At 41.9% G+C, this 142,665-nt stretch overlaps 5 protein-coding genes across 8 annotated transcripts; 2 read left to right on the top strand and 3 right to left on the bottom strand.

The window, feature by feature from the left end:
- Positions 1 to 70,643: 70,643 nt before the first annotated feature.
- Positions 70,644 to 71,875, bottom strand: dctpp1 (dCTP pyrophosphatase 1). The gene has a single exon (XM_079279195.1). The coding sequence runs from the start codon at positions 71,863 to 71,865 to the stop codon at positions 71,230 to 71,232; it is 636 nt and encodes a 211-aa protein (XP_079135321.1). The 5' UTR covers positions 71,866 to 71,875; the 3' UTR covers positions 70,644 to 71,229.
- A 162-nt stretch (positions 71,876 to 72,037) lies between these two features.
- Positions 72,038 to 85,768, top strand: gatb (glutamyl-tRNA(Gln) amidotransferase, subunit B; the record flags this gene model as incomplete). The annotated part of the gene is made up of 13 exons (XM_079278502.1): positions 72,038 to 72,186; positions 73,319 to 73,472; positions 73,576 to 73,689; positions 77,238 to 77,436; positions 77,836 to 77,958; positions 78,103 to 78,216; positions 79,725 to 79,809; positions 80,362 to 80,406; positions 80,789 to 80,981; positions 81,189 to 81,322; positions 84,954 to 85,032; positions 85,166 to 85,300; positions 85,401 to 85,768. 13 exons carry the CDS (start codon positions 72,038 to 72,040, stop codon positions 85,524 to 85,526), a joined length of 1,650 nt encoding a protein of 549 aa, XP_079134628.1. The 3' UTR covers positions 85,527 to 85,768.
- A 2,216-nt stretch (positions 85,769 to 87,984) lies between these two features.
- On the bottom strand, positions 87,985 to 112,456 carry fhip1aa (FHF complex subunit HOOK interacting protein 1Aa). Of its 2 annotated transcripts, none has more exons than XM_079279054.1 (13): positions 112,262 to 112,456; positions 103,806 to 103,866; positions 101,767 to 101,983; positions 97,711 to 98,391; positions 96,026 to 96,184; positions 95,778 to 95,864; positions 95,514 to 95,681; positions 94,985 to 95,064; positions 94,605 to 94,807; positions 92,648 to 93,640; positions 92,383 to 92,561; positions 91,452 to 91,572; positions 87,985 to 90,406 (listed from the first exon to the last, which is right to left on the bottom strand). In XM_079279054.1, exons 3-13 carry the CDS (start codon positions 101,869 to 101,871, stop codon positions 90,216 to 90,218), a joined length of 2,967 nt encoding a protein of 988 aa, XP_079135180.1. In that variant the 5' UTR covers positions 101,872 to 101,983; positions 103,806 to 103,866; positions 112,262 to 112,456; the 3' UTR covers positions 87,985 to 90,215. The 2 variants fall into 2 exon arrangements, with proteins under 2 accessions (XP_079135180.1, XP_079135181.1); XM_079279055.1 differs by having other exon boundaries at positions 96,035 to 96,184.
- A 6,043-nt stretch (positions 112,457 to 118,499) lies between these two features.
- sh3d19 (SH3 domain containing 19) lies at positions 118,500 to 127,298 on the top strand. Of its 3 annotated transcripts, none has more exons than XM_079277958.1 (19): positions 118,500 to 118,593; positions 118,873 to 118,912; positions 119,155 to 119,281; positions 119,737 to 119,890; positions 119,978 to 120,955; positions 121,348 to 121,452; positions 121,585 to 121,697; positions 122,088 to 122,128; positions 122,228 to 122,444; positions 122,530 to 122,598; positions 122,733 to 122,876; positions 122,964 to 123,027; positions 123,702 to 123,832; positions 123,941 to 123,999; positions 124,100 to 124,329; positions 125,202 to 125,251; positions 125,403 to 125,589; positions 126,599 to 126,702; positions 126,802 to 127,298. In XM_079277958.1, exons 1-19 carry the CDS (start codon positions 118,524 to 118,526, stop codon positions 126,910 to 126,912), a joined length of 2,994 nt encoding a protein of 997 aa, XP_079134084.1. In that variant the 5' UTR covers positions 118,500 to 118,523; the 3' UTR covers positions 126,913 to 127,298. The 3 variants fall into 3 exon arrangements, with proteins under 3 accessions (XP_079134084.1, XP_079134083.1, XP_079134082.1); XM_079277957.1 differs by having other exon boundaries at positions 119,716 to 119,890; positions 126,602 to 126,702; XM_079277956.1 differs by having other exon boundaries at positions 119,716 to 119,890.
- Positions 127,299 to 135,522: 8,224 nt separating this feature from the next.
- On the bottom strand, positions 135,523 to 140,412 carry rps3a (ribosomal protein S3A). Its single transcript, XM_079278188.1, has 6 exons — positions 140,320 to 140,412; positions 139,600 to 139,703; positions 139,211 to 139,398; positions 136,746 to 136,954; positions 136,033 to 136,142; positions 135,523 to 135,688 (listed from the first exon to the last, which is right to left on the bottom strand). Exons 1-6 carry the CDS (start codon positions 140,379 to 140,381, stop codon positions 135,561 to 135,563), a joined length of 801 nt encoding a protein of 266 aa, XP_079134314.1. The 5' UTR covers positions 140,382 to 140,412; the 3' UTR covers positions 135,523 to 135,560.
- Positions 140,413 to 142,665: the final 2,253 nt, after the last annotated feature.

The following is a 142,665-nucleotide window of genomic DNA, read 5'->3' as shown; positions in this document are numbered from 1 at the left end:
TCTTGCTGGAGCACTTATGGCACGTGACAGAATACAGTCGAAGGGGGAAGCAAGGCCGTGACATATTTGCCTACGGCCGACCACACAACCAGACTTGCGGGACCAAGCGCCACTGAAAGTGGAGTCGAGAGGCAGGAGAGCTCACCCGGTCTGCTCCTGGCTAATGTCCAGTCGCAGGAAAACTCAGGCTAACCAAGCAACGGGAGGTCGGTGACCGTTGTGCCCACATCTTAACAGAGACCTGCCTCCATTGTGGCCTCCTGGATAAAGCTGCACTTGAGAGGCAGGAGAGAGCGCAGGACTCTGGTGGGACGAGAGGAGGCGTAGTCCGTTTACATCAATGATGCTTGGTACCCAAACACAGCCAAAGTTAATGGACAGTGTTTCTCTGATGTTTAATTGTTTTTTGTTAAGATATCGGCCAGAGAATTGTTTTGTTTCTGCCGTTTACATTCCTCCAGATGCAAATAAAATAAATGCACAGGTACGCACATGTCTTTTTGTTTGTCATGTTTTCACTTGTGTAGCGAATGGGTTACAACTGCATTTTGTTGTGCAACCCTGTGTCACTAAGCGGAGAGGCTGCTCCAGGTGCGCCTGGTCCTCCAGGACCAGATGCAGCCCTCAATGCCAGGAACTCCCTCTAGTTGATATCCACCACATCTCCTGCATAGGGACGAGGTTATCAAGGGTTAATAACTACCGAGTTGGGATACAGTTTTAGGCCTAGTTTTCAGAATAGGTGACACAAACACCAAAACTCTCTTTCCATTAGAAATCAGCAAATGTTCCAAAATGTAGATACAATCAACGAAATGAAATACTGGTGTCTCATTCAAGACAGCAAAAAGCCACTTGCACTTTTTCCTTCTGTGTTTTTAATTTCTTTTGAAATCATGAAACTAAAACAAAATGACAAAACGTGAGACGAGTCAGTGTTCAACAGTCCACTGCCAGTATATCCAAACTTCTGTTTCATTGGTTTTGAAAATGAAGCTGAATTATCTGAAGTGAACACTGCTGTCCATGTTCTGCACGCCTTTGAAAGTTTTGGTAACCAGACTACGGTCACTTTGGTTGTTGATTCAATGAGTCTGCTGTGGTTGGTGTGTTTTCTGTGTGTGTGTGAGGTTGGTACTTTCCACGGCTGGTGCAGAGATGTAAAGATGCGGTGTAGCAGGTGGGAACATGCTCTTTAGCTCTTTTAGATGTAAGTGCCCCTTTGACAGTATCTTCTTACGTCGCTTGAAGACTTGGGTTCGGCATCAACAGCTCTGCTCTAAGCTCGTTTTGATTATACCTCTCCAACACAATGTTTTCTGTCACTCTGGGTAGCTCTACCTCCTCGACAGCTCATGAGCCATTGTGTCCCTGAAGGCTCTGTTCTGGCCCCCTTCTCTTTTAAACATGCTGCCTCTTGGCCAGGTTATTCAAAAGCACGACTAGCGCTACAATTTTTATGCTGACGACATATATTCATTTCTGATTTAATGGGAGGTAGATTGAGGACGAAGGGTAAGGAGGTGAAAAAGGGAGCTACTGTTGTCCTCCTCCTCCTCCCTTTTCTCCACCCACTTTTTCAGCTTTCTCCTTCTTTGCTTTTTTATTTTAGCAATCTCCTCTTTCTTTTTCATCTCAGTTTTCTCCTTCCTCTTACCATCTCCTAATACATTTTGCTTTTCATTTTCTGCAGCCGTCTGTCTCTCCTATACGTCTTCTTGCTGAACCAGAAGCCTATCCTCTTCTTCATTTGTAGACAAAGCTCCCCCAGCTCATTCATCTCATCCACCATCCGTTTTACTTCGATCTCCCAGTGTTCTTTCTTAGCAAACTCAGCAGCGTCTCCCAGCTCTGTTGACTCTGGGCTAGGTCCTTTGTAAACTTCTCCTCCTGTTCCTTCCTCTCGTCCTTCATCTCTTTTACCAACAGATGAGAAGTTGGTTAGAAGTAAAATAAAAATTGTCCCTTATAGTGCTATGATGCCATTGTACAACACTGTGCAATGACTTTTAATTTAGTTTTATTTCGGAGTGGCACTAAAAGTTTCAAAATGAGTTAGTGAGCCTGTGAACCCTAAATTATAATCAGAGACCCGAAGTATGTTTTACATGTACTCCTATCCTGTGAATTTTACATTAAGGATTGTCATGAGCTCTTCAAAGTCTTTGTATGGAAACCACCAATTGAATCCATAAAATAAATCTTGTACAGTAAAAGAAAGTACAAAGACCTAATTTTCTGTAAAAAAAAAAAAACAACCCAAAATGACTACGATCCATTATCCATTCATTGGTTTTGTTTTAAATGTCATCAATAGATTGAAAATACCCATCACAAAATCTCAAGGTCCAAGGTAATTACTTCTAATTGTGTCTTTTGTATAATAAACAGTCTGAAACCAAAAATATTAAATTTCCAACAACGAAGCAGCAAATTCTCACATTTGAGAAACTACTATAATAGAAATAGAAACAAACTTTAGTGCTGTGTCTGTGCAGCTCAAAGGTACTATTGAACTGATGGCCGGCAGGTAAATCAATCCGTAATAACACACTAAAGGAGAAAAGTGACAGGACGAGTGTCGGTGCATGTGTTGCATATCGGCACAGTGCTGTTCGATTGCTATAGCTTATAATAGGTATATTGTTGCTGGTGTCCAGTGGGCTTTGAATGGTCTTAAAAATCGGCAAGTGGAAAAGAAATCATGTTCTGCCTCTCAGCTCAGTACTGGGGCACTCGGGTGTTTGGCTTTATTGGGTCCTGAATCACTCTGATGTAGCAGGAACGACCTTGACTTCACAGCCTCATGGTGCTGATCCTCACGAAGGACTTTTACAGAGTGGGCGGGAGCATGGGGAGCCACAATATTGGACAATAACTGCCCCTCGTCGGTTAAAACCCCCTCGACACTAAACTTGTCCCCTCATTAATCTACTCTCTCTTGTAACTTATTTTCTTCCATCCAGTCAGACGTGCAGCAATGTCCTCTCTGGGCTTTTCTGCTGTCAACATTGTTTAAAACGACCGCTTACAGCCTTGTCCTGCAGTGGAATATTACATTTTAATCACACCAATACAGCCTCATGATTGCATTATGATTGAAAATCACTTACCGCTATTGTTAGGCAGTCATTGATGACTATGTGAAGGTATGAGCTGCTGGGAGAGTGACAAATGACAGGAGTAATGACGCTACAGGCCGACTGCAGATTAGCTACGGCCTTATAAGGTCAGGAGGAACTGCAGCAAGCTGACGTGACTCACACACACACACACACACACACACTCTCTCACACACACACTTTGACTACTGCAACTATCCAGAGGCTCCCAATGCATGTATTGCTTTCCATTTTAGAGCCCCATATTGCCATGAGGAGACACTGCAGTCTTGAGCTGGGGTCCATGGCACTTCTAAAGATGTGTCTGCGTTTGCTGTTGGTTAAGTACACAACCCCTTTGCGTCGCTGAGTCTTGAATTTTTGTTTTGTTCAAACATTTCAGGAATTAGAACACAGTGTTAGACACCGTGAAAGTCAGTAATATACCACGATGGTATTTCATACATTTAATTGTGAGGTGGATTTCCTTTGATTGATGGATCGTGTTTTAATTAAAATACGTTTCAATTAGCCGAGTTGATCGAGTACAGATATAGTGCTTTGGTAAATCACGACGGTGAGCTGGACTGACGGAACTAAATCACCTCCCGGTCATATTTTCCACATCAGAGTGTTTGTTCGTTTACATTCCATTTGACTTTGTCAAGACAAAATGCTTTATGGAAAGGCAAATACTTCCACCTGAGCCAAAAGTTGTGCACAGTCCATCAATCGTTTCTCGTGGGTACAGAGCCATGCTGGTAAAATGATGTGGCTTCAAGCAGGCTTAGATAGCAATACAGAAAATATGAGGCAGGAGTTGAAATACAAAAGAACGAAAGAGGGAAATATGGAAAAACAGAGGTGATCTGGCCTCGTCAGTGTGATTTATATCCTCTTGTATCAACTCCATTTATTCTAATGAGGTCACAAGATGAGGTTGAACGGACACAGGGAGTAGGAGAGATGAATACTTCTCCCACGCACATCCTGCTATGATATCGCTCTGCTAACTACCACAAGTCACATTCAGGTTAGATACATTTACATACATGCATCTGAGTATTATTTGAGATATACTTAGCATTTACCAAGAGATAACACACAATTAACACGGAGAGAAAGAATTAAAAGATATATGTAATTCACTTTTTATTTCACTTTGACTTACCATACCCATGAGCCATGAACATTTTCAAAATCTAAGTAGCAAACAAGAGCTCTAGCAAATTCAGAATGCTTCATTATCGCAATTTTGAAGAAAACATCCCACCAAAGTTGTTCAATAAATAAATCAAAGGTCTTCTAAGGTTTCCATAAAGCCAAACCTTCAGTACAATACATATGTATGTTAGTTTGGAGCACTTGTATAGCTGACCTTGTTCCTTATATTCCTATTCATACTGCTTGTACCTTTGACTTTTCAACCAAAGAACCAGATTTGTTCTCATACATTTGCTCATCTTTTTATACTGATGATTGAACCAGATGAGTTTCATGTCCATCCAAGCCTTGGATGAGCTCCAACTTCCAGTCACCGAACATTATCTATACGAGGTAATGAACCTCAGGCACCCAAAAGAACTCCTCCTCCTTTGCTACTCTATGGGCATTATTTAAAGTTGTATGGCTCACCAAAAAGTGGAATGAGAAAGAGAGAGAGTATATGGAGGAAGAAATATGGAGTGAGGGTGAAAATCCAGCTTACATATCGGGGTTGTGTTCTCCATCAGTGGGTTTGAGGGATTGAGGAGGGAGAGAGAGAGAGATCCAGTCTGATGGTCACAAGAGCTCAGAGGGGTGACATGGAAGAGCACACACACACACACACACACACACACACACACACACACACACACACACACACCTCATCTACCACTATCAAGTCACACCTGCAGCTTCTTCCAATATTTGCCCGTTTGCGCTTACTTTTCAGTCTGTATTCCTTCTTTTTCTCACTTCACCTCTCACTCACTCAACTGTGTTGACTGTGTCTTGGCTGACTCCATATTTCCCGACTGGTATTTCAAATGCATGTGCTTCATACAACCAGTAAGACAGACTCCGGTAGCATACGAAATGTGTTGTTTGTCTGCAAACAAACACCTCATCTGATGGTTAACAGTGAATACTGAACACTCCGTTTCTCTCCCCTGGGTGGAAATAGGGCTGGTAAAGAAAGACTGGGTGACAGGTGAGCCGCAGAGAGGGCCTCACAGGTTCATTACCGGCTGGCAGAGTGGAGCACTCCGGGGCACGGAGGTTGGAGGTAACGCTTGGGGCCTTCCTCATCAACATCCCGTCACCTCCATTTTCATACGCTCAGGCTTGGCACAGCGGTTGACCCGGTCCTCGCCCCACAGGGAAAAAACGGTCTTCCTGAACAATAAGTCAGCACCTGGTAGCAAGAAAAACTGTGTGTTTGTTTAGTTAGTTACTGAGAAAATGAAAAAAAAGCTGACCTGGGAACCTGGAATAGGCAGTTTGTAATGAACAGCCAGGTAGACAGAGTGCCTGTCATTGTTTGTACTAAAGGATTTTTTACCACATTCCACATCTTTCTAACCGGGAAATAAACCATTTTCAGACACGGAACATGAAATATTGCTGGCTTTGTGTATAGAGACGCAAGGATCGATCGGCAAAGAGATTGGAGTGATTGGCTCGTCCGCCGGGCCTAAACGACTTCCGTCAACAAAGGTTGCAATGATTTGTTTTATGCTGTGTTCAAGCTCGACTCAGTAATAGTGAGTATTGGGTGAAGGTAAATTATGAAGTTATTATGATGTGTTCAAATTTAATTTGTAAAATATTGTTTTTGGCAAAAACAAAACCACAAATTGTTTGACGGAGATGTTTTCACAGATAAAATAGACTTATGACCTGTTAAGCTTATTAACAGCTCTAAGCAACTTATAATACATAATTAAACCTAATCAAGCTTAGCCAAGCTTTTGTTTTTAATCAAAGCGAGAATTTCATAAAAATAAAATGCAAATAACCCCTATAGATGACAATAACAAAAATAAAAGGATATAAAAGGATAACATTTAGAATGTTTGACAGTATACATAGACTTCAGGATGGTTAATTATTTTCAGGACGGGGCCAAAAAAAAAAAAAACTTCATTCCACAGCAGCCACACCGAGAAGGCCACCTGCAGATGTGTCTGGGACATTTATTTGTTCATCTCCCTCGAGAGCGCACGCCAATGCGAATTATCTCAAAATGACATTAATCTGCCATATTAATCAGCCAACCAAGATAGATCGGTCGATCACTCGTAAACATTATACCTGCTTAGTATCGGCATCTTCACAATGCCATTGTGAGCGTATTTGCACACTGATGTTAGCATTTATCTCAAAGCACCACTGTGCCAAAATATAGCCTCATTTTATGCTTCTTTTGATAGCGGACAGTCAAGATATGACAGGAAGCGAATTGAAAGTCACAGGGAAAGATTGTAGACTGTCTCAAAATGAGAAAAAAAACTATACTCTACAACTTCAAATTGTCCAATTCGCAATCTTTTATGGTGTATTATTTACAGATTTTATTATTTTTGTGGATAAAAGATGATTAAATGATTATTACAGTGACTTGTACGTCTGTTTATTCAACCCTGTGCTGCTGTTGGCTGTGTGTGTAAAAGTGTTTCATAAATGTTATGATGTCTGACTTTAAGATTGACTGAGATACTTATACAAACATAATATAACAAATACCTGCACATTTATGTAACATAGTGTTTGCTTCAAAGTTCTTATAGTCTCTGCTGCGATCCTATTAACTTTCCCATTACAAGCACGGTCTGACTTTCTTCTTATTGTCCACACACACTGCCAGTTAGGACTCTTAATTTCAAACTGCAATCAAAGGCAGGCTTTCCAAAGGCTTAACTTGAGAGGTGAAGTCTTTGAGAAGTTCCCCAGACAATTCCACTGCAGTATGAGTGTACTTTCACTGTTATCTTCGGGTAGAAGAGGTAGGAGAAGGCAGTCACGCAATATCAGTCTGCAATATGTTTAGCTGAGGGCAAGAAATAGCCAGGCTTGTAATTGCTTTGGGACAAGCTAGGATGGTTCCTCTGGCAGTAGCAGATTTTCTTTTGGTCAACCATGAGGGCAATAAGACAGATAAGAAAGAAGAGAGGGAGACCTGGAAAGGAAAGAGGGAGGGAGATTTTCAGATTTTCTGAAGTGCTCAGATGAAATAGAGGCATTATCGTCCCATGAGGTGACAATGAAAAGCCCTCAGTTGGTTGCCCTTCCAAAACTCTGTGGTTTAAGAGAGGAAAACGGACACAAGGCTGCGAGGGCCAAAAAAAGGAATAAGCGTTTCGATTTCTGAGTGCATTTCACCATGAGCATCTTTTACAACTGTCCCCCAGCTTGTGGCGACTGTCGAACAACCCTCAGAGGAATCGTGTCGCAGTCTCGGCTTTTAGTGTAACTATCAACAGCTTTTCTCTAAACGACTTCACTCCCGTTTCATTACCACTGCTCTACAAGATAAAAAACCTGCTGAATGACACACGAAGGGAGAGGGAAGCACCTGCAGACACCGATATGGCTGACTGTCTCCTGCAGTGGTAACGTACGTCACTTGGACTGTCAGGAGAGAGCTTGTTTACTGTCTCTAAGGTGTGTCTTATAATGAATAGCTTTGGGGCTGTTCTGTGTGTTTAGCTGTGTGTTTTACAAACTTATTTTATAGATCAGATTAAATCAGATTAATTTGACAATGAAAAGATATGCACATTAACAGATAATTAACGTGCATATTTATTCCAGTAAAATAACAATAATACATTTTATTTGTATAGTGCTTTAAAAAGGTACTCAGACACTTAAAAGCAATTACAATGTAAACTAAATATGCCTCTCCTTTACTGTGAGACGCGGAGCTGCTAGCAGCAAAAGCGGTCGAGCTTTCCATTTTCTCAGATTCCTCAAATTGTAAACAAATGAACTACGAACGTGGAGATCAAAATTTAGACATTTGACACGCTTCATCCTCCTATAAAAAAAAGATCTGCCTGCAGCGCGATATAGAACTTGACTGATGTTGCACAGGTGCTATTTTTACCTCACAATCTGATATTGAAGCCTGGCACCTTGCTTGAGGCGCAGCAGAGAGAAACTGACAAGCTGAAGTAAGTCTTTAAAGGGCATGCAAATTAGCAAAGAGAGCTCTCAGATCTTTGTCAATATTTATCTCCTTTTTTCATAAAAACTCGAACTCCATAATCATCTGGACCTCCTCCAACTGCATACACAACCTCAATCTTTCAAATGATGTAATATGCCCCAATGAGTTATTGTGGCCATTATTTTTTAATTCAGAACAATTTTACATTAATCGGGGCCTCATCCATCACAACCTCCAGTTTGCAAAGGTTAACGTCAATAATGTGGCTTTGCCTGCCAACTAGTGGGACAACATGCTTTTTTAACAACCTGTGCAGCGTGGCACCATTGTACAACGCTACATCACAGCTGGGTGTGGTCCTATAAGTACAACAGAGCAAACCAAACTACACCCAGCTGTGACTTTGGGTGTAGTCATGTAGAGATTTGTCTTTCCTCCTTCCAAGTTCTAGTTTGGACATAGTCTGGAAAGAAAAATCACGCAACATCGCCAAATGAGTTCTTCTGACTTGTTGTTCATTTCCACCTGGACCATTAAGAGTCACTCAGCTTTTATCCAACAGTCCAAACTCGACTTTTTAACATTTTTTAAGGTGAAGCTGAAATAGAAGTTGTATTACTGGTACAAAATATGTCATTTTGTATGTTTTGTTTAACATTAAAACTCAAACGTATACATATTAAGAATACAATTGGCAATAGAAAACACAGAAAATCAGCAACAAATTCTACTAAATTCCAGTCTAAGCCTTGCCCGTGTGCTGTATAAACCTGAGTAGATAAACGCTGAATTCATTGTTCAATAAGCTGAAACAGATAGCAGCATTGCTGCCCTCCTACCCTGTAGATAACAGGGAACATCAGATCTAGGAAGAAGCTTGTTGTGTGGCCCATCTGGTGATTCATTTGTGTTACTCCAAATGTTCTCTTTTTGTTTGGCAATGTTCCTGGATGCACAATATCCAAATGAGATACAACAATCTTATTAAACCGAACATATTGCTGCCTCGAGGCACTGACTCGACGTACTCTTTCATCGCTTTGTTTTAATCTGTTGTGTTATTTGTTGTGTTGAGAGTGCAGGTATTTTCATTCTCATAGTGAACTCCATTATGTTGTTCTCTGGCTTTTCACAATATAACCGTATGCCCTTAATACCATCTCTCGCTAACCCTGCCCTCTGCTTTGCTTCAGAAAATCGTCACAAATATGCCACATAATGTATAGTAATGATCCGTTCCTTTGCCTTCTTGTTCCGTGCTTTATTTCCCCAAACACTCATTTTCCAGTTGGGTAGTTAATTGAATTCATTGCTGGGTGTAGTAAGTAGTGGGTCCTGAGCCACAGACGCCTGCTCACAGTGCATGAGGTAACCACGGTTAGATTAACCAAAGCTGGGCTCACGTAGAGGAACCAATGGTGCATAGATACACCCACTGGGGAACTGATCGTGGTATTCTATGCTGGATGCTCAGAGTCGCTACAGGCTCTTCACACGGATACAGGAGTAAATCAGCTGCTCTGTTCTACAAAAGAAAAAGTTTCATTCTCATTACTCAGTGAGATGCTTGATTCGTTTTTGGCTATGGCGAGAGAGGATGGCTACATGCAGCACGTACAGATGCTTAATAGTCTTAAAACACCAAATGCTCCTGCTGGGGAGACAGTATGCCTGGAACAAATGGTCCCTGAGTATCTGTTATGTGGCATCTTTAAAATAATAATGTCTGCAGCTCAGTATTATAGTATTATCTTGTCCTTCTGTGCAGAGCACCACTTAAAACTTTAAAGTGTTCGTTGCCGACAGATCTTGCTCTGCGCCGTCCCTTTACATCGCAGTACAGTCCTTCTCAAATATTCAACGATACGCATTTCATTTTCATCATCCCAGCTCACAAATGAAACCACAGCGGTGGAAAGGAAGTTTAAAGAGCCCTTCTAGAAGTCAGCAGGCATGCAGAATAATGCCGCATCCGAGCCGGCCTTTACCGATGGCTCCGATAGTGGCTTTAAAAATAGCCCTGGCTGTCCGCCTCTCCCTCCTCCCTCCTCACAACACGCCACTGTCGGTGTGTCGCACCTGCTGTGATGAGATCGTTGCATAACCATCTCTGCTCATGCAGAAGACCAGCATTTCTCTCCAGCAACACACAGAGAGTGTAAGTGAGAGTGTGTGTGTGTCCAAGAACCCCCCAGTAAAGGACACTGAAGGTCAATACACACATCAAATGGGACCAAATGCACCTTTTCTGCCCAAATATAACCATGTACAACACTAAGATTGTTTGTCGTGTCGTTTTATCCAGTTTACAGATTAGACTCACTTTTCCAACACTGTGTGACGTCCTCAACTAAAGATCACAGGAGAGATCACTGTGCTTTCAGTAATGTGGTGAAATCACTTCCGACTTTTTCTGGGAAATTAGTAACATCTAAAGCCAGCGTTTTCTTAAAAGTTGGAATTGAATCCATCTATGTATGATTGTTGAATGGACTCTTAAAGGGCCGGTGTGTAGCATTTTGAAGGATCTGTTAGCAGAAATAAAACATAATATTCATACCTATGTTTTCATTCGTGTATATTCACCTGAAACTAACATGTTTCGTAAACTTAGAGTGAGCCCTTTGTATCTACACAGGGATTCGGGTCCTCTTCATGGAGGCCGCCAAATGAGTGGAAAGGTATTCAGTTGGTTGCAATCTGTAACCACACAGCCAGATGCCACCAAATCCTACACACTGTCCCTTTAACTTTGACAGCAGAGCAACTGAGAGTTAACTCTCAGAATACTGATGCTTGGTCTGTGGCCTTCAGCGTCAGACTATGATGCTCTACGTACAGCTCTAGCGTTAGTTTTTGGACATGGCAGCAACGGTGTGTCTATATACAACTCATTCTCACTTCAGACGCATCCAATATTGCAACTTGGCACCAACACTCGTTTAGTGTGAATAAAACACTCCCCTGCTTTACGTAGCGTTATTTCTGTTCGATGCATCTTTTAAATCAAACTTCTGTCTCCACAGGAAGTTAGGTTAGGAAAAGATTGTGGTTGACGTTAAGTTGACTGACTAAAGACGTGACACACGAGACTAGTGACTCACAAGACTAGTGATTATTTGAACTGTCATCTAGTAACATTGATAACGATGTGCGATGCGGCAGGATTTAGGACTCAGCTCAATAACATCGTGAGTTGATTTGCAGTCATTCATTTCGAGCAACACATTGTGTGAGCGACACACTCGCCACTGAACTGCAGGTCAGACAGAGGGCTGAAGTTTGATCATCACCAGATGGACACACTTTTAACCAACAGTGAGCCAATACTTCCCAGCAACCATTAATGTTTTTGGTACTGTGGCAATATTTTTGTTTATGTCTTATGAGCATCTATCAAGCCCTAAATAATTTGTTTAGTGTGTTGTTGTGCAGTGGATTAGTTCAACAAAGGTCACACAAGCAGCAATGTTAAAGTATGAAACCCACTGATAATACGCAGATCCATGAGCAAACCAGACATCTTCAAATTTCAGTTGATGCATGTATTCCTGTAAATGCACCATTTAAAGGGATGCAAAAGCATAAACACAAAAAGTAAAACAAAAAGGAAGCGCGAGCGAGTGGTTAAGAAAAGCAAAACACAGCAAAGCAACAGCCGGTTAATCACAATGTGCAATTCAACAAGATTTACTAGAAGTGCTTTCAGCATTTATCAGATAAAAGTCAAATTCTCTCCGCTTTATACAGAGAACCTGCAATAAAACAAGACATAATAAATAGCACTTGTGCTTGGATAGCCTGCCTTGAGTTTTAATGTTGACTTTAATTGCGCTGATTTACTGAGTTAACTCATCTATAAACTATGCTAATGTGGTGTTCACACCAACCATTAGCTCTGTCCGGTTTAATACGACGGTAAGTTTATAGTATAAACTTGAACTGTATAATACTGAATGTAAGACGGATATATAATACATTTCTGGATAAATATGAATAATTAATGAAATATAAATTTCACTCAAGAAATGACGATAAACTTTTTCCCGAAGAAGTTAAAGAAACTCTGTTAGCAGGTTCACCTTCAGAGAAGCTGCCTGAAATGTTCTGATAAAAGTCTCCTTTTACCAGCTTTTAAAACCGTTTTTTAATCTTTAATGTTCAGTAATATTAATATTAAGTTGTTGTTTTTTAGTTACTTAACGCTCCTCTCAATGCATTGTGAACAACACCTTTCAGAGGGTGCATCTCTTTCAACACGAAAGAGAGCTTAGGAGAGGATTTTGTCTGCTGTCTGTGCACACATAAGACACTCAGCTGGTGTCAGTCTGACTGACTGAAATAAGATGGATTTGAAGCTGTGATCCAAGACGTCTGCTGCGAATTGTGTGAGCCGTGTTTGCCGTGAGGTGTAGCGAGTCAATTACAGCGGGAGTGCTGGGCAACAGCGCACAATTTCAATTGCCATTATCACTTGCTTTTAAAGATGTGCGCATCAAGAGGCAATGCAACCTTCAAGCAAACAAAATGGCTTTGTAGGTCCAAGCACAGATTGAAAAAAAATAAAAATGAACGGCTTCGATTGCGAATCGAGCACTGAAGTGAAGGTAAGAATAGACTTTTTGTGATCCTTTGCTGCAAGGCTATTAAATTAACTGAAAGTTCAACTCTAACTTTTATATTGCACTTTCCAAGTTTTGTTGCAAGACGTGTTACCTTTTACTGTACGCATACGTCGAACATTTTTATTGATGCCCTTAAGAAGAGGGCCCGTCGAGGCAAACAGACTGGATACTGTGGAGCGAAAGTTCATGATGTTGGGTACGCTCAATAGTTGTCTGGAAATGTGCTGACCAGAGCCGCTGTACAGACATAGCATGCAAAAAATGGAACAGCTGGAAGGCTTGATTTAGGATTTAGGTACATTGCACGCATAAACTTCCAACATACCAATGACCTCATGTGTGGCTACAACTTCATGAAGTGACTACCTTATAATATACACAATTAAGAAGAAGCCCACTTACGTTGTTTTGGAAAAAAATGCATTTTAGTGTAATAGTAGAGTTTCTTGTAATTGTATATCTTGTCTATTTGGCTACCGAATATGAGCTTTTACCAAACTAATTACAGACACGACTGCAGTAATGTAACAGCATTCTCGACCCGATAGACAGCTCGACAAATGAAACAAAAAATCTCCAACTCACTTCCACCGTTTTTTAGCCTTCCCCAGCATCATCGTCTTTATTTACCATCTCCATGGCTACTGAACAACTCCATCACTCAGGAAGGCCAAATGATGTGGTGGAAAGCTTCAGAAGTTGCATCTTGGAGTTTTTTGTCAAGATGTCTGAAATTATTTTGCTAATCATGTCTGATTTTCAATTAAAACATGGAGCCAATCCAACACCACTTTTGGGAGACTTGTTGGACAGGAGGAGACGACATGCAGGTGTTGCACAACCAACGACCCAGCTGTCAGGGATGAAGATACAGGCCAAGGATGTAGTCAAGAGTGTGGAAAAGAGAAATGTAAGGTATTTTATGATATTCCATGGAGCCATGTAATATTCCAACAGGGTCACCGGGATGTCACTATCCATAACTCAGACTCCTTTTAAGACGCAGTGCACTGTGTGAGGCTGAGTTATTGCAAACCAGTTTGCTAACCATGACCATCATTTTTTGATTTATTTCGTGCAATCCCCGTGAATTCAAAAGGAACACAGACACCCGTTTCTGTCGTCTACATGTATTTCATGAAGTAAAATGACCTTAATAAGAGCTTGCATACGGTTGTAGAAGACACTTTTCAATAAAAGAAAAAAAACATTGTAATCTTGAAGCTTACGCTCTTAACCCAATATGCATTCTAGTCATATTTTGACCCTGCATGTAAATGTTGAAGAAGTTGTATTGAAGTAAATCCGTCATGCACAAAACACATGAGGATTCTTTATAGGGAGGCTAGACCACGTGCAGCAGCATGGAGCGCCTGCTATCAAATGTGAGTAGGCGAAGGGAAAAGGGGAAAGTTTGAAACCACAACTGCATGGCACCACGGAGTATGTACCGAGAATCCCCTCTAGTGAGTTCTTCCACCTCTTTTTGGTGAGCTGTGAAATTGCCAAACAGGCAGAGAAGAAAAAACAACAACAAAATAACCACAACTTCAGTGTTCACAACTTCAGTGTTCTGTCTCTATCCGACTGCTCTGGCTGTAAACTGACATGAGATATGAGGCATATATAATAAAGCTCTCCTTCTCTAACACCTCTATCCCCCTGGTACAAACAGAAAAAAAAAATCCTTCGGGGCAAAATAACAATCAACATGCAAATACAGCTTCATGCCCACCAAACAGAGCTGTGACTCGTAGCTTCGTTTCCCAGCTGCGCTATGAATGTCACAAATACCTCCAACATCTTCATCATTTTTACAGTTGGGTTTGAGGAGAACCATGAAATGACAAGGATTTGGCAAAGTACAAACTTAAATTCGAGCCCATGCAGCCCTGTAATGATGTATTTTCAGAGAGATCTCATCATTCATGTCTTGATATTTTAACCATTGGGGGGTCTGAATGAAGGCACACCATCTAACTCTCCAGGCAAGGCTCTCGCCAACTCTTAAACAGAACGAATATAATTTCACCTATCCATTATAACGTGGACACAGTTTTGTGAGTGTTCTCAGCAGGCACCAAAATGTTCCCATGAAAGTTAAAATAAATACAAAAATAGCTAATAATAATAATAATAATAATAATAATAGGCAGAGAATAAGGATGAATATAAGGAGCAGGACAAACAACAAATCAGAACAATGAGGCGTTGGAGGCAACAAGCGGGAGGGTGGTGATTATTTCTAATTAATTTATTCATTGCAGTTATCCATCAGTATCGAGGGGCTGCGTTTCAACTTTTCTTTTTCTTGGTGGCCCACATACCGAAAAACACATTATTGAAACAACACCACATTTCCATCTAATTATGTTTCGATGACACATGGTGCTGGCTCAACGTAAAGTCGATTTTTTTCTCATGTAAGTAGGGCTTCAGTGATGAAAGGGATGTTACGTTGCCAAATGTGTCACGACTTCAAACAGTACCTCGACTAAAGAAAAGCCTCAATGCACGTTTCTATAGACCTGAGAACAGGTGCCACAGTACTGAATACAGCTGACAGTGAATCAGTTTGAAAAATTGATGATTGTTATTAAGGTTGCATACAAGTAGACTTTTAGTTGTCAGTTAAGGGCAATGCTTTGAGTATTTGTGGTGTAAAAAGTGTGCGTCCTGGTCACAGTTGCTGGTCCTGGTCGCTCCTTACAATACTGTCAGCCAAAGTGATGAACAAAATGCATGGCAGTGCAGAAAGTCCTCCAAATTAAATAACTAAATGTGTTGTTTGTCCATGCCCTTTACAAAAGACACAATCATGATCATTTGTCCGTTTCTTCCAAAAGAAACTGTTACTGTGCTATATTAAAAGGTACTGGGAAAGTATCAAAACTTAACATGATTGAGAAAAATGTGTTTTTGTTTTTTATATTAAAGCATGTAAACATGTTCAAGTAGAAACTCCAAATAAAAGTATGAACCTCAAAATGCTGTTGTAATAAAAAAATGTTTTTTTAAATCAATGCTGACTTTTGTTTGGAAACAGGAAATGAAACAGTGGTCTCCGATGTTGAAGTCTAATGTTGAGTTGGCTCTTTTGTGGCCGCCGTAATAACTACAGCCGCTTGTGGGATTTGTCACTTGAGCGTAAAGATGTCATTTTGGGACACTCGCTGAAACGATTGATGCCCTCGTTCTTCTTGGGAGGAACAGTCTCGTGAAGGGTCACGCATCATACCGCTCTGCCCTACTTCTCATCACTCTTCTCTCAATCTTTTACAGTCAGGTAGTTTTTAAACTAAACTACGTGTGTAAAAGTTTATAGCTCACAGTGCTGCTTGGCTGTGTTGCTCTGGGTACAATGGCGCAGCAGAGACAAAAAAGCATGCTGATTTGACTGACGAAAGGAGTTTTGCTTCTCGGAGGGGGTTGAATAAGATATTTCACTGGAATATTTGCTAAAATTGGCCCGCTTTCCTTGGGAAAAAATCCCTGCGGATTTGAATCATTTGTCCTTGTGTGCTTGCGTGTCTGTGTACATGCTGAAGAATATCAAATGCATAATATGTACTGAAAGGTATCGACACACCTTTTCCAAACTTTATCAAGACAAAAGCTTGTATAACCTTGGATTCTGTTATTAGCAGTAATACAGTAATAAAGTACAGTCTTTAAACCACCAACACAACATGCCAGAATGGCTGCATACAATGAATAATCCTGACCTGCTACGTCCCACAGGTCAGCGCTACGAAACTCAAACTCTCCAATAGAACCACTGAGACAAACATTTTCACAGCATACGATGAAAAATAAAGGATCAAATGACTGAGTGGTTGGAATTGTGTTTTCTCCCCTAAAAGTGTACCATATAACTTTAGAATAAACATGATTTCATGCTCAGTTAAAATCAAAACTTAAACAAGGATGAGGAATCTGAAAAAATCTGCACGCAAAATTCGTGATCCACAACAACAAACTTGACGGGGGATTGTGTGCAGCTGTACAGAAAATGATTCCGATTGTTGTGATTATTTTGGTAAATTGTGAAGCAATCAGTGTGATTGCTCTAAACGTATCAATAGTGTGTAATGCTTGATGCATGCACTGACACTACTAGAGGACTACCCGAATGAAAGAAGGGAACAAGTGTTCAGGCTACACCTCACACACAACCACCTCAATTTCTGTGTCCTAAAAATTCCTTTTCTTGGTTTTTTTCTTTCTTTTCTTGATCAGCAGGCTCGTTTCTATGCATAAACACATTTATAAGGCGCTCTCCAATGACCAATTATGATGGAATGTGGGCGTGTAGAGGGCGGAATATGACACTGTTCCATGCGTGGACAATTTCCTGTTGATTTGGTATTTAGGAACGGATTAAACATTAATGATAATATGAAAGGCCTCTGACAACAAAGCTGTACAGTTGGGATTCCCTCCAACACTTTAAGACACAGTTGCCAGATTGGAGTTGAGGAATAATTACCAAAGTGGCTGTAAAAGCAAAAATATGAGAGAAAATGTGTTTGAATAAAGTAAAGAAATGTTTGTGTGCAATATAAAATGGGGATTATTATTTTTGTGCTAAGTAAACATTACAGTGGTGTTTTGCAGTGGCCAGTGCTGCCAGTGCTTGAAAATCCCTCTTCATTGACAGCAGCTCCCAAATTCCCAGAAGAGATACTGCATGGTGTACTGGTACGACTAATTCTCCTGGAGAATTCTAAACAAACAAGAGACGCAGGATCTGAGGGGTCATGAGGGTTCAGTCCTCTCTCCTGGAGCTAAAGAACATCTCAGAATAAAATCATGTCTGTCCCTCTAAGTCTCCGAGAGGGTTATCAGAGCCTCAGGATCTCTACGTTGACCTCAGTCATATACAGTATATACGTACATATATTATTAGCTTACTGTTAGTTAGAATAGATGAATATATTTGGTTCATCAAACTGCAAAATAAATATGACCACCCGCTCTACTCCTGAGTCACAGCCGCCTCGATTTATATATTCAGATTAATTATATCATTATATTCTATATTGATCATTGATTATATTTTGTATTTGTTAATTATATTCTGTATTGTTGATATGAATCTGAAAAATAACTAGTAACTAGCAGTCATATAAATGTAGTGGGGTAAAAAGTACAATATTAAATTGAGATGTAAAAGTATAAAGTAGCAGAAAAAAGTACAAGAACAGTACTTGAGAAAATGTACTGAGTTACTTTCAACCACTTTTCTCTTTCAGTGCTTAACCAATGTCATGATCTTTCATATCATGATACGTGTAGCCTCACCTGAACCACTTATCGAGGCAGAATGATCCCACAAACACATCACTTGGACTGGAACATTTTTTGACACCCAATATATTTCCTTTCAAAAATATTTGGTAAAAGCATTTTTAGAAGTTAGTCCTGTCATTTGGAAGAATAATCATGAGTGTAAAGGCTGATTACATGGTGCAGTATCTTTCATAATATTCATTAAGTGTCACATCATAAATATGCCTGTTATTTATGGTAACCTTTCAGATTGCATACTTGTGCTTGAAATCTAAATATGTAAATACGATATGAAGACTCGTACACCAATCTGCATAGCATAACAAAACCACAGGGCTTTCCACCCGACCACAACTAATCATGTCAATCTCCCATGATGCATCATTAAACGAATCCATCCCAGACTTGCCTCTCCTGACCTGGACAGTAATAGATACCTCAGCACGTGGATCAATGGGACTATTTGACAACTGCGAGTCCAAATGGGAATTTGACGACCTGCGCTGGTGTCAGCCAGTTGCGTCTGTAATTGGACCCTCCTGCCAATCACTGTCGGGTGTGTTAACAATGAAGTGACGACGCAGATTTGGAGCCCTGCCTGTGCACTGGTGATGCACCGAGATGGATCGGGAATGTCGGTCAGTGTCGGGCTAACAGAACAGGTGCTGACTCTGCTGATTAAGCAGGTTTCATGACAGCTGATGGGCTGAGGTGCACAATGGGCTCATTATAGTTAATGGTCCACTTCTTTTTATAATGAACGGATCATTATGTTTGGTTGGATATTAACTTGAGGTCCAAATAATATGGACTGCAACATCAGCGCAAATATCAACACAATTAAGCAAACAATAGTTTCATCAATTCGTCTTTTCCTCTCCTTTATGGTAATTGAGAACAACTCTATTGTGCTTTTTTATATCTTTGTCTCTTTTTTTACCTTTTTATTGTTCTTCCTGTCCATACTGGCTGTGCAGAGATTATTTCCTACCTCATTTCCAATGTCAGAGATGGTGGTTAAAATGAATGGTCTCAGCTAGCATTCCTCAATTGCAGCTCAGTCAGGAAACAGACTGGATACACAAAGAAGACTTTTAGATTCTGAACTTTTTAAAACCAAATATCTTTATAAAATAAATGATTTAGTATTCTCCACCCGTATTACCTTAGACTAAAATGTAGGGAGATTTCAGCACAGATATATTAGATACTGAGAACATTTTACTGACTAGTCAATCATTTCTTGGGGTTCAGCTTTTCTTTTCATTACAGTATTTCTAAAAACCTGACGATAACCAGCACATTGCAGCAGCTCCTCGGCTCAAATTCAGCGAATCAGCCAAAGCAAGTCACTAAAATACCAAACATGTAAATGCAAGGGGAATAATTGACAAAAATACCACTTCACTGACCCAGTTACCCTACCATGCACCAAAAAATAGAGCCCTTATTCTTTCAGCGCTTTATTACATCTCCTTCCTCACCTACTCATCCTGATTCTCTTTCATATCTACCACCCACACCATCACTAATGTGCACAGTCATGCAGGCAGTGTTGCTAAAGTCAAAGCAGCTTTGATTCAGCTTTATGTCTGCGGGAGCACATGCTATGTGTGGCAGCAGTTATCTGAGGGCAGTGCCAGGAGTGCTGCTATCTGAGCAACAGTCAGGAAGCTACCGTCGATAAGATCCCATCGCCTCCTGTGAGACTTGCTAGACAGATGATCACACTGCTTTACTTTTATTCATGACTCAGAGGTTTTGAGTAAAATAACATTCACAGGTGAAACTCGCCTGTGTCCATCACTTTCTAGCCCATTCCATCATATTATATAGCTACTTTTTAATCTATTGTATGAGTCCCACTTTCCTTTTAGTGGACATGTCGAGTGATTTATGGTGAGGCCTTTTCATTAAATAGCCTTGTTGTGAAATGTTGGCTGTGGATCAAAGTCTACCAAAAACAGAAGCTCCGAAGTTTGAGGACAAATTTGGTTTTGGAGCAAACAGAACGGGTCAGTAGCTCTTGGGCTGGAACACTTTTGAAAAACCATTGAATTGGCCCTCATATCACTCAAAACTGAACTGTCAGAGCATGACTTTCATTTGGAAAAGGAGGAGAGATAATGTTGATGGTCTTAACAGTACTTCAGTTCGAAGGGTTTGCTTACCCAGCCACAAAGTAAGATTAGAGGTTTGAGTCAGTAAAGACCTTTAGAGGCCTGACAACAACTTCTTTAAGTCTATCCATTAATTCCAACCCACAAACGCGACACAGAATGGACTCAAAATAGCCTCACTTTTTCTTTGTCTCGTCAGGGCAAATGTAGTGTGAAGTAAAGTGAATCACATTGACGTCAGAGGAATAGATATACTAGGACTGACCTTCACACGAGTACCCATCCAATCCATGAAAGGAAGTGCTGCCTGCTACACTGGCTTGTGGTTTCCAAGGTAACAAAATCATTGCACTCTTGCATCCTTGCTGAACATTTTATCTTCTCTTTCACTCATATTATATTCTCTCTTTTTCTTCTCATACTATAATGTGGGAGACGTTTGGAAGTAACAAGCCTGCAAATACTCAGTTAATCACAAAGTTGGATTTCTCAGAATAAAACACAAATATATTACAACATATATTGAAATTATAGCTCACAATTATGATAAATAACTTTGCATTACAGCTTGTAAAACGTCTGAAATTGTTCATTAAACATAGTCATCTATGCAGTGATTCCTCCCAAGCTAAAACTAATCATTTTGATTGAGGAGAAACGTTTTTAATCCAGTTACAGCTCTGCCCTCATTCAGCATCATAGCAAGCTGTCGTTAAACACACTTCCAATAAAGGTTAAAGACCGGAGGTGGCTTTTCCAAGTTTCACTGAAAGCAACTATAGAAACTATAAAAACACTGTTGGACAAAAGAAAAGACAGAAGTAGATGAAAGGAATTACAAATCAAAAGATGACATATCATAAGCAATCGTTAGACGCTAATTTATTGTAGCATATGGATAGAAAATGCCAGGACAAATGTTTACTTAAAAATGAATAAATGAGAGATTGCATTACAGCAGGTACAGAGGCTATATAGTGGACCAGAGGCAGTGACGTCAAGACTTCGGCTCTCTTTTGACCAGCCACAAGTTATTTAAGAAAAAAAACATATCAACGTTAAGTCCATATAAACAGTGTTCAATCTAGTAAACATACACTTAAAGTCTACAAAAGTAAATGTAAAAAGTGTAAAATACTACCAACGGTAAATTAACAGTTACTTAGAATACGTACTAGCAACACAGTAGTGTTAGCCTCTGGCGGCTAGTAAAATGACTAGCTTGCTTAGCAGTAAACTGGTAGCAGAAAAACTAAACGGCTATGATTAAACAGCACCTACAAACAATACTTCAACAAGAGATTTGGGTAGTAGATAGAAGATTAATGTCAGATTAATGCTTAATCACAGATCTGACTAATCGGTACGCTGCAGTAACAGTTTCTACTACTTCTCTAAGGTTACTAATAACAATATTGGAGCATGTCTTCACTAATGTATGATGGATTAATCCATGCTACCCTGTTCTGAGAACAATACAGAATTTGCAGTGGTTGCACAATGAATTGCAACATACTAAATATTGTATATTTAGCCAAATAATGAAATCAATATAAAGCTAGTCTGTGATGAAAAAAGATATAGCTGCTAAAGTACATTCCATACAACAGCAACCGCCTCATTATGTGCAGGCAGCGAGCTGAGGAGGCCTATTTGAATGTGAACATTAAAACTATTTAAATTGGAATGTGTCTAAGTTTAATATTACCATACTTGACGACCATTTCATGAAAGCAATAGCTTACTTCAGCCAGTGTCTGTTGTGATTATATCACAGCTAAGGGGAGTTGTTCTCACCGACGCAAAGTGAAGCACAACAAACCACGGCCCGTCGTGAGCCATTGCTTTATTAGAACCTATAATGGACAACAAAGTCAGGACATCCCTGCCCTCGAGTCGTTTCAGTAATGCACTGTCACGTACTAGAAGTAATGATTGAAGACGAACACTCATGTACTGCATTGACAGTGACAGCTGAGCAAGGAGATTTTCTTTCTGGTGATTTATAGTGAAGGAGCCTGGGCTGAACACAGTCTCTGCCACATGAACAGAAGGGCACAAACATCCATGATGTCGAATCCCAATTGGTATGGATGGTCTCGGACTGACCAAAGTACTTTTTTTACAACTGTGCTTTACATGCTCGTTTAATATCGTGTTGGCTATATATTCATATCATGACTCAGCTTTCTGTATAGACTCTTGGCTTTGCTAACCTCTCTCTCTCTCTATGGGGCCTGCTTAATAAAAAAACATCACAGAAGAAGTTGAAGCCAACCCCGTAGTTTACAGCTCTGACAAGGTCCGGAAGGATTTTATTTGGTTTTCCAGAAGAAAGGATTTGGTCTCTATGCTGCGACCTGTCTCTGGAAATGACGACTTCATCCCAGGGAGTAGCACTCCCAACTTGGGGGCATTAAGGTTATTGGAGATTTAAAATATACTTATTTCTTCACAACAACAGTTTGATCTACCTAAGGAATATTCCTTTGGGTATTTGCAAATTCGTCACTTTAATAATGTACAGTCTCACTTTGCCTGATATTCGCAAACACAGATCTCTTCCCATTTCAGTTCTTCCTTCAACAATCCATTTGTTCAACCAGGATAGGGACTTTGACAATGAGAGGACGACTGGCAAGAAGCTGTTGACCGTATCAACAGTTTTAACTTGCAAAAGACGAAGAGAAACTCAATTCAAAATAATTCTCCAGAGGTTAGATATCGCGAAACATAATGAATTATTGCCCATCGTGTCTATACTTAAAATAAGGAGTGTTAACTTTTTTGGCATCTCACGATTTGATTCAATTTTGATTCTTGGGCTCACGATTTGATTTAAAATCGATCACGATTCAGTACTTAGGGGAACTCATTTCAGGATATATGCACTAATGTGGGTGTGGCAAATTATGGTATGAAACCAGAGTAAAGTGTGTATACGATGATGGAGTTTTTATATTTGAAAAAGATATATATCAACTAATTGAAATCATTGAAACACACAAAGGCTATCGTAAGACAAAAGGTAAAATCAAACAAATCACACAATAATGATTGACAGAACTTTGACTTGGTGTGTAGGATAACTGTCCATCCATATCTAGGTTATACGTTTTTAAAAATCTTCTTTATTTGACAGTTTTTATCCTTTTTGTTGTTCTACATTGTTTCCTTCCTGTATCCACATTTAGTATTGTTTATTGCTGTATTTATTGTTGTTTTTTTCATATTGATCTATAACCGTTTGGATTCAAAATAATTTTTCCAATTTAATTTCCTTTGAGATATTCGAAAACTGATCTGATTGTAATGCTCAAGCTCCCAGTGTGCGTGTGAGTGAGTGAGTGAGTGAGTGAGGCCTACAACAAGAGGCATGGTGTACTGTTTCTTGGAAAGCACCATTGAGTGCATGAGAATGAAAGATGCTTTGAGATGCAGAGAAGAGCATGAAATGAATAAACTTCAACTGTGGCTCTAAAAAATTGTCCTGTAAGAGGAATATGCGACAGCTTGGTTAATCCTGTTAGCTTTTAATTTAAAAGTTTTTGATGATTTCATTGTTAACTGTTGAACAGATGGTTGACAGTTGGGGAAATGGCCTGAGTGCTATTTCGAGTCATTGACAGCTCTGTGGCAACTGTGTGGAAATGAAGCTGAAGACATGTAGCATTCATTCAATGAAAATACACTTTCTATGTGCTTCTGACTCAGATATCCCCTAGAGGAGTGATACATGGTTCGTGGAGAAGAGAGACGGTGGAAAGTTTGCTTGAAAAAAAAAGTAATCTTTCAAACTCGCACATTCAGAAATTAAACTGAGCAATTATTTCTGTGTTGGCCTTTTCACCGCATGCAAATAGCAGCCGTGACAGAAAGCTACGTATGAGAATATTGGGTATTTTATTTTCCATCTTATCCTCTAATGAGTTGAAGAGAGACTTTGATCTCACACTGTAGATTCCTCGCAAAATATTAAAATGCAAATCACTTAAAGGGGAACTGTTACTCTAAGTATCAGAGAAAATGTTCATAATACTCACACAGAGAAATTGGAGGGATAAATTCAGAGCAAAAGTACCCACATGGTGGGCTTAAAGGAGCAGTTTGTGGATTTTCAACCTTATTTCCGCATGTTAGTCATACAGTTTGCATATCTATAATGTCCACAGCTATTTGCCACACATCACTTTATCCACCTGTAGCATTTTACCGCCACCATCCAGTGACGTATTGGATGCCTGAAGAGAGTAGATAGTTTAAGGACTGCTGCAGGGGGGATTCGGCAGTTTTGTTTATTCTCCTCACCGGAGCTCAGGCTGCTATCAGAGCTGAGAAATGCATTTCTGAAAGCCATGCAATTTCCTGGCATGCAGCGGACATCATGCATTCCTACACATTTCATGAAATGTTGTCAGAGTCAAAGCAGATTTGCTTGCGCTGCAGTTTACTACAGAGGGAATGAAACAAGGTGTAGCAGAGGAGCCTGGGATGTCAAGTGTGGTAGATTATTTCAGTTTTTTAAAACTGCAAATTTCAAACTCCGCATCCAATTCAACCAGTAGATGCTGGGTTTCTAAGTGAATTACAGGAAATACAGTTTGTTAAGTAACAAATCTGCCAATCAAAACTCCTGAAGCTTGTTTAATCCGTACACAAACAGAAATGTAAAAACTGGATGTGGACTGCTCTCATACGGCATCATCATGCACAATGCACCTTTTATAATTAAATAAATGATAATAACAAAGACTGTTGATTTCCTGCTACATTACTTACTTACGCCAATAGTTTTATGCTCTGACCATCAGTTTTAATTATTTCAACTTTGTATCTGAGAAATCATGTGTTTTCTTTTGTCAGTTTGACTTGGCATATTGGTCTAAAACACTATAATACCCACGAATGTCGTCTGCCATTGCCATCGAAAAGAAGCCAGTCAGAGATGTGAAGAGCTGTACTTGCAGTTGTAAAGAGAATACGATTCCATAGTCGCCAAATCTCCCCAAAAGTGACTGCAATACACTGCAGACTGTATTTTTCCAACATCCTTTAACTTCCACGTGCTGTTTGCGGCAAGCGTACGAATGTTAATGTCAAGCTCTGTGATTGGACGCATCTTACATAAATGCACCTTGGAGTCGTGGTTAACTTCTCATCTTCTGTTTTTCTTTACACAGGCTTTAACTTTTTGTCATAGAATCACATATTTTCGAATGGAGATCATCTTTTGTACTGATGATTTAACAGATAGAATTTCATTCCGATATGCTTCTGTCGCATAATGTCAATAGAGGACAATGAATGGACCTCTCTCTTCTGGAACGAGGGGGAATTATATCCAAAGATTGTCTGCACGGTGGTGCTGGGCGGACGGATAAACTGTTTATTGAAGTGTTACACCGCGCAAAATCCTCCTAAAACCACAAATTGTTGTTTTTAAAACAAATGAGCTCCATTGAGTTCAGTAGTGAGCTTTAAAGATCTTCGAAGGCAGATTTTCAAACTTTGGAGAGGTTCGCTGTTTTCCCACTGCATCCAGTCTTTATGCAAAGCTAGCTAATTGCCTCCCCACTGTAGCTGCAGAATATGCAGACATGAGAGTGGTGTTGATCCTCTCATCTAACTCCCTGAAAGAAAGAAGACTGGGCACAATAATAGCTGTGTTAATGATGATACTGCAACCAAATCACAAACACTCATTTAAGAGTGGATGGGATCCAAAGTTTAAACCACGAAGTCCTGTCGTCCTTGCAACCCCAACTAACTTCAGAAATGTCTCCTTCAGTTGAGCAGCACTTATTTTTCGGCGGTATAAGATATTTGTTTCCAGCATAATGCTTTGCTTTCTCAAAGAAGTGACCCCTGCCCTTGACCGTGGGAGGCTTTATGCACCATTACTCCGCTGTTTACAAGGTTTCCTGGATCCTCAGACACTGTTTGGCAACACCTACGACCACTTCTGGTCCTCTGACAAGACCGTTAGCTTTCTTGGATAATAACCTGTGAATCACTATCTCATATGACTCAATGAGAGGAGAGCGAGGACAAGAGTTGTGGGAGACAGTGTCAACGGCTTTAACGTGTATACTTTCAGTTTATAGATGACAGAAAAAGTTCCAATCACGTCCAGCAACAATTGCATGAATATCTATAAATTGTTCTTTCCTCAAAGTGCCTCCCAGGGTTGTGGCACATGGCAGATGCTACGCACTTTCATTCTGTCACATTTGCTCATTATTGGAGTGTGACTCGCCAGCTGTGACTGGATTCTCTTACCAAAGGCTGTACTGATTCGCCTGAATCTCCGTCCTCAATCACGCAAAACAAATGAAGAAGCATCTCCTCAACCAAAAAAAAAAAAAAAAAAAGAGCGAGTGAGCAAAAGACACAGAGAGAAACAACTAAACCAAGAACACAGTGTCGGTAAATAAATGATATAATCATGGGTAACAATTTTTTCCTGGCCCTTTGGCATAGACCCAGTGTATTTCTCACTGTGTTATCATTGCTGGTGCAGTTAGAGCAGACCTGCTCGCCTGATGGATTTCCTCCATTGTGAGGATCATAGAGGGAAGGAGGGTCAAAGCTTCCAGTTACATAGCATTCATATTCAAGGGTAAAAGAAAAACTCATCTCTTTATCTTAATGAATGGAGCATCGTCTGAGCGTATGATGGTGTCGTTAAAAAGAAATCTAATTTTTTATACAAATATATCTATTCCTAGTGAAATATATTTGAGCAGAAGAGCACTTCTGACATGAAGTCTGATGAAGTCAACAAAGGTGTTTTTTCCACTTGGTTCAGATGAACAAGGCTAAACCAAGAAGATTAGTCAAAAAACAAAGGCAAGACTGTTCGATCACTGCTGTAAAAGAGTTAAAAAATGAAAGCTGTTTGAATTGTGTTGAACGGTTTATTCTGTCTTTTATACCATCATCTGCTCATGTTTGTTTGAGGTTACTCCAGTGTATTTTCATAGTCCAATGGATCAAATGACGAGGTTTAATGGGAAAGGTGCTGTTTGTAGTGACGGACCAAAAGATAATCATCACCCAATTGTGCAATTCACCAATCATGTTTTAGTTTTCTGGCCTGCAACTCCACTGCAGCAGGACAAAAGCCATCGGCCACTATCAGAGCCCAGTAAAACGTCCTGCAGGCAAAACCCATTCATTGGTTGACCCCTAACCTGCACACCAACATACAGAGAACGTTAGCAACTGAACATAGTAAAGAATTTAACAGATAAAGAGACAGATACTTGCCTTTTGAGTTAGTTGAGACCAAACCAGATCTAAAAGAAGAGTGAATATTGGGTTTACACTTGGAGAGAAACATGACTTTAAATGAATGCTCGGTGTCTGCTGAGCTCAATGTCTAAAAGAAGCCACTGTTTGCTAACAGATTTGCCATATAACATGTAATGTATGTCAATCTTGTGTTTAAAGCTCGTTGTGTTGCCTCCAAGTGGCCAAAGAAATCAATCATACATTGAAGTTCTATGATTACGTTTAAGTGATATTTGCAAAAGCGCACATTTCTTATTTATCTAACTGCAAACAATTTCAAACCTGAGAAGAGACAAAAATTAGTTTGAATAATTTTAGATTGAGGTGAAACAACTAGTCAGTTAATCGCTTTGACGATTGTGGAAATCATCCATAATTCAATATCTTGTGTTTTGGACACTTTGTTGGACAAAGCAACCAATATAAAAACGTCACCAGGGGCAATGGAAAACTCTGATGGGCATTGCTTTTTCACTATTTTTTGACATTTCACAGACTGAAAAAGTCATTGAGTCATTGAAAAGTTAATTGGCAGATTAATCAACAATGAAAATAATCATTAGATTCAGCCTTAATTAGCACTACCGCCAAGAGCAAAATACAGAATCAAACAGAAGATTAGGAAAGACAACTTGTATTACATTTTCCAAAGTTAACTGCTGGCTGCCACACATTTACATATTTTCAGTCATGTTGAAGATGTGTTATTGTGTTTAAGTCTTATTTCCTCATTAGTCCCTTCCGTTGGTGTATGTGCTCTGGTTCTTGTTTTTTTACAGTGAACAGTCAGCCCTCTGAAACACCTGCTGAATAAATGACAGCAGAGACGGCTGTTTTAATGAGATTAAACATGTGCTAGTGGTTCACATCATGTCTAACAGGAGTGGCGATAGAGGTGCGAGTGATCAGGGTGTCTAACATCACAAGCATCTTTCTACATAGAATTGTATTATTATTATTTTTTGCACACATTATATAGAACTGACTGCCAGACTATTACAATACCTCATTACATATTGGTTTAATATAAATGATCATGCTACTGGAAAGGAGTCATTATGTCCCACTGTTTTTATTTATGAATTACTTTTCAAACAAGAAACGGCAACCAGAATTGCCTATTACACCACATTTAAGTCTAAATTGGAGATTGCCATAACGCAATTCACATATTTTCATTGGTCCGTTATTTCTCACAGATTCCATGAGGCTTAACATATGGAATAATATGTTTTAATATTTAATATGGTATTGGTTTATGGAGATGAGTTTGCAACAATAAATCCCAGTGCTGTTTTAATACACGGTAAAGAGAATTGTAGTTTATCTATATTTGCATATAGTTGAGAGTTCAGTCAACAAGTATAATTCTTGCAATATTTAACATTAAGGATGCACTTTCTTACAGTATCTAATCCACGTGCTGCCGTTTGTTGTGCGGCTACACAATGAGTACCTGTGCCGGTGCAGTTTCCCTGCGAGGGAGTAATGGATGTGTAATCAGATTATGAACCATGTCCGTGTCCTTTCAACCTACAACAGACGTAGACATGTCCGGGAAAATCAGTTCTCCATTTCAGCCATTGGGCCTGAAGTCCCTTTCATCTTATCGTCTGATGAAATATACACCGTCAAAAAGGCTCACCTATTTTCCATCAGGAGGAAACTGCAGTTCAAGAAAATGAAAAGAAACTTTCTCCTATTAGGGAAACGATGTCTCCACAAACTTCGCCCACATTGTGCTGAATGTTCTAGGATGAAAGCACACAAAGAAACCGCATCTCAGCTACAAGCTATTCAATAAATCTGATGCCTGACGGAACCAAATTTAATCTGCCCAAGTGAACATAATCTAATTTCACAAAGACTTATGTGATTGTTTCAACGATACACGCAGAGATAGCCATTTTTATTTAAATAACTACAATGTTAGAAAGCGTTATTATTGCCTTTCAGTTAAGATAAAGTCAAATGTTTCCTGTGGGTTTCAACACATTACAGCCTGAAGATGCCATATCTTGTCTACTTGATGGAGCTTAAGGCAGAACAGACACTAATGGGCTGGGGTAATGCATTCGTGAGGTCATTCAATTAACATCCCGGGTTGATGTCTGCTGTTGATTCCAGCTCAGTACGCTGGGGGGAAGACAAAAATATGTTGTCTAATCTCCTTTTTCTTTCCAATCCCACAGTTATTTAAAAATGTATCTTGCATGTTGTTCTTTTCAGCCAAACCATTTGGCTATTTTCTTTTTTATAATATTCAAACATATACACATTTTTTAATTACAAGACAGGATAGTAGGAAACAAACCCAGTCTTAATAGGTTGGGGGAAGTTCGAAGCAACGGAACAAGCTGTAAATACCGGAGCTGCGACGATTAACCGATTACTCGATCTAAATTCATCTGCATTCTTTACGACAGTATTGCGGAATCTATGTGAAAGAGGCTATAATATCAATACATTTTCTTTGGATGAATGCTTTTGTTTTGTCATTTATGTTTTGTCCCCTTTCTACGGTTTTAGAGAAATCTGAAATTAAAAGTAATCTCATCTAATATGGTAAATAATTGCCTGCTTACACACAGCAGGCTCAAAGCAACATTAGCATGTATTTAGAGTCTTGTTTCTGGCGACCGAACGAATGCAAGTCCAATATTCTCTCTCCTCTTTAGCTCTGTTGGGGGAAAGCTAACTCTTTAGCTGCTAAATGCTAACATGTTAACTACTCAGTTTCTAACTTTGTCTCCCTGCTGTTTAGGTAGTGTACAGTGTGTTTACACAGCTTCCTGCTGCTGCTGGAAAAAACACTAATATGCGAGTGAACCAAACCAATAAACTAACGGATGATAAAATTCTCTTTAGAGCTGATAGTGACAATCCCACATAGTTCCTATGAACCCTTTTCCCATTACACAGTCATTCAATTCATTATTAATGTAAAAACATTGATTACAACAGCTTCAAATTCATTACACATGCATACATTTCTAAATTAGCAAGGACGGAAATGATTACATTTGCAATAGAAGGCATGTCATTAATTACTGCAGTGACGGTAGCTTAATATTTCAGTAATCTAATGACGACGTGCAAGTACTGGACCCTCCGATGCACAGAACCCTGCAACTTATGTGAACCATATGCCATCATTTTCAGGACCACTCCTGCAAAACATAGGCCTTCAAACTACCATAATGAGTACTAGGTCTTACTGAAATAACAGTGGAATTAAAACAGTTTATGCCCGTGTTTTGGCTGAGTGGGGGGGATTTTGTGCCGCCTGAGTGCATGATGGGAGAGGATGGAGGACAGAAAGAGAGTGCCCAGACCTCTCAGCTCAGAGGAAAGCCATAGTGGCATGTCAATCTAGATAATTAGTGCCTACACTGAGGGAATGAGACTTTAATCAGCAGAACTCTGTGTTGATCATCAGTGTTCAGCATTCCACGCAGTACCATCAGTGTATTAATGAAGTCACTAACCCACTAGCTTGTTGGCTAACGGCAACAAGAGCATGTACATACATTGAGACACACTCGCTCTGTTCTTCACTTGACCATATTTTATTTCACACTTCAGTCATTTCGTTTAGCAGGTTGACATTCTTTACTTGTAAATCCTGTAATTTATCTTAACATCGAATAGATGGATTGGAACAAAATCTTGTTTGGCTATTCACGGTGCACAGATGATGTGTAATAGTGACTTCTGTCATACTCTGACTTCTCCTCTATGCTACCAAGAGGGTGGCATTTGTGGTATCTCGACAACTGTTGGATGGATTTCCATGACATTTGGTACAAACATTCATATTCCTTTTACGATGAATTGTAATCAATTTGGTTATCTTCCGACTTTTCATCATCAGTTCAAAATTTTTGTCAAATGCTTTTGTTTATTACCAAATACCTACAAAACGAATGACATTCCGATCACCCTGAGCTGTTTTTTGGTGCAAATTAGCATATGTTAGCATATGTTAGCATGCTACTACAAAACTAAAATGTTTTAGCATTTAGCTCAAAGCACCACTGTGCCTAAGCACAACCTTACAGAGCCTTTAGAAGCTGTAGGCAATTGGCCGTGTCTATTTTACATGCATGCCAATATTGAAAATAATATTGGAAATGGCTTTCTAAAATACCTGCGCATGAAATAGTCGACAGAGGAGACATTAATTGCAGGTTTGTGACACCACGGCCTTACGCACAAACAAATCAGCCATGTTACACGCTTAACCCCAACATCTATGCTCACACTACTACCTGTTTTGGCATTGGATGTAAATCGTTAGCTGTCAAATATGGAGGCATCTCCTTGGGATACTGAGCTGGTTACCGAAAAGTACTGACAGAGTAGAAAAGTTTGCAGTCTAGATCTTTCATTCCAGTCTAAGACGATCACAGACGGAGGGAAAAACCAAATTAACTTTTGAGAGGGACATATCCAACTTCAAGTTTGTTTGTTGGTATTAAATGCAGAGCTTGTGGCTAGGATGTGGTCATGATGGCAGCTGTGTGGATCTGAGAATGCCAAGCCATCACTCTCTTTTTGAAGCCAAGTGTGAAATGGGCTTTAAATCACCCCTTCTTACCCCAAGCAGTCACATTACTGATGGCAGCCTCTGAATCCCATGAAAGAGGGAGCCTTATCGGTTTAGCACAAATGCTGCAAATCAGTGAAGTAATTATTATGGCTTTAGCTTTATAAATGCACAAAACCCCAAATCCTCCCAAAGACACGCATGCATGGAAATTAAATGCATTAGTGAATGGAACAAACCAGAGGGCACCTTCCACAATCCAGTCTGATTCATGTGAAATGCATCTCTTCGCTCCTACAGTACAAGAAAATAAACACTGTGAGCACACACCCCTCTCAATTCATTATCAGAGCCTGGTTGATTTTGTAATATTGTTTCATTAGACACGAATGGATGGAAAACAAATTAACCGACGCCTGGAGTCTTCATGTATGATTTACAGCTTCAGTATGAAAAAGATCCTAAACTCTAAAACAAAACAAAAAAAGCGTGGCAACAACATACCAGACCTAACTGCGGTACAGTTAGCCTATGCTGAGATATGGAGCGGCACTCATGGGACTGGATGACCTGCTCCAACCCAGATCGTTTCCCATCTGAGCCTCACTGACCTTCAGTTTGTCCGAGCTTTGCAGAGGCTCTGTGCAGCAGAGAGGAGAGGGCAACATCACGGCTGAATTGCGTCCTTGATCACAGGTGCTAGACAAATATCAGAGCACATTCACACCTGTGGGGCGATGCCAGACTCGGTGCCCACCTGGGTTGGTGTGCCATCAGCCCCCTCAGCAGCTACAATTCATCTTCGCTTTGTGTTTTTCTCTCGGAGATACAAAATGACATTGTTCCCACTCTCATCTCATTCTCCGGAAGCTGTCTCCGCTGTGATGAATCATTTCATCTTCTGTTCATCACTGGTGGAGAGACAGAGCAGCAGGCGTTTTCAAGTCAAATGTATTGCGCTCTCATTTGTACAGGCCTTAGACAGTGAATCAAAACATCCAATACTAACATTTCCTGTCTGCACGAAAGACGATTATAAACCCATCACCGCCCCACGACACCCATATGTTGTACACTCATACACTATGCTTCCTTTATTATGTTGCTTTGCTCCGTTTTAAATTATCTCTCTTTTTTAGGATTTCCTTAAAACACAAGAGCAAAAGTAGAAATGGATACAACATGTGTTTATCTGCTCTAATTTAGGTTGCAATAATTAGCATGTCCGGCTAACTACCTCACTGCCTGCAGTAGTAACAGAATGTTATACTTCCATGCCTAACAGTTAGTCATCAAGTGCATTTTAAACACAACTCTCACTTTAAAAACTAGATTAAACATCATAGACTGTTTAGAAGAAGTGGACGGCAAGATGGCCATCACAATTTTGTTTTTTTGCCGCCGCCATCTTGGTCTTTCGAAACCAGAAGTGACACTAGAGGGTGGAGCTAAGTACAACAGAATGCTGAATAAGACAACTTTCATGAACTAAAACACACTTTCAAAGGGTTAAACATTTATAGTGGTAAATCTGCAGGAACAGAAAGCTTGACGGGCATAGCAACAGTAACTAAGGGGAGGATCCACATTGTCCAGTTATATTCTAATATTTCTAAGGTTAGACATTTGCCATCTAGATCTGTGCAATATGTTTCAACTGTCAAGACGCCGCCATCTTACAATCTATTCTATCTATTTTCACACAGTCTTGCTGCAGCTCCTCTTCCTACTCTGCCCTTTCCCTGACACTGACATGATAAGCTCTTATTCGGGAATCTGCGCCGTGCAACGGCTTCAGCTCTGTCTATTACCCAAAAAAAAAGTGTTTCATTATACTGAGGACCAACAGAGACCTGGGCAAAGATGCACTTGGTTGTTGATCCACAGCAATTCGTACAGCCAAAGCTATTTTTCACACAAAAAACATCTTAATTCCTTTCCCTTACTGTACACTTCAGAGGAGGAAAATGACCTACGGTGGGTGGAGATTGTGCAAAATAGATGTGAATATCTCAACTGTGCATATCTCAACTGTGCGTGCAGCTGTGCTCTGATTGATAAAGATGTATAGGTGATTGCAATTTCCACCCAGTCTCTGCTGTAAGGGGCTATTTTCAATCACAGCTTCCAATCAGCTCACACTTCTATGTGATCCAGTCACTGATGCTATCGTCCCGACTATTTCAAACCTAGAAATCTAGTCCTTGTTAAAATGATAGGGAATTAACCAACAAATCTTTAAAATACATACGGTATAATTTATAAAAATGACTTGTCACTTGTTAAACACGATGCTTAAGCTTCGCAATATGAGCTCCATTCTTCTTCCATTGCGTTCATTTGCTCTTTAATGGAAATGGTTTGTATGTTCACCTAGAGTCTAGAGTCTAGACTGTATCAATACGTGAATGAGGATAGAGAACTGACAAGTTAGACATGTTACAGTGCTGTTAATCAATCTGAAGAACTATTCTGAGATACATGTTGATGGCAGTCAAACATAAGAGGACATTAGTTCAGGTGTTCATTCACTGTGATTAAAAGGCTTTGAAGAGCGCGATTCTTGTAGATTGTCTTGTGCATTACTGCGAGACGCAGTGAGTTGAGGCAATAGCACATGTAGCATCTGCCTGATGACATTATCTACAGCTGGAAGGATCTCTTTGTTTCACGTCTGCTTAAACTTCAATAGTGCTGAAACCAATGCCCATCTTCATTAGATTAATCCAACAATTCTTTTTACAATAATCCATTAATATTTTCTATAAAATGTCAGGAAATCGTGAAAAATCTGGGTTGGTTCAACCATCAGTCCAAAACAAAACAGTTGTCAAATACAAAGATCAAAAAAAGATGCAAAAAAAAGTTCAGCTAACATTCATTTGTGAAAAATCGATGAGAAAAATGCCTCACATTACTGTGATTGCTGAACTAACTGATCATTAATTGTTTCAGCACCACTTCACAGACACAATCTTGGATGTACATCATCATTGATTAATCTGCTCATTATCTGTTGTCATTTCTTTGTACAGAATGTCAAAATATCGTGAACTATGTCCATTGTAATTTCTCAGACCACAAACTGAGGTTTTCAAAATGTCTTGTTTTGTCCAACCAACAGTATAAAACTGTAAAGATATTTAGTTTACCGTGTTATATGACAAAGAAAAGATGCAAATCATTCGTCAAAAAGATGGATGTAGCAAATGTTTGGTATTTTTGCTGAAATAATTGATTACCAAAAGAATTGTGGATTCATTTTCCGTTGAGTAAATACGTTCCTGCTAATAATCACGTCTAAGGCTAATTATATTTTCAAAAAGGTTTATAACGTGGCTCGACAGGGACAGAGGACGGTGAAAACAAAGTGAATGTCGCTTTCGGGCATCTTAAATAGATCAGCTTGAGGTGCTGTTCATGCACCTCACACAATTAAGTCACGTAATGTTGGCAGCACAAGATGTTTACATGTCATAGACTTGGTTTACTGCCAAAGTGTTAGAAATGATATACGACCGAATCAGTGGGTTTGACATGCAGGAGTCCTACATATATTTACTCATTTCAGGTTGTTTCAGGGAACAGAGTGGTAAATTGTGGGCGACGTGATGTTGTTGTGTGTGTTTGGAAATAGCTGTGCGGGTCTTTTATTGACTGAGAATGGAGATCAGTAAGTAAAAGCACAATCTCGTGTGTCTGCCACATCCGATATCTTACTCTGACGAACACAGATGGAAAAAAGGGCAGTCAACTGAAAACGCCCCCATTATCTGAATGCATCAGGATAACAGTGTCATCATTACTGTGACAGACGAGTAATTAAGTATCGTTCTCACTGGTGACGCATCACAACTCAGCGGAAATTACACTCGGAGGTGGATAAAGTGTTTTTCTGTCAGACACATCCAGGACTAGAGGTTTGTTGGAAAACATCAATTGAAACAGACATTAAAGCGGCCGCACTTTGCCGATAGACTGTATAATTGTGATATGGAAGCGAACAAATTGTTCAGGACAGAGTTTGAGAGCACGGGGAGCCACCGGGACCACAGACAAAAGAGCATAAAGAAGAGCATGCAGGCAATCATTGTCATTTTAAATGCTCCCTCTGCTTTTAAGAGCCCGTGTTATATTGTCAAGCCATAAACAAAATAGCAGGAATCGTTTACTTCGTTTTTTTTAGATGGTGGTGAAAAACCAACGGTTCATATAAACGGCTGTAAATCTGTCTGCTTGTCTTTATGTTGGTAACATCTTTTTCTAATGGCTGTAATAGACGATGTGCAGTTCTGCAGAGAAGACTGCCAGGAAACCGCAGTATTGACTTCAACACAACGTATTAAAGTCAATAAATTGACTTCAACACAACGTATTAAAGTCAATAAATTGACTGAGCCTTGTGCTCTCACATAGATGCTGCAGCTTATGAAAGAAGACTGGAAATGTCAGGACAGAGATTCTAAAAAGACACAAAAATAATGTTGGCTGGCGGCAAGAAGTTTATATCTACTTTCTAATCCATTCATTTGCAGCCGTCGCTGAGTTTTGGAGAAACGGCATTAAAGATGAGATGTATTGACACATACGTGAAAAAGGGCATGCAGAATATCATAAACAACTTTCAAGAAGAATCAGGTAACAAGAAAGGCTGCAACTGACAAACATTTTCAACATTGATTGATCTACCGATTATCTTTCTACATTAGTCGATTAGTTGTTTGGTAGATAAACCACAAAAAGTATTCAATTTGCTGTCACAGAAGACAAAGAAAAGCAGAAGATCCATAAAAGCGGCTATATCAATTGTAAAATGGCAACGTGAAAACAATGTAGAGAGGGGTCCCTTCCCTTGTGATTAACCAACACAGAATTATCACCTGAATTTGCAGCTTTGTCTCATTGTTAAGCTGTTCCGCTACAACTTTACTGTTTTGGTTCACTCTCCTGCTCTCGTGACAGCTCTTTTCTCGTGAAAACCCTCTAAAAACCCACTGTACACTATACCTGCTCAGCACCAAACAGCAGACAGACACAGTGAACGACCAGCTGGTGAGCATGGTTGAGCATTTAGCAGCTACAGAGATAGAGACGAAAGAAAAGAGCAAAAAGAGAGTGATTATTAGACCTATTCGCCTGGTGAATAGAAACACAACTCCACACAAAATTCACCTTCATGTCTGCTGGATGTATAAATAAGGGAAGTTCTGATGACGATATGTATCAGTGTTGCATTCACATACTTGACCACAAGTGGGGTACTTTTTTAATCATGGGTGCACACAAAGACAAACACACATGCAAGAAAAGTGACACACACTTGTGTCGCCAGTTTCACACTATTGTGTCCCTCTGATTGACAGTCCTTTGCTGTAAAGTGTAAAGAAGCGTAGGCAGTGACTGTAAAGGCAGTGGAGAACAAGCTCAATGCTTGCAAATGTTTCACGGAGGAAGGAAATGCATTCAACACATTTGTAAGACCTCAAGGATCCACTGAATGTGGAGGTGAGAGACAGTGAATGTAAACAGAAACGTTATTCACAAGAAAACCGCAGAGGGCTCCTTTGATCGGTCCGTTGAATTAATCAACTATTTGTTGTCATCTTTCGATACATAGATCATTTCAGACGATAGGCTTTTGTCATTTGTCATGAGCAAACTTGCAAATATCACTCAGGTGTGTTTATTACAGCTGAAGCATTGAGCAATGGACAGGAACAACATTTTTAAATCAATATGGATCTCCACTTTGAGATACTTAGAACTAAAAATTGGCATTTTGTGGGGCAGCTAATGGTGAATATAAAACGATAGCAGGCTGATCATTAATGCCTCTTTACTCTCTAAAGTACACAAACCAAACGGACCAAAACCTTCTGATGAAATCTGATGAATCAGTGCAGATAAAAATCGAATTTGATGCGTGCTGATAGAAATAGATGAGATGCCACCACATTCGCTGACACAGATATTTTCTTTCTACAGAATCAAGCCTCTTAAAATGGACCCTCTGTGGCTCACAGACAACATTTGAATATTTGGCTCTTTCGTCTCAAAGCTAATCTCAATGTGCCTCCCATGTGCTTCTTATCTGAAGGGTTTTTAAAACTGGCGCATCCCTGAATACACGGCTGCAATAAGCCAAAGCTGCAGTCGCAGCATTAGCGCACCCCTGAATTCTTGCAGCACGAGTTCATGTTGGAGTAGTAATTCACATCTTGGCATCTGCTCTGCCTTTCAGTCGATGAATGGGACTGCATATGTGGTGGATCCAGCCCACTCTTGGGTCTTTGTACGATGTGGGGACGGGCATGAATGTCTCAGCCGTGGCATCTTTCCATGGCACTAGACTTTAGTGTTTCCACTAAGGGGAGTAATTGCAGACAGGCAAGGCCAGTCTGGCAGTATATACACACACACACACACACACACACACACAAACACACTGAGAGGGGCCATAATGACAGTGCTAATGGTATCTGCTATCAAAGGCAGGAGAATTAGCCATGAAGGACAACAAATTTCAACATCAGAGACACAAGCCTGTTAATTGGGATGTTCAGATGAACTGAGTAAAACAACCTTACAGCTATTAATAATGCCAGAGGCATAAAGGGAATAGTAGTAATGATGCAAAAGGAGTGATGTAGAGTAGCTGTCCAACTTTCATGCAAAACAACAGGAAGAGGCAAAGAAATAAAACAGATTTTCAATCTTCTCTGCGCCTTTAAAAGTGATTGATGGTGATGGTGTGACATTTCCACATCACCGTGCCAAGCAAAGCCGTAATTAGTTGTGCTGCAGAGATCGGATGAATCGGGAGCTGTGTTCATGCAGCTTTTATTTCTGGGTGTGGGAAGGAAAAGAACAGCACTATAAAGTTCACGACTGTGGAAAAATATTACGAAAAGGGCACTCAGTTCTCAGCACGCTATATACCCGAGTTCAACTAAGACTCCAGAGTATGACGACGTGTTAGATCCCCATGTTCCCTTTGCTCCCAACATTGTCTGTGTCAAGTATCTTGTAAGAGCAGTGTAATCAGAGAAGTTTCATGAGTTGCATCTGAGGAGCCCAAAGAGAGCGGGGGTTAAAACCGCTCAAATTAAAAAGAAGAAACTTTGATCCTCAGTAAGGAGGGTTACGCAAAAGAGTTTCCTAGAATAATTGTGCTTGCCTGACACTGCTTTACTTAAGCATAAAACTTATCCCGCATGTCCTCTGGGAGGAAGACAGAGGCAGAATCTTTCCAAAGGTAATATTGTCTTTGGAAGAGACAAGTGAGGACTATGCATTATTCATCACATCTGGTCAACTTCAAAGGGAAGATGTAAGCAACAGTAAGGTATCACCTCTTGAGTGCTACCACCACAGAGACCCTCCATAGGTATTTGCTCTCCAGGAGCAGCTTAACAAGATGTTGTCTTAGGAATTACATGTCAGATCAGAGAGAGGACGGGCGAAAGAAAAAGAGAGCACTCTCCCAAGGATCTTTTTTTATTTTGATGTTTGACAGCAAATAATCCCTTTCAGCAAATTGCACTCGACATAACACCTATACACCACGCAGCGTGATGTGTTTAGCTGTAGTGGTTGAAGGCACCTTGATTTGAACTTTCACTGACACCAAAATGAATCTGTGCCGTCACATCACATTGAGAAAAAGGAAACTGAAACATATGTTTCTGTAAGAAATGTCTTTCACAAAATATCCCCATAATGTACAGACATGCGTTTGTTTCATCTTGAAAAGGTCGAGGTAAAAAGTAGAGGTAAACCTGAATGAATTGATTTGATCAAATAGAGACCAGATCTAAAAAGGGTGTAGAGAGACACAAATATAATCAAAGCTGCAAGCAGCATTGATCGGGCACTCGCACCCTTTCGCATGTCGAGGGTGCTGGCTGGACGCTGGCTGATGCGACCCTGCTCTTCCTTGACAATCAGACACTGTGTGCACGAGTTAGACGGTATTTCCTCCGTGGAGCAGCGGTCATTTTGCAGTCATTTTGCAGCTTAAACATCGAACGTTTTGAATGTCTCTCTGAATACTATTTTAAATGTAAGGGAACGCTGCTGCTCATTCCCTGCACGCTTTGAGACATTCAATCGCCAGACTTCTGCCACTTTGGTTGTTCATTCAATACGTCTGTTGTGTTTCCTGTCTGCTCGTTATTGACCGTAACCAGAGCCAGAGGACAATTCATAGAAATTGCCTTTTTGCGCCTGCTGCAGTGAATCATTCTCTTAATTCTGGTCCTGCAATTTATCATATTTGGTAACTTTTAATGACATTGATCCAATAATGATCCACATCAAATTTGGTATCAGACCGAGCGTTGAGGAGGAGTTCGCCAAATTGTGTTTTTTACCAAATTCAAAATGGCGGAAAATCTAAGTAGGCGGAGCTTAATGCCCTCACTAAGTTTTTTGTAGAAGCAGATGGAACTGGACAAGTGTCCCCAATTTCAGGTCAATCGGCCATATGGGGTTAGGGGGCTTGACTTTACAACCAGTTAGGGGGCGCTAGGGAGCACATTTTTCATTCCCGAGCACGGGACCCAAAACATACAACATTTTTCACCAGTCCTGATAAGCGTGCCACATTTGGTGCATTTCCGAGTGTGATAAAGGCCCCAAATATACGATTCCATGCGTGAAATAATAACTTTATTTCGTCGGTGCTCGGGCCCTAATTAGATCTGATCCAAGATGAGAAACTGGTTTTAATGGGACTATGAACGCACCAGAGTTTTTCCTGTTACAGCTGAGGGAAGCAAGTGATCTTAAGTGAGGGAGAGATGTGGAAAGATCAGGACCAGACTCACAGCAGCTCATCCTGCAGACGGAGGCCCAACACTAGTTGAGAAGCAGAGAGAGAGAGAGAGAAAGGGACAGAGAGCGCTGCTGGGCGCAGTTTGTTAAAGCGCAGAGACAGCAGTCTGATTACTTTCTTTCGAGGCAAACAACGACTCTCACAACAGCAGGGGTACAACACATATCTTACATCCACGGCACCTCAACAAGGGCCTATTGTGCACCCATCAATCAACAAACTACGACCAGACCATTACATTAACTGCTCTCTGTTTCTCAGGCCACTGAATATATCATAAAACAAAATATGCACAGCAGATAAAGAAATCTAAAGGTGCATTGTGATATACGTGTATTTCAGGATGGCGGGATGGCGAGGGAGGCTGGGAGACAAATGGACAAAAAATATATGGCTATAAGTTGAATTTAATTTCACAGGACATAAAGCTAGGCTTTATTACTTTTTCCTCTCAGACTGTGAAGTGTGCTCTAAAGCCATAGGCCATGGAATATGCTGTACCCATTGAAAATCAAATCATCAACAATAACTATGCTTCCTCCCTCATCATGAATAAAACTGTAGGAGTCATCTTAAAGTATCTCAAAAGAAGCCACAAGAGCAATTTTCTTGTTTTCACAAATTGAAAACAAAGACATTGTGTATCCTCACGCCACATCATTAAACTAGGACAGCCAGGAAGTTTTTTAAAGAAACCAAGCAGAGGGGAAATGAAAACTTTCCTGATATCAGATGCAGACAGTGAAGATTAAGACTCTTTACAGCAGTAGGTCCCTGAACTAGGTTGCCTGCCCTAATTGCCGTGGCTGAATAAAACATTTAATGAGTGCCCTCCGGAACAGAAGTGACAAATAATACATTTATAGGTCGCCAGTCAGTGATCCTGCATTAAGTACGGAGGGGTTTGTGCGTCTGTCTTGTTGTCACTACCGCGTGATGACCAGGTGTCTCTACAACTAATAGTCAATGTTGAATGAGAATTACTTTCCATTATAATTCAGAACCTGTACAGTACGTGTGGTTGATTACAAGCAATAAATGGCACAACAGGCTGCCTGATGCTAAATGACTATGGGTGACACTGCATCAATCTATTTGCTCTATAAAAAGTGATACAAATCACCCCTGCAGCCATAGTGAACATCCATCTTCCCTGCCTTGTTGAATTCTTAAGAGGCAGGTTTAAAAAAAAAAAAAAAGAGTCAGCCGAGATGTGGAATGGGAGAACATTTTTTATATTGCAGGTATAAGAGACATCTTATACTCCAACAAGCCTTCGTAAGCCCAGGACTTTTGCTTGGTAAGTCGGGGGTGAATGAGATATAATGGTCTTCAAATGATGCATCTTCCCTGCCAACTTTAGAGGTAAACCAATTTATTTATTTTTTTTAAATGACAGTATGAGGAGATACAGTAGTCGTGAAGAAATATGGAAGGGGGGTGGAAATGTTAAATTCCTAGTGATATTTCCTTGGTAACACTTTTAAACTGCCCTGTGATTTCTCTCTACGAATTGTTATAGCAAGGCCGTACATCTAATTTTAATGACAAGATATCTTTTAAATGACTCAGTGTGTGTTTCATTTGAATAGCAAAACGGTTCTTCATTGATCTCCGTGTTGGCTGTCGCAATTTCATTAAGATGGTGTGTTAATTAAGATCTCGTTGGGAGTGACATTTCCATGCCCGCTCCCTCTCCTGATGAGGCTGGCGGGACGGGGAAGTCAACACCACCACCTCGATTAATGAGTAATGAGAGAGACGACGCCGAGGAGATCGAGGTCTTGGTGCAGCTGTAATATATGAATCACTGGATGCACAGAAGAAGTGGAGTCAAGCGCCAGTACGAAGGGTTTGAATTCACAATGTGTGTATTTTGGTGGACAGTAATAGGGTTTTGCATTATTTATAAATGTCAATATTAATGGATTAAGAGCAATGTCGCCGTCCTTGCTGTGGCTGTCAGAAAATGATTGAGCGTTACCTGATGAAAGGAAGCAAGGAATTAAGGATCCTGAGATCCAATTTTCTGCTCACGAAAAAGGCTATAAAAGACACTATGGGCTAGAAAAACTAAATACTTGATCCAATACACGTTATGAGATAAATGCAGTTCAAAACACATTGGAATTAATTGTAATTTCTTTACTTTTTGTGTCAAATGACAGCTTCAGTAACTTATGAGTCAAACAGGAAAAGGTTATGCCGCGTGTTTCTTCATGATTCTTCAGCTACAAATGTCGAAAGAGTTGGCGCCAACAAATGATGCTCGGTATAAGGGCAGATTACCTGCCAATAGAACTGACTGACTGCAAGAGGGAAAGGCTAGAAAGTGCCGTTTTTGTTACACAAAAAAAAACAATAAATCATATGTCTGCAACTCAGTCGGACCTCGTGTGAAATCTTTGCAAACACATGGGCTGGGATATAGCGAGGGTTCCACAGTTTGCTTGAGGCATCCTCACGTCAGGCAGCTTAAAGCAGCTTGAAGCCAAGGAGAGAACTTGTTCACATGAATGTGTGAACAAACAGTCTCTTTTTAAATATTTAGTTTGGCATTTTCATCTTTATTTCATAGTTGATCACACACACACAGAGAGACAGAGAGAGAGACAGAGACAGAGACAGAGACAGAGACAGAGAGAGAGAGAGAGAGAGAGAGAGAGAGAGAGAGAGAGAGAGAGAGAGAGAGAGACAGAGAGAGAGAGAAATCTATTCAATAGTTGAGATATTTCAGTCTGGAACAAATAGGTGGACCAAAACAAATCTTTTACCTTTTGAAGGAGCTCGATGAAAAGTCATTAAGATTAATCCTAATCTTGAATATATTTTTATCTGGACCAAAGTCATTGAACATAATTGACTGGAGGACTTTTGCTACCTCCATGTGTTGGGTTATTTCGGTGATACCCAGGCCTAGTTATGATACATTTTGAGAGTAATTGAGGAAATAGTAATAGTGATAGAAAACGAGGTCTGATAAAACATACAATTACACTAAACTCTGACTGATCTAATGCCATTCATTATTTCAGACTGTTTAATATATTTTTATTTTGTTTTCATTACACTTTCCATCCATCTTTAGAACTACATGTATGCTCAATAAAATGTAAAAAATGAAACCCCTTTAATATAGCTACAGCGCACAGTCACCTTACACCACATACACCTGAGCTCAATTTCAGCTTTTTGTTGCAGGACAGAGATAATGTGACTACATCGCCCCATGATGATGTGCAGTTGTGCCCTACCTCCAAAATAGACATAGTCTGCTTGTCTTCCAATCTGCTGACCCCCTAAAAATGCTCAAACACCTCCCACCACCTTGTTCAGCCCGTGACAGGGTATACTGATAGCCGGCTAGCCCTCCGTTCACACAGGCTGATAATTCCACCTGCGCCTGCATGCCTCCAAATTGATTCGTCCCTCTCCGCCTGTCCCTTTGGCACAGCTCGGCTGTATGATTGAGGTACTCCCTAATGAATTCTCAGAGGCCAGCTGCTGATTCTGTGTTAACTGAAGGCAGAGAGAGCCGTCTATAAAACAGGAGCCTCATTGGACAGTTAAGCAGTGCCCCTGAGGGGACGGGCTGGATGACATACAGAGGTAAATAATATCCACCGGCGTTTTTTACTCACAAATCCCGCCGCACCCAGTCACCACTTTCACTGGAGTTTTTCATTTACAAATATCGCATACCTGAGCTTCACCTTTAACAAGACTGCAGCATCAAATGACTTCATCAGGGACAAGCCGGATAGACGTCTGTATTATGATGCGCGACACAAAGGATCCTGTTTTACATCAAGCTGCCATGATGGACACAATGTCACCCTCACTGTTCCGAATTAATGACCAGATGAAATGAGTTGTCTGTCTGGGGGCACGCCATGCAGGAGATGGCTGCCATTAAGATGAGAGGGCAGAAGGCTCTGTCCTGATCATCTGTCCGACAATGTAATATGTGCCGACAAGTTTCTTGCCATGTCCCATCCTTGAACGGGCGGCAATTACTATAAAAGTTATTGAGGGAAATATCAGATCATGAAAACACAAATCTTTCTAATAAATGAAGAAAGTTGTTTGTGGTCCTTTTGTTGTTCAGTCTACAATGAACATTTATTTAAACCAGACGGTGAATCAGAAACCAAATCAAATATAAAAACTAGAGTTTATTCTGTGATCCGTCTTCACTCTGGTGTTAAACTCTTCTAACGTATCGAGATCATATCGGTGACATGTTGAACTCCGGCTTCATTGTTTCCAATTGTTCTCTACATTCAAGATCAGTATTAATGACATCAGTGCTTGTTGGATGGGCCTGTTTTTTTCCAGCACAAGCTGCAGTCTAGTACAAGAAGGTTTTATTGACCCTACACACAAAGCCCTTTGTGAATAAATTAAAATGGCACGATAACGCATCATGAAATGCAGGTGCCTAAATTACAACAAATGTATTCCGTTGTCGCAGTCAGTTGTCTTGTCATTGTTCTACTTGATTATTGTCCATCTTTTAATTTCCTAGTACCTGCTTAATATTATCGTCAAGATAAATGACTAAACTAAACTTTATTCAAAACTTAATCATTGTTGTCTAGACTTTTTTCTTAAAATCTTAGTAATTATATCCCCTCTTCCAGCCTTTCTTTTCGTGTAGGATATGTTTTTTGTCCACCTATTTTTATTTGTTGTCCATTCAGCCATTTATTATATCCTCCAGGAGATAATGAGATCAGTCGTGTGTATGCCCATCTCTGTGTCTGTCCACCACTGATTGTCATTGCAGACACATTTGTCTGAGATCGAATGCACCTTTGGCGTCATCTCGTACTTTCAAGGCCTTTTTTCAGATTGGGGGTGGACACAGAAAGGAGAGAAACGGCAGGTATGTTGGTCGACGTTACCCCCCATCGCAGCCAGTTGTCAGGAACTGGCCAAGTGTTCCTGGAAGAAATGTTGCCATGGGAGGTGCAAGTTGTTTCAGTTGGGACTTCCATGTACAGCACTCTGCAGCTGCATATGTGAGCAGTAGCAGTTTCAGTAATAAGTGGATGAAAAATTATTCCGATCCTTGATTACAGTTAAAGTACTAATACCATACTGATGAAACAATCCACGACGAGTAAAAGTTCTGCATTCAAAACCTTAGTCAAGTATGTTATAAATCAGCAAGGTGTACTTAAAGTACCAAAAGTAGAAGTACCCGTGCAGTAAATAACCCCACGCCCCTAGGGTTCATTCTGTACACACGACATCATTGCACTTCTGTCCATCCTGGGAGAGGGATCCCTCCGCTGTTGCTTTCCCACAGGTTTCTTCCTCTTTTCTCCCCGTTAAAAGGGGTTTTTGGGAGAGTTTTTCCTGTTTCGATGCGAGGGTTCTGGGACAGAGGATGTCATATGTGTACAGATTGCAAAACCCTCTGAGGCAAATTAAAAAAAAATTCAATTTAAAAATTTAAAAAACTCCTCCGTGAATCGCCACCTTAACGTGGTGGAGGAGTTTGAGTGGCTCAGTGATCCTGCGAGCTATGTTGTCCGGGGCCCCTGGTAGGGTCTCCCAAGGCAAACAGGTCTCAGGGGAGAGCCCAGACTAAGAGCGGTTCAAAACAACCCTAATGAAAAGCAGCCCACGGACTTCAGCCACCTCGCCCGGACCAGGGAAACCGAGGCACCTTCCCGGAGCCAGACCGAGGAGGGGAGCTCGTGGGAGCGCATGGCCGGGCCTTTGCCCATGGGGCCCGGTCGGGCTCAGCCCGAATAAACAGCATGGAGCAGCCACCCTGTGGACCCACCACCCGCAGGGACAAGCATCGGGGTCGGGTGCAATGCAGACCGGGCGGCGGGTCAGGCGGGAGGCCTGAGCGAGCCGATGGCCGGCGGCATAGACTAGCTCTAAGGACATCGAACGTCACCTCGCTAGCGGGGAAAGAGCCAGAGCTGGTGCAGGAGGTGGAGCGATACCAGCTCGATATACCTGGCTCTGGAACCAAGCTCCTGGAGAGGGGTTGGACTTTGTCCTTTTCCAGAGTTGCCCAGGGTGAGAGGCGCCAGGCGGGAGTGGGGATACTCACGAGCCGCCGGCTGAGCGCGCTGTGTTGGAGTTCTCCCCAGAGAACGAAAGGGTCGCCTCCATGCACCTACGGGTTGCAGGGTGCAAGGCTCTGACTGTGGTTTGTGCTTATGCACCAAACAGCAGTTCGGAGTATCCGGCCTTCTTGGAGTCGGTGGGAGGGGTCCTGGAAAGGGCGCCGCCTACCGACTCCATAGTTCTCCAGCAGCCCACATATATTGATATTTTAATGTTCATTAAAAAGTGAAATTAACTAAACCGAGCCGAATGCAACTAAACCGAACAGACTTTGAATTAAGAAAGAGAATAAGGAGAGAACGAGACGTGTTGCAAACACTAGTATCCTACTTTTCCAGTCTGGTCACACCTTTCTGCAAATTATACTGCTTATTATCCCCGAGTGCTCTATCCCAGCCCTAAATCAGACTGAATTATGGGTGCACAGCTTCTGCCTGTGACCGAGCAACACTGGCTGTGTGACAGCACAGAGAGATCATCATCTTGCTTCTTCCATCCTCTCTTTCTCTGTCCGTCTCGCTTTCATCCTCTTTGTATCCCCGAGTTGTGTGCCAGTACCTTTCTTCCAGTTAATCTAATGTCAATTCAAATATTCTCTCTCCCTGATACTCAATCTCTAGTTTCGACTTCTCTCATTTCTTTTTACTAAAATATTGACTGAAAGTACTGTGTTGGTGGACTCTCTCTCTGGTCTTTCACACACACAATGGCTGTCAAGTAACAGTTTTCCTCAATGACAAACAACAAACATTGATTTTAGGAACATATGGTATTGCATTCATAAACAGCAGCTTTCAAGAGTGACTTAATACCATTGAGTGGAGAGCTGAAATTGAGAGCTGAACTTTGAGTGGCCAAAAGATGAATAAAGAATATATTCAGCAGATTAATCAATAAAAAATAAAAAATAAAACAATATTAAATTGTGGCCCTAACTGAATGTGATATATTTGGATTGAAATCACCCAGTAGAATTGTATTGGGGTATCAGAAGTTGTCCTATAATACACTTCTTCAATCTTGCAGTTTGCTGGAGCAGAATGTGAGATTAGCCGTGGACAGACACAGAGGTGCACACTCGCTCACTGACGCAGGAGGAGGATCATGTGCACGCACGCAAGTGATGACATGAACCTCCTGGCGGGGAAAAGAAAAATCAATGATAAGCTGAAGCCAAAAACAGAACGAAGTGAATCTAGTTATTATAATAACTAGATCCACTTCATTCTGTTTCTTACTTATAACAATATTATTATTGTATAGGTAACACAAGTTTCTTTTCTGTGACATATATACACACAATAATATTGTTCATGAATTATTTTAGAGTCAGCGAGTGCAGCTCCGTCAGAAACACATGTCACATAGCGAAGAGAGATGGCAACACAGTCTGACTTGGCAGTGTGGTTGTTCTCCTGGGGACGCTCCCTGCTGCGGCAGCACTTCATAATGCTGAATACACAAGCACACAATAGCTAACAATGCAGCGAGGATTGTAAACAATCCACCAGTCCGAAATCAACTCAGAAATAAAGACCCTCCAGGGTGTGTAGAAAATGAAAACAGATAGAGGCTGCGGTGAGTGAGGCGCTTGTCAATAGGAGCAGCAGAAGGAACAAAAGCACGGCACGTTTAACCCTTTAGAGTCAGCGTGAGGATGAGGCCTGTCAATTATTGAATGCAGGTTGACATATCTCATGTCGGGGTCAGACCATTGGTATAATAAGTATGTTACCACCACACTCAGACTGCATGTTTGAGACAGGACTGCACTAAAGTCCCTTTGCAAGCTCCCAGATGACTGGTGTGTCATGAGGCGACTTGTACAGCAATGACCCTGGGCTGATTATTGTGGGATCATTGTTACGCACTTTTTAAAGGTCTCAATGAATTAACAAAGATAACTGAGTCGGATATAAGCACAGCAGTTTTAACAGCTTTTGAAGTATCAATCAGGGGAAATACCTGCGCAGATGTGCGGATTTGTATAAATAGGTTATAGATTTCACGATCAGCAGATGGATTTATAAGTAGTTTCGCTCTTGAAATCATGCAAAAAAACTCCCACATCTGCTATCACGACATCCTGTGGTTGTTTCATTTGCTTTCACACCATGAATGAACAGCACCAGAGTCCATTTGGAAGCAGACATAAACCCATATCGGTGTGAGTGTTTGGTCAAGAATTCAATTGACAGCTTTCACACTGCCCAAAACTAACCGTACTAACCGGGAGAATGAACCAGAGTTTGTTTTAACCACACAAACAGGTTAGGTGCGAAAGCCCAAAATGTTTCCAGCACCTTATTGAAGCCATTTCACGAAGAACTTCCGCTGTTCCAAGGGGGCAAAGGGCGGTCCAACCCAGTATTACAAAGGTGTAACTAACAAAGCGATGCCTGTGTGTCGGCTCTGCATGTTCTGAATGGTGTTTACTGTCGCTGCCCTGAACTCATTGTACATTGTAAAAATGATTATGGATCAACAGAACAACAAACGGATAAGACGACTCAAAAAGTGAAAGTCATGTATTAACCAAATCTAGTCACCAGCTAGTTAAGAGCAGTCTTGAGAATAAATATGCTCACACTCCCCTGGTAGAATCACAGCACAATAAGGGTCAAATGTGTCTTATTTACCAAATATATTTGATTTGAGTTTTTAAAAATCTTCTAACCCCAAAAGATCCTGCGCAGCAGCAAATGACCCTTTTATATTTCAAAGTTTGGGAGGATGATAAACGTAAGCTTGCAGTGTAATTAAGTGACAAATATCTGAACAACATGAAACAGAAAGGAGAAAAGTAGAATTAATTATGGAATCTCAATGGGCCAAATCCTGTCTCACGGTTTTTGCATATTTTTGCAGTTTTCAGAAATTTGACTTGCAGAAATGTTGCAGTGTATTCCCCAGCTCTGCGTAACCTGTTACATCAGGATGAATGCATGATTAAAGCTCAGCAGTTGTCACTTGCAGCAGTCCCTAATGATCAGCAATAAACTTTATACTTGCTGATTGCATTAACATCAGTACATGTTGCACTCCGTTTTCATTTGACTAAACTGTGGATCCTCAGTTTGCTGCTGTGTGCCTCATGGATGTGCTTGGGTCATTATAAGTGTTCCGGAGGAAAACACCAGATGTAGATGTAGTTAATACTTTTACGACATACTCAAGTGTATATTGGTCACCAACAAATCATTGGCTAAATATTGTTGGAAAGCTTAAGAGCACCAATTCATGAAAAGACTGACAGCTCTGTTTTTTATTGCTCAGTAAGACGGGCCTGTAAGATCAATGGCGTTAAACTGACGGTTCTGTCTCTCATTTTTCCAAGAAAGCCATTTCAAATGCTCAAATCATTTTTAAAGAGCCCTATCCCTTGTCTGTATCAAGTGTCACCCTTCTGAACAGACCACTAAAGGCCAGGTCTAACAGGGTAAGGAATTCCTTTATCTCCCCGGCCATTACATTCTTAAAAGGCTCATCTGCCAACTGATTGTATCACAAGTTGTGGGTTTACAGTCACGGTTTGGTGATAGTGGTTATGTTTTAACTATATTTTGAGTTAGATGGTGATGACTGAATGTACTCCAGGTTTGATTTCATGCAGTTGCTTTTATGTGCATTGTATTTTATGTCTTTGTGGTAGGTTTTGTATTGTTATTCAAATGCTGTTGAAGGTTTTTCTTGGGGAAGTTTTCCCTTATCTGATGTGAGGGTCCAAGGACCGAGGACGTCTTGTGTTGCACAGAATGTAGAGCCCTCTATGAGGCAAATTCTTGATTTTTAATATTGGGCTGTACAAATAAAATGCAATATAATTGAATTACAGATACGTGCAGTTGCAGTTATTTGGTCTTCCTCGTTAAAACACATGTAGTTCAATTCAAAAGCCCAGCAATAAATCATACAGTCATGCAGAGCTTAGCATTTAGCCTTCCCACATTGATTTAAATCAGTTAGACAAAATAATAGAAACATTTTCCAGTATGCAATACAATTTAACAACACCACAAACTTCAGCGTCCAAAATGACCAGTCATTTGAGACTCTAATCTCATTTGGTATTTTGTCAGTTACAGGTTTTTAGGACAAACTTCAGTTCATTGGCTGTTAATTAATCAAACGGACCAAGTACATGTGTCTGACTGACTGAACTTTAAGAAACCATAAATCTTCTGTGGTCTCTTGGCATCTCTAGTATTTGTGTTGTCCAACATACCAAACTGTTCATATAAATTCCTTGCATGGGATAAATAGTTTGTTATGCATGTACGTATATCTGGCATACAAGATGTGGCATCACAAATATGCCAGGAATATCAAATATATGGAAACAAAAGCACAGAACAGCAAATCAGGCCATGAATAGACACACTAGTACATTATGTCTCTGCTGCAAACATCTACTTTTAAACATTAACAACATTTTGGGATTTATACTGAAAGTATCTTTAGCCAAGCAAGATCACAATGGCACACATCACATTAAGGTCTGTGGATGTCACACAAAGGCTCAGTGTGAACAAGTGTTTGGAGTGTGTGACTTTGGCTTGCGCTTCGGGGAAACCTCCCCCCTGCTAGGCCTTAAAGTCTTTGACAGAGAAACTGGGATGGAGACGAGAGAGGAGGAGAAACCCAACCGTAGACATACAATTCACTGTTCTGTAATAACTTCTGTTATTTATCCAGGACATTGTATCTACATGACAGGGAAATGTCCAAAATCAAAAACACAACTATCATTGGGCCTGGATGTTGTCTATGTGCATTTGTGCAAAATTGCATTGAATTTGTTACAAAATACACTTATTATACATTTGTTTGTGGGGAAGACGAGATATTGTGCATTAAACCTTTTCTCGTGGTTAGACCACCGAACCGTACGTGGAGAAAGAGCTCTATCCATTCAGCTGTATTATTGAGTCTGTTCAATAAATACTTAAACATTTGAGAGTTTTCTCATCACGGTTATTCCTCACAGGGAGGTTAAAAAGATTCATTTGCACCACACGTTTGACCTTTTTCATAACGAGCTAACTGTCGCTAAATTCGCACAATGAGAAGCACAGATTCTTTCATATTTGTCAGATGCAGGTATGCGTGTGACTAAGCTGTGTCTGCATGAGAGTTTGAGTTAAATTAGTGAGTAGGATTAGTGGCACTCCCGTGGCAGGTCCATATGGCACAGAGCTCAGCTCGAAGGCTGGCTCTATTCATTAACATTCCCCTATCATAGAGGCCAAGAGGAATGCACAAACCAAAGAGTGTGTGTGTGTGTGTGTGTGTGTGTTGATCTTCTCCAGAATCGTGCCGGATCAGCACTCTTGCATAGCTGCAGACATCAATGAATGTACAGTATTGATACTGTAGCTGCCCTTTCTTTCCCCCTCTCTCACACAAGTTTAGATGTATCTTGACTTAATGAGAATCTATGAATAAAAGCTAATAGTTATGGGGATGAATGCAAACATGAGCTAATTTGATGAAGACCAGAGTGGGGGAGAGAGAAGGGGGGGGGGGGGGGGGTGTAGATGGAGGCAGGCTCAATCCCCAATCAGTGTGTTGCATTCCAAAAAGGGTGTCTGCCATATGCTTGCTGTTGAAGAGGCAGCTGCCCCCGAAGCCTCAGATTCTATGTTTTTGTGGTTTTGTATTCTGGTGCCAGTGTGATTCTGTACTAATCACTATTTTGGAACATACGAGTGTGTGAGAGTGAGTGAGTGAGTGAGAAAGAATGGAGGAAATTTGCAAAATAATTACATATGGAGTATGGAGGTTTATTTTTTTTTACATTTTCCTTTAAATCGATACTCTACCTTGCAGCTTGCTCACATCAGCTGCAAAAAAAACACGTTGTAATGGAGTTTTAACCTCATGATAAAAAAAAAAAGTATTTTTTGCTGCTGGAACAAAAAGACGTTAAATGTTCAAACTGTGCTCGTTCCAGGGATTTATGAATGTATTTCATCAATGTCGGAGTGCATGAGTCAGGAGGTATATAACAAAAGGAACTGGTGTCACAGCTAACAGCCATCACTTGGTATATTCTGCTGTTTGAGGCAAATACAGCACAAACAGTTCAGCAGTCAAATTTGCCCGGACAAGCTTTGGCAAAAATCTTGCCCAGATGTAGGATCTAGTCGTGTGTGAGAACCCTGTCATCGGTCAGTCGCTTCAAAGACTTCAAGACTCCGGATTACAAGGCAGCAAGTTGTGCAGCGTGAACTTCGACTTCACCAAAACTTACTCTGAATTTGGACACAGTAAAAATGAGCTTTTAGCCAACCTGTTCTGCCTCCAAGATGTGCACTCGAGTCCTCCATCTCTTTCACAGAGCCATCACATTTCTGATGGGAGGGCAACACGTATTAAGCCATGTCATTTACTGATTACATGACTAAAGAAAGATTTTTAAGTTTAGATGGATGTTTATGGCAACAGAATCACCTCAAAAAGTGAATCACAATTACTAATCACACAGACGGTTTTGCACAAGACTTCTCAAAAGCATCACATTACATCTGACTTGTTAAAACAGGTGAGAGTATTAATGAGTATACCGTTTCCTTCTCAAAGTCAACTATTTGGCTGATTGCCCACAAAAACAACCACTGACCCAACAGTTACTGGGGGACTATTCTATAAAAGTGTTGGAAGGCAGCTGTCCAAAACTTGCGGACACTTTTAAATAATATATTCCCAGTTTGATAAATAACGCGTGCACACAAGATATGGATCCCGTGGGCTTGGAGAAACACGGATGTCATGTTGTCTGGAGGCTGCAGAGGCATCTGCTGTTTAGCATTGAAAGATTGTGTGGGCTATCTATTTTTGGAACACACAAAATCCAACTGTCCAATTGCAGTAACAACGACTGTACAGTACGTCATTGCCTGCTGTTTCCGTCTCTTCTTTCCATTTGACTGAGTCCCTTTGGAAAACGTGAATCCCAGCATGACATCTTAAACACTGACCGTCAGTATCGGAACACAAGTCCAATCTCTCAGAGCGGCTGACCTGTGGGTCACAATATCGCCTGCTTCTCATCAGAAACCACCTAAGAGTGCCTCAAAAAAAATACAGAGGTCAAGTTCCTCCCATGTCTGGTAAATAGAAATGTTACAGCCTTGTTGGCAATTCGCATCTCAGACAGTGAAGAAAAACAGCCACACGTGCTCTGTAAATGCTGTAGTGTCATAGTACTGACACACTTAACTCACAGTGACGCACAGTCGTTGGGGCAGAAATTATTTAGAACATCCAAACACACTGGCAAAAATAACCACCTACACAATTTTACACACAGACATTTGGCAGATCTTACAAAGCTCACAAGCTGAAGTGAAAAGAATCACAAGTTCTTTATTTTGACTGAAGCTTGTAACAGACCTTAAGATCACTGAATCCTACAAAAACAAGACACCCGAGCTGACATATGTCAGACATTTCCACCACTGATGTTTTTGTCTCGATGGAAAGAAAGAAGAATAGCTGCTGCAATGCTGGCTCATGGGGATTCCAATAAAGTAAACTAAAATCATGTTAATATTTCCCCTCATATTAGTATTTGCGACAGCAACACCACTTGCACCTCCATTATAACTCCCTCTACAATCCCAAAAGTGAAACCCAACCGTAAAAGCCCAGACAGTTTGGTTCTTCACCGAACGATGACACCAGAGATTTGAAGTGTCAGTCAAAGCAGCAGGAAGCCACTGTTTGAACTTTGACATAAAGGAGTCCCTACTGAGTTTCTTATCGTATTTTACTGAATCCAAAGAACTCGTACTGAGTCTGAGTGAGGGACAGTGGCCTGCTGTTCGTATTATACTCCAATGTATGATGTGGGATAGCTACTGTACATAGATAACATTCATAAGACTGAAGACTGGTATTTGGGACATGGGGAGCTTCTAGATTGGGCTTTTAGAAAGCACTCTGGTGTTCAGGGGAGGTTTTTAACAGAATGGATTTTTGGACCGGGTGATTTCAAAACGGATTTCTGTGAAATTGCAGCTCCCCTCCACTCCGGCTCAGGACATTTGATGTCAACGTGACCGGGAACGCTTCGTTTCAAATCTCATTTTCTTTTATTAGACAAACTGTCTCCATTCCAGGTTTACAACAATGATTCTGTTCGTCTTCCATGTTCCATATTTTCATGTTTAATTCATTGCTTTCATCTCAACATTCTTGATTCTATATTTTTATACCCACATTTTATGAGCGACAGCAAATGAAAGGGCTAGATAGGCTGGATCCTGATATGTATTGCTTGTTTGGATGCATTTTTGATTGCTTGCCTTCTATCAGTACACTAAGTAAAGTAAATGACCCTTCATGGCCAATGTGGCTGGACTAATTCAGTAATAATAAGTGAGAATCTTTTTCATTATAATATTATTATTTTCTCAGAGCTCGTCTCTCTCTGTGTGTGTGTGTGTGTGTGTGTCGATAAGGATGTAGCTGCTGTGTGATGCATTGCTGTCATCTTGTAATTGCGTGTTTTGAGTGAGTTGTGTGAAAATGTGGTGTATTGTCACTCCGTATATTTGTATATGAACTACAGGCAAAATAACTGATGTGACACACGAGCTAATGGGGATCCAAATAAACACTGAGTGAGAAGTTTATTTTTTACCGAGAAAATATTCCGTTAAGTATGTATCTTGATCACAGGTGGCATTAAAAAAAAATACAGAACCAAATGAGTCGTTTATGGGGCGGTTTGCTAGCTGTGGGGGAACAAGATGAAAGAGTCTTTGAAGGCGGAAGGAGAAGAGAAGAAAATGAAAAAGAATTAGTAGCACTCCTACTCTGGGGGATATTTTCTTTTCAGTGAGAGAAAGGACTCCTCTCTTCTGCCTCAGTGGTGCCCCTGGCTGTGCCTGTGTTTAGCTGTGGGAACAAGCCACTTGGTGGCACGTACTGAATAGGGGGCCTCCGCCCTTTGGCGCTCCCTAAGTGGGCCTGCCAGCAAACAGGCTTTGGACCATCTCTTCATCCTCTTCACTCTCATCTTGTTATTTTTGTTCCATCCACAGACACACTTACCCCAGCCTTACTAGCTTCATGTTTCTGCTTACTTTGCTTTATTTCGCCTTTGTTTCAGCTGTTCTCCCTTCGTCCTTTCCCCCTCGCACACGGCAACAGAAAAGGGAATTATCAAGAGGTGGAAGACGAGGGGAAACTCGATGTGTGGATGCCTGTGAGTAATAATTAGTCATCTCTTCGGCAGCTTTCCAAAGAGGCTTCCCTGTTGGCTGGCGGTCTCTATTGTGGAGGGCTGGACTTGGTCAGTAGGAGCTGGCCTGGAGGGCCAGATTCCTCTCTGCCTCCTCCTGGGGGGGGGGGGGGGGGGGGGGGGGGGGGGGTTACTACTGGCCCTGGCGGCCCAAACACACCAACACAGACTAAGTCTATTCACCATGGTGATTTAAGTTCCTGATGAGGAACCCCACCTATAGAGATGTGGGGCCCCTCACTTTGGCCAACACACCGCCCCCTCCCATAGGGGTCTTGATTGGAGTGAAGAGAGATGATGGAGGGAGGCGGGGTCTAGGCAGTACCCATTAATGAACAATAGAGCCCGAAACGCAGATGGACTAGTAAAAGGATGGAGGTTAAATATATTGCTGTGCCTGTGACAGAAAGAGAGATATCATCTTTGTGTCCGCAAGCTTTTGTGTGAAATCACTTCCCTTGATTCATTTGCCCAATAAACCAAATCACTGATCAACTTCAAACTTCCTGTTGTCCATGAAAACCAATTTAGAGGTGTAATGAAGCCAGACTGAAAAGAGGGGGAAATCGTTGCCTTGAAATGCTCTCGTTCAGAGCTGAAACATAATTTTTTTTTTTTTATCTTTTAAAAGATCCCTTTTCAAAACAGGAAATCACTAATGAGCCACAGGGCTCTTCTTAGATGAATGAATAAATGAACAAACAGTTTTGAAGCTCCAAATACTGTCAAATCTCAGATTATATTGACAAAGTAGGAATATAATCAAAAAAAAAAACAAGGACAGAGGCATAGTTTGAATGATTTGGTTTAAATTCACTGAAGTAATTTGCATGATATTGCACAGGAACACCATGTGCAGTACATCAATAGTAATTTACAGCAGCGGTGATTACAATACCATCAAAGCCTTGTGCATTATAATGCATACCAGTCAAGATTTCCCTTAAAACCAGTAATCATACCAAATACAGTCTTTGTCAGACCTATATTCATTTCACCCTACACACCACGAGCTGCACTGTGCTGCACATATACCAGATATCCAGGGCATTAATAATGACGGTGGTTCATGTATATTGCAGGTTCTCACTTTGGTGTTTTGAGTACTCTGCCTGCCCATGATCTGTGGGAGGACATGTCCCCGTACCGCATGAATCATACATAATCTATGAGTTGCCATGTTTGAATGGAGATAAGGATGGCTGAGCTGCTCAGCTGCTCTGCCAGACTGTGGTCGACGCTTCAGGACAACCAAGTCAATGTAGAATTTCACAGGACAGTGGGAGGTAGAGATGGTCGCTGCCGGTGTCTCAGGATTACTGTCTGCTTGATTTTCTACGCTTAAACATCACTTTCTACTTTTACATAAAGAGCAGACCGAGAAAGGATCAGAACAGTTGATTTTAAACCTTCACTTAAGTGTTTAAAGATTCAATAAATACTTTGTAAAACCTGAAATATTATCTTACAAAGTATTTATAAAAACAGTTACATGTTCTTGAAACACACTAAGATGGCAAAAAATGTATTTAATAGCTTATTAATATTAATTCAGTGATAAAGTTATGTTTGTTCTCGGGTTAAAGTGCTCTCTACTGCGTTTGTCCAATATGCCGTCTAATTGTTTATGAGGTAAAATAAACATCACTCTTTAACATCACTGTACAACCTGGAGTGGACTGTTTTTGTAGTCCCAACAACTCCAACGGGGCGGATAGCTTTGTGTTCATTTCAGGAGTCAAATTTTCACTGTAAACTTCCACCATATCATATCACAAGCTAAACTTATCATCGTTATAGTTTTGATCCAGGGCCTTCAGTTTTGTTTTTTTTATCTAGTAGCTCGTGAAAAATATGCTGCGTCAGTAGCTACAGCTTTTATGTTAATGTGTCACATCCAAATTTAATCAGAAAAACTGGACATCCCTAATGCCAACTTCACACGAGCGGGACTGATGTACACTTGTGGGTGATAAGCTGGTGCTTGACTCTGGAGTATGGTACAACTAAGCCAGTGAAAAATGGCTTTTAAAGTCCCTCTCCAAGTTCAATATTGTTTTGTAGCATAACCCCGTTCTCGTCATCTCAAGTGAGCGTGTTCTGTTTAAAGTTCACCGTTCTGATACAACTTCTACCTTGTTCGTGTGGCTGTTGTGTTGGTGTGCGGTATTAGTTTTCCCTGCAGCGGCGCAGAGTGATAGCCTTCCAGGGCAAACACTGGGAGAGAGTTGATGACCCCTGTTACTCGCCAAAGTGGAGAAGCCCCTCAAAGGTTAGACAAGTAGCAGGGTGAGAGACAAAAGAGACGGGGGGGGGGGGGGGGGGGGGAACTGGAGGACGGGTGAAGAACAAAATAGGCAACTGTGTAATGACCAAGAAAGAAAAACAAGGGAGAGAGGTCTGACACTGAAAGACAAATGGAGCCAGGGACTAAATCACCCATAGCAGGTGTGGCTTTTACTACAAGGAAGCACACATTATCGCAGGGGAACTAATGGGGAGGTGTTTGCGGGTCTAACAGGGGCTTATCTGTATTCTGGCCCTGTTTGGTGAAAGACACGGAGGCGGTATTCATAAAAGCATCAGCCCACGGCTGCTGCTGCCGCGGGAGTGATCAAGAATTCAAACCCTCACAGCAGGGGTTAACTGCAAACTCTACGAACTACAGAAACAAGCTGTTATACGAGGACTTGCAGTGTGAAACCTTAAAAATGCATGCGCATGCAAATTTCATTGACAAAAAGGCTCGAGCGGTTTTGAAATGAAATGTTCTTTTTCAGCGAGCAGTAATATGTAACTAAACAATAGCTGCTGATGATGGGGAATTGTCGGGAGACACGGCATCCACGGCTGGCTCTGAATATTCTCAATGGCCGGCTTGGCTTGTGGTGCAGGTTGGCAGCAGAGCAACAATGAATCAGGTGTGGCTATCTTCTGGTTGTTCCACATGGAGAGTGCGGAGTGGAGGATTGCTCTGATGATGCCGGTTTCCCTCCAGAAGGGTACAGCAGTATCCCCAGCAGCTGGCACAGCTTAGCACTGGTGCCGCAGGTATGGCACTCTGGGATGCTGAACGTGTCCTCGCAGGCTTGATCTTTGAGCACAGCAGCAGAGTCAAAGAGCAACAGCAGGTTGTTCTCAGGGAGTTTGCAGCCCAGGATGTTCTCCGATTGCAGGTTTCTATGGCGGGGCAGTGCTGCAATGCTCAAAAACACCGGCCTCATTATATGATGCACATTTTCTCCTCCTGCAGGGAGTCCTTCAACTGTCATGTAGTGAGAGGGTTTAGGAGAGTCGATTGAACACAGGTGTTGTGGGAAGCAACAGGAAAGCTGCTGAGGTGGTATACTAGGCAAGCATCACATTGCATTTGAGGCAAACATTTTAATGAGCCTCTTCATGAGCCACTAGCTAATCGTCACATTTTTCTGCACACGTTCTCACAGACTTAAACCAGATCCAGTGGACCGTAAAAGTCCTCTCTCTGTCAACCCTGCCTCCTCAACGTTATCTTTTAATATACTTTTGATTTGCAACAGCAAATACATTTAAGAAAGACATCCTGGAATGTGTTTTTAATATGTAAAGAGGAAATGTTTTGAGTGACTGCATCTGCAAAGTGACAATGTTTATACAGAATGCGCCTGGATAATGCTTAGTGATGTGACCTATTTTTTATTTGTTTCCCCTCCAATATACCCAAGTGTCAAGTAAATCAGATTAAGTGTGTTTATGCACTGACAGCACTCAGGTTAGAGGAAGATTGAGTTCTTGGTTAAATATTTAACAAGTCAAAAGTGACTTCAAGCACAAAACCATTTAAGCAAAACCACAAACTTTCCCTTATCCTAAAGTGCTTTTTGTTACTTAAACCTAATCACATGAAATCAAACCCTGGTCTTAAGTGCCAAAGTCCTACAGTCAAACCCTTCAGGGCACACAGATGATTAAATCCTTGTAAAGTTGATATAGCTCGTGGAATAAAACTGGGAAGTGTGTCCCTCAGAGACACCATCTCCAATCCCTACAACTAATAAATCCAACTTCTCTCGTCATTAATGAAAACGAGGACGAAGAGAGATTCATCTTTAGAAACAGAACGTTACAGTCTCTGTTGTAACATCCTACAGAGTCAATCTTAATAATCACTCCAGCCTCAGTGAAATATCATATGGTGAAATACTGAAACTGCCTTGGATGTTTAAACAGTTTGACAGGACAGGCTGTTAACATTCAATCATTTGTTATTTTACAGCTGAATCGTTTTTCTGACATATCTTATCACTTCTTTGAAGCTTACACTATATCAGGAAACACACACAAATCAGCCGCAATCAAGCATCTGTGTGTCTAGGGCATATCTCAAAAGTTTATGAACATCATAGATGCCTTGAGGCCTTCAGAATATAGAAACTATAGGATTTGATTGATCATTCACAAAGCTAGAATGTAAATGGAGGGGGGGGGGGATGCAAAACACCAGCGATGACGCACAAAGAGCGTTCAACTGATGAATTTGGACTCTTCGGGAAACATCACACAGGAAGACGGGAGAGAAAGGGCTCCTCCCTGTGGCAAGGCTACAGCTGTCCATCTCAACAAGAGGCTCCCCCATAGCAACAATCCTACATAGCAACAGTCTCTTTGAATAAAGATAGCCTTGGATGCCATTCAGAAAGTATCTTATATCTTCAGTCCTTAGAAAAAGAGGACATTGTAAATGAGCATTGAATCACATGCAGCCAGCTGCTTTGCAGAAATTCAGCAGCCTCTTTTTCTTCATATGCGGTTAACACAAGTGAATGCCGTTACATTGTACAAGTTAATAAGAGATTCATTCCAACTACAGGCTGTGAAATTTAAAAAAAAGCTGCAGACTTCCAATTTACGCTCGGCCGAGAACAGAAACGGCTAGTATAAAGCGCTCAAAGACTTAACAACACCTCTTAGCCCCCTCCGGTAGAAACATCCCAACCAAGAATTTGTCACTCTCCATTTGAACTTTTTCCCTCTCTTCATTTTCACACTCAATCATTCAAAAGCCTGAGCTTGAAATGAGACGAGACAGGACAGAAACTCATATTGAGCTTCCCGAAGCCAGCCCAAGTCCAATTTCAGTCCAACAATGCAGTACTTTGATCAGTCTGTGCGGCTGATTTAGGATGCCACTGCTAACTGTCTATCACTCCTACGCAGCCCCTCCAGGAGCCGTGGAGCTGAGCACGCTGGGATAGGGACATCTTAGGGACATGCCAGGAAATCGGAAGCGGGTGGCTGACTTCCAGATCAAAAGTGTGTGTCAAGCCAAAAAGTGTCCTGGCACTATTGTCAGTCGTGTATAGGTTGTTTGGTCATGAGGTTTGTACTCGGTTTGTTTTAAAAGGATAAGTCCGGTGATGTTATATCATTTTGTAACGACAAATAGCAACAAAACCATTGTTGTAATGAATTCATCTTATTGCCTGTGCAGGCAAAACCATACTGTACTGTAGCTCATTGCTCTGTGCCGAAGATCTCCAAAAACTATCACCGTTGCACTAGGTGCCACATGCAGCCATCTGGTGCCGTTAGTACTCGCGAGAGCACCAAAGCCATTGTTGAAAATAGTCCCCAACAAATGCAGTTTTTACTTCTGTTTGAGTAAAACAGACCAACAGTGCCCAAGTGGTTTTTTTACCCATTTCTAAAGATCTAAACACAAAATATACAATTTTCCCATTTTGCAGAAACAAATCCCACATAGATAAAAACAAACCATTGTCCGCACAACTTACAGACGATATAATTCTAGTAGAGACATAAATAGGCTATCAGACAAACACCTGCAGGAGGTGTTTTGGACGACCTCATTAGCTACAAACACAACCTACAAGGCTGCCAGAATGACCAGATAAATAATATCTGTATGCAAACACCAATGCCTCTACATTTAGAGAAACTAAAGAGTATGAAATAAACTCTATATGCACACATGTATACTGTTTATTTTGGCTACATGTACCTGAAACCACGTCTTTTGAAAAGCCTGGATTCAAGAGCACAAACCTTCGCACAATTCTTTGACTTTTTACGTATAAAATAATGGCAGCCTAAGTCTTACACATAAATATCAAATACAGTTTTATGTCCTTTCCTCCGCAAAATAAAGTGTACGCTCTGACCAGCACTGCGTGTCAGCTAGTCATGATACTATTCAACGCTGCACAGCTCAATCAAAAGACAATCCTCGTGCTTCTCACCGTCACATATTAGCTTTTTTTTTGTTGCTCTTGGCTCCCTGTAGCTATTATGTGAATGGCACCGGTGCCTGTTCTGTCACACTTTGATCATTCCCGTTATTAACCATTCGCCAGATACATCTGTCAGATGTGCTTCACAGTTATGCTTTCACACAATTTAGTCCCTGCTGCAAATCACAATGTCAAGTATCTACAGGGGTTGGACACAATACACCTGCGCAATCGAACGCAATCTAGTGCTTAAGCCCTGCCACAAATGCTTCAAACCCTTTTAAAGACAAAGCTCCACTGTTGTTCAAACTGTGGGAGCATTTTTGAGGCAGTAGTTGCGAGCCTGACCTAAATCAGGTTCAGCGGTATATTGCTTGAATATTTCGATACGTTTTCTATTCTTTGTCATCTCACTTTGCTCCTATACTCCGACACTTTCTTTCCATTTTTGCTCCAGGCCTCACTGACCTATATAGGAGAGATAGGAGGATGTCAAAGGCAACTGAGATCTGAATGCCTTCGTCAGTAGAAATATAGCTTCACTACTTTGGTGACATTTTCTAGCATAGAATATCTGGTCCCTTTGTTTTCAGGAAAGCCACACGTTGTCCTATAGATTTTCCCATCAGTTTTATATTTCTTCATCGTTACATTTTAAAATGTAAAATAAGTCAATCATTAACAAAGTGATGAACTGGAAATGTCAAATTCCGCTGAGCTGATCATTGATTCACACTCTTTGAAGCTGAGGGAAATGACTAACCTTTTATAACAAAAGGCAGTAGTCATGAAGAACGGCGGTTCTATCTACCGTTGAATATACTGTTCTAATATTAAATGTTATAAGTTATAATGTACAAATGTTAACGAATCTCCATTTCACATGTACGCATGGATAACTATCTTGCTTGCATGCACACGTTTTATTTTGATATCTTTGATTGTATGTTTACCCGTTTTACTGTACTTTTACTGCATTACTACTGCTGCTGCTATTGCCTGCTGTATTTGCAATACCTGTTATTATGCATATTCAGCTGAACACATTTCATACTTGCTTATTGTTCATAAGCAAGTACAGTACAGATGTTTTTTATTTGTTCCCTATAATATGTCAACAAGGACCGTAACATTTAAAATCTGATTATAAGTTTTCCTTAATGAAACAGTGAGTGAAACCATTTGTCTCATTAGAAAAAAATTCCACCGATTGCAAAGCCTCAGCCTCATACATATGCTATGAATTTTTGGTACAATGGTCTGCTCAATGTAAAACGCTGAGGGCATTCAAAGGAGGTTCTCCTCTGTCCTTCACAGTACATGTTCCGTTCAACAAGTGAATCAAGCAAAATGACATGCTGTGTGAATATTAGCAAAATAAATGAACCATTACCGACTGAAAGCTCCAGATAAAACCACAAGAGGACTGCAGGATTAAGCGCTACTGCACGCTGAGAGCCTAGGTATAATCATGAAAGTATGCATCAAGTTTTTTAATGAATGCAGATGGAGAATTGTAAAGGTACTGGTATATTTTGTGGCTGTAGAGTGTTTCCATTCTCTGCTACTGAGGAATGTTGAACAGCTTGCCGGGTCGCACTTGTCCTGGTTGACAATGATGATAAAGTCTGTTGAAACATCACATTGGCAGCTATGCTTTTTCGCACCAAGGTTATACAGTCACACATTTGAAATCAACAGCATTAACCCATCAGTTTCACACTTCACTGGCAGTTGCATTCTCCTAGTTTTGCAGTGCTTGATTGAAATAAACAGCAGGCTTTCCTCAACACCTCCGCCATCTTTGATGTCATTTCATCTCTCATTGCTGGAGAGAGAAACACTGTCAGCACATTCTCACTCCCACCTCGTCGCGTACCTTAGAGTTGGTGGCCCTACGCTTCAAACTGTGACACTTCAGGTACCTAGCTCGTGTCACTTGTGGACGTGGCAGGAATAGGACTTTGACTTGACTGACTTAACAAGTGACAAAATATCAACGTATGTTCGCACAGGTCTAACTGCGGCCTACTGGACAATAGTCTTGTGTTTGTTTGACCCATGCACCTCTGCTCCCGCCCCCACCCTATGTGGACTACCTCGCTCTTTATACTACGGCCAAAGAAATGACGTGGGTGGGTTTACATTGGAGTTAATCGACTGTGGGACTAGTCAGTACCAGACGCCATGGGGCACTGACCAATAGTCCGTATTTGATTAGTTGGGAGTGACAGGAGGTCGACGCTGTGGAGGAAGATTTCATGTTCAAAGAAAGAAAGAAACTTCAATCCCACAATCTGCAGCCAAGGAACAAAAAGAGACAGTTATTGTGGAGAATCCCTAAATAGCAATGGCCTGTACTTGACACTCTTTCATTCATTCATTCACGCTTAACGAGTTCAGTTCAACACGCTTTCAGTATTGTTCATCAGAGGAAGGCAATTTGTTTGCATCAAAGAGCACATGAAGCAAACAGAACAATGCACCGTACAAAACAATAGGCGAGAGCTGTCAATGCTAAACAACATGCATAGAAAAACAACAGGGTGTGAAAAGAGACCCACGTGGATCGCAAGAGCAACAGAGGCCCGCAGGCGATGTCTTAACTTGAAAACTTCAACTTGTTTGATACACACGCATTGGATAATACACCAGTGCACTGCAGACAAGCGAAGGAAAGCTCACTCCATTGAACGGCTGTATTATTAAATGGATACGGAGTAGTACAGAGTGTATTTGGTGTCTAGAAACTGATCTCAAGTCACTCCCTGCAAGCAAAGACCAAGCTCAGCACAGAGAAGATTGGCCAGTGACAATGATAAACTCCTCCACAGGGGAATCAGAGCCGAGGTGGACACTGGTGGAGGAGGAGTGGTTTATAAAATGCTGGATGAGCAGCAGTGGTAATGCTGAAGTGTGTGTGTAGGCTGAGCTCGAGCTGCCATATGAACACTACCCACCTCAGACAAGCATGGTAATTACTGTTACAGCAGTGACAATATCTTAGTTATTCTTATTAACTGTTATGAAGCAGCGGATCACCACGAGTTATGAATAAGAGCCTACGGTTGGCAGCTGTTTAGAGTAGCAGCACTGTAAACCATAGAAGAGGCGCGGTGCTGCATATGAAGAAGAGTAAAGCAAGATGTCACGAATGCCTTTTAGTTCAAACCCTCCTCTAATGCTTAGCTAAATATGAAGTATATAGAGAAACAAATGGGAATGTGACCACCTATTATATGTGCAACAATAGCCATGTTAAGTTTCTTAGAAGTTATTATTACAGGGAAATTATTATGGGAATTGGCTATGCCCACTCATGTATTTCTAAAGCCATTATACAATACATTATACTTTGCACAGCTATAATAAAACACTGTAACATCCTCTCCTTGAGACCCAATTTGCAGTGAGCTTGTTGACAACTGCACAAAAAACACCACAAACATCCTGAGGGAAAATATGCTGCAAAAAACTATTCACTCTAATAATGAAAACAGACTGTATTTCACCACCATGCAGACTAGCAGCATTAGAGCGTCATGATGCGTGTGTAAAACAAACAAAACCAGCCATCACAATAAATGAATTCACAACTCAAACATTGCACATGACCGCAGACATTAGCAGCCATCATAAGATGACATGTTGCCAACAAACATCACATCTGTGAAATTAGCAGCAGTAACAGTGGTTGATGGCTACTACAGGTTGGTAGCAGGAGCAGCTCAAAAGATCTTGCAGTGTTCAACAAAAATGCAAAGGACTGTGTAAAGAAATGGGAAACTGTCATATCACCATCACACTTCAGTGAAACGAAAAGAAGAAGCAAGGTCTTACCTTAGACTGGTGAAACGAAGCAGCGACCACGACTTCTTAACATAGTACCAAAATCCTTGGGTCCTTCGGTTAAAACTGTGGTCCATCCATGTGACAGGAAATAATACCTCAGCCTTGAGGTGCAACTGTTAACAGACGGAGCTAAAGTAACTAGCCAATGGAGTGAATGGGACAGCACAACAAATATGATGTGCAATTGTGGGTATTTATTTTATACTTTTTTACTTTTTGAACGTCTTCCAGGCTCTTTCCTCACAAGATTAGAGGTCATTTCAAATAATCTATTTCCTGGTTTTTGTCAAAACAAACATCTTATATTTGATGATTGAATAAATAACGATTCTCTGATTTCCCTTGGGAAAAGTCTGCATCTAATGCTGACTTACGGAAAGGGTTCATGCAGGGCTCAACATGTCTGCGAGAGAGCCCTCGTGTTACTGAGTTGATTTGTTGACAGGTGTGCTAATTACTAGAAATGCTCAAATCAACGGCAGCTGTGTTGAAGTTGTACGTGCAACTAGAATTGACTAAACAGCAGGTGGCAGCAGCGGACAAAGAGCGCAGCTTGAATAAACCGCCCCTCAAGCGCGTCACAGCGTGTAAACGATGTCACGTGTGAGCGTAGCAGCCAACTGGAGGTGACTACCTGAACAGGTAGGCTTCCCTTCCATAAAACAAAGAAAAAATGACTTTTCTAGACCATAACTCCTTTGTTCTTGTATTGCAGTGTTCATCAGAATGTCAACATCCTGACTCGCTTTGCATGTGAAAATGGTCCATGATATTTTGACTTTGACAGCATGCACAATACAGACCCCGAAGATCATTCGTTTACTTACATCTGTGTTTTCCTTACTGTAACATGTCAATATGGCTTCAGTGAAAATGTTTGTATTTCATTTTGCAAGAGGTGTATAGTGCTCCCTCGTTTGGCAGCATTCAAGAATGAAATGTAAACTTTTCTCAGATCTCTCATATGCATACTGTAACTGCTGATGTGATTGTGTTGTTGGTTAAACTGTTTTCTGTTCTGTTGTTTTGGTGATTTTAGTGTTGTTAATTGGTTTATTTGTATGTTATTGTACATGCTCAGCTCTTGTCTAGCGTATCAAGTTGAAGACGGTCACCGCATGTGTCCGGTAAGTGTCACTGGTTGAATAAAGCGATCAATGAGGGGAAACAAGAGAAAACGTATTTTCCACAGCAGATAAGGAAAAGCACAAGTGACATTAACAATGACATTAACAATGACAACGCCAGGACACTGGATCAAGTGAACCTAAATGGAATGAGGCTTTAATTAATGGCATTGACACACCTCTGCTTGTCTTACGTTTCTTCTGTTAGAATGTATTATTGATGCCACTAAATTCCACAATTGAATGGCTATTTACATGAAGGACATTTGAATCTAAAAAAGATTTGTTGCAGCTGATATAAAGACCTAAGTGCTAAAGTTGTTTAAATTATGAATAACAAGAAGTTAAAAAACCTGTTTTCTCATTGCTTCGTTAGACAGGGAATGGTCATTGCCCCCAAAACAGTTCAACTTCGTAGAAATGTTTTCATATTTTCAATGTATTGGTCACAATAAAACTACATTTTGTTTTTCGCAAATTCCATCAACTGTTTTCTACATCACAGAACGTACACAGAACGCTATTTATTACAAAGTATAAAATGTAGAAATTGAAGGGATATTTTTCATCAGTGTACTTCGTAGATAAGCAATCGCCTGTAACCGAATCCCCAACTTGCAAACAACAAAGATTGAATCGTAAACCATGGAGACACTCGTATAAATGTTTGATTGTTGGCAGGGAATTTGACTTGAAACACTGCTCTATTGGCTCTGTTGTAACATTTATGAAAAGGAAGAAGATTGCCAAGTGGTTGACGTTCAGAATGGGTCAGTTTGGGGGTATTTACGATGTGATTCTCCCCGACAACATCACACAAAAGGGAAGAAATCATGCCAGGCCATTAGCAACAGTCCAGCGTCTGTGTCTGTGTGTGTGTATACACATGTACGTGTGGGATGCGATGTGACGTGCACCCCTGCTGCTGGGTAACCCCACTGTGTGAGATCTGACAGCTCCCACTGCTGTCTCTATGACAGGATGAAAGAGCGTCTGTGTGTGTGTGACTCAGACAGTAAAAAAAAAAAAAAAGAAAGGAGGAAGTGGCCAGAAAGAAAGAGAGAAAGCATCACTTATTCAAACAAAATAAATGCATTCACTCAAGTGAACGTCTCTTTGAAAGCTAGACGTCCCACATCCTTCTGAAACCCACAAGAGGCAACAACAAGGCCTGATGGTATCTGCTGGGCTGACCATTACACAAGAGAAGAAAATCAAAGATTAAAACTCATTAAAAGTCTGAAATGAATTCAGCCTTCAGCGCCGTCTTCAGACGAGGAATGGCACCATGGGAACCTTCTAACTTCTCTCTCAAAGCAAACATGAAGACACGAGGGTGCAGGACAGCTCCTCGGTGAACTTTCAGCTCACATGTTGAGCAACTAGAAAGTCTTTTAAGTGTTGCTAAGAAAAATAAAGTGCACAGTGAGACTCAAGCATGCACTTCAAGATAACTGGTGTACACTTATTTCCAACCTTTAAGTGAACTAAATGCAACACATTGATAAATGCACCCTTGAAAATCTATTAGGGATGCACTTTGAGGTCCTCTTTGTCGTTTGGTTAACTTTAAAGCACTCCAAGCACAGAAAACTCTGCAGATACAAGTTACCATGACATGTGTGAGCTGGTTCCTACTCTCTGAGAGCTTTGATGTAGCGTTTCTAAGCCCTTTGACAAGTCTTGTTGGAAAAAAAAAAAAGAGATTTCCATCAAATAGCAGGTACAGCTTACATGAAGTCCAGCATTACGTGTCAGTTCTTGACTGTGCTTAAAGTATTAAAGACTTATACATGGATTTCTGTGCAGCATGGGGGAACACGAAGGCAGATTTTGTGAATGGAAAATGATTTCTCAGCCTCAATGTGCAAATACAGATAAGGTATATATCCTCCTTTCAATTTACTGTGTAACTCGTCTTAAATTTATCGACGACAAAGCAAAAACAGCATGCGTTTTGAAAAAATATTGTTCGTGAACGACAAAAGAATACTTTAAACTTTTTTTTAAACACATCTACATGAGATTGATCAGGGAAACGTATTGCTCTGCATCTGTTGCAAGAAAACCTCAAATCAATACGAACATTGATTCAATGTTCACACCTAAATGAGGCTGGAGCCGGGTTCAGAAAGTCTTACCTCATATCTGACTTCACCATATTGTGGGAATGTGCTGTGTCCCCATCTGAAAAATGCATGATCTTCTCACCAAATCCTCTACAGGATCACTTTTAGCAGTGCCAATGTACTCTCAGTGAAGCAGCAGAAAACTGCAGGAATACCAGTGATGCAGGCTGAAAGTATCAACAGTTTACAGCTGTAACTGCGGCTTGCTACCACATCCAGATGGTGAATATCGAGAGAGCAGCTGAAAAACAAAAGTGTCACGAACCGCCCATGATTTAGAGCATGCTGTTTTGCAGCGATGTTCACTGTGCATTACAAAACTCAAGTGAGGGAGAGCTCATGTTTTTGCTGTAGAGCAATCACTGCAGAATATCAGGGGAATGATGTGAAGTTAAGGATTTATGATTTATGAAAAACAAATGGATGGGCCTACTGTGGTTATTCTACTTTATTGGATCAAGAAAATAGATGTAGTTGCCGTCGGTTTCCCTATATCCCTCACTCCAAATGCAAAGGATGTATTTACACATCCCAGTGCCAGCAGAGGACAGTTTGCATCTCCACACTTTTGAACACACACGCCAAGAAAGTGGACAATTGCTCATTCTTAATGTGGCACGCCGTGTCATATCTGCTTAACTTAAAAGCCGTTTGCGTTGAAGTGAGGCTCGACTCACACACACAGAGCAACATTTTAGCGACGCATGACTGTTCTCCTTTGCAGCCTGCGGATGACTGATGCTTCTGAGTGACTATCAGGGTATACAGCTGAGGGCAATGTTTGTTTCTCCCAACACATCGAATGAAAAATCTGACGTTTTCATCACTGTGTGGCTCTGAAGGCCCCCTCGCATGCGCACGCAGACGTGTTTTGCTTCTCAAGTTCCATTCCTGGTGGGAGATAGATAGAGATATAGATAGATATGAAATATCATTTGACACATTTGACTGAACGACAAATGAGTGGAAAATAGACAGTAAAGAATTAAAGTGACTTTTACTTCAGGAAAAAAAAAAATAATGTGACAGTTGTGATGTGAACAAAACAGATTAGTTGATTCAACCCTGATGGGAAAAGGAGGATAATTCAAAAAGCTAATAATCACAACAACATTTGATCAGGGATGGTTTGGACAATCACAATCTGCTTCAACTCCAACTTTCTAAATCACTTAGTCACACTCCTAAACTGGAGCCAAGCTGGATTTTCTAAAATGTTCAGTGAGAAATAGATTCTTCTAAAAAGGCTCTGCCCAAAAGGGCACTGCACAACAGTAATATTTTCTGCAGAGCACGCATTGCCCCAAATTCACTCTGACAGATCAATGATGAGCAAAAACAAAATTTTAAAGTTAAACTGAATAAAAGCCAGCCTATAGCATTGGCTATCCTGCCAAGGAAAAATGACTTTGCATGTAGAAAACAGGCTAACACGTGTGTGTTTTCTGTGATACACGTGTCGTTATGCAACAAGTCATCCCAGGAACAAAAGTCATTTGAACCCAGGGATAAAACGTAAACAGTGAAGCAGCTTCAACAGTCACTGAAACCAGCGTCCCCTGATTGACACCCGAACTCTAGTCCTCGTACTCAGTGTACTTTTTGGCCGATCCGTGCACCTTGCTGGCGGGGTATTTCAGTCGGTTCAGGGCCATTTTACGAAGCACCGCTTGGGGGAGGTCAACACGACACTTCTCGGCGAGCTCCACCAGGTAGATCATCACGTCGCTCAGTTCCTGTGCCAGCTGTTCCCGTTCAGACTCGGTCCAGCCCGGCAGGCCCTCGGCCACCTCCCCGCGCCACTGGAAGAGCTCCGACACCTCGCCCACCTCGCCGACCATGGCCAGGAGCAGGTTGCGGGGCTGGTGGAACTGATTCCAGTCTCTCTCGTCCGTGAACTCCGCCTGCATCCGCCTGATGTCTTCTACGGTGGGCTCGGGGCTGAAGGTGAACCTCTCCGCGCCGGTTCCTCCGTTCTGCAGCTTGGAGCGACACGGTGCCTCCGTCGCTGCTCCGTTCACCACCGGTGAGTGTGACTTGTTAGCAAAAGCCTCGTTGCCGCCATTTAAAGACACAGATGGCTCGTCTCCTTTTAATCCACAGGCGTCCTTTCCGTTTGTAGCCATCATGTTGTATGATTGTGGGGTTTTTTTCTGTAAAAGCAATTTTTTTAAGTCTGTAAACAACCTGATCTGCGCCGCTGCAACTACCATGTGAAGAAGTCCCGCCAGTTATCAAAACGGAAATGACGCAGCTATGTCAGAAACCGGAAACGTCACCAAGACTGGGCTTTGTAGTTTTAACGTGAAACCCAGCGGCGTACACTGTCATATAAACTGTCAGTTTAAAACACTACAACTCCCAGGTTCTCAGGGACATTCCAACATGGCTGCCTCCTCTGTAGCAGTAAGTGAGCTGCTACATAATATGAATAAACAGATATCAGTATTGTATCCAAAAGCTGCGTGTGTTATTAGACGGATAAGCACACAGAGTTCGCGATGCGACAGCCAACTGCAGCGGAGAGCAAAAAGGTAAGTGAGGCTGTTATAGCGGAATACTTTGGTTCATAATGCCCCTGACCTGGTTACGAACAATAGCTGCACACGGATTTAGATTGTCCCTTAAAGTTGGTTATAGAAGTCTATCGATATCAAGTTCCCAAAACACTGGATCCTACACTTCCCATAATGCAACTGGGTAGCATCTTTTTGTTATTCACCCCCTGCCTGTTACAAGCTCTCCCCAGTTTGTTGAATTAATAATGTGAATACAATAAAATAAATGTGTAGTCTCCAAACCCAACTTCTGGATTGGATTGCCAACTGGGCAAAGTGGGGGCCCCAGCACTCCCAAGAGCCTTGGTTTCACTGCTTGGTAATATGATTGAATGTAACTTTGTTGACGTGTAAGAGATACTTTACTAGACCACAATATAAACTGGCAATTTGTGTTTAATCAGATAAACACACAGCAAACAAGGAGCCATGTTTTTCCAGTGTAGGACTTCTGAGCACATGCACAGAGAGGGGGAGGGATGGCCCTGATGAAATTGCTAGGACGCTCCCTTCAGAGACACAAAAGACGTCTTACTTGTTTATAAGTTACTGCGGTGCTTAATTCCAAATCCGGTCTAAACCCAGGCAGTCATCTCTGCGACGCCTAATCGCATTCACCCAAATGGCGTCATAAACTCATCCAAAGAGGGCAGTGCTGCAGAAAATATTATTTGAATATGCATTACGTAGGCCGACTATATCTAATCTTTTGTGAATTAGTCAACAGGAAATTGACACACGAATGGAAAACAGTTTGCCATTGGATGTCAAGATAACGGATTTCCCTCTACAAGCTCAAAGCAAAAATGTTTAATACCTCACCACCATTTGCAAATCATTTTCTTCTTCTTTTTTTCAGTTGTAACTCTGTTTCCTTTCTGCATTGTGTGATAATAGTGTAATCACAAGAAGACTAAGGAAATCAAACGTTTTTTAGTACGCATGTTGCCTTACTTAGCTCAGTCATTTTTCCAGTTTTAACACACTGCATACTCTCAACCTAATTAGAGTTATGTTGTGTTACGGAATCAGGACACAGCCTCAGTTTGAAGTGTATTCAAACCTCTCGCTCTCTTTCTCGCTCTCTCGCTCTCGCTCTCTCTCTCAGTGCTCCCCAGCAGCTGGTTGGAGTGGTGGGTTTGGAAGTCCATGCCCAGATTAACTCCAAAACCAAGCTGTTCTCCGGCTCGCCGGTTGGCTTCTCAGCACCTCCGAACTCCCTGGTGTCTCCCTTTGACGCATCCTTACCAGGCACATTACCCGTAAGTGTTGTTCAACTGGAATCAGACAAAGATTACCTGTTGTTGATGTTTTTTTTATCACTTTCTTGCCGGCTCATCGGGTAATGTCCCGGTGTGTCCCCAGGTCCTGAACAAACGATGTGTCGAGGCAGCAGTGATGACAGGATTGGCTCTCAACTGCACCATAAACAAGAAATCCCTTTTTGACAGGAAACACTACTTCTACGCCGACCTCCCTGTGAGTTCTTCACCCCCCGTTCTCAGTTGTGTCTTTCCGTGCTACACCTATAGGATTGAAGGGATGTTAGCACAGACGTTAGTGGGGTACTTTATCTGACAAACGGCAGTGTGAAGACACTATAGTCCGGCACGCCATGCTGCATCATTGGTTTAGCGTTGATGTAAGCCGTCTTCGTCTCCCTCCGACTTCTCCATCACGGCTTTCCCACTGCGCTCTCCCGGCCATGAGCTCTAATTGAAATAGTGAGCAAGTCTTGCTGAAGCAACAAAAATGCTATTTTCCACACGTACAGACGAATGACAACGAAAACTGTTCAAAGAAAATGGCCAGTGTTTTTTTCACTAACTAGCTCATTTCCTTCAGTGCGCTTCTATTTGCACATTTTCCACAGGTCATTTCCCTCTCCACGTCTTTGCTGATCATTTGGAGATTGCTTTCTGTTATTCACATAATTTGAATCATTATTTGGATCTTAAAAAAAAATCCGAGGTAGTGTTGTTAAACTGAACATTTCTGAGTGGTATTTCTGATTATGAACTGTCTGAACATGAACATGTTGTAACCACCTCTCATATTACACATATGTACAGCTTCAAAGCGGCTATAATTAACATATTTCTGATAAAAGAAAGAGGTTGCTCGTTGTGACAAACCTACAGAGAATAGCAGCTCCACTCGGCTTTCTTGAGCTTTATAGTGAGTTTCAGCACAATTTCTTGCCGTTGCTCACAACGTCGCAGCGCTCATGGTGTCACTTTCGGCCACAGCAGACAGCTCAGTGATTAAAGCTGCAAAGAAAACCACTGTACACTCCCTGCTCAACACCAAACATGCACTGATAGCCACTAGCTGGTGAACATTGTGGAGCAAAATGAATATTTAATCGTGCTCTAAATTCCCCGAATTGTACTGCTTTTTAGAAATCAAATGGGTAGAACATGTTCACCAACATGATACTTGAGGAATAATGTATCAGTCCCATGGTCATGACATGGGAATGTGGTTAATATGTAAATATCCAACAACATGCCATATGAGCCAAGTAGCCGTCTGCTAAGGTGGAGGAGGTATTAAAAATACTCTAACATCGATATTTCCATTTATCAGCTTTGCCCAAGTGATGTTCACTTTGCTCTCTGTCATGGAGGGCTCGCATGGCAAAGTCTCACTACCCCCGCAGAGCCCACGGGTCATTTTACTTCTATTACGAGTGACATTTTAAAGCTTAGACGGAAAAGACAAAATGGCACAGGAACTCGCCCCACGGAGAGCTTTTCTAATGAATCGGGAAATTCTCAGAAGAAACCTGTTGGAGAGTTTAGCATTTTGAGTGTTCCATGTCGGTCTTTCCCTGCTCGGGTGTTATGCTGACACTGCACTTAAGTGAAAGATTTCCTCATCGAAATTGCCCAAAGATGTGGCTTTAAATGAGAATACTGTGCCCACATGAAGTAGCAGGCAATACATTGACTTTGAGCGCCAGCTGTTCATTTTTTTATCGCCCTGTTTCTAGTACTTTATATCACTGATATAAATGATCATTGATATTTATGACGAGTTTCTGCTCTGACTGACGAGGCTCAACGGAGCACAACAGCTTTATGTACCGGTAGATCTCGACAGATGGACTTTTGTCCCCATTTCATATTTCATGGACTTTACTGCGTATCACACGGTTGCAGCAGTACATATTTTAATCGCAATGCTCGGGATATATTATCTGCCCAGAGACTCCGTGTATCTCGAAAATTCCAGCAAAATCCTCCCAGAAGCTGAGGGATTACTGCTGGGTTCCTCTTGCTCTTTTGTGTGTTTGCCCAAGATTGCATCACCTCCTTTGGAATAACTTTGAACAGTTGACACACACACACAGCAGGGAGGATAATACCCCGATTGTAATTTTTATTTTTCTGTGAGATATCCCAAACAACTCCTGCCGGCCGGTCGAGCCTGAACCTCGCTTGAGCTGCACCGTGCACAATCGCTGCTGTTGCCTCGTTGTTTAATCCTTTATTTAGTTTGCATTAGTCCAGCTGCTCAAAAGGAGTGATGTTGCGTGAAACAGCTTGATAAACTGAAGTCAGAGTGGTTTTGAATTATGCAGATGATGGGAGATTTTTCACATTCGACCTGAAGTTTGAGTGTAATAATCAATGCTCATGAAATCAAACCAGTAGCAGCATCCAGGGAGAAACGATCCCGCCCTTGAAAAAATACATTGGTAAATTGCGTTGTACATTATTGATACGTTCCACGAGAAATCCCTGATTGCATTTTGTAACTCACCACAGTTGCTCATTAAATGATTAATGCTGCTGTCCAACCAGCTCTTAGCTGGAATGGCAGGCAAGGCACAAATATATTGTTTTTAAACAGCCTTTTAATAACACGCCTCAGCAGCGCCACACTAAACGACCATCAACAGCAAACAATTACAATTTCCTTGAGATATTAAGCTCACGAACAAACAGACATGGCCTGGCTATTGTAGCTTTGACATGTGTTTAATGGGAGGAATGAGACGGCTGACTGACTTTTGTTTGTTTAGTGGCATTGACATTAGTCCGAGAATAACATTTTGGTGTGTGTGTGTGTCCGTGTGTCCAATCCTCCATGTACATTATGTGAGCGGGCATGCATGCACCTGTGACTTTGGATGTAAAAAGGGTGAGGAGTCACAGGGAGTGTTTGGAGCATCGCTGCTCATTAGGGCCTAGAGTGCAATTGGGGAAAACTCAATGTGGCTACCAGCATCTTATGAGCAACGGACTTGCCTCACCCTTCGTTATGTGGCAACAGCCGTTGATTTGTTATTCAGGGAATGCAGATCACTTATGCAGATGCTCCCAAATGTACAGTATAGCAAGCGTGAGCTTCAGCCTGCAGATACAGACAAAAGATCAAGTGAGAGACAGGGGATTTCTGATAAGCTGCAACAGTATTCACAGCAGATTTGGAGATTAAATCCACCGAGAAGAACAGGAATTGAAGTAGAAAACGCCCCAATAGTGTGTCTTTCTTCTCTCCCACCTCCTTTAAAAGGAGCAGCTGATTGATTGTGTCGATCAGGGCACATTGTACAGAGAGCCAGTGACAAACAGCCCCCCCCCCCCAATCTCCTCTCCCACGTCCTCACTCGCTTTAGCATAAGTATGATGAATGTGAAGTTCCTGTGATGGAGTTGCCATGGTAACGTGGGGAATCAATACTTGGGGGCAGATGATTCTTTTAGGGATAACCGGAGCGGATGAAATATTTCTGTTTTGTCGGGACCTTGAGTGAAGTGGCAGCATTGTAGTGACGGCTCAGCCAATCAGCCTGCACTGTGTTTTAACTGACGCTGCCTCACCTCTACATAGACTACATGAATTTCATTAACAGAGGTCATACCGCCCAGCTCAATCCCAAAATGATCTAGAAGGATATCAGTAATCAAAAGACTGTTTTATGAATTTAAATTTTTAATTTCCGGTACTACACAACCCTGCTGGCCAGAGCTTTACAGGACCGAATGTTATACAGACTCGTGTATTTTCAAATTTCAGGCTGGATACCAGATCACGCAGCTACGGCAGCCCATCGCAGTAGACGGCATGCTGACCTACAGCCTGCTCGGAGGAAAGAAGAGGAGCCAGGTTATCAGGAAAACTGTCACTATCAAACAGATTCAGCTGGAGCAGGACAGCGGCAAGAGTCTCCACGATGACCTCCGCAGCCAGACACTCATCGACCTCAACAGAGCGGGTAACGTGAGATAGTGTCGGTGCGTGCCCTGCATTTAAAGGACACGTCGGGGGGGTATTCTATGTTTTTCTCTTCTTTGTCTGTGCAGCCAAAGCCTGATCTACTTTATCTCTCTGTGCCATGGACCCCCATTGTTCTCCAAAAACTATTAAAAACAACACCAATGAGCCCCCAAAAAATACCTTCAAGAAACGTACCAACGCATTGTTGGTTTTGGTCTTTTCATGAAATTTCATGAGTGCGATAAATATTTTAGAACCGCAACCTTCTCTGTTCAGTCAGACATTAGTCTCTCGATTTAAATTGCTCGACAAAGCGGTAACCGCTGATGTTTGTTCCAGAGTGCCATGGGACAGATACCGTGGAGATGTAAAACACAGCTGTCTTCACATGTGACAGGTGTAGGTCTAATGGAGCTGGTGATGGAGCCAGACATGAGCTGTGGAGAGGAGGCTGCTGCAGCTGTCAGAGAGCTTCAGCTCATCCTGCAAGCCCTGGGCACCTGTCAAGCCAACATGTCTGGTATGGAAATCACTCTCTGTCTTTGTCTCTCTGCCGGCTTCTCTCTCTCTCTCTCTCCTTCTCTTTTTTTTTCTTGAGCTGCTAAACTTCTCAACCCAAATTTATTTCCCGCTCGGCGTGCATGTCGTCCGTCTTTCTCCACAGAGGGACAGCTGAGAGTAGATGCCAATGTGTCTGTCCACAAGCCAGGTGAGCCTCTGGGCATCAGGACAGAGGTGAAGAACATCAACAGCGTCCGATACCTGGCCAGGGCTATAGGTACGTTCAAAATGTTCCAGCAAGGGAAGCAGGCTGGCTTAAGGGTGCGACAGGTATTTACGGAGGCTCTTTGGACACTGTTTCATGTGATTGGGTCTCAACTGGCTGCATGACTTCTCCGATTTTGAGAGTAAAGACCTTTTTTCATTCTGTGTCACCCTGAAAGGTTTTCAAGTATTTTGGTAATTATGTGTAAGTCAATCTGGTGGTGATTTGTAAGAATCGGTCATTGATTGAATGTAACCGAGTACATTTACTCGAGTTCTATCCTGTTTTAGATGTCTGAACAACAAATATGAAACTACAGCCAGCCAACTTAGCTTAGCACAAAGACTGGAACCGGGGGGAAACAGCTAGCCTGTCTCTGTCCAAAGTGAACAAAATCCGCCCACCGGCACCTCTGAAGCACACTGATCGGCACACTGTGTCTCGTCTGTTCAAACACAGCAGTTCGCCAATTTAAAGGCCATCACGTACCGGACTAGTTCTTGGCCTGGACTAGTGACTTCCTGGTGTCTTCATGCCAACTGGTCCTGGTCCAGAAATAGTTTGGCAGATAACTTCCTGTGAAACGGCAACTTACTTGTACTTTACTTGAGTATTACCGTTTCATAATACTTTATATTTTTACTCCACTACAATTCCGAGGGGAATATTCAACTTTTTAATCCACGACTTACTACACATTATATTATATATTTAAAGCTTTATCTTGACCAATTAAAACAGTGAAATGCTACGTACACATTACATAATATGAAAACACTCTTATTTCTGCATTGAGTATTTTTTACACATTAATCATGAATCATTTTCAAATACGACTTATATGTACTTACACTAAAGGAATATTTTCAATGTAAGACTTGTAATGGGAGTATTGTCACAGTATTGCTCCTTTTACTGAAGTAAAGGACAAAAACCTGGTCAGACACACACACACACACACATGCATACACACAGTCCTGCGATTTTGTATCCAGTCAGGTAGAACATTACTTTGAAACTTAATGATAGATTTAATTTTTTGTTGAGGAGGAGGAGGAGAAGGAGATAGCTGGTTTCATGAGGAGACATTAAGACAGGAAGCATAGTTAATATTGACAAGAACACGCAGCTGCTCACTTAAAAAAAAAAAAACAGCATTGATTTTATGTCAACTCTAACTTCACAGGCTGGTGATTGAGCTTCACTTATAAAAGCTGACAAAAGAGCCACAGCCAGACAATATCAGCATTTTACGTGCATGTTTTTTTTAAGAAGCACGGTTTGACATGCCGTGGTGCTGCGCTTTGATTATTTATCAATAAAGTCGTATCACAGCTACTCCGCTGCCAAGTTGGTATTTAAAAGTCATGTAGAAAAACATTGTTTGTCACAGTTCTAGTGTGGCAGAGACCTGAGAAGTGCCGGTGTATCACAGCAGATGTTTGGCATTTACCCCGACGTCGTATCTGTGTGTATTGAATAAACTGTATTTCTGATCATGCTCTCTTTTACATCACCAGACTACGAGATCCAGAGACAGACCGAAGTCCTGCAGAGAGGGGGGACGGTGCAAAATGAGACCCGGGCGTATGATTCCAAATCAGGGTAAGAGGATGAAAGAGCAAGGCCGCGATGCCAAGCTTGAGCCAGTACGACACCCTCTGACTGTGAGCTCTGCCTGGATCATTAGTCCTGAACCGTCAGGGTAATCATGATGAATAGAGCCATTTTGATGGCGCCCTCATCCTGCGTTATCTGTGAGCTGTGTGCTACTCGCGAGGCTTATGAGCTCGCAGAATGAGCCGGAGCGCACACAGCTGAGGCCTTGATCGTCTTCTGGTGCTCTGCCTTCTTCCCATGAGGCCCTTTGTACATGTACGGGGTACACGGTGGAGCGTGTTAAATAGCGTGATGGCCTATTATTGGCTCTTCTCGTTGCTGTCTGTGAAGGTGACGACAGATTTGACTGCACTGACTTTGAGATAGCCAGGCTGACTGGCAGACATCCCCGCTCATATGTTCAGTCTTTTTTTATTGGCTGGACCGCTGCAAGGCGAGGCCTCTAAGCAGTCTTGCAGAGCTCCTTAAGGTATCTCAGATTTAGTTTTGCTACAATTCCGCTGGTTAATAATTTAATGTCTGCATCTTTTTCTCTAGGGAGACCATTCCTATGAGGGACAAAGAGGGTCTCCAGGACTACAGGTGATATGTCTCTCCGCTCGTTTTTTTGTCCCGGGAGCTTGTGTTTGTTGACGTGGACTCATGATATCAGAAGATCATCTTGCTCTCAGTGGGGACTTAAAGAGGATGAGAGCCTCAGAGTGGCAGCTAGATGGAGAGAAATAAACGAGGCCTGGACCTCAGTCGTATGTGTAAGTCTGAGTTCAGGAGGGGGAATGATAGCTGGACGGGTTTACGGCTGATGGAGTCAAATGATAAGGGGAGTAAGTGAAATGTGTGGTGTCAAGAGGACTATTAGCATCTAAACAGAAGCCAACCTCTTCTCTGAGCTTATCTGTGCTGGTGATAAAGCGTCCTCCCTCCCCCTCACTTTTTTTTCTTTCTCCACCTGTCCTCCCTTCAGGTTCATGCCAGAGCCCAACCTGCCCCCTGTGATTGTGTATGAGGATAACGCATCGCTGCCCACTGGCATTGACGCATGCCAGGCTGTGGTGGTGCAGACGATAAGGGCAGCGCTGCCAGAGCTACCCAGTGTCAAAAGAGACAGGCTGGTGCAAACGCACGGCATCCTGCCCGAGCACGGCTTCACTCTGGTGGTGAGTTTATCAGTGGGCGAGAGAGCAGAGTCGATTCCCTCACTAAATCTGTTCCCTGCGTCTTTCTTTTAATTGCCATCTGAGCGAGTCCAAGCAGAGTCCAGCTTGGCTGCTGCATACTGCTGGACTCCACTGGGTTCATCTGATCCTAATTATAGAATATGCATGTGAAGCGCTGAAAGCATTTTCATGGCGCTGTTGTTGCAGAATGAGGACGGGCTGGTGGAGTACTTTGAGGCCGTGCTGAAGGCGACCAAGAAGGAGCCAAGGAAGGTGATTGGCTGGGTGACCAATGAGCTGGTGGGTCACCTCAAACAGCAAGACATGAGTGTGAGCCAGAGGTGAGACGTTCACCCACAGCCCTTCATGTCCCTTTACAATGCTTATTGTTTGTCTTGGCTCATAAATACAGAGCTATTCTGCTGGCAATGCTCAGGTTTAGATGTGTGGGCTCCAACACATGACCCCTCTGAGCCTCTTGTTGATTGGCCGGCTCACTTTGTACCGTTCGCGTGCTGTATCTGAAAATGTTGCCGATTTGGAGCTGTGACAGAAGGTGCACACGGGAAGTAGCTGCTTTCAACTTGAGTCAGGAAGTCATGAGACATGTTGTTTTCTGAATTTACTCAAACTTTAGTTTATCTTCTTGTGAATTACTGGACAGTTTTCAGCCCGAAGGCCTCCTGTGATAAATAAAACATCCTTAATAAGAGCTAATAAGCTGAACATCCTGACAATGCTCACAGTTCAACAGGTCCAGCTGGGGCTCTTTCCGACTCACTTCCTGTCATCTCTCCCTGTCTGTAATGATGGCACACAAATGTCTGTCAGGCTTCTCAAGGAGTCTCAAGCCACTGCGTCCAGGTGTGTGTGTGTGTGTGTGTGTGTGTGTGTGTGTGTGTGTGTGTGTGTGTGTGTGTGTGTGTGTGTGTGTGTGTGTGTGTGTGTGTGTGTGTGTGTGTGTGTGTGTGTGTGTGTGTGTGTGTGTGTGTGTGTGTGTGTGTGTGTGTGTGTAAAACTGATTTCCCCTAAACATAATTTAGTTCACCTGGTGTCAGAAGTTGAGCTCCATATCCTTTTACTCATGACTAAACTTAAGCCGGAGACACTTCAAGGAATCGAGCATTTATAGCAGATGTTTATACAGATAGATTTGCTGTACAAAGAATCTCTCAAGCTCGCAAAAAAATCCCATTAGCAGGGAAGGCTCTGCAGGGAGAACTAATCCCCCCCCCCCTTGATAAACACGTGAACATTAGCTCTATAACACCAGTTAAATCAATAACACCAAAAAACTTAGCACATAAGGAGGAGTCTTGGGTGTTGGAGGGAGTTCTGGCAGCAAACACCGTTGGCGCGTGCATATCGGCAGAGTGGAGCTGCACTCAGACCATGTGGAGTAGCAGGAGGGATACCAAACAGCACTGGAAGGGTTGTAAACATGAACTGCAAGAGCGAGGCGAACAGCAGTGCACAAAGTCAGAAACTATACAGCATGTTACTGTAATTTACAGTCACTGCACTCACTGTCCTCGTTGCAGCTTCGCAGCATCCTTTCTAATAAAACGGGCCTCGCGAATTTCGTCTGTCGGAGTTCCATCTGATTGGACGTGGATGAATTCCAAACTGGAAGCAAATTTGTCTCGCCCCCTTTCACATAGAAATGAATGGGAAGCGGACTCCAGTAAGTAATCAGCCGATAGCCGCACGACTGTGAATGAAGCAGCTGATGCGAGAGCGACTTCACAGACGATGCGCTTCACGTCTTTGTGGCACCTTTGCCAATGAATGAGCTCTTTTCAATGCTTTTAAATAATCTGACCTTTTCACATGCACAGCAGCCGTAGCTGGCATCATACTGACTCACAATGATAGCCAGAGTCGTATTGATATTCCATTTATCAAGCGAGGGGGGGGGGAAACGAGTGTCTATCAACTGAAAGCAGAAGTGCAGGGCAACAACAATCCCAATAGCAAACTCTCTTCATTTGTAAATAACTCGATCTCATTTTGTTGTCGCTACTCTTGACACTCGTTCCACAAACCTCCAGTTGTTCTTTGCTCGATAAGAAAGACCGATGTTGTTGAACCGCCTCCTTTTTATTCCTCAATATGTTTTGCACTGGGTTGAAAAGCAGAAAAAAAAGATGATGTCCTGTTCTGTATAGTGCACAGAATATATATACCGGTATATATATTTGATATAGTCAAGCTACAATGTCTGAACAATGGTGAGGTCATAAATCATCTGATATTCCCTAATTCTTTGTGTCTGTGATGAGAAAAGCCCTGCGACAGCCTGACAGTCCGTCAGTTTTGACAAATCCAATTACATTAGTGAAGCGATAACTTTTTGGAAGGTGTTTTGATCTTTTCCTCGCTGAAGGCCTTCTGGCTGCAACACGTAGGATTTGTTAAATGTTCCAAAACACTCTTGAATAAAAGCTTATTTTGATATTTCTATACAAAGGGATGTTGCCATAGCACCTTTCACGCTCGCCTATCTAGCCACCGGCGATGAAAGAAATAACACCAGTTGTGTCGCACTGTTTCTGTTTCTGGCAATACTGAGACGCTGGATATCAGACACTCATTTCAACTCATTTTCTAAAAATGGCAGTTTAGTCGTGACTGCAGCTAGAAGAAGGAAAAGGAGGAGGGTCGGATGCATCCGTGTTGTATTTGTGAAGGTCAGGCACTACTTTGGAAACCTCACTTCAGCTTGTTAAACTTGAAATCGATATCTTTCTTTGTGAAGAAGCAATTTTCTTCTCTGATCATTTCTTGAAACAAAATGTTCTTACTGAGCGAATGAAATTGAAGCAAATGGAATTGAAATGAGTAATGTGTTGGTGTCGGCGCAGATGCTTTGAGCTTTACTTTATCTTCTATTCCCAGACTGTTTACTCACACTGTGTGTGAGTAAACCACAAAGAAGCTGGTGTTTATTTATGCATGAGGTCGCATTCCCTTTGGTTGAAAGGACGAGACCAAGAAAAAAAGAGTGGCCGGCAGGACTGTCAAAAGCTGCAGAAGAAACGGAGAAACTCAGCTTCATACGCTAACTGGCATTTGGGGTGAAGATTAAAATGTTTTCATGAGCATGCATGCATCTCCATATGACGACTTTGAATATGAAATCTCTTTATGTCGGCTGTCCTGTGTAATGTGGCCCAACCTCCTGTTTACCCCTCTGGCTGTACGTCCTTGAGTAGGCTGGTTGAAAAGAGCAATTGTGAAGCATATTGGTCGAGACAAGTCACTCTTTCAGGGTCTCTCCTCACAATAGATGCTGTGCTGTGCTGACGGCGGCCGATGAGGGGAACTCACTGCCTGTCCAGTGGATGTTTTTTGGCAGGCTGGTGACAGCATACTGACTCTGACAGAGCTGTGAAATATCTCACCGGGCCTCCACTAACGCTCTGGAAAGACATGAAAACAAATATAATATCACCAGAAGTTGACTTTATATTTCACATGCTGATCATTTTAATTTGTTTCTTTCCCAAACCTTTTTGAATTCCTGTGCTCGCTCGCTAATTGCTCATGTGTCAGAACTGACTCAGGTTGATTTTTCAAATCAAATTACAATTTCTAGTTTAATGCGTTAGTGGAGCTTTTGAGCAGCCTGTCGTCCAAACTGAGTAGCAAAGATGGATACTTTTCATCGTATTTTTCCAGTGTTTGAAGGCGGTTTAGCTGAGATGGACTGTCTCGTCTGCAGGACACCAAATGAAACGGCGTCTCCGCTTAATATATTCTAACAGGCTTCTTGGTTCTTCTTGTCTGGTAGCCTGGGGAATAAACAAGAAGACATTGGAAAGACAAACGCATTATAGTCGAATCACAAATGTTGATGGACTCTTTCGTCCTTTCAGTCTGATGCTCCCCCTCCTGCTCTCCTTTTTATATAGCTAATAATTCACTGCATCTATTAAGCTGTAATTTCACAACCCCTTGATTTGATTTCAGCCCAATCTCTCCGTCGGCCCTGGCTGAGCTGCTGGAACTCCAGGAAAGTGGACACATCTCCTCTTCGGTTGCCAAGCAGGTCAGTCAGCTGCACAGACCATGCAATTATCCCCTTCTGTCTGTCACTCAATACTGTGTATATACACACACACAGGCTAGTGTTTGTTTGTGTTCTGGTTTCACCTGCGTCGTCCTGGCTTCTCTTCTCTCAGGTGTTCCAGGAGATGTGGAGGTCATCGGGTAAGACGGCCTCTCAGATCATCCAGGAGCAGGACTTGGGTCTTGTTAATGACACCACACAGCTGCACAACATCTGCCAGAAGGTGGTGGACTCACACCCTGATGAGGTGAGGGCTCACATGCAAATTGCTACTTGTAATTATGTTGTTTGTTGTTGTTTCTTCTTTTGTATGTTTTCGATGACTTGTTTGTTGTGCCTCTCTGTAGGTTCACGCCATCAGAAACGGAAACAAGAAAGTTCTTAATAAGCTGATGGGCCTGGTTCAGAAAGAGACCAAAGGCCGAGCCGACCCAGTTCTGGTGAGGGCGATTTTACAAGAGAAGACTTCATGATTTGTCCTGCAAGACCCAAACGTCACAGTCACGGAGTCAAAGGCCTTCATGAAAGAAGAACGACATGACAGAGTGATGTCACACAGCGATTCATGGTCCCTGGTGGGTTGATACAACTGTTGAATATTGATTGAGAGGTTGATATTTTTGTAAATACTGAACAATGTTTTCATCAAACAACCATTATCTTCTGTATTTATGTGATGAAAGTAATAAAGCTTTTCCGATGAATGCGCCCTGTGGCAGTGTGTTGGATCAGTTGTGTCATTCATGAATCCAGAAAATAAATGTTGTCATATTTTGAACAAGTTATAAGTTTGAATGAGAATAGCATGTTAAAAAGAAGAAAGAAAAGGTAATTGCCTCGTGAAAAATGATGCATCTTAATTAACTCATTCAATGTTTAATTGAAATGGTCCGGTTATGAAATAAAGAAGAATGTGATTTCAACAACATATTCCTTCAAACAGTCCTGCATATAATTCCATATAAACCTTTCAATAAACTTTATGTGCCATTGGCAACTGCCGTATTGGCAATTATGGTAATTTGTGAGGCCTGAAAAATCACACAGCCGGAAGATGAAATTGCTGACATGACATGTTTTTTTGTTAATCGAGACGCAACAGAAACCTTGAGACGGCGCAGAGATCCAGACAGGAGAGCGATCAATGAGCTCCCTCTTGTGGCTGAAGCACCTAACTTGTCTTTTTAATAAGATCTGTAACATGGTGCATTAAATCTGGATTCTCTCTGGCATTGCCATCTTCATCTTAATTGTTTCAATGCTTAAATGTCCTTTTTATATCCGTCTGTCTCTCCTCATCTACAGCTTCTCTTGTAGTACACACCATAATGACCGTTACCCAGTGGTGTATAGTAACGAAGTAGAACTACTTCGTTAGTGTATAGAATGATTCTATACAATGTAATACAATGTAACTTCTTGACATTCTAATAGAATTGACTTCTGAAGATGAACAGGACATTTTTTAGTTTCAAGTAATGACTGGGTTACTTTCGGTGCTGCTTTAGTATTGATCATGTTTTGATATTTGAGTCATGTTGTGGATGATCAGATGGAGTTATGATGGTAGCAGTCGCCCAATTGCAGATTCAGCTTGATCAACACCTTTATTGTGTTCAAATCAGGAGTTTACAAGGCAGGTGTCCTTTCTCTAAACACTGACCTGATGCATCAAGTGGATATTTTTTGCTGAACATAATATTATGCATTGCTCCTCTACATCCTCTAGTCTAATGAGCAGACTTATAAACACACTGTTACAACTCCTTCATAGTGTCATATTGCTTTTCGGAGAATTATAAGTTCATAGTAGATGCAAAAGTATACTTATGTACAATATATTATGTTGAACATTGTTGCTCCTGGATGGATCACAGCAACCCAATTATGTTCAACACAGCTCCATGTCCTTGGTCATGGTGCCACAGCACTTAAAAGAATAAACTTCATCATTCTCAAAATTCTGACCCTTTGCTTTTTCATTAACAGCATTTACTTGTACTTTGACTTTCAATACTTAAGTACATTTAATATCAGAAAATTACTTTTGATACTTAAGTACAATAAATATCAGATCCTTTAAGACTTTTACTCAAGTAGTATTCTAATAGGTGACTTTTACTGGAGTCATTTTCCAGTAAGGTATCTTTACTTTTACTCAAGTGTGGCTTTTGGGTACTTTATACACCACTGCCGTTACCTGACCTCAACAGTTTGCTTCTTGCATTTGTACCCTCAGTGCAGTTGACTTATATGTAGTGATTTAAAGTCACTTTGACACAAATTCATTCCCAATATTTTGCATATTTCCTGCAGTTTATCCCACATTGACATACTTTCATGCAGCTTTCGTAACACTTTAGCAAAGATATGTTAATCTTGTGCATTTAAGTACTCATGATGAACCGGATATTTACGAGCTTGCTTCAAGCTCATGTGTTCACCCGAGAACACGACCCCACTCTGCTTTTCCAATGCCCGTACTCACAGCCGTCTCCGTCCGCCTCACATTGCGGTACACAAGCCAGCATGCTTTTCTGGCTATTCCAACCCACAATTCTTTGCGCAGGGGATATATGAGCAAGAGGGTCACAGTTCAAGGTGCCATGTTATAAAGATGTAATCCGTCCCAACTCAATGCATATTGCATGCAGTACGTCCTTTGTAAGGGCAGCTGCAGTACGTACTAAAAGTAAAAAGTACGTGATTTGGAACACAGCTCTAGTTGACTGAAGTCTCTGAGGGGGGGGAGAGGCCTGTCCGGAAAGGAAATGTGTATTAAATTAAAACGTCAGAACAAACAGCCACAAACCACCTCTGGCACAAAGGAAAGACTGTATTGATTGTGTCAAGTGAAGCAGTTGGTTTTCTGTTTTAAAAGAGTACAGGGGGTAAAAGTCAACAAAATACATTCATCCAGCTTCATTTACCAGAAGTTGACTTTATTGAAAGAGGCATGCCTTTAGGTCTTGGGACAGAAAACTGAGGCCGAATGATGTAAGAAAGGTTGAATCTTTGGAATAAAAACCCACTGAGACAGAAACTGGTCTATAATCTTGGTCATAATACCAGTCTTCATGCCACAATGCTGCTAAAACAGATATTGTTATGCTGCGCTGAATGAATCTGTGCTGGTTGAGGTGGCTGCAGCGACACCGTAGTGTGAAAAACGCCGAGCGCTCAGCAACATTCTTTGACCAGAGAGAACTACTTCTTCAACCACTCTGAAAAATGTCTGCGATTGATACAAATATACAATTCCAAACCATTGTTGTACAAACAATACGAGTACACAAAAGACCCCACTGCATGATCTACTGCAAGTAGACACTGAATGGATTTAAAGAGGAACAAAAACACACAATCCAGATTCAAGACTAAAGATAAACACAATTCTTTGTCTTACTCGCTGGACATATGAGATGATGATCAACAGTGTCATTTTATACGTTTTTGTACTTTGTTAGATTTTGTCGAAGGAGTCCATTATTGCAGTAATGACGAAGCTCTGAATAAACAGTTCTAATCATTTCCAATGTATTTTTTCTACATAGAATTCTATTATTTTTTTCAAATATTTTCTATTTCCCAGGTACACGTACACATATTAACTGTATCACGTTGTGAATGGATGGTGTTGGATTTTTATTTTCTCCTAGAACATTTGTTTGAAACAAAGACCGTTTTTGAAAGCGGTGTCTTCTGTGGAGGAATAATGGTGCGGTACAAAATATGTTGAACGTCACACTTTCCTTTCCCCTTATGCAACGTAATAATCCACTCCTGTGTAAATCCATTCGAAATCAGGCAAGAATGTGAACAGAAATCATAATATAGGCACTAATTATGAAGTATTTCTGTCCTGGTAAATTCATTTAGACAACAGCGGTATGATCTGTAACAAAATATATCTCTTGTAATATCTCAATTCAATATGTGAAATACCTGGACTAAAATAAAGGCGATGCACAACAGTTAACCGTTACAATGTGAGATGTTTTCCAACAGATGCAGAACTACGACTCTCCTAGCGGTGATATGAGACTTATCACAACTACTAAACCCTAAACAATCCCTAAATAGAACATGACAAACCATAACTAGCCTTTAGCATAACCACGTGAAAAAAATATATGGCGATAGAAACTCTTAAATACCCCTTCCCATTCTGAAAATATCTAATTATACCCAAAATATCCTTGATTTGCATCGTGTCCTGTGTCATTAGAACGTTTTTTTCTTACAATATATACACATCGGAAAGCATCACTAAATTAAGGCAAATTAAATACAGCATGAACAATTCTGGTTTTGGAGGTCAGGTCTGGAGAAGATGTGGAGCCCATTGATTGTGAGAAACTAGTGCGTTGTGGAAAAACCGCTTCGCCCAAAAGGCTTCCTAGAGAAGGTGCATTAAAAAGACTCCTGAGGTACCGCCATGACTCAACAGAAAAACACCAAAACAAATGTACATCTAACACACGAAGATATGTGGAAACACCAAAGTTCAAAGACAAAAGTCACCCACCTGTTTTGCCCAAAAGAAAGTTGTCATGTAACAGTTTGCATAAGAAGTTTGGATGTGTGACGATGTCGGCCTTGCTGCCGGTCGGCTCCGACAGTTAATCTTCAAATTACATTTTAATCCCGTTATTCAAAGGCTCGCCCTCCGAACGGGGGCAGAGGCAAATATGGTGTGTAATCCTACGGCGAAGAGGCAGCAACCCTCTGAGAAGCCACCTGAGTATTGAACAGAACCACACTGAGCAGTGACATTCAGAAGTTCAGATAAGTGGCTGATGATTGCTTCAAAAAGAGATGCTGCTGTTTTTTTGCTCAAATCTTTTCTCGACAGTCTTTGGTTGGTGGACCTGGAGCTCGATCTTAGGAGCATCATCGGCTGGTGCAGGCTTCAGCTAACAGCTCAAAGTTCACCCCTCCTTCTTGGCTGCCAAACAGAACTTTACAGAACCAGAAAAACAAATTGATTATCTTTGCTTAGGAAAAAATGTGCTATGATTTCTTTTTTTAAATAGTTGTATAAAACTAGGATCTGAGAGGTTTCGTCATCAAGTAGTGCCTGAAAAAGACCAGAAAACCATTGCTTTAAAAATAAGTCTTATAAGTCTTTCAGAGTTAAACTGGACTCTACTAGGACACGATCACTCTTCCATAGGAATGTATGATAAGATTGAGTGCTCTTGTGCGATAGCAGCCAGTTCTTTGAGGAACTCCGTGAAGAGGACGGTGGCGAAGACTTCTGTCCGATCCAGAGAGATGGCTTTGGGTTTCGGTGGCGGCGAGCTCTTCAACATCCTTCCCACCTCGCCGTGGGTGGAGCTTCTGCTTTTGTCTGAGAACATGAAGATTGAATGCGCAACAGTGACAAAATGAAAACAAATCACGTATGAGCAGGAACACACTCTGTGCCATGCATGAGCTGGAACTGAAGACATTTTGTAAACGTAATATATTCCCGTTACGGATTTCTCCATTTATAAATAATTGCTTTTGTACAAGAAAGGGGAGTACCCCTGGTGACCTACTGAGACATTTTCTTCATAGAAAATTCTGGCTCTTATCTTTCTGCAAACACACTTCAAACAAGTTTTTTTTTTTTTTGTAGTTCAAACACAGGCCTGACGCTGCAGGGTTGAGCTGAGACTGTTGCGCAACTGCAACATCACTTAAGAAAATCAAGTAGAATGTATTATGGTTCCCAACAGACGCGGCCGATAATGAATGCAGAAGCTGTTTTGAACTTGACCCATTTTGTAACGCCACATTTTTTGACATCGAGGAACTCAACAACAGTGCAGAGTTTATATTCTTGTCATCGAAAAACAATGAGAACAATGCTCACGCGATTAAGTTTCATCCCAAGCCAACTGTCGTACTGAAAATACATTATGAAATTGATGGCTGGGGGTCGAATTACATTTGTTTTCCAAAATCGGAACACTATTAATCACAGTTTACTGTAATATATAAATAAAAAAAGTCAAATACATTAGAAAATGTGTATTATTATCATGAGTGATGATAAAGATAAAGGTTGATTGGTGGTTGTATGCCAATATGGCCAAAAATGTGTCAGTGACACTGGAATTCCGTGTTCCTGAGATATTGCGTTCACGATTATGGACCAGCCAACGGATGACCAGCCTCTCTAATGTTCACTGATTCAAATATTATATATTGTTTGTTACATCCGTACAAACTATTCCTTTAAATGTTGGAGTGAAACCTGCTTGGATTTCACGTCTGAATTTAAAATGAATGTTTCGAATACTTTTCACGCATAACTCATACTGCTATAGATCTATGTGAGAACACAGATTCCAGCCATAACTGGTGTAGACACAAACATTCCAGATGTGGGCGCGTCTGTTCGTCACCTGCAGCTATGAAGGAAGACTCCCTGGCCAGCAGCCAGTGTTGGGCGGCAGTGATCAGCTCTGGAAAGTCTTTCCTGGTGGCAGCCTGCTCGTCTATCTGGTTCTTCACGGTGGCCAGGACCTGAAGAGAAACGGAGGATTACTGTGCATTCACATCTGCAGTGTTTGCACTGATGTAATTAAAGCTAGATCTAAGTTAGGTTGTGGTATTTTAGAAACTAAAACTGTTTTATTTGTTGAAATTCTCTTTACATCCCGATTTCAAATCAATAAATCAAATGAGCTGACAAAATAAAGCGATTAGGAATGCACTCTGCCTCTACATTCATTGTGCGTCACAGGAGCCTTCTACAAGCTGCTAGCTTGACAGCTGTGAGTACTAACAACAGCACCGTTCGTTGTTTACGCTTACAATGATCATTTTTGGCGAGAGGCCTGAAGGGAGGGGCTGTCAAGAGTTGCCAACTTGGCGACTTTCTCACTCGCTTTAGTGACTTCATGAGCTGGTGCTGCTCGTTCCTTTCATTGGAAGAGTTGGCAACACTGGGAGGCGTTTTCCGGTCGGATACTTTTAGTAATTCAGTGTACTCTTGCTGGTTTCTCCAATGTTACCGACCCGAGCTTTAATAAAACCAAGCAGCCTGATTGTATTGATGAAGGATCTCTTGTTCAGCAGGGAGAAAAAGAGGAAGCTGTCTTTACTTCATTTTGCTCAGATGACAAACTTTAAATCTCACTTTTGAAAGGTCAACTGCAAGTTTCAACATCTTTCAGCGACGCAGCCAAACCCAAATCATTTGCATTCCTTGTCTTCATTCTGTCGACTTGATGGTACACACGCCTCAAGGGAAGGAAGGGAAAGAAAAGCCTCACTCCTGCCTGCACATGCACGCACACACACGCACACACACACACATCGCATCCGTTTTACCTGGTAGAGGGAGCGAACGGTCGGCTGAAAGACCAAGTTGGTGTTGAGAAGGAAGGAGCGCAACAGGGGCTGAGGGTAGGCCGCCAACTGGGCCAGGATGCCCGTCAACAACAAGTTGACGTGAAGCGAGTTACTCTGCATGTTCTCCAGACGAGACATCAGCACACTGACAAATGGACCTGCAGGAAGAATAATCATGAACAGCATGTTAACATGCGGTTTTGGGGAGTAATGACACTGCTGTGAAGATCTCCCTTACACTTACCGGTAAAAGGTGCCGACTGCTTTCTTCCGCCACTTCCGCTGACAAACTTGGGCCCAAAGGGTGAATGCAGTTTCTCTGGCTCTGGTGTCTCAGCAGAGAAGGAGGTGAAATCCATCTCCTCCTCCTCATCCTCCTCTGCAGGCGTGACAGGCTTCTTCAACTCTCCATCAGGCTTCAGCTGCTTCCCACCTGCTTTAGTGTCCAACGTACGAATGAGCTCCTCATACTGAGCCAAAAGGTCGTCACCCGACTCGGCAGCTGTGGTGTTTTGGAGGTGGGAATTACAATCTGTCTGACCTTTGGCCTTTGTGTCCAAGGTATTTTTATCAGCAATCACAGAGGTTGGAAGTGTTAAACTGAGTCCGTTTTTTAGGGGAACTTCTGCGGATCCCGGTTGGGTTTCTTTCGATTCAGACCCGCTGGATTTGAGCTTACCGCTTTCAGCATCTCTGGTGTCTTTCTTGGCTACGAGATCGTACACCATGCCGTCGTCCTGGAACTCGTTTTCCTCAATATAGGAACCTTGTACAAGCATGACGGCTGTTTTCCTCATCTCCTGGATGTGCTTTGGGGGCTCCGCAAGAGGCCGCTGTGGACGTTTAGTCTCCGCAGCAGCCTCAGCGGTCTGCACCGGGCACGCGTCGTAGCTATCGTCCCACTCCAGCTCCAGCTGGGTGGTGGTGGAGGGCAGCTCTGTATTCGGCGGAGGGCGGGGCCGAGGCGCTAGCGGCTGCGGAACGCGCTTGAAAGCCATCTGGGTTTGCCTACTCTTCAGCCCCGGCTCCTCGAGGACGCCGGGCTGGTATTTCTCAGGAGGGGGGTCCTCGCCGTCGTACCGGGCTGACCAAACCTGGCAGGCCTGAATGCAGCTGCTGATGCTCAGGCGGGCGTCGTAGAGGTAATGCAGATAACTGACATCCAGGTAGATTTCTGAGCCGATGGTGCAGGAGTTACCGGAGCCATCGTCATCCTCTAAGAAGCGCTCCCTTTCCTCTGGAGGAGAAAGAACAGAATAGGAAATGTTGATAAAAGCTGACGTGCAGCGCCTCAGCGCAGCGTCCATGCGGAGCAGAACGAATGAGTTTGACAAGTAGCTACAGGGGGTAAAGTGATGTAATACAGCAGGAGATCTCACTATTTGATGGAATACTCATAAAATCCCTGTTATATGTCCCAGATAAATGTGCATCAACACCTTGCACTGTACTCAAAACCATGTTTGCACAGATTTAGTAAATGTAACTCTTTATTATTATTGGGTTTTAGCACTCTTACTGTGAATGACTTTCCATTTTCCTCCCGTCCGTCTGTTCAGTTTGTTTTGTCTGCACACCACTATTACTGAGGTTATAACATGCACTCGCTCAAATAGGGTGATGAACAGTAGAAGCTGCTGGACAAATTCACTTTGCAGCGGATTTGAAAGGAACGAAAACAAAAGGAAACATTTGTAAAAGAAGATCACAAAAACTGCTGAAAAGCAGTTATTCATTTAGGCTTTTCTACAGCACATCCAGTACATTAAGAAATCAAAAGCATTAAGTAGTGTATTCACAGCTGACAGCAGAGTGAATACCTTTTCAAGGCCTTAAAAAGGGTTGAAGGGCAACACACTATGTCACCCTGCTTCCCTTTGTAATTCAGCTAATGATTAGCTTTTTTTCGTGATAAGCTAATTTACTGCTTAAAATGATCCTTCCAGTGTCTTACAACTTGGGTCTTCTCTTTGTAGTTTTTGATTGCCCTACATTGTTTCGACAAACCAGTTGGCTTTTTTACAATCTGCATTATCTTATTGGACAGCAATGTCTCCATGTTCGGAGATGTAAGCAGTTACTTTGAGTACAATCTTATAATAACCCATTGAAATTATTAAATTAGCGAAAATGAGATCGAAGCTGTAAAAAAACAGACAAAAAAAAAAAAAAAGTGTCTTTTAACATGTCGTACTTCTTACCCGTGGCGCTGGTGTTGTTGGGAGTCTCTGCACCTTTGGAAAAGAGGATGGAGTCCAGCTGTCGGAGAGGCGGGGGGCTGTGATCGGGGGAGCAGCAGGACGGCGTTAATGCCAGGATCTTGGCTGCTGACACAGAGTAGCAGTCCCTCTCCCCAACAACACGCCTCTGACTCAACATCATGTGATTACAGGGGATCAGGTACCTGGGGAGGCAAAAAGGGAACGGATCCCGTTAGGAAAACCAGCGTGAGCAAGAAACACAAATCGGCACGGCGGGAGGTAGCGATGTAAAAAGCTCATCGTGTCGTAAACCAATTAGACGTATCCTGCTTCGTATCCTGCTTTCATAACAGGGATGAGTCTGCGTGTGTGCCACTCACCTCAATATGAGCTGCAGCATCACATCTTCACAGTATAAGCCAATGAGAGTGCGGAAAAGCGCCAGGGACACAGTGCCCAACTGCAGAGTCAAAGCACATGACAACAAATGAGGATTTTTACGCCACTGCTGAAACTTTGTCGGTTCGTCAAGAAACAGAAACTCATTGTAATGCTTTGCCGAGAGAAGGTCGAGGATTGAGAGGTTTTTGTTTTTTTATAACATGACTACTTGATGAGTTATTAAACTTCAAAGGTAAAAGCAAACAGGAAAATAGCTGAAATGTGGAATATTTGCGTGTTAGTCAATGTTTAATTTGGCTCAAGGTATGTTTGTTTATTTATTTTTTGAATTGCGCAAAATAAATAAACCAACTATCATTTTTCACCGAGTTGCAGGTGTGCCGAAGCTGACTGTCAGCAAACACTGGAGGACATTTACACAGTCTGTCTGTGTGTGTGTGTGTGTGTGTGTTTAAGACTAAACATGTACAGAGGTGTTGTTGGCAGTTGGCTGGGTTCGCTCTGTACCTGGAAAGGCGTGTTGATGCGGCTGACTAGAGTGTCTAAAATGTGGACGCTCTCATGTCGGTGCAGGAGGATGAAGGAGAGCAAAGTCTGCAGCAGCGCCGGCTCAGACACAGCCCTCAAGAAGAGGTCGAGGTATGCCGTGGTGGTCATCACCTCTTCCAGGGTCAACTTCACAGAGGAAGAAATCATCAGTCAGTCAGTTAGAATGTGTGTTTGTGCGGAACAATTGTCAGTGATGTTCCGAGAAGGAAGAAGAGTACCAACCTTGTGGAGAGCGGGTGCTAGGACAGGCACGAGGAATCCGTTGTAGATGTAGCTAACCAGCTGGTCTCTGATATCCGCGTGGGCCACCTGGGAACAGTCACACACCAAGTCAAGAGTGCAGTCAAGCAGAAGGTTGCAGCCATTTAACCGCGTGTGAATCACCCCTGTAACCGTGTAAGCTTGTAAATGTTTCACGTGGCAGAGAGCTTTGTGTGCGAGTGTGTGTGTCAGTCGCCACACGTTTTCACCTGAATTACAGCGTTGCAGAACTCCAGCGAGTTGAGAAACTGGACGAGGGACGGCATTTGGAGCCAGTCCTCTTTGTGCAGGCAGTGCCAGTCCGCACTGGGAACCTCCAGCTTCGTGGGCAGAGACGAGTACAGGCCGCTCAGCCCTGTGGCCAGAACCTGAGGAGGGAGAGAGAGAGAGAGACAAGTCAACATCACATAAAATGTGACCGTATTCTCGAATCGAGATACAGTCAATAGCTGATTTGGGTTTTCACTAATCCTGTAAAATGTGTTGACTTTAGCGATCCTCGGACTTTTCCTCTCGTGCCACCGGTTTTGAGTGAAACATTCTTGACAGCTATTGGATGGATTGTCATGCAATTTAAAATTTGGATCGCCACAGGATGATTTGCTATAACTTGGATTTTTGACTTTATATTTTAGCATCATCATCATCATCAAGACAAGATGGCGTTTTTGATTTATGACTAAATACCTGCTGAACTAAGAACATTCCTTCAGTGAACGGGTAAACATTACAGCTGCTAAACATCAGCATGTTAGCGTTGTCATTATGAAAGTGAATCGTGAAAAATATTTTTACCTGTACTTTACTGTAGAACAAAAAAACGCTGTGCCGCAAAGCATCATGTGATATATCATCATCATGCGAGTCTCATGAAAAATAACTTGACACACAGTGATAACAGAGAGAATATTATGGAATTCATTAAACATTAATGAGGCAGTGTTTAGCATAAACAGTACATCTTTGACTGGCAGCTTTACTGTCGGCTTCACACAACAGATTTATAAATGTGTGACTGCTCACTGCAATTCAAAATACTTTTGTAAATCATTTCTTCTTTTGCATTGTGATAATGCAATGCAGATGTAAACACAGCACTGCAGCAGCCTTCAGTACAGATCAGCCAGCCAGCTCCTCCTCAAACAGCATACATATGGATTCATACCTCCGACAGGTCAGCTCTATAAACATATTTGAGCAGCGGTTACATTTTATCGCCAATAATTTCCCTTTCATAATCATCATGATGTGGTAATTAGGTCACTAATTAATTCCGTAATGTCAGCAGGCTTTCCATGTAACAAATGATCAGTATTAACATGTCTTTTCTGAGAGGTGTTCAAGTATTTACAGGATTTAAAAAAAACAGAGTCTATTGCAGAGTAATTACACTGTAAGATGATGCATCATTAGTGTTGCATTGATGTATACATCCTCCATAGGATTATCCTTGTCGCCTGCCAGCGGAACCAATTAAATTCAGTCGTCGCTTGTTAAACTGGCATCACATCAAAAGCTATTTCTCATTGCGATGTCTGCAGCCGTGGGTAAATGGCATTATTTACGTGGGATTATCTTGCAACCGTGCCTTAATCTTATGAATGCCAGACATTCGTAACACTCAATGAGATGGTTTAACCTCGCTTCAAGTGGCTCCATGAATTCATCTGCATATTTATTTGCCCGATTATGACGCCGAAGGGTCACTGGAGTCTGGGATGATTGTTTGAGTAGCTGTCAGATAATAAGAGTCAACATTTCCTCACACATAAAGGTTGAGTTAAGTAAATCAAAAACAGAGGGGCTCAGTCAGAGGAGATTCACAGGTACTAAAATCCACCAGGTGAATGACAGCAAGAAGAAAAGGTAAAGGTAATTTGCCAGAGGGACAAACCGGACAGAAGTAGGTATTCTCTGCGATGTGTTTGGCCACTCGCTCGTTCTCAGCAGACAACGACATGATGAGCAGCAGTGCATCTCTGGCTTGCTGGCCCACTGTGCCCTCCCTGTGGATGAAGGGGATGAGCAGGGAGAAGATGAGGAAGTTGGTGGCTCCCTGGTCTTCGCTGGTGTGGAAAAACAGCTCCAGGATTGAGGGGTCCTTCGCCAGAACGCAGCACAGCTGGTTGAGCAGCAGCACCAGCTCGGCTTCGACCTGTGGCGCCGCCGTGCCCGAGCAGGACGACAGCAGCATCATGAGAGGCCGCAGGATGGGCTTGTGATGCAGCAGGGGCTGGCGCGCCTGGCCCACCAGCATCTCGTACATCTTCAGCTGCTCCAGCTTCATGTCGTCGGTGAACTCCCGGCGGAGGCTCCACACGAAGAGACGCTCCATCACGTTCTCCATCACCACGAACTCCAGGATGGGGCCCATGGCGCCGACCTGGCCGCTCTCTTCCTCCATCAGCAGGAACAGCATGTGCTCCACATAGTTCTGCACCGCGCTCGCCTCGTCTCCGGGGATGGTGCCGAAACGAGGGCCGCCACTTGAGCCGGCGCCGAGGTTGATGACACCGAGGGAGGGCAGGGTGGAGCTGCTGCGCAGGGGATCATGCTTTTCTAGGATCTTCACCACCTAGAATAAGAGATGAGAAGAATGTTACGCAACGGAACACATTGTAACCCCATATCATTTGATTTGCATGCAAGAAGAACAGCTTTGCAGTTCTCAACATTTGCAGCTAACTTTGCAAAGAATACGCTATTATGCTTTGGATATCATAAAGGCATTCAATTCGAAAGAAACAAAGCCATAGCTTGTAGAATTAGATTGTTTTTTAAAAAGCGCTAAGGGATAAGGACGTTTTTGGTGGAAGGTTTTAAAAAAAAAAAAAACACACAAGTTTTGCAAAAAAAAATCAATAAATTCACTCAATGATGAGGCCAGGTTTCCGTGGGTTAATATGCTTTTTGTGGCGGTCGACTCTTGGATTGGAGACGTGTGCTAAAGTGACACTTTCTGTGAAACCACTGCCTTCTTCCCGACAGGTTAATCATCAACAATAATGGGGTGTAAACAGACCGGCAGCACAGTACAGATAAACTCAGTTTGGTAGCACACAGTGAAACAGTCCTTTGTGTATCCAGTCCCTCCCTTGTGTGTTGGCTGCGTGGAAACCAGAGGCACAATAATGGAGCCAGTGTCCCCGGCCTGATACTGCAGCCATGACAATAACTGGTTGTGCACAAGAGGGCTGGGCATGGCTGATGGAAACAAGAGAACAGAGTTTGCACAGCCCTTTGGGGCCCAGTGGGATCAGTCCAGTTCAAGCTCTCTGACCAAGGAAGGATTGTTCTTACTGGACACATATATATACGCACTATACATATATATATTGATTGCTTCTCGACGGCTCTCAACATTGCGATGCCTGAGCTGGTAGCACATGGCTAACGGTGCTAACAGTGCAAACTACAGTGACAGTGCTGGCAGAGCTAACAGTGTTTACGTGAGGGGGAACCGGAGGGTGGGAGCTACACTTACGAGTACGCTGTCGGTCAGAGCTTTAATATAGCAACAAACAACTATTTGACGTCTCAGCCGGCACTATGTAGAGAGCTGTTGAGAGGCAATATTTACTCTGAATTGAGTATAGAGAACCTTAAAGGTTGGTTGACCGATGAGGCCTAGAATATGTGTATTATAAGCAAAGTAGCTGTTAGTAGGCCTAAAGCACTCATTTTTGGTTACTTGGGCCAGAATAGTATCTCCAGTTCAGGGATCTGAAAGTGTTAGAATTGAACACTTTGTTTCAGATGTAATCATCACAAGCCACAACTGGCAGTATCAATCTAAACAGGGAAATTGAAAGTATTTGCCACATCCTCATTACCAGAAGTGTGGTGCCCTTGAGCAAGGCCCTTTCCGCTCCAGTGGAGCCTTTCAGACTAGTACTGGGGAGTTTCCAGGTGTAAATCTGTTAAACTCTGTATGTCTTCAGTGAAACTTCCCAGAATAATTAAAGGTTAGAAAAACACACCTACTGAAGTGAGAGTTCAGTTTTGATCTGTGGCATGTGTTTAACCCGAACCTGTACTTTAAAATACACTGGTATATAGAATTTAGCATTTAGCGTTTAAAAAGAAAAACACTTTGTCATCACTCTTAAATTTGCTGATGCAGGTGTCTTTCCTTAAAGCTATTGGACTTTTATCATTAGTCAGCTTATACAGTACACATGAGTGTTTTGATGCATATCTTGTGAATTATTAATACAAGACGACATATGCAGCGTCAAATTCCGGCAGTGCTCTGAATTACCAATTTTTTAAAAAAGGTGTTAACATTGAAATATAATCCCAAATATTATTCTGAGAATTGGGATGAAAAGATTGAATAAAAAACAAATATGTTTTAAACTTTTATCACGCTTAATATATATGTGCTTTTATTCCAGTTGACAGAAGCCCAAAAAGGAAATGAAACCACCAGAAAGCAAATTCACCTGAGGGACGGGAGCTTCGACAAGTCTAATTGAACTGAACTCGGACGTCTGAAGATGGTTTTAAATGTACACTGGATGGGGGTGTTTCCACATGGAACTGTCCACGCCACTAAACAGAAACTCATTCATATTAAAATGTGGAATGTAAACCTGGAATGTAAGGAGCCAGGGCAATTGTTCCTCGTCACTACGGCTCTTCACCGTCATAAGTAAGAGATTGTTGGCAGCCACAGCAACGCAACGATCACTTTGCATGTCACAACAAACACAATGAGCTCAGTGAGGCCTGGAGGGCGGCAGATAAGACACAGCAAATGAACATAAACCTAATCTGCCAATGAAACAGACAGAGCTTCTTACAGAGGGACAAGGCCAGTACTACTTACGACATGTTACTCGCATTTCAAGGTTTTCCGAACTGAAACCAAAGTCAAGAGCACTCTTATCGCTCGACAGATAAGCCGAGCATGGAAATAAGACTCAGCAGGAGTGAAATGGTGCCGCCAGTTTGCCGAAAGCAAAACAAGCTTTAATCTGAACAGGGAGTTCTCATTCATAGTCAGGCCGGGACTGGTGAAGAAATGAGTGAAACCGTACAAATATTTTAAAAACACGAATCCCAGACAGACATTTTGCATGAGTAAAAAAAAACAGCTACAATGGTTCGCTTACCATCATGTTCAGTGCCAAGTCTGTCACTGGTCTGGACTCTACTGACAAGCCTGCTAAAGCTTCCTACCCACTTCAACAGGTTTGTATTCAAAACAATAGGCTGACTTACAGCACAGTTCGTCTACATCAATCTGAATTCACCAACTACAATAACAGATACAGCCAGCACAATGCATGTACAATTCATTTATTCCAACAAAACTAGATAGAACCAAAAAGTTTAGCGACTGGATACAAGATGACACTGTTCACTGAAGATTTCACTCTCAGTGTTTGTGTCCTGAAGGTTTAACGTTTCTACATCACACTTTTTGTGAGTGGTTCAATATGCAAGTTGTGATTCAGCTGATTAATTTAAAAACAGCCTTCTGCTGCACAAACTCTTCTTCACTACCTCACCGACCGTAGAAACTGACTCCAGAGCCGTTCCCCGCAGCACTAAACTGCACTTATGGCCAGTGGAACATTGGCAGCGGGGAGGCGGCCTGTCTCAGACGTTTGGCTCTTTGCAGCAGCATGTGTCCCTGTTCACCCCTGTGGGTCCTGGCAGCCAGTGAGGCCTCTACTACTCCTCCCACACTGAGATGAACAAAACGTTACACAGAATGACACTGGCCAGACACAAAGGGGTTAGAAAAGTGTGTTGGCAACTAAGTGTTAGCTGCTTTAATGTCTGCATTGGTGTGTCAGTGTGTGGGGCCTGACCCTTTGTGGGTGAACAGATAAATTAAGCTGAATTCTACTGTGGCTTTATTACATTTGACACCAGATACGCTCGGAGGGATTAGCTGGGCTTTAAGCTGCAGGGGTCTTGATTTAGTGCTGGCGTTTACCTGAGACCAGTGGTTCTTGAACACAATCATGCAGGTCTCTGGATCCACCCCTTTTAAGACCAGAGACTGCCCATCTGGGTTTCCATTGGCAACCATGGAGGCCATCACGGTGACCGGATCATGCGTGGGTTAAACCATGTCAGAGGCAGAAGGGGGACATTCCTGACTGCTTACTGGTGCAACCATAACCACAGGAGGAAGCATCATCACAGAGGACCTGAGGATGCAGGAAAGAAAAAGCAGATAGGATTATACACAGAGCTCACAAAAGGTTGATTCATAAAATAGCAGCACAGACGCACTGATATGACTGGAGATTGTAGTGCGTTTCTCTCCCTCTGCATGGCTAGACAGCAGCTATGACAGGTATGCAGGAGAGAGAACAATAACAGGCAAAGGCCAATGACCAGAGGAGAGGAGAGACGCATCTCGCTCCACTTTGGCTGCCGGCCGCACTCTGTACTTTCGGACTGAGATGTCAAATTGTTTTTGGACTACCTAAGACGCCCAAAGTGGATTCCTGCAGGCCCCCTGACATCACTCATTGCAGAAACATTTTTTGACATCAGAAGGCGAACGGCGACTGGGTGTGAACAACTCTGGCTGAATGTGGAGAGTCAGAGAGAGGAAAATATAACATATTTATGCAAATCAGGTCTGCTTTGGTTGTCTGCATAAAAAAAATATTATTTTAGTTTAAAATCGCCTGAGGGCAGCTTTGCAGACCAGTTCCAACACTCACATTGGCACCATGGAAATTTGGAAGATGCCCACTTTTTACCCCAGAAAGGAACTATTTGATTGCTTCCCTTGGAGAGGACATTCCTGGAAAGATTGACTCTGCTAAATGAGACAGAAGTTTTTTTTGACACCACTTGGAACAGACTGGATAATGTGAGGATAAAAAAAAAAATCATCGAGGTTTCCATTAACACACCTGCACTTCAAGAGGAAGGATGTTAGGATGTGCCTTATCTGCCCGTGTTTCCTCGGCTTACAGACAGTGAATGTTTTCATCTGCCATCACCAGAACTAGAAATTATATCACATGTATATATACATAAATCACAGTTCAACGGATTTTACACATAATCTCTCCAAGGAGATTAAGAGTCTTCAGGCTTGCAACTTAGTCGACTAATCGATTTAATCGACAGATCTGTAAAACAGAGTTTCTCCACAAAGGATCACTCAAAAGCACCACTTTAAATGTTGTGTTTACAAGAGCTCATAGGTTTCTTGGAAATAAGTCATTCAGCATGAAAAAAAGCATTAAAAACTACTGACGAAATCAGAAAAGACCAAAGCTAATGCTAACAGTTGCTAATTATCACCAAACACTGTTGCAGATATTAGGTCACAAACCAAAGAATCAGACAAATATCATTTAGATTTGTCCAAAACCTGACGATTGCGCGAGAGCGAATGACGTCAGATCAACAAAACCACTGGGATTCATCCTCTGGGCAACATGAATATCTGAACCAAATTCCAAAGCAATACATCCAACAGATGTTGAGACATTTCACTCAAAGCCACATGGTGGTCATAGTAGGCGTCATCCTCAGGGTACCATGACTGTCTTCACAAAACTCCATCTAAACCCACCCAACTGATTTCTAATTCTGGATGAAAGAGGTGGCCCCAACGGCTGACCAACACCCCTGGAGCCGAGCCGCTGGCGATACTATAAAGGACACGATATGGTGCACGTCTGTCCGTCTCTGAACACGAACACAGCACCGGGACAGAGTTAAACACTCACACAACACAACGCAGGATCAACTGAAAAACACGCAGCAGCTGCATGCCACAACACCGAATCTGAGCCTCTAGCTCCTGCCCCTAAATGTGCCTCTCAACCAATCACAGCTCAACCCCTTCTTTTTGAATCCACTTTGCCCCAGTGAGGCAGAAACATCCCCACCAAGTTCAGGCACAACAAGGCACATCGTCAAAACTTTCACCATCTGCTTTCAGTTAGAAGAGAGGTGGTTGGATTCTTGAGAAGGAATGTGTGTGTGTGTGTGTTCTCATACCTTTGCTGAACCATCTTTAAGAGGGACGCGTCGCCAAGCAGACTAGGAGCTCATTCTTGATCTGTTGTCACAAAAAAAAAAAAGAGGGATGAAGACATGTCAAAGAGAGGAGCAGGAAGTGAGTATGCGTGCGAGAGGCTAGGCATGGTGGGAAGTGACTGGACATGAGTAAGCTCCTCCGAAACGCTTCTTGGACGGAGATGGAGAGGGAGGAGGTTTCAAAGGGGGAGGGAGGGGAGAGCAGGAGGGGGGAGGGAGGAAAAAGAGGAAAAATATGGTGAGAGAAAGCGTAGAGAGAAGGAGGAGGCGCAAGAAAAATGACAGCGACAGTGTTTTACGTGCATACAAAGTTTAGAATGAACCAATGTTTCTGCAGGATTTCAACATCACTATCAAACCCTCATGACGCCTCCGTCGTGGCAGAAAAACACTATTGTCTCTTCCAATTAGTGTTGTGATGTAATTGGCATCCTTCACTACAGTGCGAGGCCAACTGCCCTCTCCAGCAGTTACACCGAGCCATCGTGCGAAATCCTGTCACGTAATGCAGCAGCCGCAAAACTCTCACAATCTAGTTTAAAATCACACGTACATTAAAACATAACGATCATATAAACTCTGAAGTTGCTGGTTTTTTTGGACGGTAAGAATCGAAAAACGTTTGCCTGATATCACACAGAACGATCCATTCTTTACACTCAGTTTCCAGTCGACTCAAAACCGGTGGAGTGGGCCGATTCTGAAAGGTCTGGACCCCGCCGATAACAAATGTGGGTTTCTTGGAAAGCATGCAATCTTTCATAAAAGCGTGACGTCGCGTAAACAGAGAGTGCGAGGGAGACAGATGGAGATGTGTGCGTGTGTGGGCGAGTGTGTTAAAAAGGAGAGTCATCAAACACTCATTGCGTTTTGCAGGCTGGTTTTGTGCCTCTCGATGGGACTCGCACTTGCAGTTTTTCTCCAAGCAGCACAGTACAGACATGGAGATCGACATTGTATTCAATGTAACTCACAGGGACTCACTGTTCTTTTCATTTTAAGTTCGCCGTCTTGTTCAGGACACTTAGACGTGTTAATCGGTGGAGCTCAGAAACTCCAACCATGTGATTAAAGGCTGAACCGCTCTACTAACTCGGATACAGCATCAAGCAAATCAATTTACCACAACTAGGACTAAGTGCCGGCATCTTAAAACACTCCGAAGAATCCAACGAGGGTCTGAAATATGCAACAAAGGCCGAAGATTAAAATATGCTTTTTCAACTAACCCAGTGAAAGGGCCTGCTAATGAAAGTCATGACCTACATCGTGCTCCCATTTACAGTACCTGCTGTCATGTTGTCACAGTTACCCAGAAGCCACTGCTCTACTTGCTCAAAATAACCTGACATACAGTAGAGCCAGAAATGGGACGCGCAGAGCACATGCTAAAATATAGGGTGTTAAAAATACATAATTCGTTCTTGAGAGCCGAATGTTGACATGAGAATGCAGGCTTGCATATTTGTTTACAGTCTCAAACTGCCGGCGCAGCAGTGTCATTGCGACACAAGCCTCCGCCGGATTCTCATATCGCTTTGGCGCACGAATTATATTCCTCTCTTCTTCTTTTAACTTGTTTTTCACTCTGTGATGTCGGGCCGTGATTGAAGGTCTCACAAGCAAAGTATTCAGTCACACCAACAGTTAGAAACGCAGTTCTTTTTACTGCCATTTGTTTGTAAGGTGACGTGTTTTTGAAGTATGAGTCGATGCCCCCATTTATTCCTGCAAAGTAGTATTTTTTTGGCTCATTCTTATTAACAAGAGACTAGATAACAGCCATGAATGAAATTGTTACAGAATATCCATTTTTGCTGGACCATGTCATGCCTTTCCAACTGTGAATTGTTGCATCGGTTTAAGTCATTATTTATAAATCGCTACACAGATACAGCTGGAAACAAAGGCCATGTCCACACTACTCAGTTTCCATTTTAAAACGCACGTTTTGCTACGTTTACACCGAGCGTCCACACCCGCGTTCGCTACTTGATTGGTTCTTAGCAGTCACGACGTGTCCTTCCCTGATTCGTCACACTCATATCACGTGACCCTTACCCGGAAGCTCACAAACAACATTGATTACCGATTGACTATCAGGTTAATTGAACATGCACAACTGATTACAGGTGTTGCTGACCTTGTTGTCTTTACTAGCAGCTGTTGTTCAGTTGAAGTCTGCATCATTACGGAGGAAGCAGCTGTTATTGGAGCGATTAGCGAGCGGCGTGACCAGCGGCGTTATCAGCCCTACGGAGCGGACGTCTGAAGTCACGGTTAGCGGCTTTGAGGAGGGTGTTGGACACAAAACGGAGGACTTTCCTGTCCTTATTAATGCTTATTTTGTTCTGCACATCTATTGTGAAGTCCATAGGTAAAATGTAAAGGAACAAAACAGTGATTGCTCTCCAGTAGGACAGATAGTTAAGCCACCAGCAGAGCTACGAGTGAGAACAGACAACGAAACCGAGAGGGAACGAGTGAGAGACGGGCGTTGACCACATTTATGGACCAATAATCTAGTAAACCTTTACGTGCAAGTGTTGATTTTAAAGTAAATGTGATGTGTGAGAGAGAGATAGAGCAAGACCTGCAGCGTTTAACTGACGTTTAGTCTGAAAAATAAAACTTCGAAAACTTTCCACGAACTGTGTCTGTTTGAGTTCATAGAGGAAGACCTTAAGTATCAAACACGACCTTTTCATTTTAACGAAGCAATGTCACGGGGCATGATGGCGGTAGAGTGAGGAGGGTGAAGTTACACAAAGACACACAAGGCAAAGCCTGATCGTGACAAGCAACCAATCGACTTCCTGTTTACATCGACACCCACGTGCATGCCCAGTGTACGTGAAGAGTCATGTGATATTTGTGTGTTGGCGCGTTAGTATGGACGGAGATCAATTCGAAAACGATGCTGAAACACCGTGTGGACGGAGATCGTTTTTGGTTGAAAACTCCGTTTTGATGCAGCAAAGGGAGCAACGGGCTCTCGTCTGTTCACTCCCAAGGTAAACATGAGGACAAAGTGAGAACAATTGTGTTGCACCTCAGTGCTTTGCAAAGAAACGAAAGAAGAGATAAAAGCCCAGGGCTGAAAGGAGCAAACAGGGTAAAAAGAAAAAGAAAAAGGAGAGAAATGCACGCCTCAAGGGGTTTTGTCAGTTTTTTTCTGATCTGGTTTCGGGTATTGTCAGCTTTCTGTCTTCCCAGGCGTCATCTGGACAAATAGTTTAGAGGCAGGACACACCCTTTACTCAGAATAAAGATCATATTTCTTGCAAAACAGGACATTTAAACCTCAATTCCAGAGACTTTAGAGAGGAGATATTCAAAAAGACATTGTGTCTGCGAGGCGTTTTGGGTGCTCGATGGCGGAACAGAAGAAAAGTCTGACTTTTTCGAGTCGAACCAGCCTTATTACATAATTGACAGTGAGGTGGCCGCCATGGCAACACAGTGACAGACAGGCCCATTAAAGTGATAGTAGCTGATGAAATATTTAAGGGCTACTGCTGAAGACAGTGCCTGGTCTAACAATGTATAGTCAGCCATTCAACAACACAACAAAGGGACACAAGGACATCTCAAACAACAATCTAATCATTGTAATTGTTGCCGTTAAATGTCAAAAAGAATAATCAAAAGTATTCATTTGAAATAGTTCCATTTATTTATGTTATTATTTTGGGGGCCTACTGTAAAAAGAAGTAGAAGGAAAAGAAAATCAATGTTTTGATAATTTTCCTATAAACTTCACTCCATCATACTGTTCCACATATGAAGTATCAGGTGCTGAATAATGACTGTAAATAACTCATGAGACTGTGATTATGTAGGCAGATAGTGTTGCTCCGTGCTGCATGCCTGCAGATTCTCACATGCACATGAATACAACAGCCAACACCCTGTTGGCCGTTGTATTCATCTCCAAACTGGTTTCAGAAACAGGCTGCTGGTACCATAATGCTCAGTGATCACAAGGGGTGAAACATTAACATATTCAAACACACGCAGGTGCTTCGTGAAGCTGGGAGAAGAAGAAGGGGGAGGTAGCAGTACCAAACACCCAGAGGGGGAAAATACACCGTTCAAAAAACTGAGCTCAATAGAAGAAGAAGATAATCACCCATATAAGCCAACAAGAGGATAAAAGAGCCCTTATACCCTTTTGATAAAAATCAAAGAGTTCACAAACAGCAACTCTCTTGAAAGAGAGTTCAGCCTACAATAGAGAGACAGGCTTTTCCTGTAGACAGACACACCTGTGAATGTACATTATGCTAAATGCTAATATTAGCATAGCAACAGTCTCCCAGCATATCGATGTTTAGGACATTTAATGTTTGCCTTGTTCACTTAGTTTAGCGTGTCAGCGTGCTAACGTTAGCTAATTAGCATTAAACACAAAGTGCAGGTGACGCTGATGGGAATGCAATTAGTTTTGCAGGAATAATACAACAAAGACATTTAGACCTGCCGATGACGCAAGGTCGGAAAGTCCGGGATCACAAAAGGTATTACAATTTGTCCTAGAGTACGTGAACGTGTGTATCAAATTTCCCGGCAATCCAGCTAACAGTTGTCGAGACATTTTACTCAGAAACACGTCAGCCTTAAGGTTGGCGCTAGAGGAAAAGTCGGTGGATCACCAAAGTCATTAGAATTAGAAAGATGCAGCATGTCTGTGAAGTTCAGAGAGGTTTCCCAGAGAGATGAGAGCGAGCTGCACAACTGCACTCATGCAATTAGCCAACTGGATGAAAAGAGGGTTCAAACAGCCATTGATATGCAGCTAACTAAAGAATAAATAGTTAAGGGAATACAGAACATATGAAAAAGCCTGCCAGGCTCATCAGGGTCAAATATTAGTTTGGGTGTGGAAACCTGTTTTCCTGTGTCGAACCGGTTTTCCCTGTTTTCGTTCTTTTAAGACTCTTTATCGCTTTTAAAACAACTTCTACAATATGATGTTTCTCATATATTTTCATGGCAAAGTAGATGCAAACTAATGTACTTGCTGGTGGCACTTTGTAAAAACACTGGCCTCTTAGACTTTGTGCACAACTATGTTTTACTTTATGTCAGTGACGACAGCAACAGAAGTAGTTCAAACTGACTCAGTGATGATCTCTATTCTTTTCCCTCGAAATAGAAGCTTTTTTAAAAAGACAACACAGAGTGTGCCAGGACAATGAGGCTGATTCTTCGTACTAAGCTGGGACACAGATTAGCCAACAAATAAGCCAATATGTACTTTAACTGAACAACAGAATAGACCACGCTGGCGTCTGTATGTTTTTTTTTAATGGAGCTAAAGTTTGAGCGTCGTTAGCCGAAACTAGCATAGGCTTAGAAGCACGGGGAGAACAGCTCCCATTTAGCATGCACTGGGCTGTAGCTGTGTAAATATATTCTGCTGTGATTTCAGTCTGCCTTTTAATTCTTGGACAATTTGATGTTTTTCTTGGAGGCTAAATTTAGCTCCGTGTTTGGTGTCAAAATGCCGACGTGAATTGTATCCTTCATCACCGACACGCCTCATAACACAGAAGACAGACCCGTTTCTCTCCTTGAAGCACAAACATGTGTTCACTTTCCCATCTTTCATTACATTTTCTTCCCTCTGCATACATTTTTCTCTTCGTGGACATTTTGGGATTCTTTGTCGACCTTTTTCAATCGTTGGAAAACCTCTTTTCGGGCTGTTGCCTCTCCTGTCTACCTGTTGTGATAGTTTTAATGTCGGTACACAGACAACTTTCTATCTCACAATTTCGACCATGGGGATGGTTTTATTTTCAAGTCTACCTTTTAATTATTTTTCAAAAAAAACCTTTTTGTTATTTTTTTTGCTGGCGGATTCGCGGGCCACATAAAATGACGTGGCGGGCCGGATTCGGTCCGCGGGCCTTGAGTTTGACACATGTGCTCTAAAATGTCAAAACTATGCGTACAAACACCTGCAAAGCTTACTTATTAACACATACCCAATTTGTTTAATCAGCACACTTTTATTTAAGCTAAGCTAGGCTATTTACCTCCCGGCTGTAGCTTTACACCATCAACACAGACATGAGGGGGATATCAACCTTCCCACCAAACTCAAAAAGAAAGAAAATGTTGAACTATTTAAATGGAATAAAAGAGGTTAAATAAAAAGCCAATGGTGATATTATAGGCTGAGCCGCTGAGAAATACTGCCAGTCGCTATCGCCACATAGCTTTCATGCCGTCTGTTACTTCTCAGGGTCAGCGTGGGGCTAATCCCAAACAGGGGACAAAGCTGAGCTGGCTGTGTCTGTGTTGGGAAATGTTAACACACACACACACCTGCTGGTATGGTGACGGCAGCACCTGTTCCATCTAAATTTCCCACAGGTTCTGGCAAACGCATCATGTATTAAACAAAGGAACTGTCCCGTTGGCCTCTTTTTTTGCAATAACTACAATAAAACACCAGTTAACTTTCTAACAAGCAAGGTGAAGCAAATCCAATTGCAATCACAAACTTGAACCTGTACATCTAATGACATTAGCGTGACACTTATTCACAGACGAGCATGCTGCGATGGAGACTCAGAGATCCTGTTTGTGAAGATCTTGGTTGATCAGTCTGAAAACTGATGTCAACCAAACAGAATTCCCACTAAATGAGATTTGAATCCCCTCTGAACATCACTGGTAATCATACAGATGACCGATTAGCCACACGTTACTCAGAAATGTGTAACATCTTAAACTTCCCTTGCATTCTTTGCTGCATGTCAGTATTCATGTCCAACCGGTTTCAGACATCGTTATGAAAAATAATGGGAAGATTTGTAGGGATTTACATTATCTTTTTTTTTTTACTGTGGTCTCTGGAGTGGAACTGATTCAGAGGCAGCCAGAGACCTGCGACATGTAACCGATTATGTACACAACAGAGATCAGACGGTGCAAATATAAACAAGTTCTCTCTATGAAACAGTGAATAAGTGCAGCTTTGTCAAACACAACAGCAAAATCACACTAACTTGCTTCCGTACAAATCATGAAAACCTCACAATTTCACATTCTTTAAAAATGACGACATTTACAAATACCCTGATATATTTACATCCCTTCCCCCTGAGAGCTGCACAGTTCAGAGTGCAGAAGAAAAAGAAAGAAAAGCACGAGGAGCACTTCTAAGACCACGGCAGCCACATTTGATGATGACATGCAGAAGTTTGTGGAGGACACTCGTTCTCAAATTAAAGACCAAAATAGTTTCAGGAGGAGATGGCTCAGTTGTTATCATGTGACCCAAGGATGGACTCTCTGAAAAACAAGGCTGTTTGTTGAGGGAGGCAGTGGATTTGAAAGTGACCATCTCCAGAGCAACTGTTCAAAATATACAATGTTATGATAACAGCTAATAATTGCTAATAACAGCAAAATAAATAACTACTTATGTGAGAAAAGAATTACCTGATTAGTCAATAATTTCAGGAGTTAATTGCAGCCCCAAGAAATATCCTTCTGTTTACCAGCTTTTGAAATATCCAGCTAACTTACAAACACACAAGGTGGAAATATAACTTCCCTTTAGCTGAGGGATACATGGATGAAACAGAGAGAGGGAAAAACCTGAACAACAAACAGTCATGTTTGACATCATCATCCCCCCCCCCCCCCCCCCCCCATGGCCTCAAACGCTCAGTTTCCATCAGCTGACTGTGGGTCACATTGATTTGGCAGGAGGGAAGAGAGCACCTGTAAAGCAGCGACACTCACACGGGATGGCCAGCCATGAAATATTAATGCTGTTTGCTGTGTAACTCAACACCGGCTGCTTTCTGCCTCCCTCACAGTGAACATCCGAGGCCAAAGCTCATTAGGAGCCCGAAAGGTGAATCCGAATCAGGACAGGTAGGCTACACGTCAGACTCCTGCTCTTTGTGGCTGTAAAATAACTTCTTCTTTTTTTTGGAGATGATAAACAACAGCGCGTGGATAAAATACAGGAAAGACGCTGCAAGTTTACGCAAGATTAAGAAACTAGATATATTTGTAAACATGTAACTAAGCTGCGACTTGAAGATGCAGAACTTGTGAGCTATGATTAGAGACAGGGCGGGTCCACTTCGTCTCTATGGTGAGGACACAACAGGGAGGCAAAGTGGACACGGCAGGGTGTTTTACTTATTTCACTTTAGAAGGATGCACTAGTGGTCCTTTTTCACTGGGAATCCCCCAGTAAACCCAGCAGTGACCTCCGGTTGCCCTGAAACCCGACCCTTCAACCCACCCGCACATGTCAATCACAGAACTGTCAAATAAAACACGCACATGGACGAACAACACCAGCAATGTCCCTGCCGTGTTATCATATAACATGTGAGATAAAGCTACACTACTTTTTCCTTCTTTCTTTCTTTGTCTCTTACCGTCGGACGGATCCTCTCCGGTTTTTGTAAAGAGCGCGCAGCAGTTTGAACGTCGTCGACCAGCAGGTTTCACCTCAAACACACTCCCGGTGTTTCTTCTCAGGAATAAATAGCAGAGTCGCTTCTTGTCACAGCTCCATAATGTCCCCCTTTCATTCCAGCACGCGGAGTTATTATACGTGTAATCGAGCTACTTAACCTGGTCCGCGGCGCGCGCACATAAACACACACACACACATAGGTGAAATCGCATTAATCCTCATTTTCAACGCTCCTCCCACTGAGACACAACAGGCCCACATCCACTGGAGGAGTGTTAGTTCCCCTCGTGAGGAATGAACCTGGGAGAAATTATGAATAATAACAGTAATAATAGCTCACTGTAAAGTGTAAATAATATTTGGGTTAAAACGTTGACAAGGTTAATCCATTTAAATGTGAGGCAACACCCCTCTGAATAAAAACAGATTGCATATTGCAGTTGAAACCTTAATTTGGATGCAGAATCTCATTGCTGTACTTTATAAACTCAGCCTAATCCTAATGATCTGTAAGCAGGTACAGAAAACATGGTTAATTGTATCAAGACGCGATCAAAATAACAGATATGATTCGAAAATTCAGATTTCTACAGTATGTCACCACCTGCTGGACAAGAAGGGGAGGTACAAGGGCAGGATGAATCAAATCTATATGTGACAAATTCGTCTCATTTGCCTCTGTGTCTTATTGGTACAAATATCTCTTATTCCCAGCCAAGTTGATCCATAAATTAAGACATTGCTTATTTTGTCCATGTTGACATGATATGTAATCAGCGTGACATTATTCAGTGGAGTTGTGACAAAGGTTGATGTAGGCTATGCTTGACTGATGGATATTTTAAGTTGCAATTCAAGCAGTTACAAGTAATTCCATGGACACAATTCCCGAGTATTCCTCCGTGGTGATTTCTATTAACTGAAAATCTTGGCACTGGTTCAAATGAAAGAGACATTTTTTTTTTTGTCAGATTATAAAGATGCCCAGGCCTATGGTGACATCTAGTGGAAATGCATTTAGATACCACAGTGTAGAAATACTCTGTTACAAGGAAAAGTCCTGCAATCATAATGTTACGAACGAAAATAAATGTAGCGGAGTAAAAAGTACATTATTTCCCTCTGACAGGAAAGACATTTCCAAAGACATTTAGAGTGGAGAGATATTCAAAAGCTGCACGAAGGAACTACAGTACACTAGTAGCAGGAGTGGGTTGATCCTGCTCTGACATGTGTACATTCCCACGCGGAAGAGTGACCGTGTGGCCCGTTGGGGTCCTGACGGTGAGTGGCACCACCTCCGCCCACCGCGGGGCAGAGACACACCGAAACATCCGGTGGTCGGGACAGTAACCCATGCTTCATCGACCGTGGAGGCAGATGAACCAGCAACACGTTGAATCAAGGATTCATGGTGTCATTTGTTTTTCTTCTCCATTGTTTTAAACCGCGATGGCCGAAGCCCGGCGTGAAGATGAGGAAGAGGGGGCGCGCCGAGATCAGCGGGACGTCCGGCTCAGAAGCCAGGCAACAGGTGTGTTTGTTTGGGAATGTAACAGGCTGACAATCCAAACTGTTTCCTGAATCATCTAACGGAGACTTAAAATACGTCAGGTCATCATTTGTTGGCGAAAAGGTGATTTAGACTTGTCAGAGCAGAGAGACACGTTTATTGCTCACAGTTGGTTGAATGTTTTCACCAATTTGCAGTAAAAAAATCATTTTTGACATCACAGCTAATCATTTAACAGATGCGGGTGTATTGTCAACCGCTGTTTTATTCATTACTTTATGGACTAAATGAAAATAAAACGCTTGAAACATGTGGAATCCACCAAAAGTGAAAAAGTGACTTTTGTCAAAGTAACATTCTGGTTGTTGGGGAACAGAATGACAAGAGTCTGCTGTTTAATTCCAATGCCACTCACAAATGAATGGAAGCTCATGGAGCCTTGGAACACAAGGAGACACACATCAAACATTCATTTTACTGCGCAGCAAAAGTGCAAAGTCTGCGTGATTTGTAGATGTGCTATGGTAGGCTACCCATACAAAAACAAAGGTTTGCTGCTCAATTACTTCTGTTGTTATCAGAAGCTGTTGAAACCTGACACACAGCTGCCTACAGTATGGATGTATGATTTCTTTTCTTCATGTCGAGACAGATTGATCTTAAGACATTTAAATGTCTTCACCAGTGTGTTAATAGCTGTGCTTTCATACCTCTGCACTCCCTCAGTTGCTATGAGACACACAACTGTACAATAAGAAGCAGTCAGCTGGTTTGTGTTTTGGTCTCCTGGGTAGATTCAAACAAAAAAGGCTTAAGCTCATATACAATTTATTTTACATTTCACACAAAATACTAAAGGGCAATTGGTTTTCACTTGGTTAAATTGTTGAAACCTGCCTGTTGCCTTATTACGATAATTTACCTTCCCATCCAGTAATAGAAACTTCGGCCCACACACCTCTCAGCAACATGTGTCGCTTAAAAGACGACTCCCTTGATCCTCATGGTTTTGACTTGCTTACAGATTCGTAGTGTCAGCATTCAGCCTGTGATTAATGAACAAACATCAGCTTTCATTTCCAGTCAGCTGCCTCACATACAAGTATTGAAACTGTCTCAGGCCTTTGTTTGAATTTCCCCCTCTATGTCTTTGTTCCTCTTTTATTTTTCTGTTTTTTTTAGCAACACCTGCTGTGCAAACACTTGTCAACCCCCCCTTGTACCCTGCTATCTGCAGCCAATGTATCAGCTGAGACTTACCCCTCCCCAACCACACCCTGACCCCAGACCAGCTGTCTGGATGCTGACATTCCGTCCGTACAGACGGACTGTTCCTTGACACGATGCAGTTTTTCCCGTCCTTTCAGAGTAGTGTTTTAATATGATTCATTCCACCATCACTGGCCCCACGTCAGATGCTGTTTCAGGTGGTTTCCGCTGGGCTGCATGGACCCCGTCTAATCGTCTCTGGCTGAAGGTCCAGATCAGCTGCTGCTGTCATTGTGTTTGTCAGTCATGACGCCATAATCTATCTTGTTTTTCAACTGAGGGCAAATCTGTTTTGCTCAATGATCTGTGAACAGCAACAAAGGTGTGTTGAGTTGAATCAGCACACTTGCCCAGCTGGGAAAAGCCACTTTAGCCGAATTTGGAGAGGAACTAAGCTCTTTATCAGACTTCTTCTCACCTCTGACTTCACAAGTGAGAAGTTTTTGAGAAAGTTTTTCTTTCTTTCCCTTTGTCGCCAGCCGTTTCACCAGCTGCCCTGTGACTGCTGCCGCTGTGCTGAGTAATGCCAGCATGTGTCCAAGTGAGACTGCAGCTGTGAAGGGAACCCTTTCCTGCTGACCTCAGCAGCTTTCTCCTGCGTTTTGTTGTCTTTTCATGTGACGGTGGCCCTCAAATACCAACGGATGTTTGCTGATTGGAAATGAAATCAAAAACCGTATCAAGTGTAAATGGTTTTCGTAAAGAAATCCGGCAGGGTTTTCAATTTTCTCAAGTGGATTGCTCTCATCAGGTTTTAAGGTTAAATGAGCCTTTAGATGGTAAATTATAAACTAAAAGTAAATAATTGACATGACATTCTGAGCCTCACAGAGCCGCTAGCCAGCTGTTGTTTTCATGGCGACTAAATGGCATGAATAGCTCTATGCTATTACATTGCATCATTTTATCCGAATTATATCTTTTTTTAATTGGGCATTATCTCTTAACCTGGGTGAAAGATGCTATATAAATGTAAAGTCTGATTAGTTCATTGATACATATCAGTTCAATTTGCAGCCAAACGGCAGCTTTACGACTTATAGTAGAGTTACAACCAAAGCTGTCAATTATTCAATGCCTTTTAAACTTTTTTTTAATGCTGTGACCTTTTATTTTGAAGGGAAAAGACAGTGACGGGCCACCTTCGTGTGGCACAAACAGCACTTCCTGATTGACCACATTCCAGTTCATTAGATTGGCCAAGTAAACACAGCAGAGCCGAGATATCACAGGGCCCTCCCTCTCGTTCCTGTTGTCTGTGGCGACCGGCTCCAAGTCGTTCGTCACCGCTCAGGCACTCGATGGCGGGAGGATCCTTTTGATGCTCTGGATTTGATATTTATTCCTTTAATTCCTCGCAGGTAGCGGCGTCATATCGATCACAAGAGAGGGCGACGGCACATCACACACGCAAGTGGAAGTAAAGTTAACCACCTGTACTATTACGTCATGTATATCCGACGGCATATTTACAAGGAAATGGTTGGGTGAAGTAACACTTTTTCCGGAGGTTGATAGAAATGCGTGTTTGTCGTTGAATGAAAGTGCAGAAAGTCTTCTCACATGTTGTTGAAGTGTAATTTGAGGCAGTATCTCTGCGGCGCCAACTGATAACAAGTAACAGGTGTGACAGGTGAACTTGACTGCCAATCAGGCTCGAGGCAATAACAACAATGCATTACTGCCCGTTTGTTTTTTCCTTTTGATATTCGTCTAAAGAGGTTTAATCTCAAACACGAGGAAACGAATGATATTTTCGTGGGTTAGATTGTTTGCATTACAGATATTGCTCCTGAGTCTAGCTGTTGACTAATAGACAGTGATTGCTCCTCTACAGCTGGTTGACTCACATGAAATTCAGCTCACTGCCATGTGAGGACCGGGAATACTCGTTAAAGTGTTCCGTGTGTGTCTGAAGTTGCATGTGGGAAAGTACCAGTTCATTTGACTTTAGGGTTACACACTGAACATCATTATGAAATCTATCATTTTAATGCTGACTTCCACTCAACAGATCCCTAATCTACAGGACCACCTGGCATCATCATTATTATTATTATTATTATTATTATTATTATTATTATTATTATTATTATAGAATCACATTAACACAACGCAGTATCTTTTGACCGTGCTGCGTCCATTTCTATGATGTTCAATGCAGTTCTGTTCAGTTATATTGCTAAACGTTTGATTGTTTTGTTGCATTATCCAGTTAGCGTACAGATGATTCTGTCACTCTATCTACTGTATTATTTCTGATGACAGAAGATATTAAATTAATCAAATGTAAAAAATGAGGGACGTTGTTGCATTGCTCATCATGGTGACGTAACCATTTGTAAGTTTAGATGCTGAGTGACTTTAAACTGACTGGTTCATCGAGATGTAATGGCCGATCCGGCCGGTTAGGTTACAGTTCTTGTATTTCCAGTTCACAGAGTCCCGTCTGTAAGTAGCAGGTATTATTTTATATGAAACGATGACTACATCTTAAAGTAAAACTGAAATATCAAATTGTTCCTGTTTCAAATGAGAAATGTCTTACTTGGTCTGGTAGCTTATGATGGTTAATGTCAGCAAACTATAAATATATATTTTTGAGTAACTGACATCACTGATGACGTTTGCCTTACGTTATTTCTGTATTTCTGCTCATGTTACCCTACGTTTCAGGATTAACCCACAGTTCTTTCAAAGGTTTGACCCTCAGCTTTACTTTCATCCACATTAGATCAAGAGTTTAGAAATGTATTTCATGTGTTTATATATTACCCATAGTGTAATTGTTGCATCAATGTGATGAAGTGTCTGGATTTGTCAGGTGTTTAATTCACCAGATTAGACGTAAATAGACTGTATAGATTATTAGAATAGATTGATGTTGATAAGTGCCAGGATGTTGTCTTTGTTGCTCCACATCACGTTTAAAACCTGTACCGCTCTGTTTTTTTCTCTGCAGATCATCTCGAAAGAAGCAAGCCGGCTCATTTACATTCAAGGTATGTCGTTTGTTTTTCTTTGTGCATTACTACGAACAGTTGTTAAGTTTAACCAAACCCTGTTGCTGAAACGGGGCACTGTCACTTTAACGGTCAGATCTGCTGACGCTGGTGAGGTTGTGAATGGACCAAAACAATGCACTGATCACCCTCACTGACCATCAGAAGGTCAGGGACAAATGCGTCATGCTGCTTTTTTGTTGTTGTTGTTTAGAGACATAAAGCAAAGGACAGCCTCCTAACTGACACTTATCGACTTGTACAGCATTTGCAGGGATGTTATTGTTCTCTGATCAAAACTTGGCAGCAGCAGCATAAAGTAGCAGTATAGATGGAGCGTAGAGTGTGACATTGCTCTGGGACGAGGAAAGACATTTTCTTTTTAACGATTGAGTCACCACAGAGGTATGAACCCGCTCGCCACACCTTCATGATAAATGGGACTCCTGTTCTGCTTTCTCTTCAGTCAAGGGCCTCTGTCTTCTATACGAGCTGCTGTCAAACAAAGTAAGTCGACGCTTTGATAACTCTTTGAATACGTTTTGTAGAAGATGAAACATCTTTAATGGGAGAGTTAGCAACTTTTTCAGGATGAATCATAATTTTCCTTCAGAAAAGTGACAGTACAGTTGTATTTTTAGTTTACTAATGTTGACAAATGGAAATTAAACTGTCATGTTCGCACAAATGTAAAATGAATGTCTGTAAAATATGTTCATGTATTTTTAAAGGTAAACAACTAACCTGTGCAGGGACGCATAATTAATATGATCTTTCTTCCTTCAGCAAGAACAAACTCTCAGAGTGACCACAACAGAGAAAGAAGGTAACGTAAACAATCATTTTGCTTCTCATTGATGTGGATTGAAATGGCCGACTGTGGTTATCTCATTTGTTGTGTTGTTGCTTTACTAATAACCCTAATAGGAGCACTGTATGTTTCCAGTTAGGCTAAGAAAGAAATGTAATTATCGATGAGGAATAAATCATTTGTAAGGTGGACTGGATGTGGATGTGCATTTTGGTGTCCTGAATGGATGTCATAGATATGTGTGGTTTGTATTTCAGGCGACCAGAGATCACCATCGTCTCAGCCGGACCACTGGTCAGTAACAACTGGTTCTCAGGAAACTCTGTGGTTTTCTCTCATCCTCCTCGGTCAGGCTGGTCTGCAGGCATCCAGGCTGTTCCCCAGGTAGGCCTCATCTGATGGACAGATTGAGTGTCATCAGTGAACATGCTTGTGGTTCTGTGCTGCCCACGAATAAAAAATAAATAAGTAAATAAAGCCAGAATTTTAAAGTTCCCTCTCCCAGAATCTTTTCAACAGACACCAAACATTTTATTTCATTTCCCAACATGAAGGTCTAAATATTGACGTATCCACACATATCCACACTGCTAAAGTTTAGGTGGAGAAATTTTGGCCTAAAGTAGTAGAATTCGATCTAAAAAGACTGGAGTCAGCCGAACACACAGTGTGTATGTTTTGAATTGTAGATGGTTTTTTCTTTAAAGTTTGAGAACGTAACTTAAAAAACGACTAACGCACTCAGCAGGTACCATAAGCAGAAATGTTATACTATATGGAATAATAATGTGTGCTGGTGTGTCTTTCTCATGACTTAGCCCCCACCATCCTATGACCAGGTGATTCATGAGAAGACCCAGGAAGAGCACATTGTCAAACCTACTGCAGCCCCCCGTCAGACAACCTGCAGCATCACAAGTGCCACGCAGACTGACCCTGTGAGGGAAGACACCAGTGCTGCTGCTCCACAGTCGGCAGGGAAAAGACCTGCAGGTGAGGCATAGGAGAATCATCTGTGTGGGTGACGGTTATTTCTGCTCTACGTGGTGATTCTTTCATGACGATTACATTTCCTTCCAGGTAAAAAGCCACAAAAACCACCGAGGCCGTCACTACCGAAACCGCTGGACAGAGAACCAGTCGGGACTAATACTCTAGTATCCACAAAGGCTGAGGACCAAAGTGACGCCGAGTCAGATGTAAAGCAACCCGACCAATCAGGTTCCACTCACACCTGCAGTAGATCTGTGACTGTACACTGGGACATTCCTCTCTCTGTCACTGCTGAAACTACTCCCTCTTCACCTGACTCAGAGCACAGGCGACGCCCCGTTCCACTTCCTCGTACGAAACCCCAAAAGCAGGCGGTCACAAACGAGGTCAAAGTTCAGACTTTGGTCAAGCTCAGTGAACATTGTGACAGCATTCAATCGGATCCAGAAGCGGTCTCCTCCAATAAGTATTTAAAGGAGTTATTGGCGGTCTTTAGTGCGGATAACGAGTGTGCGGAGAACGGCGACTACGCCAACCAATCAGACGAGGCCTTACAAGGTGAGGATGCAGGTGGCGAAATGAGCACCAACCACAGTCAACGCAATATCCGGGCCAGGATCCAGGCCTTTGAGACCCAGGCTAGCACCGAGGATGGAAACGCGGTTGAAATGGCCAAACCACAACCCGCACCCAGGAAGGCGACCAACAAACCTTCAGTTGCTGCTAAACCTTCTGTCGCTCTTAAACTTGAGTTAAGCCACAGTGTAGATAATGGCTATCAAAACGTATCGATCACAAACGTCCCCCAAATCCCTTCAACCGCCCCAAGACCTGTGCCCCCGAGGAAACCTGCGGAACTACCTGTAAAAGAGGAACTGGAGATTTTACTCAATAAGAGATCACGTCCTTCTGTATTGACCAGAGACAACAGCATCCATGAAGAGGACACGCCACCAGTCCCTCCAGTGAAGCCTTTTAAGGAACCTCTGCAACCCAACCTTAATATAAACAACCACAACTCAACTGCTAGGGTCACAGAGAATGTGTATGTGGACAGTCCATCAAGTGAGCAGCAGTTTATTTTTATTACTTGTATATTGTGTAAGACAAAAGACAGCGGTCTGTAGCAATGCACTCTACGTAACATTTGCATTACAGATTCATCTATTGATTCATTTTTTTGATTAAGATCAAAGATCTTGTGTCAGATCAAGTATGTAGTGTGTTCTCTGACTTGGGTCCCCTTCAGCCTTAAATCAAAGGGCTCAGCCACATTTATTTGCTCACATTCCAGAGGCATTTAATACTTAGTATCTTAAATATTTCGATATTTACTCTGAACTTGTTCTTTTAACAGCGAATCAATTCACAAAAATCGTCTCAATCACCGAATAGATGAAGTACTTCTGTTTACATTGTGTAAAAACACAGCTACAGTCAAGTGTCTCCTTGTTCAGATCACGTCGCGGTCAAACCTGTAGACGGCAATGGAGGCTCTTCGCCCAGACCAAGTATGACACGGAGACCAACCACCATCAGGGTCCCCAGCAAAGCCGGTTCATGTAAAGTCCCTCTGACACAGCAAACCTCATGTGATAACCGTCAAAATATACTGGAGTTAAAATACTTTCATTCTACACATCACTTCTGGAGCAGAACGTTGTGGTAAAGAGTTTTTTTTTTTCTTTCCTCAGTGTCTGATAACTTTGAGGACACGCCCCCTCCTCTCCCTGCTCAGAAGCCCATCGGCTCCCTAAACACCTCAGCGAATCGCAGACAAAGCCAGACGCCCACCCTCCCCCACCAGGTAAGATTTGCATCCCACTGAGAAATAATTAACCGATAAACTCTGCAAACCCTCTGAACACCACAGAAGAGGTGATTTTCACGTATTTCAGCCTTCATTCAGAAATATTGTCTAATCACAGGGTTTTGTGCTATTAGTGTATATGTACTTATAAACTATGACGTGGAAAATTTGGATCCCATAAAGTCTCTCTCAATCAGGTTTATCGAGTGTCAGCTGTGTAGCTTCCCTGTAGCCATTGTAGTCCCTTGAACGTGTCGCCTGCTGTTGAGCTGAAGCTAGCTCTGGCTGAATGCCATGTGTTGTAGCCTGGTTTCTATGGTGCCCAGTGCTGTAGGCTGTGAGTGTGTTTTAGTGGCAATACAAAAGACCAATTGGATTCTTCTGCAGGAGTCTTTCCCGTCTGGGCCAGAGCCATCACTACCACCTCGGTGAGTGAGAGTGGAAAGAATTCAGTACAAATTTAAACGTCAGACGATGGTGCACTTTGTAGACATGCTACTCAACTTGATGATGGTGTTGCACTTCAGGAGGCTGACTTCAAGAGGCAAAACCCTTCCTCCTCGCCCACCTCTAGCCAAAACAGGCCCAGGAAGACCTCCCGCACCCAGCCTTCAGGCCCTAGGTCGATCCCATTCAACACAATTGGAAGCTTCACCTAAACCCCAGACACAGAAGCCCCACAGGAAAGGACCTGTCTTACCTCCAAGGCCCAACCCCGGCCACCGTCTCTACAACAAATACACTGTGAGAAAGATCCCACTGCACGACTAATGCATGTTCCGAATGCCTCTTGATGAGCACCGGTTTCATTTTTGCTTTCATTAAACAGCTTCAACTTCCTCATGGGATTGCTTCCTTCGACTACAATGGGAGTGACACAGGAGAACTGTCATTTCAGGTGTCTGAACTACTTTCATTGGCTTACGTGTTGCCTGAACATAAAAGTGCACTACTAGCCTTCTAAAACCGCTCCAAGACATCCATATAGTTGATTCAGCAATAGTGAATAACCTTTGTTGTCCTTTTCAATAGAAAAATGAGGTGCTCCTGCTGCTAGATGAGATCGACCACAATATGTTTGAGTGCCAAGTTGGAGACACCAAAGGCAGAGTACAGAAGTCTCACATGATGGTCATAACTCCTGTTTCCTCCGTCTCACACATGCCCCCGCCACAGGTGATATTTATGAGTAAACCATTTATTTGACACTTGAGTCTATCTTGCCCAGAGGGCTCTGTTACATTAACCTCTCTCTCTCCATAGGATGCCGGTTCAGGTGGAGCTGGTCCTGAGCTTAAGGTGCAGGCCATACATGACTTCAATCCAGGTGAAACCGCTGCAAATACTGACTGAGATAAGACAAGAACACTAACATGAGAAAATATATTGAAAGAATAGTTAGTTTTAACTTTCTTTTTAAAAGTTCTGCATTTCTGGAGCTAGACCCAGGAGGTGATTAGCATAAAGACTGGTAGCAGCAACAGCTAGCCTGGCTCTCTCCAATGGTAAAAAATACGTACACGGATTCACTAAAATTGTGCGCTTTTAAGGAGTAGGAAGAATGTGTTTATTCAAAGACAAACAGAAACTTAAAAAGAAAGATTTATGATTTTTTTGCACTTAAGAGAGAGGGAGAGACGGCTAGCTGTTTCTCCCTGCTTCCCATCTTAATGCTAGGCTAAGCTAAGCTAAAATAAGCTAAACTAAGATTAGCTTAAAATAAGCTAAGCTAAGCAAGGCTAATCGCTCCCTAATTCCAGGTCCATAACGCACAGAAAGGAGATTCTCAAAAAAGCAAATAGCCCAAAATGTCATTATTATTTCAAACTGTTATTGTGATGCATATTTTTTTTAAGTATAGATACTAGCTGTTGGAAGATAATCCAAACTAGCATATAACTAAAACTCATTTTTAACAATTATTTGTTGTTTTGCATTTGGCAGAACGTGTTCAGATTATGTTCTTGACGCCATGAACAGCTGTTTGTTCTGCACACACAGAGGGTCCAGGAGAGCTGGGTCTGAGAGCAGGAGATGTTGTGACCATGGTGGAGCAGGTGGACAGCGAGTGGTACAGAGGCACTTGTAGGGGATCTTCCGGTTTCTTTCCCACCAATTATGTCAAAGTACTTGTAAGTTTCAACCATTGAAATCCATTCTTGCACTGCATCGGTCTTTGGTTAAATGTTTCGTATGATTTAGGATTTCCTAAATAAAAGAATTATCATTTCTCCAACTAGTCAAATTCCCCAAAACCGCTCCCTGAACAGAAAGCGAGGCCACCGTCTGCAACAGTCAGGTAAGGTTTTTTTTTACCTGATAAACTCTTTGCACTCGCCTTTACAAACCACCCTGATGAACTAACCCAACATCTGAAAATGTTGCGGCCTCCACTAAAGCGGTCCGAGATGCGTGGCGAGGTTCGACTTTGAGGGGGAGAACAGCGGTGAGCTGTCGTTCTCTGAGGGCGACGTGATCCAGCTGAAGGCGTTGGTTGGACAGGACTGGGCTCGGGGACAGATCGCCGCCTCGACGGGTATCTTCCCTCTTAACTTTGTCGAGGTCATTGAAGATCTGCCTCCAGCCCCAAGTCAGCAGAAGACACAGTCCATCAGGATAGCACTGCCCGGTAAGAGTACCTGGAAGGGCCGAGACTAAATTCATTCACTCTTTTCACAATGTGCCGATTTGGCCACCAAACCGAACCCTAATACTACAGCAGTATGTTATCGTCTTGCTCCTCTTATTGAAACAAAAGAGCAGCTTTGTGCATCAGTGTGTGGCGCCTCCCTCTGTGGCATGCCAGGAATTGTTTCTATTTCATGAAATAGCTGTTTACAAAAGGTCTCAACACACTCAGCCATGAGATGAAATCCCTCCTCACAAAGTTTTCCAATCCTATTTTATTTATTCAGTTAGCTGTTGAAGTATAATGTCTGTAGGTTTCTTTATGTAAGAAACAACTTTTCATGAAAAAACTTTGGCATAACTTTGTCTCTGTTTTCCCTATAGTTAGTAGCAGACGACATGGTTATTTCCAGGAACCCTTTCTGGAAAACAATTAGGGACATAAATTTAAGTTTTACCTCCCATCGTGAACTTTAAGATGTTTTATCTGCCTTTTGAGTTACATTCTGGTTGAGAAATACTGAACCTTATTGATATAAATATTACATTTATGGATGTAATTTGTTGGCCGTAAAGTCTGCAAAATAAAATGTTATACTCTGTATAAAAATACAGGAGTATGCAAATGTTACACATTTTACACAAATGAATTATTGCATACTTTAAATATATTATATAAAGTGTAGAGTGTAAACTCCCCACCAGGTAAAACCCCACAAAAAATACAGAGGAGACACTGCATTATGTCAGTTACACATCAATATGTTCATAATACCCAAGTGTGCCCACAGATTTCTCCTTTTTCTATTTTGTTTCCTGATGGGATGGTATGCGTTTCCTTTTTACTAACTTGTTCATCATTTTTTCCCATAGGCATGGTTGCTCCTCCGAGTACGCACCCTGAAGCGGCCAAACCTGCTCAGGTGACACATATTCATGTAAACGGACACATCATACACACCCAATGTGTTCCGTAAAACAAACAAAATCGGATCAAATAAGTTTGTTCCAGCTGAATGTTGTAAGTGTGTGTGTAACAATGTCCTCTCCCCTCTCGTCCTGCTCACTCTGTAGGCGTCTCAGCCCGCTGTGGAGTGGGGGGTGGCTCTGTACGACTATGATGGGAATTCAGACGGCGACCTGTCGTTTCAACAGGGCGACCGGATCCTGATCAGCCGCCATGTTGACGCTGAGTGGAGCTGCGGCCGGCTCAACGGCACAGAGGGCGTGTTCCCCAGGGCTTTTGTTGAGAGCAGCACAGGTATGAAGATGCAAAACGATTATCATCCTCAGTCCTACTCATTGAACTTATCATTGGTGTCAATAGAGATACATATTTAGAGGGTGAATCATTCTATGTCTCTTCGGAAAATAAGATGTGAATCTACTCAAAATTACAAATGTGGTGGTGAACTACTTTGATACACATTCTTCAAGTAATTAAATGCATTTTCTTTTTAAAAAGACACTTTTCACAAATCTGAAGTACATTTACTTAAGTACTGTACCTGAGTATTTCCATTTCATTAATGACTTTAATTACTCCACTACATTTGTCTGACAGCTTTAGTTACTTTACAGACTACAGCTTTTCATGTCCTCCCTGCCCAGTGAAACCCATGTATCTTTTGAATCTGCATATTTGTCATTGTTAATGAAGTGTTCCTTTATGGATTGAAAAAATTCCCATACTTCTTCAAAAAGAGTCAGCTGGAAAATGCACGTCTCAAAGCTGAAAACAGCTGTTTTTCTTGTTTGACTTTGTTAGAGATACGTGGTTCTCACAGGACAGCGACGCTACACATCAACATTTTACTGCTCTGTGTCTATTTGTCATACTTTAAGTGAAGTGTTTTCCGTGTGGCATTGCCACTTTTACTTAAGTAAAGGATGTAAATATTCCTTCCACCACTGACTGAAGTTGTTCTGCAGCATTTCAAAGTGACAGGCAACTTTATTAGTGATTCAGCTGCCAATTATTGTATCAATGAATTGATTAGTGTCTTGAAGGTGGCTTCTTGACTCAAATTGCTAGTTTGGCTTGACCAAGATATTCAGTTTACCATTTCATTAGTCAGAGAAAAGCACCAAATACTCACTGTTCAGTAGCTTGAACTGGGTATTGCATGGTATTTGTACTTGGGAAAAGTATTTAAACCATTTGTTGGTTGTCAACTAATTCATTGTTTCAGCTCTAAAACAAATGGGACAGTTTTGTCAAACCGGCATCATTCTTTGTCATTAATTAATGAAGTATGTTATTTCTTCAGCAGGTCAGCAGCCTAATAACCAGCAGAGTGGGGCTGCTGCTGGAAGTAGAGGCAAGGCAATGTTTGACTATCCGTCACAATGTGACGAGGAGCTCTCTCTGCAGGTAGAGTGATTTTGTTTTTTATGAATAAATTCACAGACAAAGACTGTCTCTAGAAAGCACTGCCATTCTATCGATCTCTCACTCCCTCTTCTTTCTCAGGTTGGGGATATTATAACTGGTCTGGAGCCCGTTGATGAAGAATGGTTCCTGGGTGACTTGAGAGGGAAACGGGCTCTGGTCCCTAAAAACTATGTGCAAGTACTGGGATAGTGTCACGTCACACTGTTGGATGACAAGAACTGGAATGAGATCAGAGGAGAGGTTTTCAGCCGTGGAGGTCTGAAGTGAACCGTCGGGAACTGGAATGCAGTATTTCATCAACAAATTGTGATCTTTTTTTAATTTGATGCCTGAACGTATAATGGTGTTCACAGAATAACAAACATATGTAAAGCTGGATGGTAATCTAAATGTAGCGTTGATTCATAAGCAGTTTTGGATTCTTCAACTGTGCATTTGCACCAACTAGTGGTTTCATTATTTTCCTCCCATCAGTTAGAATATACATTTTTCAAGTGCGATTACTTGACGATATCTCCTACTTTACCTTAATAACCTGGATTTTTACATGAAATAAGGTTCAAATAAAGGTCAGAACCTTGAAAGGAATAAAATGTTGCTACCAGATCAGGATGACTGACAACTTCTGTGATGCATGAATAAAGAAATGTCTACATGTAGAACCAATGCACAACTTAAACTTATCCAAGGATGGTTGTAACCTCGAGTTAATGAAAACACAACCGGTTGAGTTTAGCTTCACCAACATTAGATTATCCAATTCATTGCAGAAAAATGTTTTACTTACTAGAAGCACATGTTACCCCTGGATTCAAATATTGGGAACTAGAGGTAAACTTAATGCAAAATTAGTAATTTTATGCAGTTTAGGCTCCTTTATTCATACCTGCAAACTCATAAGAGGTGAAAAAGGTGACAAGCACCCGAACCCGAAACCCTGTCGGGGGTGCGGTGGCATGCTCCCCGGGAGAATTTTATTTCAAACATGAGCTTTCAAATATAGCATTCTGGTGTACTCCGAGAAGACAATTAAGTGGTAAGACATTTACTTTCAGCAAAAAACAAATGTATTATTCAGTGATGAATCAGTATTTCAGCTCTACTTGAACAGCTGGCTAGTTAGCTTTTTTATTTTTTTCAATCATTATTAACCTTTATTTAGACAAAATCCATTGAGACCGAGGTCTCATTTTCAAAAGTTTCAGTCATAAAAACACAGATGGCAAGAGTAGCGAGAACCATTGCCTGTACAAAAAAAGTGACAAGTTTTCATTGAACCCTGTTACTGTACGGCTTCATATTAACGTCCACTGTTGTATTATATGCATTCAATCCAGTTCAATTATTTAAATGAAAATGATAATCTACTCTGGCTATGGTAGTTTATCAAGAGTAAAATAATAGCTGTGATCTATACACACCTCTGCATTAGCAACCTGCTGAAATGAAGGTACAGGCACCTTAACCCTCTCATTACTTCAGGGTTCTTGAGAGCAACGTGGGACTGTTCGTCCACTGGCTGTGGTCATCACAGTGAACAGTGTGTACAGTGTGATGAGAGGGCACGTGAGCCCTTGTTGCTGTACTTTATCTCCTTGGAGCAGAGGCTGCATTTAGCATACCCTGCCTGGTCATTTACATTTTTTATTAAAGGTGTTTTAGACTGTCTCCTGGATGGGAGGCTCATAGCCATCGGCCCTCTCCACCTTGGCTCCGGTGTCATCACCGGTTGGCTTTGCAGTGCTGGTGGCTCCGCCCTCACCGTGGAGCTCCATCAGTTTGCCCACTGCAACAGAACACAAACAGCTTTTAACGAAAGGTTAAGGAGGACACTGGCAAATTTAAGCAACTGGATGTTTGAAGTGAAAACTGCAATGATGCTGTCGTGACATTTCATCCATCACGCCTCAAAGCCCATTCAGGATTTCACCTGGAAACCAGTGTGAGCAAACCTGCTTCATCCTTCCACACAACCAATGAAAACAGAATGGTTTTCTTGCAACACCAGGTGATCTCAATGGTTAGTAATCAGGCGATCATCTTGGACCAAAACTGTTCGTCATCATGCGTTCCCACAGTGTGTGTGGGCTCCTTTTGTGGAGAAACCATAAGAAATGAAAGAAAATCGATGATTTCTTTGCAAAGATGAGGATTTTGGGCATGCTGGGATACCAAACACGTACATGTTTTGTGACGTATTTGCGTAAACAAGCCGTAGGAACGGAAGGGGAGGGGATCGAGATTGCCGGGCTCCTCGCGGAGTTGAACAGGCAAAACCCTTGTCAAATAAATGAGATGACACAATGTGATGATCACAAAGACATTTATTGTCATGTGTATGGAAACCTGCATACACAATAAGAAGCCCAACAGGCTTTCCCACGAGCGTTGGATGTTTCCTCGCTTGGTGTCGCTTTATTTTTGAAGGCTTCAGTGCTTCGTTTGATAGCATTAGCCCACATTCCACACACTGAGCCCTCGGCTCTGCCTCGCTGCCTCCGTTCACAAAGCCGTACTTAAGAAAGTCAGGGTTGTACTTGCGCACACATTTAGACCTTTTGGGGGGGTATGGCACCACTGTCGTCTTCATTTTGTCTTTTTAATAACTTATCCATAACTTTCGCTACAGGCTAGCGGATAGCTGAGTGTCTTCTTCTGCTTATTGCAGCTTGTTAAACAACTGACTGACGCATTACCGCCACCAGGTGGTGGGAAGCTATATTGTAACTGAGCGTCTCATGGATAACAGTAATATCTCTGGTGTCTTCAATTGATAACCTATGCAGTACAAAACTGAAAGTTTTTCGCGGCCCTAGACCAACAACATAATCTATCTTTGAGACATTAAATCGAAATTGTAGCTCTCTGTGTCCTTGCCAACATAAATAAGTTGTTTGTCTCTGTACACCTCAGTCATTGTTTCTCTCTTACTTTCCCTCACTAACCATCAGCTTAAATCAGGGGTGCCCACACTTTTTCAGCTTGCGAGCTACTTTTAAAATGACTATGTCAAAATGATCTACCTACATTAAAAATGCTGAATATATATTTATATATACACTGAGTATACTTTATATTTACAATATATGTTGGCATACCTTGCATAACTGCATGAACCCTTATGGCACAATACAATTCTGTACATTGTTGGTCGTTACCTTACTCTGATGATTGCACTGAATGGAATTGGCCAGAGTTGCATAGACCGGACAGTAGCTGCTGGTATCCGCCTCAAGCAGACTTCAAATGATCATCAGTCGTGGTGGAACGGTGTATGACTTAATGTTCTTCATGTGGGAAAAGGCTGACTCACATAAATGAGTAGAGCTGAATAATGCAGTCAGGAAGGTACCACATGTCCTCATGTTTGGGGACTTTTCCTCTGTGAGGAAACTGTCCATGAGCCCTGGACTTCAGCTTTATGTCAGCTTGCAGTGTCAACATCTCATCCTCCACTCCAGACGAGTTGAGGTGAAACAGCGTTGAAATTTGTGAGGAGAGTGAATCAACCTCAATATCTTCCCCAAATGTGCAGCACATAAGTGTAGCAACTGGCTCGAGTAAAGCAAAGTCTTGAAAGCGTTTGTCAAACTCTGACTGACACTTGTCAATCTGCTCTGTGTAGCGCGCAGTGTCACGTTACGCACACGCCTTCTGCTGAGTCTCCAGTTCTGACGCCAGGTTTTGGAAGTTTCCCAAATCATGGCGCTGCAGCTTTAGCTCCTTTAGTAGAAATGAATTGGAAGGCTAACTAATTAGCTCGCCGGAGTTTTGCAGTAGCTCGCGCGGTTGACTGCGCATACGTGGTGACCCGTGTGTTAGAAAAGCAAGTGGCAAATGCCATGAGGACATCTCATTTCTTTTGAATGGAATGAGATCGACCCGCACTACCTCCGCGATCGACCGGTCGATCGCGATCGACGTATTGGGCACCCCTGGCTTAAATGGTTCAGCTTCAACCTTTGTTATGACTGATTACTTTGGGTTTTGTAGTCTTTTACTAACATTGGTTTGTAGTCCTTGCTGCATGACACCACCTCTCATGGAATCCCAGCATGTGTTGCCATGACATCACATACAAGCACACCTGGTACCCCCATGATTCAAATATATACAAGCTGGAAACGTAGTTTCTCTCATGGAATCCCAGCATGTGTTGCCATGACATCACATACACGCACACCTGGTACCCCCATGATTCAAATATATACAAGCTGGTAACTTAGCTTCTGAAAAACCTTTGACAGAGAGACAACTCTACCAAGCAGTCATCTACAGACATGCAAAGTATTCGACAGCCTGCTAAAGACAGCATGGACACGAACAAGAGATACTGGCCGAGAGCCGCTCTGCTTCCGACACCGAGGGTCGACCAGAGATACTGGCCGAGGCCCGCTCTGCTTCCGACACCGAGGGTCGACCAGAGATACTGGCCGAGGCCCGCTCTGCTTCCGACACCGAGGGTCGACCAGAGATACAGGTCGAGGCCCGCTCTGCTTCCGACACCGAGGGTCGACCCAAGATACGGGCCGAGGCCCGCTCTGCTACCGACACCGAGGCTCGACCCAAGATACGGGCCGAGGCCCGCTCTGCTGCACACACCGCGGCTCGACCCAACCGTGAGTTTTTATTTTATTATAGTTTTTTTTTATGTTTTAACTATGCTTTTTACCATGTTTTTACTATGTACTGGCTCTGTGGCACTCTGAGATTTTTAAAAAAAAAGTGAAAAGTGCGTTACAAATAAAATACATTATTATTATTATTAGAGAGACGAGGCCACAGCCGATCCGCTCCCCGCCCCAACAGTTGAGCGAGACGAGGCCACAGCCGATCCGCTCCCCGCCCCAACAGTTGAGCGAGACGAGGCCACAGCAGATCCGCTCCCCGCCCCAACCGTGAGTTTTTATTTTATTATATATTTTTTAATGTTTTAACTATGCTTTTTACCATGTTTTTACTATGTACTGGCTCTGTGGCACTCTGAGATTTAAAAAAAAAATGAAAAGTGCGTTACAAATAAAATACATTATTATTATTATTAGAGAGACGAGGCCACAGCCGATCCGCTCCCCGCCCCAACAGTTGAGCGAGACGAGGCCACAGCCGATCCGCTCCCCGCCCCAACAGTTGAGCGAGACGAGGCCACAGCAGATCCGCTCCCCGCCCCAACCGTGAGTTTTTATTTTATTATATTTTTTTTAATGTTTTAACTATGCTTTTTACCATGTTTTTACTATGTACTGGCTCTGTGGCACTCTGAGATTTAAAAAAAAATGAAAAGTGCGTTACAAATAAAATACATTATTATTATTATTAGAGAGACGAGGCCACAGCCGATCCGCTCCCCGCCCCAACAGTTGAGCGAGACGAGGCCACAGCCGATCCGCTCCCCGCCCCAACAGTTGAGCGAGATGAGGCCACAGCAGATCCGCTCCCCGCCCCAACCGTGAGTTTTTATTTTATTATATTTTTTTTAATGTTTTAACTATGCTTTTTACCATGTTTTTACTATGTACTGGCTCTGTGGCACTCTGAGATTTTTAAAAAAAAATGAAAAGTGCGTTACAAATAAAATACATTATTATTATTATTAGAGAGACGAGGCCACAGCCGATCCGCTCCCCGCCCCAACAGTTGAGCGAGACGAGGCCACAGCCGATCCGCTCCCCGCCCCAACAGTTGAGCGAGACGAGGCCACAGCCGATCCGCTCCCCGCCCCAACCGTGAGTTTTTATTTTATTATAGTTTTTTTTATGTTTTAACTATGCTTTTTACCATGTTTTTACTATGTACTGGCTCTGTGGCACTCTGAGATTTAAAAAAAAAGTGAAAAGTGCGTCACAAATAAAATACATTATTATTATTATTATTAGAGAGACGAGGCCACAGCCGATCTGCTCCTCGCCCCAAAAGTTGAGAGAGACGAGGCCACAGCCGATCCGCTCCCCGCCCCAACTGTGAGTTTTTATTTTATTATAGTTTTTTTTATGTTTTAACTATGCTTTTTACCATGTTTATACTATGTACTGGCTCTGTGGCACTCTGAGATTTAAAAAAAAAAGTGAAAAGTGCGTTACAAATAAAATACATTATTATTATTATTAGAGAGATGAGGCCACAGCCGATCTGCTCCCTGCTCCGAATGTCAAACCAGAGCAGCAATGTGAGGAGCTCAAAGGACCTCAAGCCAAAAAGAAACGATGGGGCTGCTCGTTCTTTACCAACAAAAAGCAGGAGAACAGCAACAAAACCGGTTGTTGGAGCTGGTTGAGCTGCTTTCGTTGTAATAAGAGAGCCTGAGAAGGCAATCTGGAGGAGAGTGCTGAAAGGTAGCTCCTCCATGTCCACATCTTTTACATGTTGCTGATTGCAAAATTGACTATGGTTTTGAATGCAGGACATTTACTCGTCGTGGATTGTTTCATCAGTATGTTATTGGTACTTTTACTGCAGTGAATTACTTGTCAGTGATTTAAGTTTGGACAGGACTCACTTGGCAAACAGTTACGATACAAACAGTGGTTCCTAACCCTGGCTCCAGATCCTTGACTGGGTCCAAATTCTTGCTCATGAGCAAGAATTTGGACCCAGTCAAGGATCTGGAGCCCCTAACCCTAACCACTGTTTATTAACTGTTTGCCAAGTGAGTTCCCAAACTGAAAATCACTGACAAGTAATTCACTGCAGTAAAAGTACGAATACCACATGGATGAAACAATCCATTTTTGTTATTGTCTATTAGTACTTTTACTGCAGTGAATTACTTGTCAGTGATTTAAGTTTGGACAGGACTCACTTGGCAAACAGTTACAAACAGTGGTTCCTAACCCTGGCTCCAGATCCTTGACTGGGTCCAAATTCTTGCTCATACTATGAGCAAGAATTTGGACCCAGTCAAGGATCTGGAGCCCCTAACCCTAACCACTGTTTAACTGTTTGCCAAGTGAGTTCCCAAACTGAAAATCACTGACAAGTAATTCACTGCAGTAAAAGTACTAATACCACACTGATGAAACAATCCACAACCAGTAAGTCCTGCATTCACAACACCTGAGTCAAGTATGTTTACATCAGCAAGATGGAAGATTGGCAGTGATTTGCCTTCTATTTTTTTTAAATCAAATAAAGAATCAAAATGAAGTTGACTGTCTTGGCTTTTCTGACTGAATATACACAGTATAAATACATATCTTTGGTGTTTTGGTGAATATAAAGTAGAAGTGCTGGTATCTTTTTAAATTGTGATTTAAACAACACTGAAGCTGATCAATAAAGCAAACAAAGTTACAAATATGTTAAAAATTGTATTTTAGGTGCTGGTTAATAAGGTGCCGATGGGCGAATAAACAATAATGACAAACAGGTGACAATCATCCCTAACAGGCCTATGCATATTTTTGGGTTTTGTAGTATTTTACTAGACGCCATGTTGGTTTGTAATCCTTGCTGCATGACACGACCTCTCATGAAATCCCAGCATGTGTTGCCATGACATCACATACAAGCACACCTGGTACCCACATGATTCAAATATATACAAGCTGGTAACTCAGTTTCTCAAATCAATGACCGTCACATTATTCTTTCTTTGTCTGTCTGTCGCTCTGTCTGTCACACGCTTGTGCCAGTTATCTTAGATCAGTGCAACATGCAAAATGTACTAAAATCGCACGCTCAGAGGCCTAAACAAAACGCCACATAAGTCAGTAATGCAGTGACAGTTCATTCAAAGTTTAGTACCTGAGAGTGTCAAATTTAACACATTAATTCAGATTAATAATACAAAAACAATTGCATGTTGAAAAATGAATTGAATGCACATCATTTAATATGTTATGGCCCAATTTTAGGCAAATTTTAGGCAAAGTAATCGGCTTAAGTTCAATGAATATATATATATATATATATATATATATATATATTACACCTATTTCCGAAAAGAAAATTAAGTGATAAGACATTTACTTTAAAACTCATTTATTATTCAGTTATTAATCACTCCTGAAATAAAGGTACAGGCACCTTAACCTTAACATTACTTCAGGGTTCTTGGGAGCAACGTGGGACTGTTGGGACTGTTAGTGTTAGGCTGTGGTCATTACAGTGAACAGTGTGATGAGGACATGTGAGCCCTTGTTGCTGTAGTAGTTCATCTCCTTGGAGCAGAGGCTGCATTTAGCATACCCTGCCTTATCAATGTCTTTAAAACACTGACAGCAGGAAGCTGTACTCACGTCTGTTTAGACCTCCACCTTTATCCAGGCCCATCCACTCACATTTCAGCCCTGCGTCAAGCTGCCACACACACACACACACACACCCCTGAAGCTCTTTGACCTCATCATCTTATCAGGATCTGGGCCTCATGTTTCGTGGTCATGAAAGTTATTCTGATCACGAAATCATCCTCATTCTACTTTGAGTTAAAACAAACAACCTGCAACCAGATGCGCCGGTGTTCGGGTTTAACGTTAACGAGTTACCGCGTGAACTGAACCGGAACACGGGGGGGCTGCATGTTTCATCACGTTAACAGTCGATAAAGTTCCGCATGCAGTGGACGTTAACTTAACCCAGCAAGTCTGAACGGTAACGGGATATAACGTAACTTAAACTGTCATGGAGGGAAAGACTGTAGACATCTGAACGCTGATTGGCCAAGACTCGTCTCATCAAAGACGTTCTATTGCGAAGATCACGACATCACATTTTCTCCTCGTCTCACTCCAATCTATGTCGTCTACTACCCCCTATAGTTCTATATGCACAAAAACTTGAGCCAGAAGGAGAACAGTAGAGTGTGTTGGTCATTTCCATTTTTTATTAAAGGTGTTTTAGACTGTCTCCTGGATGGGAGGCTCATAGCCATCGGCCCTCTCCACCTTGGCTCCGGTGTCATCACCGGTTGGCTTTGCAGTGCTGGTGGCTCCACCCTCACCGTGGAGCTCCATCAGTTTGCCCACTGCAACAGAACACAAACAGTTTTTAACGAAAGGTTAAGGAGGACACTGGCAAATTTAAGCAACTGGATGTTTGAAGTGAAAACTGCAATGATGCTGTAATGACATTTCATCCATCACGCCTCAAAGCCCAGTCAGGATTTCACCTGGAAACCAGTGTGAGCAAACCTGCTTCATCCTTCCACACAACCAATGAAAACAGAATGGTTTTCTTGCATGGGAACACCAGGTGATCTCAATGGTTAGTCACCAGGCGATCATCTGGGACCAAAACTGTTAGTCATCATGCGTTCCCACTGATGGTGGAAAATAAAAACAGCCCGTGTTACAGCCGTGCATCACTTACACTCAAACTTGGGCTTTTTCAGCATCTTGACCTTGCGAACGAAGACGTCGTGTAGAGGGTAGATGGACTGGCAGGCCTTCTCAATGTCCTTACCAACGCTGTCAGGTATCCTGAACACACCAATCAACACATTAATGCAAAAACACTTTCAACACAAGTCTGCATAAACTGACATAGAACTACCCCTTTTTAGACGACCAATTGTTTTTCTCTCAATAGACAAAGCATTTTTATGCGTTTTTTCATACTGAATAACATATTTCCAAGACATTTATGCAACATATCTCTGGTAAACAAGATTTAAAGTGATGCTTTTGTGTGATTCTTTGTGGAAAAAACAGTTTTACAGCCAACTAATCTATTAGTTAACAAAATCATTCGAGCGTTCGTTGACCAAGAATGTATTTGGTCAAAAACAGCCTTAAACTGGCATGTTTAACTGAACACAAGGAAAATTGCAAAAATGTCACCATCGCCAAAATGGGCAATTATCCATTCGTAACATTTAATCAGCTAAAGCCACGACGCTCTGTAAATAACTAAATGTAATAGATGTTTGACATTTCTATGTCAATGCAATCAAGCCACTACTGACATTAGAGGCTCCTCTTGAAGCAAATAAGAATTACATTTTGGCAAAGCTTCAATTTCAAAGACTTGTAAGTGTTTTAAAATACTTTTAACAAATGGTCATTCAGCTGCACATGACTTACATCTTGTTGACAACTTCCTTCAGGTCATTGGTCTGAACCTCGCGGGTCATGATCTCCATCATCTTCTTGCGGATCTGACGGACCTGCTGGTGCTGGGCGTAAGACGTCTTTCTGATCTGGTTGGTGCGCTTCTTTGTGAAACCCACGCAGAACAGACGCAGAAGGTAGCCGTCGGTTGTCTTCACATCCACATGGGCTTCAATCATAGTCTGAGCAGAAAGAACAAATGCATTCTGGTTAGACTCCATAGGGGGAAAAACTACACCACAGAAGTCTCAACATGCCACCTTTCAGTTTGTGATTATGCATTACTGTGTAGACCTGTGTAGGCTGCTATGCTTCTTACCACATTCCCTTCTTTAAACAAGGTACATTGTCACAATATCTGCACCAGACTGTAGTTTTATTCACTTGGTGTTGGGTAACCACTTATCATTTCATGTTAGTTAAAGTTTTAGAAAGCGCAATTTAAAAAAAAGTTACTACAGGATGAATAATGTTCAACCACTTCTCCCAGTCTTTCATATTCATTCCATAAACTATTCTTTCAGGAATCACAAGTACCGTACTTTTCGGACAATAAGCCTCTACTTTTTACCCCACACTTTGAGGCGTCGTCTTATTGTCCGGTGTGATTTATATACAGATTTTTCTGTAGCTTTCCTCCACCACAACAACAACCGCAACTTCCGGTTCCGGTCTAACACAACATTTACGAGCTCCCGACACAGAACAGTTGCTACCAGCAACCCCTCTACTACCAGCTGTTACTGACAGGGTCGCTACAATATGGATGAAGTACCTTTGACCTACCTCTCACTAGGACTGTTAACAAAAAAGGTTGAACGGCAAGATGCTTTTAACAGTACATGTCCGACTCGCTAGCTTCTAAGCTAATTTTAACATTACCGCCAATGGGGAAATGCTAACCGCGATTAGCATTAGCAAATATATAATATATCTTCGTACATCTTTTCATGCAGACACTTGCATTACAGACTACGGTCTCGCAAGGCTACCAAACGAAAAGCAATGAGGCAATAACTGTTGTTGCTCATAGCTCTGAATAGCTGTTGTGCTAGCAGCAACTGGCCAAGCCAGTTAGCCGTAAATGCTATTCAGAGCTATGAGCAACGTAGACACGCTGCATGAGAAGAGCAACTTTTTCTCAAGTCTGCCAGTGGATCCTAACAGCGTGGAGCAGTGTGAAAGAATCAGCCATCACCAACGGGTTCCGAAAGGCTGGACTGCTGCGAGATGAGGACAGCGCAAGCTCAAGGGCGGATTTGCCTCGGGAGCAAAGTGACACTGAGGGTGCAGACGAAACACGGACTGCAAGCACGAACGAAGCAATTCTGAGGCGGTTTAATTCCGACACTGAAGAAGAGGACTTCAATGGTTTTAGTGCACAGGAGGACGAAGGCGATCCTGCGTGTTTTTGTGTGCGTGTTTTTGAGTGAGAGAAATAAATCATCTTGGTTTGCAATATAACTCTGCTGTCCTGAGTCTGCATTTGGGTCCTTGAACACACCACATCATGAACCGGTAGGTATGTCTGTATGAAGCATGAAAAGATATACGGTACAAAGCTATATTATATTCTCTAATGCTAATCGCTAATGCTAATCGCTAATGCTAATCGCGGGTAGCATTTGGGCTTATAGTCCGATGTAGCTTATATAAGTAAATATTCAGTTTTCTTCTCAAAATTAGAGGGTGGGGCCTATATACCGGTGCGATTTATAGTCCGGAAAGTACGGTACATTTGATGCTTAACCAAATTGATTCACAATTTATTTAGGGGCTGGAAAAAACTAAATCGGACTAACTGAACTGCTCTTCCATTTTTCATGGAGCCAACTATCCTCTTCAGGCTTTAATATTCACGGAACTTATGCAGAATATTGCTCTTCAGGAGACATCACACTTACCAAACAGTTATCTCACGACAAAAATCACAACTAAACAGTCAGTTCTCAAATTTACATATTTCTGTTTCACCCACTGGCTCTAATATTCTAAGAATACTCATAATAAACCGTGGTATTGACTAAATCAGTGACTCACAAGCTTTTTCAGTAACAGTTCTAAACTGTTGCTGAAGAAAATTGGCACCTAAGAGCTGACCAAGCACTTTAAAGGAGAAACCTAAACTACCATTTTGTGAAACATTCCCAGGCAGTCCAACTGACCCTCCAGTCACAACCCAACTTCCATTGTACACTAGCACTGCTCCTAGAACCAGCTTACGTTGTACTCATCCTTAATTTTTATCCAAGGCATATACATATAAAATACTTTTTATTGTGGAACTGATCAACTTGTAAACAGGGTTAGATATTGAATCCAAAAATATTTCAGAATAGGTTAAATAAATGTTAATTTGTTACTGTTGCCAAACTCACAACAGCTACGGTGATATTTTCAGACGGCCTTGCCGTATTAAAATAAACCATGATCATTACCTGCCATTTCTTGACCATGGAGCACATTTTGTCCCGGGTGAGGTCCATGCCATGGAAGTTGGTCAGGCAGTTCTTGCCCTGAACATCCTCGGTGATGAGCTTGAACTTGCGGAAGGCCACCTCGTCGTTCTGCAGGTCAGCCAGGCTCACCTCGAACACACGTCCCTTCAGACCATCAGAGGCGATTCCTAAGTGGGTGGGAATAAACAAACACGTTAGGAAAAAAAGTACATGTAGGAATGAAAATAATGACAGCATGGGGAATCAGTGGGGCCTTGGTGATGGGGAAAATCCAACACTTTGTGTACTATAAATAGCCTCAATCCTTATATGCTGACTGTTAATGCACGATCCCTACATATGGAGAATTTAACACTATGAAGACTTACTGGTTCCCTGAGTCCTGGTGACCAAGGTCTTGCCAATATTGCGGATGTTAAACATGGCTGGTGCCTTGACATCATACCAGTCCTTCTTGGAGAAGGGGTCGACACTGCAGGAGAGAGAGAGACAAGAACTCAGAGCCAACTCGTTGAGCAGATATACCGGTCCACTAACACACACGGACAGGGTTGTAGAGCGAGCTTCAGAGGACACGCACTGCAAAGGGCACCGATAGGGTTTACTTCCATCTGATCGATTCGCGGCCATTAACAACGTGATGATACAATTTAGACACTCTGGTTGTTTATACATGTCGTACAACATTAACCTGATCAGCAATCACCCAATTGTGTCTTTCGGCTGCCATGTTGATAGGTAAGCTCGGCTAAATCCAAGCTAGCATGCAACGTTAGCAGCTTATAGCGAATAATATTCAGTGGAATAACTACGCGGCCAAACTGCCACAGCTTTTAAGATGTATTTATCCAAATCCCATCGAAGTATAAATTAACTGAATTACGACTAAATACAACAGCTCACGAGTTAAAAGGAACACAGCATGTTGCGACTTCATCCAGCGCCACAGAGGCCGGTGACGAGACTATCGCTGACCCAATAACATCTACTTGAAATCAGCTTCATCCTTCACACATCTCGTACCAACGTGACACCAGTGAAAAGGGAAACACTTGTTTCGTGTGACAATGTAAGAATTTTCTACTTACATCTTCTTTTTGGCACCTTTTTTGCCGCCTTTGGTCAGCCTCTTATTCTTGCCGACTGCCATGTTGGCTACAGGGAGTGAAAGAGGAGGAAGACAGAAATACCGCGAGAGTTAAAGAGAACGAGCTCTGTCGTGAGATTTGTCTTTTCTCGCGAGTCCGAGACATTTCTTTAGGCGCCCTCTCCTGGTAAAAGGTAAAAAAACATATTCTAATGGCATGGACCTTGTGAAATAACCGAGTAAATAATTTAAAGCAAATAGATGCTATTTTTTGATCTTATAAGCGGCTGAATACCTAAGTGTGAAATTTCCTGTTTCATCCTTTTACACAAACAAACAACCCCCATTCCATACAGTGGAATACACACTTGAAATAAATAAGAAATACACTGATATTGGAGGAATACTCTATATTAGCCATTGAATTGAATTTGGAAATCAATTAATCCGGAAAAACAGGAAAATCTTTTCAGTTTCTGAATTCCTCTAAAGACGTAGGCCGGTATCAAGTTTCTGAAACTGAAAAACAAATTACCTCCTGAGAGTTTAAAAAAGGGGAATTCAAACCAAATAAATAAAATAATATGTAAAACATTTCAAAGCTGTAAATTCATCATTGTTTAATATGGATTTAATTTCACAAGATATTCATTTCTTTTAAGAAATCACACTGTCACAGCCTATATTTGCTTCCATGCATATCATGTAATATATTGTGTTTATTTGGTACATATTTTTTAATTAAAGTGTTCAATAACGGTGGTATGATTACTTAAATCATTAAAGAAAAGCCAACATCGTGATCGCTGAGCCGGCAGAACCAGTCTCTCTGTGTGTAAACACATCATGAGGGTGTGTAGCTTGTTATCCACCCACACTGCTTTGTATTGTAACAAAGGGAAGAATTTTGTCTGTTGGTAAAATCAAACTAGAATAAAAAAAAGTGTTCAGAGTGTAATATTCCAGACTGTTAAATGACTGTTGATCAGACTCATTGGTGAAGTAAACACATGTATGTGTTCGTATCCAAACAAGTAACAAAAGTCTGATAAAGGCAGTGTCTCTGTGTTTTGAAAATTTCAGAAGTGGAACTGTCATTAGACAGAGGTGGAGACACTGCAGCAGAGACACCCTTGTCTATCAAGATTCTTATTCTCCAACGCAGCTGGTGGTGTTACCAATATTTAAAAAAAGTAAAATCACCTAAAATGTTTTGAGACTTTACAAACAACAACATCAGCATACGGCTATTTTTTTTTTATAGCTTGGAGATGTTTTCTTCCTCTTGTTTTTACGCCCATTTATACTAGTTTTTATTTCATCTAAAATGTCTGCTGAATTTCCTTTTGTCCTCATTAATGTACTTTCCTCTGCTTTCAGTGTGTTTAGAGGGAATCTTGCAAGCTTTAGTCCGACACAATATTCCAGTAAAACTCTTGGGAAGTTCTCATTGATTTGAACTGTTTTATTTGACACAAAATCATTTGCAGAAATGATAATCTTCCGCTCTCATAGTGAGACCTACGAACAGGATGGCATGAAGAGAGCAAAAGATGATTGCAGTAAAACTTTGCCACTGAATGTCTCAATCTTGGAGTCTAATTATCTCGATAGAGCTTAGAGAATAATAATAAGGCAGGGTCCATATTCAACTCAAAGGTCAATGAAAGCCTTCCAAGGTCTTCCTTTGGGCTGCAGTGAACAAGTCTGCTGATTTCAGGTCATTACATCAGCGACAAGGCCTGCGTGCTTCTTTTGGGTGGTGCTGCTGGCTTCCATGACGCCCAGCGTCCCCGAGGGCTCAGCTACACTTATGGGAGGTCAGTGGTAACAGTGACGCCAGCTGCCTCTGTGTTTCAACAACACGCATAGTGGCTCAGTCGTTCTGCAGAGCCAATACCAAGTCACCAAGATGAGTCGACAAAGGGAGCAGATAACTACTTATCAAGTGGGCATCGTTTACGTGCAGATCATAATTAATCGGATTTCCCTTCATGCAATAACAGACATGAAACTGGGACCTCTCGTCCATGCAGCTATGTAAACGTCTCACATGACATGGGTTGATGGCGGTGATTTGAAAAGGCAAGCAAAGCAGAGCTGTCACTTTGCTTTAATGTTGGCTTTCAACTGCCTGGGGATGCAGACATCTGTCAATGTGCTGTTGTGCTGCAGAAAAACAAAGTTCGAATGACATTTCAACACCCTCTTTATATTTTTGTCACAGCACAAATCAGTGTTTGGTGCTTGTTCAGCATATTAGACTACCTAAGAAGTTTCCTTTTATGGGTTAGTAGTTTATGGTATTTATTCATCCGTCACATTCTGAGGTGTGATTTTACAGCTA

The sequence above is a fragment of the Melanostigma gelatinosum genome (genome assembly GCF_949748355.1).
Source record: "Melanostigma gelatinosum genome assembly, chromosome: 11".
Taxonomy (NCBI): domain Eukaryota; kingdom Metazoa; phylum Chordata; class Actinopteri; order Perciformes; family Zoarcidae; genus Melanostigma; species Melanostigma gelatinosum.
Note: the sequence above shows the minus strand (reverse complement) of the source record. Positions and strands in the feature narration are given on the sequence as shown.

What these genes read in the sequence shown, in the direction of transcription:
- fhip1aa (XM_079279054.1), bottom strand. Translation starts at nt 101,871, where the DNA reads ATGGCCTCCATGGTTGCCAATGGAAACCCAGATGGGCAGTCTCTGGTC. An exon ending in TAGCACCCGCTCTCCACAAG is followed by an intron (nt 95,682 to 95,777) that starts GTTGGTACTCTT and finishes TCCTCTGTGAAG; the next exon opens with TTGACCCTGGAAGAGGTGAT. An exon ending in GCAGTCGGCACCTTTTACCG is followed by an intron (nt 92,562 to 92,647) that starts GTAAGTGTAAGG and finishes TTCTTCCTGCAG; the next exon opens with GTCCATTTGTCAGTGTGCTG.
- sh3d19 (XM_079277956.1), top strand. Translation starts at nt 118,524, where the DNA reads ATGGGACTCCTGTTCTGCTTTCTCTTCAGTCAAGGGCCTCTGTCTTCT. An exon ending in GACCACAACAGAGAAAGAAG is followed by an intron (nt 118,913 to 119,154) that starts GTAACGTAAACA and finishes TTTGTATTTCAG; the next exon opens with GCGACCAGAGATCACCATCG. An exon ending in GTATGTGGACAGTCCATCAA is followed by an intron (nt 120,956 to 121,347) that starts GTGAGCAGCAGT and finishes CTCCTTGTTCAG; the next exon opens with ATCACGTCGCGGTCAAACCT.
- dctpp1 (XM_079279195.1), bottom strand. Translation starts at nt 71,865, where the DNA reads ATGGTAGTTGCAGCGGCGCAGATCAGGTTGTTTACAGACTTAAAAAAA.
- rps3a (XM_079278188.1), bottom strand. Translation starts at nt 140,381, where the DNA reads ATGGCAGTCGGCAAGAATAAGAGGCTGACCAAAGGCGGCAAAAAAGGT. An exon ending in CACCAGGACTCAGGGAACCA is followed by an intron (nt 139,399 to 139,599) that starts GTAAGTCTTCAT and finishes CCACCCACTTAG; the next exon opens with GAATCGCCTCTGATGGTCTG. An exon ending in GAAAAAGCCCAAGTTTGAGT is followed by an intron (nt 135,689 to 136,032) that starts GTAAGTGATGCA and finishes GTTCTGTTGCAG; the next exon opens with TGGGCAAACTGATGGAGCTC.